We start from the raw sequence: 122,084 nt of genomic DNA, 5'->3' as shown, positions 1-122,084 counted from the left end.
TTTTCTTTGGTGATTCATTTGTACAGTCGTCGGTAGAGGAAGTGGAGTTCATTTCCAGGTTTTCATTGGCAGATTGTTGGCAGGGATCACACATCAAAGGTAGGTTGTGTTTCACAAAGCACAACAAGTGGAAATGAAACAGCCACTAAAGATGTACTGTAGGTCCTACATCCTCTACGCTGTATGTGTCCAGATAACATCTACGCCAGTCTCAGTGTTTCTTTATAGACCATATTCCAAGGTGCACTCTATTGGCTACACATTTTAAAAACACTCCCTGTGCCAAAATATTTTCCAACGCAAACGCACACAAGTTCTAAGAGTAAGCTCAAAAGAGGTGAAGTATCTTGGCAGACCGTGGAGCAAAATGCCATGCAGTCATATGCAGCCCAGGGGATGAAGTGATTGATCTGTGACCTCGGACTCAGCCATAAGATATCATGGTGAAGAGTGCGGGGGAGGGCATGGATAGTGGAAAAGGGACGAGCATGAGTCAGTAGAGTCTGCGAAAAGCTGTGGGAGCAGAGGAAGTGTTAACAACATCACAAGTAGGAGCAAGTCAAGTTACCACGACAGGAAGCAAAAAGGTTTGGGAGTAGGATGATGGTAGGTACCCGAGATGTGACGGGACACATACATCCTGATCACTTCATCATGTCAGGCCAGCAAAGGGAGTTTTTCGTGCTCTCAAAGCAGTCCACGCTCAGCTGGGATGTGTTACCTCTCTCTTTACATTGCTGCCTTTTATTAGTAGCCTGTAATGAGAAGCTGTCTGTGTGAAAAGCTTACAAGGAGTGAGCTCGAGGATAATAAGCTTTGTGTGACTCCCATGTCCAGCACTCGTTGCCGCACATGAAAGACTGCATCTTTCTTGGCAGGCGAGGATTGAGATTTTTTTAAAAGATCAGACTAATTTTATCTGATTATGCCATCTTGTGTCTTTGAGGCAGAGATGTATTGACACAAAGTCCAATGAAAAATTGTTGTTTTTTGGCTGATGCCTCAACAAGTGAGCAGATACAGTACAAGAGTAGTGGGGCCAGATTAGAATCAATTATTTTTGCCAATTAAAGACTTGAATGAGTCAGAAGTTTGGTATAATACTGACAAGTGGCACTGGCCACACAGAAATGCGCTATCTTTTCCCCTCTGAGGTCATCGCGCTTGAATTAATTGAATGTCTTCCGTGTAATGATAAAGAGACGAAGTGTTTCAGTCCTCAAAGGGGAGGAAACAGAGAGCCTGAATGACAGGTCTGAGTGGCTGCCAGTTACCTAAAACACTTTTGATGATCTGTGAAAGAAGTCCAAAGATTTGTCAGACTGATGCCATTGTCTCCTTCCACGCGCACACCCACAGGTTGCAATAACGCGCCACCCATGCTGCGTGATTTCCATAAACTATGACAAAAAAGTAATTTATACCACAAGAGTGACACTTTTCTTACACGCACTCTACAAAGTTCGGGATGCTGGCAAAGAGTCAGGCAAATATCACCTATTACTCATGTTACTTAGTACATTTGGGGCTTCACTTGCAAGCACAGCGCTTCGTCACTGCATAACAATCAGATGGCTGAGGGTTGGCAGTGCAACTGATGGAATTTTACTGAAAACAGATTTCGCCTTTGAACTTCCAGATATTCCTGATCGAAAAGTGCCATATCTTACTTTAAACGCTCTGGTCGCTTCTGTCGGTGTAATTACGCCCGTGGAGGACGTGGATTAACTTTTTCTTTGTCTTATATCTGTCCGGGGGAGGAGAAAAAATAACTATCTTTAAAATACGCAGCACTCCCAGCAGAATTGGACCGTGTAAGTATATATGAGAGAGTCGGGTCCAGCGAAAACAAGAGGGGGGAGAAGGGAAAAAAAAGCAGAGGGGGGGTTTGTTTTTGAGCAGCAACAAGTTTCTGTTAAACTTGACATGCAGACATAGGGGCGCTATAAATATTTGTTTTGTAAAGCCAACCTGCTGTGCATTGTCCGTGTTAGAAACATCTAAATGGCCAATTGTGCGTATTTGTAATAGGCCTATGGTCCGTCGCCAAATATGGAGTTTACAGCCTATAACACAAACACGTGAATATGTCAGAAGTTGCGTGTCCATCATTGTTGCTCGATGCGGATTTAAAGATTTGAGGCTGTGAACGAGCGATAAGCCAGGAACTAGTATCCCCATAAACTTGTGCCGCCCGTCGCTCATTTCAATCACGTAAGACCCCTTAATGGCGTTGTCCGGGCGAGGGTGTTACGTATATCTGTTCAAGCTTTTCTGAAAAGCCAGGCTTGTTGTTATTTGTCTTAACTGTAGAGCCACCAAGGTGTTGCCTAATAGAGTTTAAGGACGCCGATATTGCAAAGGGTTATTAGATTCATAAGTCAGCGAAGTGGTGGGCGATCTACTGAGCACAGCAGAAGTTCTCATATGATGACTTCAAACAAGACACATTACCTACCAGCATCTGTTGGAGTGAGTGGATATTAAGACACTTCTATCTCCAGGACAGCGTAGGGGAATATGGTAAGTAGCAATGGAAACACACAGCAGATAAGGAATGATTACAAGTAAATAGTCGTGCTTGCTGTTTAGTCTGGCAACGCATTGCTGGAAGGGCTGGACTCAGAGGCTACTTGACAAACTCACTATCGAGACCCATGTCTGCTGAGGCTGATGTTGAGAGAGCTTGTGTGAAAAAGATTGTGTGGCATTTCTCTGCTCAGGATATGCCGGTTCAGTGAGAGGGGTAAGGAAATATTACATTGTGTCTGCGCGCAATGTGTGGATGTGATCTGGGCTGTAGGCTGTTGGAGGGCTGTGTGCTGGCAGTGAGGGCTTTATGTTTTATGCATGTATGTATGTTCCTTTGGAGTGCGCTGCCCGTGTTTTAGGAGAAATAAGCAACATGTGCCACTTACCTGTGACACTTGTCATAAGCATGGCATGTGGAACCATAGGGCTCCGTATCAGCCTTCGGCAGTTGTAGATCGGCGTGAGAGTGTTGCCTTTTAAGGCGACCGTGCACTGAATTGAACCGGCGTTTGTCATATAGGTGCTTAATATCTGAAAGGAAATGTCCGACCAATATGTGATCAAATATTAACAGGACTGGTTTGGCAAGGGGTGGGAAAATACACGTGACAAAGGGGAAGCAGCATAGTTGGGAGGAAAAAAAAGCAGTTTAGAGTGGGCACTCAAACAAAAGTATAGATATTTTCTTGGCCCCTCATAGTTACCCTGGCTGTGTTATGCTTTCAGCACGTTGGACAGAGGCACCGGAGTCGTGCATGGACTAAAACGCCGAGTGGACGCCAACTCTCTTTCTCTCTTTTCCCAGCCCCCCTTTGCCAAACCTGGGATTGTTTTTTCAACTTTTGGTAAGCTTGTTCTCAAGGAGCCTGTGGTCTGTAAACGGAAAAAAAGCGGGATTATGAAAAAAAACCCAAAAGAAATATTTACAGATATATATATATGTATATTTAAAAAAAGCAGGGGGAGCTTGCCGTAAAAAAAAAAAAAAAAACTAAAAAAAAAAAAAGAGCCTGTGCTTTAAAATGTGATTTTTTTTTTCTAGAGCACTGTGAAAGTTGAAATGTTAGGGCGTCTGGTCTTTTGCACAGCACATTCTCGGTACCTATAAGCCCCCCCACACTGCGTTAAACTTTGGGACATGCAAGTCTTGGTCGCGGAGATCTAACCACGCACGTAGTGGTTGTCAGCCCCCTTGTAAAGGTAAGAGCACAATCCATTGTTTTCATGTCAATCTTATTTTACATTCTTTTCGTCTTTCCGGGCTTCTTCTGATTTTCTTCTTGTCGAATCAACTTCGGCTTTTAAAACTACAGCATGCAGCCCTTCGCCTTGTCAGTGTGATAATTGTGGACATCAGTGACCGAAATAACTCCGAATTCAGATCCGATCCAGGTGACCAATACCTCGGAAACCTTTTTTTTCCCCCCTTCAAAACCAACCATTCTGAAATTAAGACTATGTTCAGAAATGCTTGATGCGAACACATTCAAAAAGGCTCGGTCTCGTGTGTTTAAACTGGGACTCGTTGTCGTGTAGAAATAAAGCTTTTTTGAAGCGTTTTTTGGAGTTCCCGGACACTGCCTGCTGCAACATAATTTGCGTAATCGTTGCGTTGTGCCTAATCATGCTCCCAATATGGGACTTAAGACGCTGCAGTGATCCTTCTAGCACAAACTGGAGTAGGATGCAGGTGCATATTATAAAACTGTCTGGTAAAAAACATCTATCTATCTATCTATCTATCTATCTATCTATCTATCTATCTATCTATCTATCTATGCTTATTATTCTTGTTTGGTCTGCTGCATTCATGTTTGGTCTTGATGTCAAACCCTCTGGATTTTGTTATCGACCAAAAATAGCCCTACTCTTTACCCTCCCGAAATCCCCCCCGACACACACACACACACACACACACACACACACACACACACACACACACACACACACTCCCTCTACACCCCCCCCCCCCCGTCATCGCCATCAAATCACTTGTGTTTTTACTACGACCGCTCCACGGTTTCATTCATAAGGTGCTTTTCACTTCACCTGCTACCCTACCCCCCTCTTTTGTCCGTGCACGGTTCTGTGTCGACCTGTCAAACGCAGCCTACCAGCGAGTGATTTAGAAAAGGAAAAAAAAAAAATGAATAAAAGAAAAAAGAATGAAAACAGAGGTAGGGGAAAGAAAGATGAATTCATTCTCGATCGCTTTGACTCCCCTTTGCCAGGTTTTAGCCGAAGCGAGTCTCTCCTTCACTGTATACAAATTTCCACATTATTCCCGTGTAAAATTATAATAAAGATGGGCGTGGTCAAAGTGCGCCCACTGACAGATGTTATGGCTGAATGTGATGCTGAGAGATAAGATGGCTTGATATGCAATTGTTCACGAAGCGACGCTTCTTTCCTTTTTTCATCAAAAGGAGGACAGGCGTAAAAAAAATAACTCATCAGACCTATTACATGTAGACTCACATCACTCCAAACCGCCCGATTTTATTTCACTGCCCTCTTGAAGGACTTTTAGACAAAAAAATTCGTCTTGCACCGATGCAGAAGCTGTGGATATTGTCTACCCCCCACTCCTCCTCCTCCTCTCCCTCTCTCTCTTTTCCTCTCCACATCCCTCCCCCCCCTTTCTCTCACTCATCTTTCTTTTCTTTTCTTTTTTCCTTCTTCCTTTTGGTCAAACATTTAAGATTTCTGGTCCAAGACGAAGCAATTGCATGGCAAAACAACAGCAAGAGAAGAGAAAAGCCCCAACGCCCACTGGCTGTCCTGTTTTAATCAAGACTCCTCGTGTAGGATGCGTCTTCAAATAAATATGAATGCATCCAGTAAATTCCTAATTGCATTTGAATTATGGGACTTTTCCGCTGGCGTTTTCGGTAATTTTTGCCAAGCAATGTAATGTGCGCAGATCGGTTTCTGCATATTACAGGCTATTACTCCTCATTTTATGAGACACTGAAACCAAAATAGATCATATTACTTATAAGGCTGCCCGACATTCATAAAAACGCTCATTTAATGAAGCCCTGCGACGCAACTTAATGCCACGTTTTAGACTTCAATTTACCATAAAACCGCTGACTGAACCAGTTATGGCCAATGAATGATTTAGCTAACGAAACAGTAACGACTGGAGCTCGCATGTGATCAAAGAAATTGTGATACTTTGAAGACATTGTTGGCCTTTTGTTCACAGATGCTGTGAATGAGACTTTTAATGCATCCTCTTCGTTATGGGCGAGGCTATATTTGTTTGTAAAATCTAATATTTTCTCAACAGATTGCCTGGCAGTATTTTTATTCTATCTATTTTTTTTTTCTACTGAGACGTGGGATTATGGTGTGGGCGTGGGCGTGTTGGGTGGAGGAGGAGGGATGAGCGGAGGCGGGTTAGGAGGGGTCTGTGGGGTGGCACGACACACTTTGTATGTATGAAGGTTTTTTTATAGCACTTTTCTGCAATGTACGTCAGCGGATCAGTCCATAAATGGGGCTGCGTGCGCTTGTGTGCGGGCGTGCGGCCGCGTGCGTTCGCGCCTGTGTGCGTGAGTCTCCGCGTGTGTTATCTTTACCGAGAATCTCCCCTCTCTCTCCGTCCCTGCCTCCCTCCCTCCCTCTCTGTGCACTCTCAGCTCTGCAGAGTTGGGGTGGGCGTCAATAACAAACCTGATGGTAGGTTTCACGGCGAAAAGATAAAAGAAAAAAAAATCTGATTCAATTCTATCGGTAGGCCTGTTCATTTAACGGGGAAAATCCATTGCGTGTGAATAAAAACGATATTATGGGCTAAATTGTGCCATGCGGCTGATGTTTTTCTCGCTTGTTTTTATGATGCAAACGTATGGCCTTTGTGTGTCGTTATTTTATTTCTATTTCTATATATATATATGTATATATATATACATATTTATATATATGCCGTTACGATTAATCCATGCTCCCTGCGGCCTAAATGTGAGTTAATCTATTTCTTTCTGCTGAAATATGAGAGCAAATCTGTTTGGCTAAAAGTCGGAAAGTGCCTGCCCACTTTGCCACAACGTTTTCATTCATGAAATGCCGCCTTTAATCCGAGCTGAAGTCTCATACAAATAATAAATAGGCTATTGATTATTTTGGGCGGAAATCTCGGCTCGCAGCTAAGCGGACGTCACGATATATTTAGAGCAAAAATTAATCATCTTAATCATTATGGAAATGTAGGCTACATCGCCACCGCCGCCGCTGCGGTCGCTGCTGCTCCAGCTTTAGTCACCACACCATCATCTCCATCACCTTCATCCAATTAACAAGCTTGTTGAAACAAGTTCTGGCAGGAGGCGAAGCCTTGGACCTTTTTTCCGAACCTTTAATTATCAGTTATTCGTCATTCAGTGGCGTGGTTTGTTGTTTTACAGCGACGAAACCCACGATAAGTTATTAATACACCATGGATGGAGTTAAGACATCTTATGTCGGACCACTGCGGGCAACAACGATTCACGATGCTGTGTGTGTGTGTGTGTGTGTGTGTGTGTGTGTGTGTGTGTGTGTGTGTGTGTGTGTGTGTGTGTGTGTGTGTGTGTGTGTGTGAGAGAGAGAGAGAGCGAGAGAGAGAGAGAGAGAGAGAGAGAGAGAGAGAGAGAGAGAGGAGGTGTTCAATCATGTCGGCAAACCATTCACGTGTATGTGTCTCTCAGCATGTGAACATGCAACAGCAATAAGAAACATTTTTTGGTGCTTCCTGGATGTCAGAGAGACTAAAGGTGGATTAGAATCATTTATAGGCTGACTCAAAACTGTGTGATTTGGGACAAATCTGAATCTGTAGCTGCAAATGGTGGCAGGATGTGCCATGTCAAGCCAAGCAGAAGCCTCAGTTTTAGTTCTCTACAACCTGCTTTTGACTGGCAAATCGTACCCCCTCCACCTTTCTATATGTATCCTTTACAAACATTTGAGCATATCCAAGTGACTCCATGGTGAGATTATTGTGCTTTCTGTCATACAAACCATACTGATGTGAGACCAGACAGGGACTCGCCACACTTTGCAGTCTGTGCCACTATAGAAGTAATGTATCAGCTGCGTGGGGTGTGGAGGGAGGAGTGTGTATGAGGCTTAGAAGACTTGTCTGTTGTGGCTGCCTCATGATTACATTAAAGGTTATTGTCATCACAGGAGGGATGACATTAACTCCTCACCCCAGCATCCGGTTAAAGATGGGCCTACTCTGAGTTTACCAGTTTTAGAGTTCTCTCAACTGTTCTCCAGCTCACTCTCTCGACTCCTTTGACGTCATCCAACCTCATTCAAATTGTTTTCTGAATTGACGTGTTTGCTCCTTGAGCAGGAATGCAATTCCACTTTGATCAAAATACCCTCATCGGCTCCCTTTATTCTCAGTGAAAATGACATTTCACAAAATGTCATTCCGCCCATGTTACACGGCTCTTCTCCAGTGCAAGGAGGCATAATTCTACCTGTTAAGTGGGGCTTTCGGCAGTACGGACCTGTCAGCGTCGTGCTGCATTTGGTGAGAGAAGGCTTGAAAGGTGATACAAGTGTGTCGTGTTGTCAGCTGCTGTGTTTGTTTCTTCTTTCTGCCACACAAACAAGCTTGGGAGCCGAGAAGATGGGAGGACTACCCAGCTGTACCCACCGAACGAACATGCAAAGGCTGAAGATTTGATTCCAAGAAGTCAGTGTTGAGCAATCTTAAACCTTAAGAAGTCTAGTGCGTCAGTTCAGAAGAAATAGTGGTTTGGCAGTTTTCTGAATGACTCCGGGTTGCCTCATAACAGGGCGATGCTGTCAAGCCTCCGTTTGATCCTCAACTGGATGAGTCAAAAAGATGCTCACAGCTCTTTTTTTTCCTCCCAGTTATTAGACATTTTATTACCTCCATTCAGAAATTCAGCCTCGCACATGCGAGCCAGAAGACTTCTCTTGATACGCCACCTTCAGTTGTGCTGCATTTGCAGATTTGAGAGACACCATGTTGTTGTTTTTGCTCTTCTAATGAGATGCCAAGTGATTTATTTATGAATTACTTGTTTGGAACAGCCCCCTTGTGCAGTGTGCACTTTTTTTTTATCCTCTTTGGAGTCATGTCGCTCAGTGATTGCTGATGCAACTCTTTGTCATCCAGAGTTTGCCCTCACCTCCTGTGAGCCTTCAGGGAGGGCTATATCTAACTTGGCATGTCCCCGAGTGTGTTGGAGGTGGGAGTGACTCATTAAGCAGGTGTGAGCATCCACTCCCATACTGCTGCATGCCAAACAAGAGCTCTCTGGCTCATAAGCGCATGCAGGGAAGAATCATGATGGCAATATAGCAAACGCATCACAATAAATCTTTGCACTGGACCAGGGCCAAGTCAGAAGGATAATGAGCTGCTATTCTCCCATTATGCTCACTCTTGTATTCATCAGAGGTGGAATTTCCAAACGTTCATTAGCCATTGAAAGATCGGGCCTCCACTGACATCTTTATTTGAGTCCTGCTTTGGAGAGGGAACTAATTGTTCCCAGTTTGCTCCAGATGAGGGGAACATGAAGAAGCAGAGCTGCTTTATTGTCTGTCTATGTGTAACTGTGTGTGTAATTAAGCAGGTTTGTTTGGCTAACATTTGCTGCTAATAACCTGTGAAAGCTGGTCACCACACTGCAGAGCACTTGCAGTGGAGGCATGCATCTGTTGGTGGGGATGGCTCACTTTGAAACCCAAAAGAAGGGAAAATTTAGCATTGAACACTTTCTAACTTAAAGGATCATTATTACAAGTAAAAAATATATATTCAAAATGTCACTTTATGAGAGCGATCTGGGTTTTATCAGGAGGAAGAATAACATAAATGGTGACAAATCCTCCTCAGTTACATACAAATGATTGGCTTTTTCACCCCCTTCTTCTCATCATTTTCCGCAGATCTCCACGAGAAAGGTTTATTTTTATTTCTCTGAACATCTAATTTTACTTAAATAGGCCACCTCTAAATGGCACGCCGTGTATCACGACTTTGGTTGGAGACGCGCTGTTACGCAAAACCTTCAGAAAAATATGCCTCCTCTGTAGGCTGAGCAACAAATACGGAAGAGGAAAGGCTTCGCTCGTGCTTTGTATGTTGCCAGACATTATGGTGTGGATGCAGGCTGCACGGTAGGCAGACGAATAAAAGCGCGTAGTGCACGCTGAAAGCGCATTAATCGTTCCGCCTCGGGGCTGTTTAAACAGGAGTTTGGTGGCGACCAGTCAACCAGCTGCGGGTCACATGTTGCAGCGTCATAGTGTAGTAAAGTTACTGTAGTTGCAAAGACGCTCCTCATTTCAGCTCCAGAGGTCTCTCATCCCGTGCTGGTGCTGCTGCTGCGGCGGCGTTTCGACATGCGACAACTTCACTTTCAGACGATCTCCAAAGGAGCCGCGCAGCCATGGGAGTGCATTACCTCAGCCGTGCAATTTCCACCATCAATAATTTAATCTATTTGCTCCAAAGCTGAAGAGATATCCTGAAGCTTTTGTCGGGAGAGTGCAGAGAGGAAAATACCGCTGAAGTAGCCTAAATTACTCAGGGAGTTGTGCAAAACATCCCAGATGACACCACTGTCCTGTTGAATGGTCTGTTTTACGACTGGGCAGTAGAAGGTATGTGTCTGTTTGCTTTGACATAACTTTGCTTTAGGCACTTTGACTTTGTGTGATGCTTCTTTAGAAAAAAAGACAGCCGGTGTGTGTGTGAGGAGTGTGAGGAGTGTGAGGGGGGGCTAAAAGTAGCTCGATCAAGTCCAGTTATCCTGCGAGCAGACAGCGCCGCAGCCCGAGAGGGGATATGTGTAACCTTATCCTCCCGTTCATTAATAAAAAACGCAGTTATTATGTTGATTGGGTTTCCAGTGGAGAGCACGAGCTCAGGAGATGTAATCTCATGAAAAAAAAAAAGGTTGTTGTTTCATTAGCTATTGGGGCAGACTGAGCAATTATTAGTGGTGTTTTTCCTCCTAAGTAGGTAACAAAGTGGCTCTGCATGAAACCCGCTGAGTTTTAACATTTTACTGCGACTTGACGCTCATGAATAGCTCAATAAAGTCTTTCCTCGGGAGTATTTGTCTGTATTAGCTCGTGGAACCCCAGGCCCTCCCCCACTGTGGACGAACAACAACAAGAACAACAACAAAAAAGACAAAACTCCACGTTGTTTTATGTCGTTGTTTCAGAAGAGAGAGAGAAAAAAAATACTTTGATGAACTCATTAAGACTTTATAGGACACCCGAGACCTTAACGTTCAGCCACGGCCAACTTGCGCTGCTGTGTGCTCGCACTGAACAACTCCACAGCAGAAACACCGACTAAAACAAAAAGTGGTGAAAAACTGGCGCATTTGAGACAGCTTGTGGGTCAGACAATTATGATCAATGTTGGAATAATGGTGTGCTCTCTAGAAAAATAAACAAGACCCGTTGTGTTGTCAAGAGTTGTGCCTAAATGGCATCAACGTGGACTTTACGCACATCTATCTATCTATCTATATATCTATCTATCTATCTATCTATCTATCTATCTATCTATCTATCTATCTATCTATCTATCTATCTATCTATCTATCGTGTTTCACAGGGGGAGGTTAAGACAGTGGAAGAGGAGAAGCTCTCATTATTTCACGGTCTCATACGCCATCTAGTGTACAAACACGGTAACTGCCGGGCTCTCCATTTGGAGTCATAGCAGGCCTGCTGGTGTCGTTTCAGTGGTTGGGTTTCAGTGTTCAAGGGTTCAAATGAATTATGGATTTCTTCATAAAGCTTCCACCAGGAAGCTTTGTGCATTACCACATAAACTGGATCGATTATATAGCCTCATACCAGAGCAAGCTTCAACGATGCAGCTACTGTATCCTTCAGCTTGTCCATTTCTGCACACAGAGTGGGAGGGAGGCAACGTCTCATTTGGGTAGCATAAATCACTCAGCGGGTATTTGAATGCGGGGCTTTCTGTGGCAGGAGCTGGGGTTGGCTTTGAGGCCAGGTATAATCCGCAGCGATGCTCATCTATTACTAAATGTGCTCTGAAGCTGTTTCAGATTGAAAACAGATCTCAGGGAAGCAATCTTCCACATGTGTCAGCCATTACTGTAGACAAGTCAATTAAGTCTGAATGGCTGAATGAAGAGCTGCATTGTGACACAGAAGGGGTAGATGTTTTGATAATATTTGCTGGGTTTTTTTTGGGTTTTTTTGGGGGGGGGGGGGTTCCGCAAGCTTCCCCCAAAGTGAACAGATGGAATTGTGGGCTTTACACGTCGAGCATGACAAAACATGCTTCCAGGTAAATAGTTCGAGCCGCCATCGTTCTTGAGGAATCAAAGAAAGACGGATGCCCACAAGGGAGCAGCCATGGAGGATGAGAGTAAATGCTGCACTCATTTCTATTGAAATATAGAGGACACACTTCACTCTTTCATCTCTACTCTCAGGGTTTACATTCCTTTGTAATGGCCTCTCAGATACCATGCATGCAGTTAGTAAAGATGCAGCCATAAAGTGGGCTGACGTGCAGAGAGTTTGGAGAACGTTACTGAACATGTAACAATACTTTGCCTTTGCTAGTCCTTTCATGCTTTAGAAAAACTTTTCAGCAACTGTCAGAGCAGGCATTTATCACTTTAATCCCCACCTGGCAAACAGAATAAACGCGAGGGTAAGTTACATATCCCAGCCTTACAGCCGTGCTCTCTGAACAGATGAACAGGTGGTCATCTGGAGACGTCAAAACCAAACAGCAGCCAGAGTCCACACACTCAGCTGCTCCCATTGTTCAGGGTGTTTCAAGCTCTAGGTGTGTTGTCATGGATAAAGGCATGTTTGAGCAGCAGTTATTGCAGGCTTTATTTCCCTCCGCTCTATGTTATTAGCACAGCACTCAGGGCTTCACATTTAGATGCATTAGACAAAAGCTGACCTTTTTTTCTTTATGTACATACGTGGATTTAATTTCAGATTTTTAATCAATCTGGGCAGAAGAAGCTGCACTTTACTCAACCAGTTGTCACACAGCTCACCTAGAGGCTCCTCGCTTGCTGTATTATTCATGCTCATTATGTTAACACTGAAGCCAATTTTTTTTTTTTCCAAGGTAAAATCCAAATGAAATGTTCCTTCACTAGATGTATGAAACGAGAGCAAACCAGACATTTGTCACATTTAGCCTCTCGCAGATAGAAGCCGGAGGTTCTCCGCCAGTCCCACAGCAATTAAATGATTCATTGGCTTTATCGTGTTTTAACAGGATGTTGATTGAGAGCATTAACCATATTGATTGTCCTGATGGAAACAGGAAATCACAGAGATAGAAATAAAATCATCTGTTATTCCCGGTGAGAGGATACCCAGGGGAATGGCATGCAATTGCGCACCGTTGAGTGGCATTACCCCCAGCAACCTCCTCCCCTCCATCCTCTCCCCTATGGAGACCTGGAAGAGACGTCATCTGTGGTTGTTATTCTGCGAAATGACGCTGGCACTCTCCCCACCCCCTGCTACTGCAACATTACCCCTGTGGTCTGTTACGGAAGATGCAGCACTCTTCGTCTGCACCATTTCCAGCATGAAGTTTGACGCCTAACAGTAATCAGCCCTCTGCCGTCATTTCCCTCATGTGGAAGTGGAACCATTTGAGTGCGATGCTGATAATAATATCAGCCTAAATGCATCCTACACATAAAGCTCGTGACTGGCCTCAATCCGGTAAACCTACACGATTTTCTGTGCTGGGAAGCCTCGCAGAAAATCCTTGTTCTTGGAACCAAAAGATTATTCACAGGATGGATTGGATTTGTTAACAGCGTTCACCGATAATTTGATAATCAGCTCATCATTTTTGGCTTTTGCCCTCATTGTTGTTTTAATTGGTGAGAGGAAAAATACCCCCATCTCCCTGCAAACACACACACACAAGCCAGCCCCTCCCCATGCCCTCCCTATAACACACACACTCACACACTCTGGAGAAGCACGTCACTGAGCTCGGGGAATGAGTGGCTCATTAAGAAGAAGGATGTGATATTCTGAATAGAGACTGTGAGACTCCCAGCACATCTATTTTTAGACCAGATATCTCTATGGCACTCACCGTGGTGTCGGTTAATTGCAGCCACAGCCCCAGATACCAATTAAGAATGAAACAAATGCTTTTAAGGTGGAGTTTTGCTCCTCCCCACTGGAAAGGTCCTCGTGCCCATTCTGTGTGGAGCCAGGAGTGTGTTTGCTCGCCGTGTTTTCCCGTGTCAGGTTGGGACATGCAGAGTGTAGTCAAAGCCTCGACAAGGCTATTTTTAAATGAGCCCCTGTGGAAAGCGAGATCTAGATTTTTTTTTTTCTCCTCGTTATGGTTGCTTTTATGTCTCTATCCGCTGGATGTTCACCAATTTATTGATTTGCTGTGACTCTTAGAGCTTCTCAGAGGTAAGGGATCCACATGTGCTCAGACAATTCAATGATTAAGGATGTATGTTCAACATTTCAGCAACACCTGGCTCTCCGTGGCTATACTTTTTATTTTTTCAACCCTGCAGCGCTTTGCTTATCTTGTGAGCTGCTCTCCAGAGCCCCAGGGTTGGTACAGTGCAGGCAGGATGACACATCTTTCTGTCATACAGCTTCCTCGTGACATCCTGTTAATTCATCCTGCGGTGCTCTAGCCATCCACCTGCCAAAAACAAACAAACCTGTGTGTCCCTCACAGACAAACCCCAGATTCACGTTCATGACCACAAGGTTTAGTGTCAGACCTGTCTTGCAGCACAGACCAGTTTGTTGTTTAAATAAATAACTCTGCAGTGCCAGTTTTTGCCAGAGCTGACATGAACACCACATCTGCCACTCAGATGGTCAATAGGTGCTGTGGTGTTGCAAGTTTTTTAAGGTGTTGACGCCGGGGATGTTGTGTGGGAGGTTTTCAAACGATAATGAGCTCGTCGGTTGGCCCCTCACATAGTTTGAGCCCTAACTGCATCCAGCTGTCAGCTTTATTATCAAAGAAGTGCAAACACATTTATTGTAACTTCTAGTTGATGCCTAAGAACATCAAAATCCCCAATTTTTCTTTCTAACTTTAGAAAAACCCACATAAGGTGTGAGCTACACGTGCCGGCGTACTCTTCGGCAAGGATGTTTCAGCATCTATTTGTGTAATCTTATCTTTCGTAATAAGCAGCCTCTCTGATGCTCATCACAGCTTTTGAGCGTTGCTGCCAACAAATAGAAATGTAAGCCAGACTTCACATAGATTACAGTTTGCAAACAGAAAACAGTGATGACGCAGTGCCAATATTAGTTTGATAAAAAAAAAAACATGTTGTGGGTATTCCAAAGCTACAGGCTCTTTTTTGGTAAAAAAAAGAGTAGTGGGTGTAAATAAGAGGGGAGGCTTACATGATGCATAATGGACCAAGAATAGGCTAACTGTGTTAAAAATGCTCTTTGACTAACCGTCCTGCTCTCTCTTCTCCCTCCTTCCCTCTTCTTTTCTCTCTTTCTCTTCCCCCTCCAGTTCCACCAGGTTAGAAGAGTGATGACCATCCTGTTCCTTACTATGGTTATTTCATACTTCAGTTGCATGAGAGCTGCGCCCTTGAGAGATGCCCCGGGCATGCGGGGCCATCGGACGGAAGGCTACTTGGGCGCCGCTGCAACGGCCGCTCGAGGCCACGGGACTCCGCAGAGTGGCGGGCCAGGCCAGCATGGGGAGCTGCCCTCGCTCACAGACACATTTGAGCAGGTGATAGAGGAGTTGCTGGAGGTGGAGGGAGAGGCAGCACATCTGGGACAGGGGGCCGATATGAACCAGGGAGGTGGGGGCCTGTCGTCTGTGGTCACCACAGAGACCAAGGATGTCGACCTGTACAACTCGCGGGTGATGATCGGCAACCAAGTGCCTTTGGAGCCGCCGTTGCTCTTTCTTCTGGAGGAATACAAAAACTATCTGGATGCCGCTAATATGTCCATGAGGGTGCGGCGACACTCCGATCCGTCACGGCGCGGAGAGCTCAGTGTGTGTGACAGTATTAGCCAGTGGGTGACAGCTGTGGATAAAAAGACGGCGGTAGAGATGTCTGGACAGACAGTTACCGTCATGGAAAAGGTCCCAGTCCCCAATGGCCAACTGAAGCAATACTTTTATGAGACCAAATGCAACCCCATGGGGTACACAAAGGAGGGCTGCAGAGGAATAGACAAGCGGCATTATAACTCCCAATGCAGGACAACCCAGTCCTACGTGCGAGCGCTCACCATGGATAGCAAAAGGAAGATTGGCTGGCGGTTTATAAGGATAGACACTTCATGTGTATGCACATTGACCATTAAAAGAGGGAGATAGTGTATAAAATGTATAGATTTTATTGAAGAGTTTAAAAAAGAGAATAAAGAGAAAATATCTATTTGTATATATACATAACAGGGTAAATTATTCCGTCAAATGAAAATTTTATGGACTGCATGTAAAAAAAGATGAAGTTTATACAGTAAAAGTGATACTACAGTCTATTTATTGAACATATTCATGACCTTGTAAACAATTAAAAAAAATCTGATCAGTCATTTGCGCCCAGTTTAAATTACTATATCACATTACTCAAGACATTGTGATTTGTTTATGTTGCCAAGAATTAGAAAATGAAGGAAGAAAAAAAAAAAACAGGCAAGGAAAATAAGAGGACGGTTTCCATCTTCAAAAGCTTGCATGCTGCTTCAATTGTGAATCGAGAAATTCTCCACTTCCAAAAAAAAAGGATATGATGCTGACCAAAAAAGAAAAAAAAAAAAAACATTCCGTTTACATATTCAGCAGAAAAAAATGTCCTCTCCAGTAATTTATCTGTTTACTGTTCTAAACTTCTCAAGGTAATGTTGGAATTACATACTATGTCAAGGTGCTGTTGTCAAAGCTTTGCTGTTTATTTTTTTATTCCCACCAGAGGACAAGATATATTTAAAAAGTATATATATATATGTATATATACATATATATATATGTATATACATATATATATATTCATTGACATGTTTCTGGGTTAATATTATTCATTTTGTATGTTGTGAAGTTGTTTGCAATATTAAACTGAAATATTTGAAGAAATAAAAATGACTATAGGCAACTGAAAAACAAAATCAATGTTGATAAAGTTTCAACAGTGCATTTCTAGGCAGGTTAATTTCACTTAGCAGGCAGGCAGGTGAGGAGGAAAACAGGCACATAACGCACACATGCACGCGAACAAACTGCCATGTTTTTGACACGTGAAAGTGTGAAGTCATCATCAACTATACCTGATTTTATCAGGTATCAGTGGAGTGTTTAATAGGCTGCAGACGAACAAACACAGGGTTGTACATGGGGAAAGCAAACACAACGGTGTTGCGGGTGGGATGGATTCTGCTCTTGAGAGAAAAAGTAGGGGAAAAAAATAAAACACTTACTACTCCCCACCGGCACTTTACTGGAACTCAACTTCGTGTGCTTTGATACTTTTTTGTGCATACCCAGGTGTTTGGAGATTTACTTAATGATCACTCCAGCTGCGAATGTCATATTTCACAATTACAAGAACCTAAAAGCACAAAAAAAACGTGTACACGTTCAAGTGCAGACAAGTGCAAGTAGGGTTGGGTACACATAAGACATGCCTGAGTTTGACAGTGATGGATACAGCCACCCATACATTTGTGTACATTAAAGATATACACCCAACGTTTGGTTTTGAGCACACGGTAATCCCATCTTTGAATCCCCTTCAAAAGAGCAATTGTCACAGATTTTACGCAGCTGCACAGCCACTATGATCACACAGTAAAGCAATTCTCAGCAACTGGTTTAAGAGACTACTGCGGCTTTCCATCAATATTCCCTCCAGCAAATAATAACTCAGTGCATTTCAGGGTGAGAATGCCTTTCTTACCAAGTCTTGAAGCCATGGTGGGATAGAAATAGAGTGTATTTGTCCCCTTATGTGACATTTCCCTGAAAAAGTGGATGCATATCTTTAAAAGACACAGTGTTTCATCAAAGGCCTGAGTTACACCACGTTTGTGTTGCACATAATCCCGAACACCTCATTTTACTTCTTCCTCGCCAACCCGAAGGTAAGTGTGACCTCCGGAAGAAGCAGCAGTTTGGACATCCTGAGATTTGGTGAACGAAGACAGTTTGTGAAAAAAAGAGAAGAGTCTCCACCTTCATCCCTGTTGTATGAGGATCCTCCGAACAGACCTGATGAAGACACAGTGAGTTAACTTTGTTGAAAATAAGAGAACGCTCTAGAATGAACAAATAGTCTCCATTCAAATGGTAGATTCTCAAATGAGTTGCTATAGTGTGTATCCAACAAAAAGCTTCTTGTCATGGTCCCAAAACAAACATGTAAAAATGGACAATATCAATAAGTCATGCTATTGTGATGCAGAAAGAAAAGCAGATCTGCTCTTTAAACAAATATAAGATGGAGTTGGAATGATTGAGTCAATTCAAGAAACCAACACATCCCCAGCATAAAGAACAACGAATCAAACATTCTGGTATTGTTATTAGATAAGGTATTTTTAGGACCTTTTTATCATGGGTACGGGGCTGTTTTTGTTTTACAACAAAAATGTTAACTACATATATACCAATTACATACTTCAGAATCACTGGTTTTCTATGAGCAAGTCTATGTTAGCAGAGAGACGGACAATGTTGTCCTCTGCGATCAAAAACAATGCAGCTGAATATATTTCACAGTATAATGTGGGATTTCATTGAGCCAAGAAAAAAGAAAAACAAGCAGTGCTTTTGTTTCTAAAACAAACTACTGAACAACTTTGGCTGCACTGGTGTCATACATACCCCAATCAGAAACGTCACAGCGAGTATTTTTCATCAGCTGTCCAAGGCTAACAGTTTGTGTGTTCCTCACCAGCTGGGGTGTGGTCAAAAATGAATCATGATCCAAAGTTTCAGCCCACAGAGAGCTGTGCAGCAGAAAATTTATGCGGATTTATGCGCTTGAGTTACAAGAAGTTCTGCAGTGAACCAGCCGAGGGCAGTAGAGAGGCTACTCCACACAGAAAGCCTCGCAGTTGGGCCTTCTAGAGGTTAGAGGTTTTTGGTTTGTATGATCAAGAGCTTTGAATACATCCACCCTATCAGTTTGAAATTGGAAAGGGAGTGCGACTATCTGACCCTTTGATCTGAAATCACACCAGTAAAATATTGCAGTTAAATGTATAATGCTTTATCCCAAACTTATCTCTGATCGCTCTCAATAGTGATCCCTCACAATATTGCACAACACAACAAGGTAAAACACACAATTTTATGGTTAACCTGATTCTGAACAGATTAAATCTCGAGTTGAACTCAGCTCCATAAATTAAACATGGACTGAGGGATAATAACTGCCCACCAGACTGAGCCGTTTTAGATATGTTTATGTATATGATGTATTAAACTCTAAACGGACACAATATGAAATAAGATATAATCGAATTTTCTAAATTTTAGACTCAAAAGAAAAAAAAAACGTATAACATTGACTCATGGGCAACATCCTCTTTTTGCTGAGCTATCCACTTTACGAGGTTTACTGAACGCACCATGACACTAGCAGCTAGCCTAGCTGAGCTAACTTGGCTAATCTGATTTATCGTCTCAGTTAAGCGCACGAAACGTTAGCCAGGATTACCAAATTTAGTTTTCCATATCTCCCTTTTGGTGGAATATCTGCCTAAACTCGCTTAACCGCTAATTTCGAAAATGGCATCACTTGGGGAGCCTGTGCGACTGGAAAGAGGTAATGTAAATTAGCTAGCTAGCTTTTTTTTGTTGTGATTAGAGGTAGACGTTAGCTTAGCTAGCATTGCTTGAATAAAACTAGAGATAGTTTTTGAACACAAACTCTTTTGTTTGGTAGGATAACCTTGTCTTGATGATTTCTTTTGAATCGTCAATGACCGGTTGTATATATTTGCGGTACCAAGCCAAGTAACCTATAGCCCTTATAGATATATCGTTTAATTTGCGCACTAGCTAATTAGCTGAAATTAATGACAGCAAACAGCGATTGACCAAAACAGGTAGTTTGGTTAACGTTTGTTTCCAGTAAATACGAGGCACGATAGTTATCATTTGTCCTTCATTATTAGTAGCAAGGAATTAATGTATTGTTTAGAGACAGGTTTTCAACCCAAGTCTTCCTACTGATTAAAGTAGCCCTGACTCTGGCAAAAATGGCCTTTTGATTTGTCTGCCAGGTTTTTATTGTCACCCTGACACATAAACAGCGAAAATACGCTGAGAAATTATCCCTTCGATTTTTAACACCCTGAAGAATGAAGATAATGGAGGTTGTTGCTTCTTACGTAATTTAAAAGCTACAGTAGCATCTAGCGCAGGCTTGCTATTTACTTGCTCCAAAGTAACTCTAAAATGGTAAAAAAATAAAAATAAAAATCTGAACAAAATACTTTGATATTGCAGCAAATGTTTTCCCCATCCAATCTGTAAAGGCAGAGGCAATTCCTTATTTATATAACAAGAAATGATGTGGATGTACTCACCAAAAGTGCTGGTATGTATTATTTTTGGTTTATATATGTTCTTTTAAATTGAATTGAATAATCCTTCCTTGACCACTATTCAAACAGGAAGAGCAATCTCTTTCCTTTCTTTTTATTCCAATGAAAGCACCTGAAATTTAACATCCTACCAAACATACCAGTTACATCCACTTTCAGACATCGAAACAGAGAAATTGGACACATTTACAGTATGTCAGTGAATCATGATTGAAATTAATTTAATGTAACTAGATTATGTAACTTTACAAGCTTTCGCAGATTGTACCACCTGATATGGAACAGAGAAATGAAAATACCCACTTTGCCATTTTTAGTTTTATCAAGATAGATTTTCTAGGACATATCAAGAGTCTGTAGAGTATAAAAATTGGCTTTGTTCTTAGACATTATAAATGAAATAGTCTCTACTTTTCAATGATGACTTAAAGTAATCCAGGAATGGCAAGATAAAACAATTAGCCTGGGAAAGCAAGGACAGATTCACACACACACACACACACACACACACACACACACATTGTTTTGGGCTGATCCAGAGAATATGACGAAGCATGTTGAACCTACTCATGTCCAATCATACTCGGTCGAGCGTGAGTCCAACCTATGAGGCTATAAATGCAAATGATACCCGGAAATTGAGGCTCAGTCTGACGGATTTCCTGCTGGAGCTCTGTTCCACTGAGCCCAGCGCTGATATGCTTTGACATGTGACTACCAATAAGCACTTTATTTAACTTGAGATTCCTCCGGCTTGTTCTTGAGCTGCCATTGAGAGTCACACAAGCAAATGCATTATTTTTTTATTTGTATGTTAATGTAAAACCTTAATGGTGCGCCACTTGTTTTTGTTGACAGACATCAACCGTGCTATTGAACTGCTCGATAAGCTCCAGAGGACGGGAGAAGTGCCTCCTCAGAAGCTGCAGGCGCTGCAGAGAGTCTTACAGAGTGAATTCTGTAATGCTGTCAGAGAAGTGAGACTCTATTTGGCACTTTACTGTGCAGCGCAGTTTCCTTTGTCTGGTGTTTGGTTTGTTAATTTTGCTTTGTGAACGTGCTTTCAGGTTTATGAGCATGTGTATGAAACTGTGGACATCAACAGCAGCCCTGAAGTCAGGGCCAACGCCACAGCGAAGGTAGACCCAAGTCCATTACTGTCTAATACACGACAAATTGAGCCAGCTTTCCTCAACATAAATTTCAGATCTTCTATTTCTTAAGGGAACTCGCAGTTCATATTGTGTGTAGAGTGCCGTGAATGCGGTATGTTTGTGAAGGCTGAACAACCTATTTTGCTTTTTCGTAGGCGACAGTGGCAGCTTTTGCAGCGAGTGAGGGACACTCACACCCACGTGTTGTGGAGCTGCCCAAGACAGAAGAAGGCCTGGGTTTCAATATAATGGGTGGAAAGGAGCAAAATTCACCTATTTACATCTCACGGATCATCCCAGGAGGCATCGCTGACCGACATGGAGGCCTGAAAAGAGGCGACCAGCTGCTCTCTGTTAACGGGGTGGTACGTTCAATTCAAAGAATCATTACTTAGTGAAAGATGGTCAACTTGAAGCTTTAGCATGACACACGTCTGTGTTTGATAGTATCTTTGTGTCTCTGTGGACAGTTTCTGCATCTTTATGTACGGCAGAGGACCCTGAACATTTGAAACATTTTAATCACTTTAGATATGCACTGTTAGTTATAAAGACACACCTGTGCAGAGGTTTGAACAATGTGTTCAGAGTTCTGTGGGTCATCGGTAACAGCTCAGCTAAACAACTGGTGGTTAGCAGCTACAGACCACTCACAGGTAGCCACCAAAATCTTCTACAAGTGAGGCCATCTGTCTTTTGTAACACAAAGCCAACAATTATATCAATTATGACATTAGAGACGCATTCAAACAGGGAAATAGTTTAGCAATAAGGTGTATGCACCAGACTCCCAAATGCACTTTCCTGTCAGAATAAAACAGATTTGCTGTTTGCCTGGTGAAGAGAAGGAGAAAACTGTACTGTTGTCATCCCAGATACTGCTGTTGGTCTGAAAGATTTCTAACAACTTGTTAGTTGAGAGGGCGCATTGTAATTCTGTACTTCAGACATTGAGATGACGACGAGTCAACTTAAAACTCAAAATCCCGTCTAATCGTTAAGAAATGTAAGCTGAAGCTTTGAAATGGCATTCGGCAAAGAGAGAATAAGTTACAAAAACTGTCTCTCAACGGTGGTTGCAAAGTACTACCTTTCAAACTTTTGCACATGCCACAGTTGCAATGTCGAGCCCCTTTTCACACAGGTTTAAAAAAAAAACAAAAAAAACACTAACACCTGCCAACATCTGGCTTTTGGGTTGCCTCAAGTGACTCTGCAGTGGTTGCGGATATTTATCGGCTTCAGCTCTGATCTGCAGTGATAGAAACACAGAAACTGGGTACACACACATAAAGGGAAAGCTGATGGGTTCTTAAGGAGAGCTCATACATCCACAAGATGATAATCACTTAACTCTTTCGGTGCCATTGACGTCTATAGACGTCAATTTAAAAAAAAACGTTGACTGCCAAAGACGTCTATAGACATCAATTGCGTTTTTTAACGGAGCGGGCTGGGGGACAATCTAGCGGAGTTCGTCACTAAATCTTAGGCTTGTAAACACTAAACAGAGAATATACTGGCAAACTTACCCGCAAGGTGGCAGCAGTGCCACTTTGCACAAAAAAAAGCTCGTTTTCTCCATTTTTTTGGTCAAACAGCTGTTTTTGGTGAAACCAACCTATGTTCGACTGTCTATTACTAAAGGACTGAAAATGGTAGAAACAAACCTTTTTTCCTGATCAAAGAAGAGAGTCTACTTTTGGTAATTTCGGTGTGTACATAGTCATAAAACACACTTTTCTGTGGGTCTTGGAAAATCAGTCAAAATACTGTCAAACACTTGGCAGTATGGGTCTCTCTGCACTGAAAATGGCTGGCAGCCAATGAGTTAATGAACAACTTACAACCATTGATTAACATCTACGCCTCGAGCCAGTTTGCCCAGATGAGGAAACACACATACAGGACTTTTGTGGAGAGATGGAAGAAACCAAGCAAAGGGCAGGAGGATTCCTCTCTTAGGATGAACTGAAATATATTAGATACTGGGCAGAGCAAAATTGGCAGTTTGTAGTATGAGTTATCAGGATGATTTAATGCAGGACCTGAGCCACACGGCCCCCTCTCCACCTGGAGACTCTGTGCTGATGCTAAGATGCAGCTTTACCATCTTTCACCATCAATCGTGTCATTTTAACGTACAAAATTAGTTCCAACATTGCTATCTCTCCAAAGCTCATCTCTGCATCTTTAGCAAATAGCCCAGATTTGAACCAAATCTTGTAACAGTTTTTATTTTTTTAGCAAACTTTCCTCCAGGAAGCTCAGGGGCATCTTAAGAAATCTGGCAAGAGAAATAGTTGGCCAGTTTCAGTGTTATCTGGAGCCGTTTCACGATGTCACTCGGGGACAGTGAGTCATCCTCAACTGTAACAAAGTGCCTCCTTACAAGAAGTTACCGATGTAAACAGTTTTTAACTTTTCCTAAAGGCTCTGAAAATATTTAAGAAAGAAATGCATTCAGCGTCTTTATTAGTATTACAAAGTATACAATATAAAGTGAGGTAAAGGGATATTTTTTGAGCTCAAAAGAATAAAACTCCAAAGAGTGATTCTTCACATTTGCAGGAGGGACTCTGCTGCTTGGCTCACATGTGTATACTTCAGCAGTTTAAAATTCCAAGCCCAGCCAGAAACAATCATCCAATCGACTTAATTTATTACTCGGTTTGTTCTTTCATTAAAATGTCCAAATTACAGGCTGTTTATATGGTGAGTCAAAACCGTTTACATCGGGACTATTCTCACTCTGCCTCTTAAATGCTGAAGGAATTGTTTCTCACTAAGTTAACACATGTGTTGTTGAGCATAACAATTGCTGACAGTAAACACTGCAGACATCCTTACAGTTGTGTCCTTCTGACGTCATCATACTTTATGTTTCTGTGTTTTGTATTTTTTCCAGAGTGTGGAAGGTGAGCACCACGAGAAAGCTGTGGAACTCCTCAAAGCGGCTCAGGGCACAGTGAAGCTGGTAGTAAGGTACACCCCCAAAGTCCTAGAGGAAATGGAGTCACGCTTTGAGAAAATGAGGTCGGCAAAGCGCCGGCAACAGAACAACTATCCCCAGTAGGATTTTATTTTATTTTTATTTTTTTTCATGTTGAGGCCCTTCTCCCTCCTCTAGCTTACTGGCCAACTGTTCTGGTCTCTTTCTTATCTCCTCGGCTCCCCCCTACCCCCCAAAAAAGGAAAAAAAAAATTGAAGTTTTTAGTTGTTGATCCTCCTCAGACTTACTGTATATTGTGTTGTTAACCACCTCTGTAGCATTTTTAATATTCACCATTGTTACTGTATCAGACACTAAACTCTAGACGAACACTAGAATGATTATGATTGTCAGCGTGAGTCACACCTTGTGCATTACTTTTGAAATTGACAATTTGAATGCAACTTTGAGTTCTTCTGAGACAAAATGTATGACTCCTTTGACAAGAAAGGTGGTGTTTTTAATTGTTTTATCACATCCACTACCAAGTGCCTCAGGGCAAACACATTATGATCTTATGTACTGTGTCAACTGACCTCATTTTTCTTTTAATGGTTTAAAGTTACGCACTGGTGATTAAATGCTTGTGGCAGGACTAACTAAATGCTTTGCATCTGTTAGTGTCAGTTTTTTTTTTTTTTTTTGTTTGTCCGATGTAGATACACGGTAATGATATGTGAAACCCTTTAATTGTGCAAACTTCAAAAGGTGCAGTTTTATTTTGATTGCCACATGACAGGCATGTGCAAATTAGAGGAGTTTTTGGAGGAGTTGATGACAGTTTGTATGAATTATAGAGACAAGATGTTCAATGCTAAGCAAAACCACAGTAAGGTCACTCCAAAACAAAAAAATGATGCTTATTTTAAGGTTCTTCCCTGGGCTTTAGCCTTTGGATTTTCTACCGTGCTATGAAAGGCCCTGCAGAGAATGTAAGTGATGGAATGGGGTCTCAGCAACTCGTGAATAAAATCGGTGCCACCTGAGAGACCCACATTTCAACTTTTATCAGAATAACAAACCTTCATAAGCATAAACTCTGTGCTCAGCATGCTGTCAGGGAGAGCTTCAGCCTCCAGTTAACTTCATGACTTAAAGTTTCATTTGGAAGTTTACGCACACTCACCGTAAACATGAATATTGTAGCAATAATTTGACTTTTGATTACTTTGACTGACTTTCTTGGAAAGAAGATTTGTGGAGAAAAAAATCTTGATTAGATTTTTGCTTTCCTGAAATCAATTTAGGGTTTAAAAAAAAACATAAAAAAGAATATGACATCTGGTTGAAAGTCCCCAAGCAAGTAGCACCTGGACCAGGTGTTTTGTTAGACATCCATCAACAAGGTACTAGAGATTAAGTCTGTTTGGATATTTCACGCCTCTCTTTGACAGTGTTGGTAAGTATCCACATATTTTTGATGGGGTTGGGATCAGGACTCTGGGAAATTGAAAAATTTAAATTGGTTAGGAGGCCTTTTTTAAGGTCATTGTGAGACCTCTAAATGGTTGTACAAGTTTTTTTTGTTTTTGTTTTACCCTAATCTGATTTCAGAAAACCCGAAAGGAAATTGAAATGCTGTATGTAAACTTCTGGTTGTCACTAAAAAGTAGAAATCTGCTTTATGTCCCATTTTTATTTTGCCAGCTACAGCGTTTCATTAAAGTTCAGTCAGTGAAGTTAACTTAGACCTGTTGATATCATGTCAAGCAGTCATTAGGCCACAATAATGCCTGACGGGAACTTTCACTGCTCCATTAAAAATAAACGGAGTGACACATGACTTCTACACATCCACCAGGACTTTAAATAACAGGGAATATGCTGTAAAATTCTTTGCATTTGCGTGACATTTGTGTGTATTTTTCCATCTGTTTTCAAAGCAAAAGTGTGTCTTAAATGAATCGTTTGCTTCATTTGAAAGTTTAATCTGGGCGATTAATTACATCTTTAGAGGATTTGGATTAAAGACAATGACTACACAGGTACTGGGATAACAATTTAAGTAGCTGCTTCCTTTTGAAGTGCTCCGTTTTAAATAATAGAAATAAGCCCACAAACTTCAATAATTTAAAACCTCACTATCATGTCTCCCATTATTACTAACAAATGTCTTTTGCACTGTGAAAGTCCAAATTTTGGTAGCGCACATGTGCTCGTATGTAGTTTCCAAACTGCATGTCGTGAGAATAACAATAATGAACATTTCATTTCCGATTACTGCCAGACGATCAGGTTTACTCTCATATGCATTTTACAGCAGGCTAATGTCAAAGCAGCTACATTGGTTCCCACATTTACACCACTACACTAAATATTTAATATTTCTCAACAGTTTGCATGTCTGAATGTCCTATCAATGATATTTATACGAAGATAGAAATGTCTTATGTTGTCTGCTGATGATCTTAGATCAGCCTTGCCTGATCGAGAAGCTCAGATCCAGCTTCTAGGCTTACACGCGTCATGTCAGTCAAACAAGTCACAGTTTACTTTTAAATCACATTTAACGTTAACATGAGTGGGTATTTGAAGACAAAGTGTGGAAAGTGTGACTATTGAATGTCTGTCTGTTAGGAGCCCTCTTCGTCAAAATGGTTGACTTAGATGGACGGCAAAATATCTCAAGAACAAATTTATTGTGATCCAGAGATTCGTCACTTTTTGTTGGTTTTCAAAATGGGTGGTGCTATGTGTGACTAAGCCATACTGTCATAGAAAAAAGAACAAAAAGAAAGACGGCTCTGATTCATCCAAATAAAGTAGAAAGTAGATGGTGGATAGAATGACTTTATACTCATTGTGGCTTCAGTCTCTCTTCATCCTCTGAGCTCAAATCGTCAAAGTTAACGAAGACGTTTTGTCATAACGAGCCGATGTCCCATTAAATGTGCCACTTCTCTTTGACATGTGACGGGAAGCCATTTTAAATGCAGACCAAAATAGCTTCAGTTTAGCCACTGAATGTACAGTTTGGTGTTCTTTTGTCGTTTTGTCCACCATCTCTTCAGATGCGCCGGGGCTCAGTAAGTGCAGCTTGCTGCTGACATCAGCTGTCTCAGTGAGTTGTTCAGAGCTTATTCAAAAGTAATGAAGACTTTGATTAAAGAAAATCAGTAGAGATGTGTTTGTGTGCTTTCAGCGATCTATACATCCAAATTGCATCACCAAGTACCAAAAATATAGCCGGTGTAAAGCTTGAGCATGTATCGGACATCATTGATATTTTGATATTCTGCCAATAATTGAAAGTAAAATGAAAGTTCACTGAAGTAAGGTCAGGGGCTTTTGTCGGGTTCCGTCTCTGTGTACACTGATCATTAGTCAACGTGCACGTACGCTTCAGTCAGGGTCACCTGAAAGATTGTTTTCATCCAAGTCTGTTTTTTTTCTATTAAATAATGCAAGAAAACAACGGATGGGCACGCGGCTCGCTCCAGTTCAGCGAACACGCACCTACAGACGCCTGAAAAACTGCTGAAAAGTGGAGCAAAATATGAAATTAACATGCAAGCTTGATGCAAATCAATTATCTATGCAAAGTAATTTACAAACTTTAGAAAATAATCCGTGTTGGTGCAAAAAAAAATAAAAAAAATCCTATAATTTTTCTGAAAATAACTATGATGAATCTGCCTTAAAAAAAAAAAATTCGGGGCCACCGGACTCGTTACGTGACGAACGGAGACATTTGCAAAGTTTATTACCACACCAGCCTCGTATTGATCACGATCAAGGAGGTGCAGTGAAGATCTACTTGTGATATTAGCTTCTACATCTAATTGTCATCAGGAGGCCTGAAGAAGAACAGGCAGCCACTCGTTGCATTGTGGCTTTCAAATATGCACTAACAAACTGACTATTACAGTGTTTATTAAAGTATGAGTCAACGCCAGTCTTTCCTGGTGAGGCTTAAAGTGCAGGCTGCTATGTAACCAATCAATTATTCGGGAGTACAGTAAAACAATACATTTGTGATAAATATTCATATATACTGCTGATAATGCTAAATAGAGGGATTTAAATGTGTGCGTTGGCAAACTTGCTCATATTTAAGAGAGGTTGGTAGAGTAAGAGACCAATCCATAGGCTACTTGGAGGCAGAGATAGGGTCTGGTGTACATATAAGTCTTTAAATAATGTATAGTATGTCCCTTAAGTGTGTTTTATCCAACAGTAGCTTGCTCCATACACTCCTCACAAACATACATGTATAGTAAACGAGGAAGAAACGGTAACGAGGCCTGTTATTTAGGTTGCACAGTCACGATTTTCCACTGAACGTCACTGACCATTCAGAGAGCACCCACCAACTTTTTACCCGTTTCTTGTCTGTAAATCAGAATAGTCAATGAAATGATTTTTTTATAATGGTTTTCTTTTGATATTTTTCTCAATTTTTATAAGGGATTTTTCCTAAAAAGCAGATACCAGGAATGGTGGTACATCTATTTTGACTGTGTATGACTGGGGCCGTATCAGCTCGGTTTGTCTGGAAAGCGGCTCCGATGGGAGGATGGATTGAACCGTCCGAGATCAGCGCCGCTTCCCTGAGCTCCGAACTGATTGTTCTTTTCTTTATAGGACCAATACCAAACTTGCAACATTTGTTAAGATTTTTATAATGTTTTGAGATGTTTTAAGTCAGTGGTTATTTAATAGTAATGCGTGTAGATGTTGTGTTATCTTGTGTTGTTTTGGTTTGTTTCTAATTTGCTGTGTTGCGTTGATGTCAGATGTAAAATGTTGTGATGTAGAACATAACAGTAGCTGGACTAGAGGCTCAATAAATCATGCTTGCATCTATGAATTTGAAACACGCTGTTTGAACATCTTTTACAGAAAAAGTACCCGTTGTCTCACTGCTCACTGTCGACACAAGAATAACCTTGTGTCTCTTGTCGTAGGTTCTGTTTATTTGCTTTAAAACCCCAACATCAAATCACACAGGTTTTGTTTGGGGGGGGGGATTGACCTCCGGTTGTTTTTTTCATCAGCTTATTTTTCTTTGCCTCGTTGGAAGATGTTAGCAGAAAGTTTTTGGGACCCACATGAAGCTGCACTATTTATCTGCAACACTGAAACTTCAGATGTTCCATGAATATTCTACAGAAAGGGCTTTAGGTACTTTGTCTAATGCAGTCTTATGTTTTTTTAGATGGAGGCTATCTTATACATGTCATATTAGTATAAAAATGTATGAGATATTCCTATATTATCAAGGTTCATTATTTAAAAAGGAAAGAAAAATTAGAAAAAAAGTGACGTCCTAATGTATTTCAGAGGCTGCTCAGCCTCGCCTTCCTGTTCTCGTATCTATCCACTCAAATCACAGGTGGTAGGACCGCTTTGAAAGTTTCTGCCACAAGGAATTCTGGGAAGAAACTGTCCACTCCTCAGTGTGGAGAATTTCAACAGCTCTTGTCATGGCAGGTTATTTCTTTCAGGGGAAAAAAAACTTCCAAAGCAATAAGGTCCATGTGACCGGACCCCGACTCATTATCCCTTTTTACAACCAACATTTTGACTTATCATAGTTAGTAAAAAAGCAGGTGTTACCGATTAATCTCAACGATGACTCAGAGTAGGAATTATTCAAGTTAATGAAGATACCTGCTTTTTACTAGAATTCCCTGCCCGATGTTTGCAGTGGTCTCCTGCGGTTTATACTGATTTTGTTCATTCTATTATTTCTTTCTAATAATACAATTACTTTTGTCTTACAGACTTTGAGGCAGTAGCTTTGCTAATAGATGACTGAGTTGGTTGAGTCTGCTGCTCTCATCAGTAATCAAGTCAACGTAAAGCAGTCACATTGTGTTCAGTTACGTTTAAAAGGATGCTTCTATATATATATACTGTATACAGTATATTTCTGAGATGAACTCTGTAACAGGAGCTCAGGAGCAGATCGGGGCTGTTTGCCTGGAACCAAGCAGTGCACGTGACAGAGATTCATTAGAGCTGGTTGTTCACACTACAGCTTGAGACCACAGCACAGCTGCTGGTTTCTGATGCCGTTGACGCCATCCGTTGCAGACTCGCATGTGTGGATGGTTCACTTCGTCTTTTCTGGCAGCCAGAATAAATCACATCCTGGAGCAAACTCAGCAGCAGCAGCAGGGGCCGAGGAAGAAGCAGGAGGCCAAACAGGATCCGGAGCCAAATCGGCAGCAGAAGCAGCACACAGGGAAGAAAAAAAAATGCTTTCAAGTTAATATATAGTATAACGTGCGTTTGTGTGATTGGATGAGAAGAACATTTATGTGGTTTTTCCGAGAGGCAGCAGTCTGAAGAAGACGGCCGTGCCTTGCAAGACGAGGAGACGTTACTGAGAGGTGAGTGAACTGCTGTGGTGTCACAAAAGTTTTAACGGGGAGAAAAAACTTTTCAAAGCATCACAAAATACATAATCTCACGAGTCAGACTGAGAGAACTGACTTATCAGACTGACCTAGTAGAGCAGCAGTGTATATTTACAAGAAAAACTTTGACTGATTAATGTTATTGCTCCAACTTGTGGAACAACCTGCAAAGAAACTGTACCAACAACTTATTAAGCATTTCCAGGCCAAAGAGAGCCATGCCGGTTCCTTCGGGGGACTGAACAGGGCTGTTTTGTCCAGCAGAGAGCTGCTGCGGTTCGTGTGCAGGATGTGGGCTTTCAAACAAAGTTCAGTATCTAAACCACATCATGCATCCCAGTTGGATCCTTCTGGAACCATGACAACATCTTAAACTGAAACGTTGACCTGTGAAAACAGACAGAGTTGCTGACTGCAATGTGGAACTGGTGCCGAGGTCGATGTGCATCCCTTCACTGCGGAGTTGTGGTTTGCAGCAGAACTTGTTCTGTGGTTTAATAAAAAGTAAATATGTTGTGCACTTTCAGATAATTTTCTAGAGATTTTCTGTTTCCTTTTCGTTTCTCATCAAATCAAGACGTTTCCGAGGTTATTTTGTGAAACCTTTGAAATAACTATAATAACATCTATGGCATATTAAGGTGCCGATCACCACACTGTAAGGTTTCATTCCATGATGTTTACTTTGTGAAAAAAGAATTACAAGAAGATAGAATTAAATTCTTACAACATTTTTACTGTTTGATTGAGAAGCACAAATGCCCGTTCACAGATTGTCCTGATTTATGCTCATGAGGTGAATGTTTTAAGTACAGCTGGATGTTTTAAAACTGATTCCTCATTAGTAAACTCGAGTGCCCGTTTTTTATTTGATTTAGCAAAGATTTGCGCCATTGAAATTGGGATAATTTAATGCAAGCACACTCCTGTGCAGCAGGCATCGACGCAGATTTTGTTTACTTTTTATTCAGCACGAAGAAGAAGAAGAAGCTTTTTCCGCTTTCAGCCGAAGACGTAACTTCCTTTCTGTCCGAGCCAACCTCGAAGTGAACACGCGTTCCCCCAGCTTAGCTCAAGTGAGTGTCCTTTTTTAACGAAATTAAAGCAGTAACCAGTGTGAAAATGGTAATTCTTCCCATTGAAAGAGAGCTTACTTCCAACCCTGGCGGCTTGAAAAGTTGCTAAGCGGTATCTTGGCTATTTTTTTTCCGGTATTTTCCTGCTAGCTTAGCTGCGGCTCTGTTAGCTGATGGGAGCGGGAGCAGAGCACACGCCGCATGGGTGTTAAACTGTGAAACATTTGTCCACTTGTCCCGTTTCATATAGGTTGATGAGATAAAAATGAAAATGGATCCAGTTAGAGGCATTGTAATTTTCTGAAAGATGCTGTTCTACTCGTTAACGATGCCTGGCTTGTTGTGTCTCAAATAATCACAAGTCGTTAAAGTCGTAAATAGATCTACATGAGAAGCTGTCACATCATGTGAAAGCTTAAATAGTTATAACATGCCCTTTAATCAACTGAATATGCCTGTATTGCAGGAAAGCTGTAATTGGAATGATGCCCTCACCTCAGACTAAAAAGAGCATGGAAGCTTAGTTACACTATTATAAGTTTAACAAAAGCCGACAGTTTGTTAGCTCTTGGGGTTTGGGGGGGGGGGTGTCACAAGTTGAAAACTCTTGACATTGTCTGCACCAGGTTCCTTTTCTCTTTGCTTATATAACGTAAAACAGAGCAGTTTTTCAATCTCCTGCTTAAACTTGTGTCTTAGGATGCGTTACGTTGCTGCTTACCTGCTCGCTGCCCTGGGTGGCAACGGAGACCCAGAGGCCAAGGACATCAAGAAAATCCTGGAAAGCGTCGGCATCGAGTCAGATGACGCACGCCTGCAAAAGGTACGGAGCCGCCTGCTTGACTGTGCGCTTCTGATGTTCTGACTGCGTTTTGCCCACCAGATGTTTGCCGCCTTTTGCGATGTTCACGGAGTTTGATCTTTTTTCACAGGTCGTCTCTGAGCTCAAAGGCAAGAATGTGGACGAGGTCATTGCCACAGGTGAGTCGGACGTTTTGTCACGTGTCTGGATGTGTGTGAGAATAATCTTTACGGTTTTGTTAAGATCTTAAATTTGAGTATCTTTGGATTTCATCAGATTCGGGTTCTTTGGATTTGTTTGGAATATGTGCAGCAGCAAGAAAGCTGGCTGTCCCAGCGAATTCAGTCTCCCTGCTTTAGTCAGAAATGATACTTTACTAGTGATCCTAGGTGTGACGGCTGTTTACTGTGGATGCATTTCAGTACCACATCACGAAGGTGCATCTGTAGCTCATGATGTAGACTGGTTGTACTTTTGGTTAGATGGTTGGTGGTTTGATTCCCAGCTTCCCCAGTCAATGTCATAGTGTCTGTGAGCAAGATACTGAACCCAACAATTCCCTCAATTGTAAGTCCCTTTCGATAAAAGCATCCGTGAAGTTAATATAATATAAGGAACTGTATTCTTTTAAAGAAGATAAGTATTTTGATATTGGTTACAGTAAGATGACATAAATTCCCTTGAGAAGCAGAAACATTGGCCTTAAAGAAATGTATGAATATTAATTACGAGCAAGATAAGCCCTCAAAGCATGCCGGCAGTGTTCTCACTGCTTATTGAAATGAATAGGGTCGCACATATTATACATCGAAAACCTGAAAATGGTTTGTGGGGGGGTGGGCTGTAGTTTTGAGCCATTAATACATGAACCAGTTTTGAAGTATCTTCCGAAATAATGATATTCTACAAATAGTGAATGCTTACTTCAAAGCTTTTGACTCTAAGTGGTCATTAGTGTTAGTGTGATAATTCCACTCTTTTGCCATAAATGTTGTGGGATTTAATGTTCCTTTAACGTGAATAAACCAATAAATTAAACATAAATCCAGTGATGCAAGAATCCACTGTACAGTGTAGTAGCTGGCTCGTATCCAGTTTGAAGTATTTGATCTGTCTTGTCTCTGTCTAGTGTCTGAGCTATCACTTGTGCTTCATGTCTGCCAACGTGTCTCCTCAGGTTACGGCAAGCTGGCCAGCGTGCCAGCAGGTGGTGCCGTAGCTGTTGCCAGCTCTGGATCCGCTGGCACAGGTGGCGCTGCAGCTCCTGCTGCAGGTGAGAATTTCAGTTTAGCACTTTGTCAGCGTCCGTGACACTCGGCACACTGCGTCCTTGCCTCTGCTTTGTATGTTGATATGGTTACCTGCTGCCAAGTTAGGTCATATTTTTCATAGAATTGAAGGACATGAGCTAAACCTCACTAGTTGTATCTGGTGGGTACAAGTCATGTATGCATTATACTTTATTTGTGCATTTGTTTGAAGAAGGGTCGGATTAAGTTAGTGTGTTTTGTTGAACAAACCATGAAATTGCTTTTTGTTCTGCAGCTGCTGAGGAGAAGAAGGAGGAGAAAGAAGAGTCTGAGGCGTCTGATGACGACATGGGATTCGGCCTCTTCGATTAAACTTTTTCAAATGATAAATAAAGTTTTGAAAAAAAAACTGAAATTCTGTTTTTGGGAAATGTTACAAATATTTCAAGTCAATGATGTTAGCCTGGGGCGGTCAGTGGCGTAGGGGGTTAAGCAGCCATGTACAGAGGCTACAGTCCTCACTGCAGCTGGCCCCGGTTCGAGTCCCGCACCGGACGGCCCTGTGCTGCATGTCTTCCCCATCTTTCTGCCCCCTGCTTCCTGTCTCTCTCCAACTGTCTTATCCATTAAAGGCATAAAAAGCCCCAAAAAAAAATGTTAGCTTACAAAGTGCTTAATGGAACGGCTCCCATCTACTTAAATGCTCTTGCCAAAGGCTTACGTCACGACTCGGCTACTCCGGTCGTCTAGCGGTGCCTACACCACACTTAAGACAATCCAGACCTTTCATGTGTTGCATGATGGTGGAATGCCATACCAAGTGCTATGTCTGCACTCTATCTCTACACTGTCACCTCTGACAGTCTTGACTAGTGGTTTCCTTCTACGTAGCTTATTGTTAGCTGTAATGTTATATCCTTATTTGTAAGTCGCTTTGGATAAAAGCATCCGCAAAATGCATAAACATAATTTTATTTCAGCCAGCAACATTGAGATTTTTAAATCTTTGTTAAAACTAAAATGCCCCTTGAATAGACGGCACACACTTTGGGTGAGGAATTTAATTTTCATGATGGACTAACAAAAACAACTTGCCTCATTCCAGATTGCAGAATTGATCCATTTAATTGAGTAGCGGAACAAGTTGATAGCTCTGATAAAAGGCTAAATTTAAGACTACTACTACTTCAACATCGGCATGCATGTAACTGTGCCTGGTGGACAGTAGATGGCAATATTGACTTCTGCTCGAAAGGCGGAGTGAAACCAGAGATAGCCTTCAATATTTGGGGGTAAGAATTTCCTCGGCATTTTAGATAATCCAGGACATCAGACGCATCCCTAAACCAGACACGTGCATTAATTTCAGATTCAGTAGAAGCAGACTGGTGCACATGACCTGGCTGTATGTCTGCAGCTAACCTGAAAAGCACAAGATAATAATAAAAAGCACCAATAAAAAATTAAAAAAAAGCCTTGGGCCAATATATTTCTCCGCATTTTAGTTTGAAAGGTTGCATGTTGAGTTGCTTTTGAGGACTGTTTTCTATTAAAATAGGTATGTGATTAGATGGGTTTATACTGTGTATAGTACACAGTATCTGGGATTTTTTGGTGAAATACATCCATCTCTACTTTATAATTTACTAAAGAGAATTCTGCTGAAGACATTATTCCAAAACGGCTCGTAACACGAAGTTTTAGTGTTGCCAGTAGCATTTGTAGAGTTGAACTCCGTTCGGCTCATGTCACCACATTTCACAGGGACCAAGGGTCGACACCCTGAATATCAATTATTTACCGCAACCTCGTTGTAAAAATCCCAGCCACCCGGTTCCAGTAACTTTGCTTCATCTCTTGTCTCGCTTCATGTGCGGTGTGTTGCTTTTATCGCCATAGCAATCGCAGACCCTTGAGCTTTCAGCTGTGTCAACCCTCAGCTGTAATCAAAGATGGTACCCAACCATCTTAGAGCCATTTCATGACGGAACTACTACAATTCTGTTTGACATTAGCTTTGCAACACATCGGGGCACAATCACAACATTAGTTTGTATCACACAGAGTGAATCCATTTTTTTACTTTTCCAGCACAAACTGCAGTTTCGCTTTCTCTAACAGAAGCAACACCCGTGCTAAACATTTTCCATTCTTAGCCAATAGTGGAAGCTGCAAATCCAACCATGACACCAAACCCGAACATTTCTTATCAATAGTGCCTTGTGGAAGGGGCTGCAGCAACTCAGCATAAAAACTCCCTCTGACTCTAACTGTCTTTACCCCTAACCATGCACACACAAGCTGCTCAGAGATGTGTTCAGTGTGGTGTGTGTTTGTGGTAGTGTGTTTATTAGTAGATTTTGTCACGGCAGGTTCCTTCAACACAGAAATTTAGTAAAAAAACTGTATCAAATATGAACAATATCAACCATCATTGATATGTAAGAGTATTCACATTGAAAACAATAGTTATTTCATTTAATTTTTCACTACCAAACATTGTGGGCAGCCACAGCTCAGTGGTTAGAGTTGGTCGCCCAATAACCTGAAGGTTGGCAGGTTCGATTCCCACTCTCACCACTCAACAACATTGGTGGAACTGACAGCTGGAGGGGCGTCAGTCTATCTTCTTGTCACGGCCGAGGTGCCCTTGAGCAAGGCACCGTACCCCCATGCTCCCTGGGTGCTGTGAATGGCTGCCCACCACTCCAGGTGGGCATCTGTCTCTATGAGTGTTTGACTCTGTGCATGAGTGTGTCAACAGGTGCCAACCTGGATGGGTTAAAAGCAGAGGACAAATTTTGTGTGTATGCATGACCAATAAATCTGATCTTAATCTTGTAAACCTGTGGTTTCTAATAGGCTGTATTCTCCTGGCTGATAATCTCACTCCAGGTTAACTATAGAATCATCAAATTTTCACCAAAAAAACCAGCATGTCTCTCAAAGCCAATGAATCATGTTTCCGGTGTGTGACAAATCACAGTTACCTAATCCCAAACTTCTCAAATTTGCCAATGTCATTGTTAAAAAAGGAAAAAAAGAAAAACAGCGAGATGACTTATCTCACGTGTTCAAAGCTGATTCAGCAGTCTGCAGAGTTAGTAAGTCCTCTTTGGCTCTGACACTGCATACATACTTGTGATTTTGGACTGTAAAACTAGATTTTTATTCATTTTTTACCCTAGAAGGGCTCCAATTCTGAAAAAAAAAAATGTGTCTGTCAAATAAAAACTGGCAAGTAAGTGGCACAACTATTGTAATCAGATTCCAAATTTCAAATATACATTAAGTCAAGTTTAAATTAACACAACACATCTAAATGTCTTATAAATGCTTCAGGTAGCCCATAAAGAACCTAAAGAATAAACCAAGTAGGGGGATTTTAGGCACGCATGTTAAAATATAGTCATAAAAGCTCAGCATTAGATATTTGTCCCTGACAAGCAAAGTGTAGTTAAAATGTTAAAGGTGGCACTTTTTGTGCTAAGAGGTTCCTTTTACAATGTTATGCTGTTGAATGTTGTTAACTCACGCACTGAATCCAATCTAACAATGGAAGGAAGTAACCTCTTAACTTTTAATGGAGGCCGCTTGGTCTCTTCCACAATATGTTTGAAAGTCATTTCGTTTATTCGCAATACGGTTACCATAACAACCACAAACAATACTGACGCTGAATTAAACACATTTACCTGCGAAATGACTTACAGGGATTTTATCTGTCAGGTGAGTGTACTGCATTCAAAAGCAATTACTCTTTTAGTCATAAATGGAGAAATAGTTACGCAACCTAGCGGCAGGAAGCTGATACGTTCGGTTACGTTAATGTTCCGCCCTTTTCCGGCATTGACGTAACGGTCTATACCAACTCGTTTATTTAACGCTCACAGTAGATCTACTTGTTAGCGGACGGTGAAGGTTACCTGCTTCAACAGTGCTTGAACGGCAACCTTTTAACTGTCTTTCTACAACACGGGACGGTAACAGTTGCATCGATAACGTCAACTTGAACTTTAAGCTTAATTAAGACACTCGTTTGCTAAGTTATCTTAAATCACGCTTAGCTCGGAAGCTAACTGTTTGTTTTGCTAACAACGAAGCACTCGGGACATCAGCGACCTCCTCACAAGCCGATTTACCACCGAGATAAGGTGAGAATACATCTCTGAGCTTTGTGTGTGCTTGTTTACTCGGAGCAGAAGGAGTTACAGCAGCCACCGTGTTGTTGTTGGTCCGTGTTAAGAGGAATGTAATGTATTTGTCCTGGTTCGGTTTTTCACCTTGCCGCCGCTAACGTGGCCCTTGGCGCAGTTGTTATTCTCCAGCCTCTGCGCGGTCTTTTCAGCGTCAGCAAGGTGAACGATGACCTGGATTCAGCCACGGTCACACTTGACATGTTTACGGTATACGTTTAACTGTCCCATTAAAGATATCCATGTTGAACTGTATTGGCAGGGCTGAGTGCAAATAACGCCTTAGAAGCAGACGAGCAGATTATACTTTTAATTTAATTAATCGGTATAAAATTCCTGGGTATAGTATTTATACTTTTGTTTTGTTTTGTTTCCACCATTGTATTGATTGACCGAGATTAATTTGGTCCAATTTCTGTTTTTCAGAGCCATGAGTTCCCAGGTGAGACAAAACTTCCACCAAGACTGCGAGGCTGCAATCAACAGGCAGATCAACCTGGAGATGTATGCCTCCTACGTCTACTTGTCTATGGTGAGAGTCCAGTAGTTTAATGAAGTTCGCTGCTAAGGGTCAGTGAGTGGGGGGGACTGTCTTGAACAGGTGTTGACAACAAATGTGGAAGTATGGAGTGAAAGGGGAACCGTGACAGCTTTGTTTGAGTTTTTTTTTTTTTTTTTTTTTTTATGAAGTTATTTTGATTGCAGTATAAAAGGCTGCATTGTGGTTATGTTAGTGTGGGCAATGTGCCAACTTAAAACACGAAGAATATCGATAATGGTATTCAAGCAGATGCCCACGCACTAAAGTATGAGTAGCCTATAAGTTCAGTTGGTTAAAGTATAAGTTATTTTGGCTACTGGGAGATGGATGTTATGTGACAAAGTAATTAAACAAAGGTTTTTTTAACATCATGTTCTGGGAAAAGATGTCGGCCCCTCTTAAAAAGCCTGCGTCACTAACCAGTTTTCTCCCAACAGAGCTGTGTATGTTTAGAAGAAGTGATGACTCCTCTTTTCTCTCTAAATGTGAACGGGTTAGAATCTTTGCATTGTGGTTCAGGAGCTTTTACAGCAACTTATAATTACGTGTCCCCTCTCTCCTCCTTTCAGGGATATTACTTTGACCGAGATGATCTGGCCTTACACAACTTTGCCAAGTTCTTCCGTGGTCAGTCGCTCGAGGAGCGCGAGCATGCAGAGAAACTGATGAAACTGCAGAACCAGAGGGGGGGGAGGATCTTCCTGCAAGATATCAGGGTATGAGCTTTGTGAAAATGAGCCAAGGTTGTTTTTTTGTTTGTTTTTTCTGAGATTGTTATTATTATTATTTTTTTTTTCTAAACTTGCTGCTGGGTGTGAGATTGCGGGTTTACGAGTATCGCAAGGCCCATATTGGGAGCGTCAAAAAGATACAGAGGGCGTGAGTGGGATGTGCTGCTTATCTTTTCAGAACCGAGAAACAACCCTTTGAGCTTTAGTAAAACGTTAAACTGCAAACCCAGATTAAGGTGATCTGAAGGCTCATCTGTGTCAGTTTGTGTACCGCCCTCTCGTGACTAAATGTCTCACTGACATCTAACCCTTTCTTTTTTCCATGTAGAAGCCCGATAGGGATGAGTGGGCCAGTGGTGTCGAGGCTCTTGAGTGTGCCCTGCAGCTTGAGAAGAGCGTGAACCAGTCACTGCTGGACTTGCACAAGCTCTGCACTGATCACAATGACCCACATGTGAGTATTAAACCACAGCATGGTGAATGCACATAATCAAGATAATCCCCATCTCTGGTCCAAAGCACTAAAACTAAAAACTGTTTGAACTTTGGACACAATAAGATCGATTTCTTCTCAGTAAATACTAACTCCCTCTTTTTGTTTTCTGAACTTAAATATGACATTTAGACAGTGCAGCTGGGGAATTTGAAGGCAGATGTATGTTAAAGTAGATAAATGACATATTTTTATTGGCATGCAAAGCTCCCCAGCCACTGGAGAAGTCGGTGTCTGGCGGGCAGTTCTGCCAAGTTTTGTGGTGCAGCTCTTATGCGATTACTCTTCATTTTCCTTTCAGTTGTGCGACTTCATTGAGACCCACTACCTTGACGAGCAGGTGAAGTCCATCAAAGAGCTGGGAGACTGGGTGACCAACCTGCGCCGCATGGGAGCACCTCAGAACGGCATGGCCGAGTACCTGTTTGACAAACACACTCTGGGCAAAGAAAGCAGCTAAATTGGTCCAGATAATTTTTCCAAAAGCTTCTGTATTTGAATATTTGTATCCTGCTTCTTTGTTTTCAAAGCATGAAGTCTTCTGCATGTTACCTGCTTGTCATTTAAACTTATAGTAGTCATGTTATTGTCATCTAATTCGCATTATACTTCTAAAAACTCATGTGAGTTGTTATTTTTAGACTTCCATCTTCCACAGCTGTGTTCATGTCATCACTTTGCATTTACTGTGTTTTATGCCAGGTGTTGTTTGTCAGACCAAATAAATAGAACCCTCTGGATTCTGATGTGCTTTTTTTATTTATTTAAAAAAAAAAAACTTTTCCAGTGGTGAAGTGAGCATTTGAATCGTCTATACTGGGCTGTGCAAATCTGTTTCACTTCCATTATTGGGGAAAACGTAACTAGAGGGGACAGATTTTATCCTCGTGTTTTTTCATGTTTGCAAATGAAAAAATGGGCAGCTTGATGCAAAACTAATAAGCGTCTGTTGTTGAGGCCCCAACGTTTCATTGGCTATCCTGTTATTAACAAAGATGAGCTTTCTAAGTTGCAGTGTGTACTGTTGAAGTCAGATGTTTACTCCATGTTTGGCCAAATCTGTAATGCTATCATTCTGAAGAGTCAGCTCACTACTTCAGTATTCGGCAGTATTGGTGTTCAGCTGTTCTGTATGTTAGAGTTTCGAGCCATTCCTACAGACTGAGCTCTCGTCAGGTTCAAAGCCCTCTGTGATGCACATGACTCTGCAAACAAATGATTTATTGGATTCAGGTTTTGAGACTTCCACTTCAGTACCTTGGCTTTACCTTGATGACTGTCCACTCATATGATCCCGTGTACAATTAAGTTTTAACCTCCTTGCTTTATGACATGAAATGTTGGATAAACATGTACACATATTTACACAATGCAATCCATTTCAGTAGAGTAGACACACAACGTCCCGATGCCACCGCCATGATCCAAGGTTGAACCGGTGGCCTACATTTGGCGAGCCTCACACATTTCCCTCCAAATATAACACTTGTCCAACAGCTTGGGTTTGTTTTCATCAGGCTGGATGGCATTTAGCCAAAAGTCACATCTTTGTCTCCTGTGCTGTTGCAAACTACAGTGCGGTGTTTTGTTTTTTGGTGGCTTTGGAGCAGTGGAATCTTCTTTGGTGTTGAGTCTAGCAAAAGCATTCTGATAAAAAGACTCGATTTACCGTGTAAACAAATACTTTCCTGCCTTACCCCCTTCCTCCCCCAGCAGCTTCACAAGGTCCTTTGCTATTACTGGGATGGAGTGGCTCTTTCTGAACAACAGCATGTTTGTTTGTAACAGAAAATGCACTTGATTATCGAGCTGCAACGTTCATTCTCATTCACTTCACTTTAGCCTGTTTGCCATATAGGTGGATTTCTTTTGACCTCAGACGACATCAAGCAAAGAGGTATTCAGTTTGAAAGTGGCATGAAAATACTTCACTTCCTTCAGAATTTTGTGGAATTTTCTAGATTGTTTAAACACGGGATCTACATTTAATTCCCGACTCACTTTAATTGCGATACGGGGACTTAAAGTGAAATATTGTTTAAAAAAAAAACAATCGATGTTTACGGAGCAGGAGTGCAACATGGGAGCATCTGAAAGTGAATAATCAAACTGCAATGAGAGGAGTTGTAATAACTGTTGAAACCCTAAAATTTTAACTATAGTTGTCATGTTAAATATTCAGGATTTATTTTAAGGAATGATTCACACACAATTCCTGACACTTGGGTGTACTTGGAATTTCCATTAGATTGTGAACTCCATTTCTTTGGGTTGAAACATTTGGACGTACAGCATCGCTTTAAAGACACGTAAGCCCACACAGATGTAGATGTAACACACAAACCACCCTGTCAGTGAATATGTTTGTGAAAGGGCAACAATGTCAATTTTGGCATAAGTTTCTTTTGTCACCATTTTAAATCTCAACTGAAGACATGAATACAATGACTTAAATGTTAATAGGATTTGTCATATGGTCAATAGATGGGGGGAAATAAAAAAGTATGATGGGGAACTCCAAGTGAGACAGTAAAATTTTTTACTGGAAGTCCAAAATGTGCAAGAGTGAGCACGAGTTCCACGATTTTGTAATACCTGTTCCTGACTGCTCATCACTCACTCTAGTGGTGATCTGAAAATAAGACAAGCAGGACAGAGCCCACTGAACTGACAAGTTTAGATAAATTAGTGATTTTATATATATATACACACACCTTAATCATTGGCTGACTTATGTGCACAGGCGCATATAGTATAAACTACACATTTTGATGAATTGTGTTATTTAGAAAAAGTATGAAACTGACAATATTGATTGTAATCATTTCTGGAGCAATATTGCCCAGTTAGAATCACGTCAATGGTTTAAAACTCATTTAAATTAAAAAGAAAAAAAAAAAAAGAAAAAAAAAAAAAGTGTAAAATCACCAATACTTCTAAATGTTTAAGAAACATGCTGCTTTAAGCAGCCAGCAGTAAACTGGAGTATAGTAGATGAGCAGTGAGTTGACTTTAACTTCAAACGCAAACAGACATTCACTTAGGAGTCACTCAATGGTTGGCAGAACACTTTATAGAAATTGTCAAAACACACATTACATTGTAATTTGTTCCCAACAAAACAGGGAAGTCAACAATCAAGTTCCTGAAATAAGGAGCACTATGAGGAAGAAGCAATACTATTGTCACAGCATCATCAAGGTGACTGCAAACACCGATGTGAATGAAAAGCTTGGCCAGGCAGAGACGTTCACGCTTCCTCCAGCTCCACCAGCACACCGTCGCAGTCTTTCGGATGAAGAAACATGACTGGCTTCCCATGAGCACCTAGTCGAGGCTCTGCGGACAGGGTTCTGATGTTCTTTGCCTTCAAGTCAGCCACCGCAGTGTTAATGTCATCCACCTGCCACCAAGAGAAAAGCCTGGTTAACACCATAATGCATCATTACAAGAGATTGGCATGTTTGTGTATTTGTAAAGGCACAAATTAAGATGTGTATATATACATTTTTTTTTTTTAAATAAAACTTAATATTTTCATACAGCGAGTTAAGATTAAGCAGAGGAGCAGCCTTCCAGTGATCAGATAATCTCATTCAGCGCTTCTTTAAACCACATGCTGAAGTGTCCTCAAGCGAGACACTTCACCCCACAGTCTTACTGGGGTGCGAATTGCTTTGAATAAAAGATTATGCCAAAACAAGTCATGTTTAACCAATGTTGGACAATAAAAATGACAAAAAAAAAAATTAATACAAAATCATGAACAAATGATTCCATTCAGGTGCGTCAGTGCCATTTTTTTTCCTAGAATGACAAGTAAAAATGTCTGCTATGGACACTCGTTCACATGCACAAAACACATTACATAATTCACTGAGAAGTGGCAACATTCTGCACTATTAGGTTTAATATATTATCGGAAATTTAAGTGTTTACTCCTTAAAAACCTGACAAGGCGCACCCGATAGTGTCCACTGACAGTAATCCAAATGTCGGCGTCTCACCTCGATACAAATGTGGTGCATCCCTCCTGACTTGTTCTTCTGCAAGAAGCCAGCGATGGGGCTCTTCTCCCCCAGAGGATGGAGCAGCTCCAGCTTAGTGTTGCCAAGCTCCACAAACACCGTGTAGACGCCATGCTCCGGCAGGGGAACCTTGTCGCTCACCTTAGCCCCGAGCACATCCCGATACAAAGCTGTGGCCTTCTCCATGTCAGGCACAGCGATAGCAATGTGGTTCAGCTTCCCCAGCTTCCACAGGGATCCAGGGACACTCTGATGGAGGGGGGCCGTTGAATGCGCCCTCAATAGCGCGGCAAGAGAACATCTGGAAACACCTGCCACTGAATCAAGGGAGAAAAAAAAAAAAAAAAAACACAAAACATGAGTTGGACTGACCATTTTGGAACAGAACTCTTAAAACTATAGTGGTTTATTTCCCTCCTCTTCCTTAAAGAAGCTACAGGGCTTCTACAGTGCAGCTGTGTGTACCAGCTTTTTCAAATCGTTAGATAATCAGAATCAACTATAGATACGCTTTAATATTCTGGACATATTTTCATGATAGTTCCTGATATTAGAGATGCTCTGCCCAATAATAAAATAAAAGGTTTGTCTCCATAGCACGGGTTTAATGGCGAGAAGGCCTACTGTAGGCTACATGTGAATTACATTTGTCAACAATCCAAAGTGAGGTGCGTGTTTACAAATGGATAAGACAATTTTAAGTTCAGGGAAGTTGTCAAACACAAGTTAAAAATCGATATCTAAAAGTGTACAGACGTTTTACGACTCAATACAAGTCATTACCGTGTACTTTCACTTAAAATTAACTCGTCTAAATACAGTGTACAGTACACAAACGTTTAAAGGCAAACTGTTCACGCCACGCGAGCATAGTTTTGTTCTCCAACGATGAAGTTCCGTTTGAAGCTCTACAACGACTCGGAGTACAAAACTATCACTGCGGAAAGTACTGCGGAAAAGTGTGAATATGGCAGTTAGATCATTTTCGCCATAACCAACCTGCAACCTTCAACAACGCGGACGCCATGTTTGTGCCTCGGAACCAATCTGCGAGTGCGGACGAGCTCCTCGTTGAGCCTATTTATCTGCAACACAGAGAGTCACACATGTGACGGGAGTTATGGCTAATGAAGATACGTGGACTGTGCTGGAGGACTGCGTCAAGAAGATAAATGCCACCACCGCACAGCCAGAGAACTTTCTGAGGCAAGTGTTGGTTGTTTTTGTTGAAATAGTTGTTAAATGTTGTCTACGTGTCGATAGAGGGTTCGCCCGGCTAACCATCGGCTAATGCTAACTGCACGTTGTCACAACAATCAGTGAAATAAAAATGGTTTGAAGGCTTTATTATTTATAATTTTCGGATTTATCTGATGTTATAAGTTTAGTCATTTAAGTGTGGTCAGACTTTTAGCAGCAACCACAGAACCCATTGTCCCACATTAACATTTGGACTCTCGCGTAGTTTTTACACTTTTAAAAATGTTTTCTTTTTCAAAGGGGCCAACTAACCCAACCGTTTTATTGTAATTTGTATTCAGGAATGGAGGAAAATGGAGGAAACAGTCTATGTAATGCTGTGAAAAAGAAGATGTAATGATAATGATACCTAAGGTATTGCTAGATTAGCAACAATTAGCCTACAGAACTCTTTAATCTGAGGATGCGAAGTACAACCCGACCGATGATGGATTTTTTATGGCCGATATCTGTCAATCTATCCATCTATGAAAAGGAATAAATGATGGGGTCAATCTTTCAATGTTGGTGATTAACTGTGAAATATGGCCTAACTTTGTACACCCGTCAGCTCAGCTGTGATGTGTCGTGTACTCCAACTGCTGGTTCAGGCGGTTCTGAGATCATTGTAAACATTAGAGTCACAGCTAATCTTCTTAAACTATGAAATGACAAAACTTCTAAATCATCCTAAACGCGGTTTCTGCATGTGTGATTGGACAACGTACACACCAATGCTGCTGTACCTGTGATAGGTCATTTTGGATTTAAAAAGATGGCTAACCAATAGATTTGGGTAATCTGAACATCTAATATCTTGGATAATATGATTATTTTTCTTGTGATGCGATTGTCAGAGGAATAAAGAAAGCGTCAATAATTAATAAATAACAAAAAGAGCCTGATTGGCTGTGAAACGATTAAACCTAAGCTCATTGGACACATTACAAATCTTGGAGAGGTGACATATTTTGGAAACTGAAGCATGCAGATCGAAGAATAGTGGCTACTGCATCAAAATCCTAAGAGCAGAATCAAAAAGACATTAATCATCACTTGGATTTAGGATGTTTTGGGTTCAAATCAAAGTGAGTCAGAACTTGGTGCAGACATTTGATCACCAAAGATCGCATGCTTGGATATAGGTGTATTTTCAATAATTAAAATGAAGCACCCCTATCATCCTGATTGTTTGTGTCCACTTTTTCAGCCTTCAAGATGGAGCGGCGGCAGACTTTACTTCCCTCACTAAGACCCTGTATGACCTCCACAAAGCTCAGGAGCCTGCAGATTATAAAAGCAGCCCACTGGCTCAGCTGGTGGTGGAAAACTTTGATGAGGAGCAGATTTGGCAGGAGTTGGAGCTGCAGAACGATGCTGTGCTGAAACACTTTAAAAATGCTATTGAAGAGGTTGTGTCAGACAGGACTTTAACTTTGTTGTCAGAGGAGGAAGAGAATGGTGGTGAAGAAGAAGAGGGAGCGACAGATGACGAAAATGTCATTGAGGACCAAGACGTGGAACCACCCAGACTGTCTAAGAGGAAGGCTGTGGAGGCTGAAGAGGGGTCAGAGGATTACTCAGAGCGTGACTCTGATGTAGATTTTGATGTGGATGCTCTGGAGAAACGAGAGAAGCAGAAAAATGCGAGCAGAAGGGCAGACTCCAAAACAAAGGTGGTTCCTTCTGAGGTTGACGATAAGTTCTTCAAACTGTCAGAGATGGAGTCGTTTCTTGATGATATGGACAAGCGAGAGGGAAAGGAAGAGGAGGATAGAGATGATTTAGACTATTTTCAGGACCTTCCCTCTGATGAAGATGATGATCTTGACTTGGAGCAAATTATTTCTGCCACAAAGCAAAAGAAAAAAGCAGTATGTATTATATCACGTTTCCAACTATTTCTTTGAGTCGCGATAGTAGAAATTAAAAACAGAGAGAAAATGTATGGATTGTTCATTTTTACAGGTAAAGAGCTCCAGAGATCTCAAGTATAAGGACTTCTTTGATGCAGTGGATGGTGCACCAGCTAAAACAGATGAGCAGTCAGATGGAGAGGATGACAACATGGATGAGAGCCAGGACGAAGGTGAAGAAGAAATGGATGACGAAGAAGATGATTTTGATGGTGAAGAGGAGGGTGATGATGAGTAAGTGTGATTAAAATGATGCAATGTCCATGATTATGTGTGAGAGAAGCTTGTTTGGTTGATTCCAGCATGATTGTGTCGTTCTACCGTTTGTTTGCCAGGGATGAGCTGAGGAGTCACCCTAAAGCATCGCATAAGAAAGTGGCCTTTAATCTCTCTGAAGATGAGGACAGCGAGGGGGAAGACCTGGAGGACATTTTTGGAGGAAAAACTCCAAGCTCGGAAAAGTCAGATTCAAAGTCTTCATTTGAGAAACGGCAAGAAAAGGTAACCAGGTTTCAGATGTTGCTTATTTGATTTTTTCCATCCATCCATCCATTTTCTATACCCGCTTAATCCATCTGTTGGGTTGCGGGGGGGCTGGAGCCTATCCCAGCGGTCATTGGGCGACAGGCGGGGTACACCCTGGACAGGCCGCCAGTCCAACACAGGGCCACACAGAGACAAACGAGACAAACAACCACACACACACTCACTCCTAAGGACAATTTTAGAGACACCAATTACCCTAACATGCATGCTTTTGGGCAGTGGGAGGAAGCCGGAGTACCTGGAGAGAACCCACTCATACACGGGGAGAACATGCAAACTCTAAATAGGCCAAATATTTTTCATGCATGAATGAGGATTTTTTTCTACTTGAATCTCTATAACACCCCCAGATTACTCAGTAGCTAAACCTGGAGTCAGTGGCCATTTTGGGTCTGATTGAACAGACATACAGGAGAATATTGACTTCCAACCGCAATATCTGGATGTGTCAGTTTAAGAAGTTCAGTTCAGACTAACACAATGATTAGAATTTTTAGAACAATTAGAACATACAAGAGTGCTGATGGGAAAGAGGAGGAGGGGGAATGACATACACGTGGGGTGCTTGCTCTACCAGGTGAAGCATTTAAGGTGCCCCACAGCAAGAATGTTATAGTTTGAAGAAAGGCTGACCCAAATCTGTAACTTTGATAGTTATTGTGATAGTCGATGTCCAAATATGTATCGTATGTATTATGTATTCAAATGCCTTTATTTTTAAGCGTGCCACAAAATAACAAACCTCCACATGACACAACTAGTCATCCAAAATTATTCATTATTTATTTATATGAGTCATTATTAGCTGAAGCCAATAATCTGAAATCAGCAGGTAACAGCTTCGCAAATGGTTAAGCTTACTAACTAGGTCATTTTTATTATTAGTGCCTTTTGGGTCTTGGTATGATTTAGTAACATTGAGGACAAAATGACAAATTGAAAAATTCCTTGTTTGAAAACGGGCTTAAGAGTGATTCAAATTTGTCGATGTGACACTCAAACTGGACTTTCTGGGCATCTTACCTTAACATTGCCTGAAGCGGCTAAGCCTGTTCAACTTAATGCTTTGGCAGAGCAGATTTCAGTTCAGTAATGGCAACTGTTGCTGGTTAACCTTGCAGATGTCACAGAAGATCGAGGAGTTGGAAAAAGGCGCTCTTTCCGAAAAGCCGTGGCAGCTGCTGGGGGAGGTGACAGCGCAGACCCGTCCAGAGAACAGCATGCTGGAGGAAGATGTGGAGTTTGAGCAGACATCAAGAATGGGTGAGCATGCATTTAAATGTTGGAGATGTTATGTATATCATTTTTCTTGATGGAATTGTCCAGACCGGCTCTGTGTTTTCGTCACTCGAGGTTGCTGTTGAAATCACACAAATTTCTTATAAACCATTTAACAAGGTTTTGTTTTTTAGCTCCTGCCATCACAGAGGAAACCACACTACAGCTCGAAGACATCATCAAACAGAGGATTAAAGATCAGGTTTGTCACAGTAACTCGTGTTTTATTTTGTTTGGAAAATGCACAATGATATTTTCTAACCCAGTGCCTTTCACTCCCTTTTTTGTGTAAGGCGTTTGATGATGTGGTCCGCAAAGAGAAGCCAAAAGAGGAGGTGTTTGAGTACAAGAAGAGGCTTACTTTGGACCATGAGAAGAGCAAACAGAGTCTAGCAGAAGTCTACGAGCAAGAATACATCAAGCAGACTCAGGTTTGACATTTTGCCTCGTCTTTGTTGTTGCTAGTAACACCTATGAAGTGCGTAGCGTCCATTTTGTTGTTTTGTTTTTTCCTATTCCAGCAAAAGACCGAGGTGAAGGAGAATTCTGCTCATGTAGAAATTCAAAAACTCATGGACACACTCTTCCTAAAGTTGGACGCTCTCTCCAACTTCCACTTCACGCCGAAACCAGTGAGTTTTGCCAGACATAAGTGACCTAAAGCCACCGGATAATCACAGAATACACTCAAAAATCACAGGCGTATTTAGTAAATACTTGTTATACCTCAGGCAAATGACATTGTGTGTGTTATGTGATATTTAATGCATGGAAAAAACCTATGTCTGCATAACAAGCCAATCAGCTCAGAAAGTTCAAAACATTGCAGTTATTACTGATAAATGCAAAGGGTGGCGGGCCTATTGTGTCACTAATAAACACATTCATATTGGCTTTTTTTATTTTCTTCCTTCTCTTTTTGCACAGCCCATCCCTGAGGTCAAAGTTGTCTCTAACTTACCATCCGTCACCATGGAGGAGGTGGCTCCAGTCAGCACTAGTGATGCCACGCTGCTCGCACCAGAGGAAATCAAGGTTTACCATCTGTCCACACAAACAATTATACCGTTGTATGTTCCGTTATATGTCTGATAACACTTTCTTCTTACCAAAGGAGAAGAACAAAGCAGGAAATATACTGGGTGACACCGAGAAGACATCCACAGACAAGAAGCGTGAGAGACGCCAGAAAAAGAAGGTGAAGCGCCTGAAGATTCAAGAGAAAGAAAAGAGACAGAGGCTTAAAGACGCCAGCAAGACTGGGGAGAACAAAAAGCAGTCAAAGGCTGAAGTCGCAGAAAACTTGAAGAAACTCACAAAAGGAGGCAAAACCACGATACTCAAGGTGAGTGTTTGTTTTATCTGACTTCACTTTGCTTAGATCAGTTTGCATTCAGGCTGAGTCTCTGTGGGAGATGAGAACAAGCATATTCAAAGTGTTTTGCATTGTAACTACTGGGATTTAGAAAATAATCATTGTGACCAAATTCGCTAAGTGCACCTAATCCTGGTCTCGGAAGACTGAATCTCAGCACTCTTCGTCACAGTTTGAGATATTGAACATGAATTTGCATTGAAAGCATACTTCTCCACATTTAAGCGAACATGGTCTGATTTTCACATTACTACATTTGATGATAAAGGTTATTTTACACAAATCGCATGAGCAAATATGAAGCCTCATGAAAGATCAAATTAACTTCAAATAAACTAACTTCTGACTCTTTGATTAAAGATTTTCAACAACACTTCTCTGCTATTATCTTAGTAGGAATAGTAAAACGAGACTTGGTTGTGTCGGAGCACTTTGGATTGTGTTACTGGTTAGGGCGGCCCCATAATAACTGACTAAGCTTTAGTCGATAATTAAAGTTTTGAATTGGTTGATCGATTGTGGGGTATTGGAGGTGTCAGTTCTTTGCCACTTTTTTGCTTATACTCTGGTTGGCCGCAGTGTGACCTAATGAGCATCCCTACATACAAAATAGGCTAGACCCAGAAAGGTCAACGCCAGACAAAAGTCACAACACGAATGGAAAAATATAGAAACGCGCACCGCTAAATAAACGGAGCCTACCAGTTATTGTCCCTCACTGCAATGATTTATTTGGCGTATTACGGGTCAAAGTCGATGCACCAGTGTTTATAGGTTTCATTCATGGATATAAGTTATCTGGAGCCTGTAGTTTGCAAACATGGAGGCTATTCCACTGAGAGAAACGTTCTTTATATGCTTCATCTGGACTTCTTTGTAGTCAAACTTTATTTTTTGTGTTTTTCTTTTCTGTCACAGCATGTAACACACCCATGAAACAACACTGAGCCGTTGATTATATGCTGAACATACCTGGCAATTGATGTTTACGTTTCTATACCCACTGTGATGTCATGGGTAGGCTGTGTACTGCAGTAGATTTCTTGGAGAGTGCATTTGGCAGGGCTAAATAAATAACTACCACATCAAAACAGATCAATTATGATGTAGGATACACAATTAGACCATCGGGTGTCTGTATTTCAACACAAAGTTGGGATGCATTACTCAACAGACACCAATCACTTCCGTTGTGGCTGATGTGTTGTGTGCTGCGGCTTTTGTAGCGCATTGACCTTTCTGGGCCACCGAAGATACAGATACAGGGACTGGATAGTATAGTGGTAAGATTGCCACCTTTTGTGTAGGTGACCTGGGTTCAAATCCCCTGCATCAAAGGTAATACCTCCAGTAGGGGTCCTTAGGTAAGACCCCCTTACCGTACCTGCCTACCTGTAAGTCGCTTTGGATAAAAGCTTCTGCCAAATGCATAAACGTAAACAGATTACTCCCATATGTTAATTTGAGTGCCCTGTTTAACTGGTACTGTCTCCTGAATTAGATGACACATACCTGTGTGTCATCTATTTTAAGCGTTGTTATGAATTGCTCGCAAATTTCCGCTGTCCTGGCAGGCCACACCTTTAGATGCCAAAGTGAACACTTCATTAACTCTTAGATTACGCAGAATGTTCCCGAAGTGACTTGTCTGATGGTGTTCCTTGTTTTCAGGACGAAGGAAAGGACAAAGCTCTACGGTCCTCTCAAGCCTTCTTCTCTCAGCTCCAGGATCAGGTCAAAAGTCAGATCAAAAGTACAAAGGAGCAGTATTCAAAGAAGAAGAAAAACAAAGTGGTTTCCGTCAGCAGACTCAAATTGTGATGACTCGGATGGTTTGTTTTTCTATGATCAAGTTTTCACTGTACAAATTCTTTTTTTTTATTTTTTTTTTTATAAGAAAGCTGCAATATATTAAACCTCAAAGTCTGTGTAAAATGTTGCCATTTTCATTAAAATTAATCAAGTGTGAAGATGTGTTGGTGTTTGTTTTGCTCTGATTAGTGCAGCATCAACCCAACTAATAAATATTAAATCACATTAAAGTCGAAAAGCACTTCCCTCTGTGGAAGTATGGATATGCAGTGCAGGTCTTAATGATGTTAGGGATTCTGTTTTGCTCTAAGAATTCATACGCATGCACTTGCAAATGAGGCTGTCTTGGGAAAATAAAGCAGTTTGACCTTCTCAAACACATTATAGCTAAATATTTGATTTTACATCAAATTAATTAATTAACTTGGACTTCAAGCATAAGTTCTTAAATTGACTTTATCTTGCTTAACTGTAAGAAAATTGATATGCAGAGTTTCTAATTAGTGATATTAGAATTTAATTTATGGCAGAATCCAAACTTGGTTTAAACTTTTCATTTTTAGGTTCCCTGAAAAAAAAAAAAAAGCAGTAAGATTGAAAGGCTTTTCTTTCCTCTGAGTACCCTGTACGTATTTATCATCTTACTATGGAACCGCTTTATTTTATTATTCTTTGAACCCACGACTACACCTTTTTATGTTTCAGTTGTCTTGCATCCTGAGTTTCTCCCTCTCTTTTCTCCTTCATCTTCCCCACAATCGTTGCTTGGAAATATAACAATTTAAAAAATCTACCTGTACTTTTATCACGTATTATTTAAGTGCGCACCCATGATTACAGTATTTAGGAATGTCGTGGCAGAAGAGGTAAGAAGCTCTTGCCAAGTGTCTGTAAAGGTCAGCCACAGAATGTCAGTGGGTGAAATGCTCAATTAAGACAATCAGGGTCTACCATTTTTATCTGGTACTTCACAGCCAGTGGATGGAATAAGTCACAAATGCTACAGATTGCCAATAAAACCATTTTTAATATCGTCACTGCCTCATTCATACTGAGACAGTCGCAGTAAAATATTTACTGAGGAGGTAATTTCATGTGAATGTATCAGAGCTTAGTTCGATATGACACTGGTTTAATAAGCAAGATTTTGTTATATAAACTAATGGAAACTGTTAGGTGGTTACATCAGTTCTCTTTTGGGGCTGATGATATACTTTTGAGCTTAGATGCATGGGCGTAATTTCGGCATGGATATAAGGGACGCGTCCCCACCAATATCCAGCGATTATCGTTTTGTCCGCACCAATTTGATCACTGGGGCTGGGGGGAAAAAAACGGTCTCCCGTCTCATTCGCATTGCGGCGAAGAAAGGGTTAACCAAAAGTCCTTTGCCAAAGGCTGACGACCAATCTGATTGGCTGTGCCTTCCCCTTCTTTCACGTGAGACTCTAGGTTGTGTATGGTTGCTAGGAGGCAGGAGCGCCAAAAAAAAAATAAGCTGAGGTCTTTTCGGTAGGTTCTATCACTGCGCTAATCAGTGGTGTTACCACACGGTACGTTATTAAATTACTCTGGCAGGCTAACGTTCCAGAATCTTTGGTGCAACGTGGGTGACACGGGCACATGACTGCCAAGTGAGATGGCAGGCAAAAGAAAAAAAGTGGACATACGGAGCTACTTTTCAAAGAAATCTGTAAGTCACACTATCACTCGCTAATGAAATGACGTTTGGAACACAGCCCGTTAGCAGGGCAAACTCGTTATCTATGAATCAAGTTGTCTACGATGGCACAACTAACTGCAGAGACTGTTGTGCAGTTGAATATCCAATGGCTGTCAATATGTTAATGTTGCATTATGTCCTGCAAATGATAGAATGTTTGTGACAGTGACACAATAACTCCTCGTCAATATAACACGAGACAGATTTATCACGAGGGCGCAAGGGCGTAATTTTGGGTAGGGACGCTAGGGTCACGTCCCTACCAATATTCAGCCCCCTACTCAGGGTCTCCGCAGATCCTTAAAAAGTATTAAAAAGTCTTAAATAAAAAATACTTTTTTTAAGGTCTTAAAATGTCTTAAATTTCGCCGATTTTCGAAGAGTGGCATTAAATTTCATCTGGGCGAAATGAAAGAAAGATATGTCTGGAGAGACGATTTTCTATTGCTCTGTGCACAATATGGCGTTCGAACTTTCGTGTGTGCGCCAGTACTTCCGGTGAAAACTTCCGGTGATTTGACAGCTAGCGCGTCAGGTTAGGGCCAGTGGCCGTAAACAAAGGTTAACTTATAGCCGAGAAGAAAGATGATAATATAACGAAGCTAAAAAGACTAGCTTTCTTCAGTAGCCTAATGCTTACCGATTTAGCAAGCCTAGCAGCCTCGTTGCTAATGCTAGCCGCAGTAACGTTACCAAACATACCCGACGTCAAGGAGTAGGGCTCGGGCACGTGACGTCACTACGTGAGCGGCGGCCATACTGGAGGCTCAGAACTGTTTTGTTTACATTGTTTTCCACTGCGCTCAGACGTACTCCCGCCTGGTCTCGAAACTTTCTTCGTTGGTTTATCTATTTTACTTATAGTCTTTGCCACTATGGTCGCACGTTGCTGTGTCGTGGGGTGCAATAGCGTAAGCCGTGACAGGAATGGGGGGGAAATCGTAAATGGTTTATCTTTTTACCGATTTCCTGCTTGGAGGCGCACCCACGGAGACCAAGTGTCCGAGATAACAAAGCGTCGTCGACTAGCATGGATCGCTGCTGTAAGACGACCAAGCATAACTTTCCACTCAATCCCGGTGTCGATGAGAGTGTGTTCTCTGCATTTTCATTCTGGTAAGTTACAGACTTTTGTGTGCTGAGGTAAAGATCCCCGCCTTCACAAGAGGACACTGTCAGTTGGAAGCAAGGGATGTCTCAATGGGTTAAAAGCGGAGGACAAATTTCGTGTGTATGCATGTATACATGACAATAAATCTGATCTTAATCTTAATTTAATGTGGAAAATACAAGGAAAATTGCCCATCTCCAAATTCACATGGAAAGGGCGATTGGAACTGTCAGAAACAATACACCTTTTTGTCAGCAAAAGTACCTATCAACATAGTTTTGCCATGCGAAGGTGAAGACAAAACATTCTTTGACAAGATTGTGTCTGTATGTTGTACTCTGACCACCATGAGCAGGAGTGTTGTGCAAAGTTGAAGTCGTCGGAAATAAATATGCTTTGAGATACAGCCAAGTGTGTGTGTTTCATTATTTATTTACAAGTAGAGTAACATGACAAAAGTGTAAAGTGTCATTATAATTGAAACTGTTGCGAAGTATAAGCACTGACACCACATACTATATACGCAATTATGTCCGAAAGGGTGAACTTAGGCAGTAAATCTTCGTCGACAATCCATTCCTTGCTCGGTATTTCATAATGGTCCAGTCCGTTTATAACGCCAATCTTCTGTATGTACCGATCTCTGGCTTCCTTCTGTAATGTATCCCGGTATATCCCACATCCTTTCTTCGATTTTAACATGCTTTTCTCTCACTTTTCTCTCACTGTTTGGTCCTTGATCTCCGTCTTGCCTCAGGGTTTGTTTACGAGATTGTGCCTCCAATATGGCGACCATATCCCAGAATGCAACGCGTGTGCCCGAGCCCTGTTGGCTGAGCAGGGGCAAGATTATAGGGCTGGCAGTTAACTTGATAATGGGTGAGTGCAGGTTTCATTCACTTGTTTTCATTCTTTCACAGGATTGATTCACTTCATTGGTTTATCCAATTGCTGGCCGCCGAGCCATTATGTGTCTGGATTTGTGTAGGTTACTGATCATGGTTGTTAGCAGTCGATAGTCAGGTTGTGTGATGTGTGTGTGAGTGTGTATTTTTTCTATGGGTACATGCCATTGACTGTATGAGCGGTCTGTGCTCGTTTTTATTTATTTGATAAGATTGGAGATACTTGTCGTGTGGTTTATGCAATGCAAAGTCACTGTCCATAGTCTGTGCTTCACGTGAGTTGTCCAAAGTTCTGGTTTAAGTTAACTTGGGTACTAAAATCGTTTTGCTAGTTGTAAAAGCACAGTAGACATAACTCGAAAATTAGGTTCAATTATGGATTTATTTTGCTCAGAGCCTCAGACAAACAGACAGACAAATGGCAGCGAAAACACACTCCTTCGCAGAGGTGTGACAATTGGGCACGATTGTCCTGTGGTGTGTGGTGTTCCCTTGTGCGTTCAAATCTTATGCGATCATGTTGACACACTGATTCAGTATCACTGAAGCACACATTTCACACTGGACTTTTTTTCAACACCGAACAGCCTAGAGTGTAGTTTTTATATATATTTTTGCCGTGGTAATGGTCTTAATTTTTATTCTTAGAGGTCTTAAAAAGGTCTTAAAAGTCATTCAATTTGTTGATAAAAAATGTGCAGATACCCTGCATTATATGAGTTACATTACATAACACTTAGCTGACTTTTGTTATCCAAAGCGACTTATAAGAACACATTATTGGTTACAGTCTCTGGAGCAATGTTGGGTTAGTTGTTTTGCTCAAGGTCACTCCAGTCATGGATGGGGATGTAAACAGAGGTAGCCTAATCGTGGGATTTGAGCCTGCAACCCTGTGATTTAAAGACCAATTCCCTAAACATTAGGATGGCTCGTTAACATATAGCATCTGCATGCCATTAACTTATGATTGGTAATGCAAAAAAAAAAAAAAACTGTCGTGGAGCACTTTTGTGTCCCCACCAATGACAAAATCAAAGTTACTCCCTTGCTTAGATGTAAATACTGTATGTTTCTGAAATACAAATATACATCCATTAATTGAGGGGGCTGGAACCTATCCCAGCTACCGTTGGGTGAGATGAATCCTAAAAGTACTTTCAAATGGAAACATAAACTGAACTGTATTTTAAGTACCTACTTATCTATTATTGTTTCAATAACTTGCGAAATATTGAATGCTTGAAATAAAATCAGATCCTGTGCTAAATAAAACTTGAGATAAAATAGTTAAACCCTTTAAACAACTAAATGTTATAAATCACATGTTTTATCAATGTTTAGTGAAATTTCAAAGTTTTTTAATTATTAATTTGATTTTTTCTTGAGTCACATCCGCGCTTGATTCCAGTTTGACACAAAGACCCCGCCTCTGTGGTAAACTCCCCATGACGTCACTACACAAAATCACGGAAGTGAACCAGACGACGAAACAGACAGAAACACAAATAAGTTGGTGCGTACATTTGACTTTTACCTGAAGGTGAGTACCTATCCCCGGATTTACCGTTGGTCGTTTCGAAACGGTCCTGTTTTTTACAGTACTTTATTTTGTTGGACCGGTTAGTTTTTGTTTTGCTAGTGTTGAACGAGAGCTACAAAGCTAACTATGGCAGAGCAGAACAAAAACAAAAACAAAAGCCAAGGCTAGCTAATTGTCAGGATTCTTAAACGTGTATAACTGTTATAATATGGCGAAATAAGAGGATACAAAAGTAGAAGAGAGTATATGTTTGGGTTTTTGGTAGCTTTGCGGCCCCTTGTTAGCTTGCGTCAAGCTAAAGCTAACAGCTCCAGTAGCCTAATGTTCCGTAGTTTCAGTTAGCAGGCTAATTTAATGTGTAATATCCGTTGTGTTTACATTGTGCTTTCTCTGTTTGGAGTCAATCTGCGGAGTCATTCTGTAGCGATGGGTTAGTCATGCTCACATGATCAAGTGACTCGTTGGATCAGGGGTGGGGGTGAAGGCAAATGGGCTCCATAGGTTGGTTTACATTTCCGTGTGTACTCAGGTTTTCTCATACTCATCCTTCTACAGATAGCTTGTCGTCATGCTAGGAGGAGGATTCAAAGCTGAGAGGTTAAGAGTCAACCTACGGCTGGTCATAAATAGGCTCAAACTCCTCGAGAAAAAGAAAAGTGAGTCCTGCTCCCAGTCTTTGGCATTTGTAGTGGGTCTTAATGGCAAAACAGTTGTTTTCCACTTGATACCAATGATGAAAGTTAACTCTTTTTCCTGATCCCTTCTTAATAATTTCAAATAAAGCTGAGCTCGCCCAAAAGGCAAGGAAGGAGATTGCTGATTACCTGTCATCAGGTAAGGATGAGCGGGCCCGGATCCGTGTTGAGCACATCATCAGAGAGGACTATCTGGTAGAAGCCATGGAGATCCTGGAGCTTTACTGTGACTTGCTACTGGCGCGTTTTGGCCTCATTCAGTCTATGAAGTGAGTTCATTAACAAACTGGTACATAGTGTACATGAATATGCAGTTTTTCAAAGCAGTGTGCTTGTTGCAGTTCTCATCCATTTCTCTTTCTCCTCTTAGGGAGCTAGATCCAGGCTTACAGGAGGCTGTGTCCACCCTTATCTGGGCAGCGCCTCGTCTCCAGGCTGAGGTGTCTGAGCTGAAAATTGTAAGTCCTATCTGAATAGAACATGTAGAGCTGGCAGTGTTGACAACAATATCGAACAAGTTCTATTAATTTATTCAGATTCGGATGGTTGTAAGAGCCATAACTCTTATGCTTCTTTCAGGTGTCCGAACAGCTGTGTGCAAAATATAGCAAGGAGTATGGCAAGCTATGCAGGACAAACCAGATTGGCACAGTCAACGACAGGGTAGGGGATATTTCCCAGTGACTTCCCCACAGGTCCTCTCAAGAATGTATGAGCCTTTCGACTTGCGACTTGTTGTTCCACCTGTTCAAATATCTGATTTGTTTACAGCTGATGCACAAACTGAGTGTGGAGGCCCCTCCCAAGATCTTAGTGGAGCGCTATCTGATAGAGATCGCCAAGAACTATAATGTGCCGTATGAACCAGATGCCATGGTCCGGGTATGTTTTTAGGATTCAGTGTTGCACCGTATGAAGGATTAAGTCACGTGTTGTGTTTATTTACTCACTCACAATCCTCTTCCGTTTCCGGACAGCCTGAGGTGTGTCCCGGAGAGGAGGCAGACTTGATTGATGTGGACACTGATAAGAAGTCTGGAGGAGGAGGAGGAGGAGGAGGTGGTGGAGGCGGTGGAGGCTTTATGGTTCCTGCGGGTGCAATGCCTATGCCTATGGCTATGCCCATGCCCATGCCTATGCCATCAGCTTTCAACTATCCACCTACCAAAGGAGCTGTAAGCTATTCTTTTCTACACTATTTCCACCGATTTTGTTGTGATGATTGAAGTGTAGAACAGGTAGTTGACAGGAATTCAGTTTTCAGTGTTATATAGGATCATATGTAACAACAATGTTTTTTTTTAATTATTATTATTTTTGGGCTTTTGTGCCTTTAATGGATAGGAAAGTTTAGATAGACAGGAAGCAAGGGGCAGAGAGAGAGGGGGAATGTCATGGACCACCCCGACATTGTTGTGTTTTATCAAATCCTCGAATGGACTCATAATAATTTCTAACATTTTTATGTTATGGTAACCTCTTTTCAAACAAACAAAAAAAATTACTGATAGTCTTTTGGCCATTAAAGTGATACTTAACCCAATTCACAAAAAAATGCAAGTTCTGTCCTGTAATGCAGCAAGTTTATGTTCATATGCTGAGTTTTATATCTACTGTTATAACTTCTGCTCAAAAGCAAACTTCTGTGCACTTAAACATACATGAAACAAGTTGTTCTTTTATGATTCCTTTGGGGGAAATACTCTGAAACTAACCTTTTAAAAAAAAACCTCAATTGCTCTTAACTACAGTTAAAAGTTTTTGTTCATGAACAGAGTATATATCGCTCAAAATACTCACACCACAGTGTTCTGATCATCAGACATCACTGCTTTGTGATCCTTATGCTGTGTGGACTGATGTACACTCGTCAGCAACCTCCCTGAGACTTGTCTGACTTTTGTTTTCCTCCAGGAACCATTTAATGCTCCAGTTGGAAACTACAACAGCTTCCAGCACCCCATGGGAGGAGGACAGCCACCTCAGTTGCCCACTTCCCCCCCCACATATGAGTCTGTAAGTGACTGAGCCCTTCAAATCCGTGCCCCCCTCCTGTCCCCACAGATGGACAAACAGACAGGGCGGGGCACCAATCAGGGAAGGACCATTTATTTGGCTTGCTTTCAGTTTTGCCTGCCTTCCACACCTTTACAGTTTCTCAGAGTGGGCCTGCTTCATCCACTTGTCTGTACAGTTTGATCCATATGGATTTGGACACTGACACAATTTTATCATTTTAGCTGTTTACCAGTATATTTTCAGGTTACAGTTATTATGCAATTGAAGGCTCAGTTTGAAGCGATTCACATCTTAAAAAAAAAAAAAAGGTTTAGAAAATGCAGTTCTTACATGCATAGAAAAGCATGATTAATTTAGCGGGTGAAAGATCTGTTTCTTTTTTAAGCTATTGCTATGAATCAGCTGGCCAATGAGCTCTCAATGCAAGTCAAACATGCCATTCTTTGGTTGCTAAAAAAATGAGGATACACTAGAGGGATGTGGTCATTTGGAAAAAAAGAAAAGGACAGCCTCTTCGAATTATAAGGTTTAATATGTCGGCACATGATAAAATATTTTCTGGTCCTTATTGGGTGTCAAACCTTGTGTAGTTAAGATCATTGTCCTGTTGCGTAACTAAATGGCCGCACATTTGACTGTATAATATTTTGATATACAGAGGAGTTCATAGTAGACTCGATCACTGCAAGGTGTCCAGGTCCTGTGGCTGCAAACCAATCCCAAATCATCAGCCTTCAACCACCGTGCTGACAGTCGGTGTGAGGCTTTTGTGCTGATATGCTGTGCTCGGTTTTCACCAGACATAGTGATGTGCGTTGGGACCAACGTACTGTTCAAAGGAAGTTACTCCAGAGGTCTTGTGGTTTGTTCAGAAGCAACTTTGCAAACCTTTGTTGCCATGTTTTCTTTTCTTTTTCTTTTCTTTTTTTTGTTCAGAGAGAAGAGGCTTTCTCTTGACAGCCCTTCCAAACAAGTCATACTTGTTCAGTCTTTCTAATTGTGATGTCATGGACTTTAAAAGTTAACATTCACTTGGGTTTTTAAAAAAGGTTTTCTTCTTTTTTTTGTACCATTACATGGTCTGTTGGGATACCCTCTGTAGAATGATGGACTCCATATAGTTCGGAAATCGTCTTATAACCCTTCTTCCAAATTGATGGACAACAACAGTTGCTTCTCTAAGATCATTGCTGATGTCTTTGTCTGATGTAAGTAGCGGCACCTGGCTGCTACTTACTTACTTTTGTTAAATAACAACATGGTGTAATATGTCATGACTTCATGGATCAGATACTACTTTTTTTAAGGCTTTGGGCCATAAAACCTTAGAATGGAAGCTCAGATACATCATTATCCATGTTTAACATAATTAGAAAGGGTAGATTAGACTTTGTTGAAAATCATCAAAAAAACGAGTTCTCATGTGAAGCATACACTGATTGGCCATAACATTATGACCACTCGCTGAATATGCTACCAGGTCTGACCTGTCAGGGTTTAGACAAAGAATATAGGAGTATTCCAGAATGCCTAGTTCTGGTACGTTAGCAGTGGGTCCTTAGAGTCCTGTGGGTTGTGCGGCGAGCTTAGTGGATCAACCTTGGTTCCAACATATTTTATCAGATTGGAAACTTGGGAGTTTAGAGGCCGAACAACAGTTGTAGTACAGCACATGCTTTTGTGATGACAAATCATCGTAAAGGAAGAAATCTGTGGTGATGTCCATGGGGTTCAGGCTTGAGGCTGCCTACAAAGGTTTTCACACATTGTCAAACATGAAAAGCTTATTTGTGGTTGGGTTAGTTTGTGGTAATACATTTTTTTTTCTCCTGAAAATAGGATACTGTGTATTAATACTGCAAAATGTTTCATTCAAGCCTTTGAATGAAAACGTAAAGTCTGCACTGCAGTTGTAGTTCAACTGATTTATTTCAAACATGTTGAGGAGGTGCACACGGATAAGTTTCTGAAAATTGTGTCACTGTGCAAATATTTCCAGACCTTAACTGTAGGCATTATAGCCTCGTTTCCACTATGCAGTCCGGTACGGGTCGGGTCGCTTTGGGGTCAGCTTGCGTTCCCACTGTACAAAGGGGACCCTCAGGGGTGGGCGGAGTGCGTGCCGAAGCGTAAATAGCAAATAACATCCATCATTTCGAACCACCTCCAAGCTTCTTCAGCTTAACGCGACACTGGCTCGCGGTCCGGTTGAAACCACTCTCTGCCATTTTTGCGGCAATCAGCTGGAAAACTTTTTCATTTCGCACAGCGCCATCGAGCTTCCGCTGCACAGCCTCCTCACCAACAACAGCCGCTTTCGGACTGTAGGAACCTTTGGCAGTTCTAATAACCTTTTAATCCGCGGGGCCGTTTTCTCCCGTGTTCGGACATACAGGAACTCGGGGCTTTCTCCCTTAGTTCCTATAACTATTTAGCTCCTTCTCCGAGGTCGGGTCTTTTCATAGTTCTTATAGAACGAATCTAACGGAGGTGTGTGGTGGTCGGTAGCTACGCCCCATGTCATGCTATCACGGCTGAAATGTTTCCTCATAGACACAGACACAACCGGCGGGTGTTTAATAAGTTAAACTTACACTGGTCTCCTTTGTCTGCAGCGCTCTGCTCTCCTTTCTTCCTTCATGAAATGAAAAAGTATCTCCTGACTCTCTCTGTGCGCTTTTCCAGCCTCGATATTAGACGCCTGATGTGATCGTCCATGATTAATATCACCATCATGGAGACCATGAACACGGTGGCCTCCCCGCTCTCCATATTAGCTTCTTGGTGGTGTTTTTTCTACTCTCCTTACTTTTACCGTTTTGTTTTGTGTTTGAATGTAGCGCTAAACGGCTAACGGCTAACACGTCACTGAAGCAGACGGCTGCGCGCGGCGCATCAGTCCCTATCAGGTGGTCCCGACTCATGTGCGAATGCAGACTGAAACAGTTCCGCTGGGGAAGGACAGTTATCAGAACGAAATTCGAGGAGGGTAGTTCTGATAACTACTTTCTTAGAACGGTCTGTCCGAAAGCGGCTAACGGAGAGCAGAGCCTGGAACCGGTCCTGTGTGCTCGGTACCCCAAGCAGAAGGGTTACAAAAATGGTAACGGGTTCCATGGGACCGGTACGTTTTCGTGGTAGTGGAAGCACTGAAAGCGAACTGTTCCGAACCGACCCGTACCGGACTGCACAGTGGAAACGCAGCTTATGAAGTGCTGATACTTAATATGACTCGATCAGTTGCCCTGAGCATTACTGCATTAACGAGATGAGAGAACTCTGTCCAGGGAACCCTCCTACTAAAATCTGTTTTACTAACGGTGTTGGTTTCTTCAATAAGAAAAATCTGCACTTGTTTCTTTTCTGTTTGTTACTTCTGTATTGTTTAATGCAAATGTTAATTCTTTGTCAATACTAACACATATAATTTTGTCCCATTATTAAGAAGAGATGATCTAACATATTTTCTCGTTTCAGATTGATGACCTGACTGACAAACCCTCTGTTCCTTTCCAGGCTGTAGGTGAGTTCTGCCGACAGAGCATCAACATTTAAAGGATAAGATGGGTCGTATGTTTGTTATATCATAATCAAATCAAGCTTAAAGCGCAAGTCTTGAAAGTCTTAATAAGTATGGAATTTTGAAGCACTGTTTTCCAGACCTTGAAAAGTCTTGATTTTTGTGTGAAAGTCTTAATAAAGTATGGAAAATAAATGTATGGTAGAATTTTACAGTATGCTCAAAGGCATTGTGAAATGATAAATAGGAAGGTAGGCTGTAAAACTATAATTTTACTAACTGGTCACGTACTGTATTAGCCTAATGGGATGAGATGTGAGTGAAGAGACTGAATTCTACATACAATCATCCATTCATTCATTTTTTTATATAGATAGTTTTTGTGACACTTGTTTGATGTGAAATTCATGTACTTGTGATTTTCAATGTTTTGAAACGTTTTCATCATTAAAAGCATAATTTACTGTGAATAATGCATTTGTTCATTGAATACTAGCCTATAAAAATGAACATTTCTAATAAACACAGTTGGTACAAGCTCAACCAATGAAGTAGGCACACAAGTTACAAGTACATAAAGTTAAGGTCTTGGGGGGGAAAAAAAGTATCAGTTTTAAAAAAGTCTGGAATTTTAATTTAGAAAAAGAGCAAGCACCCTGTTAAAGGGTAGGGATGTTACAGGATGCTTCTATTAAATATAGTTAGCTGTACCTTTTTTACTTTCACATAATAGTCTTTTTCTATACTTTCTGAAGCCGTTCTGTTTTTTTGACTTTCCCTTATATGCTGTAAGTGTTTTTTAGCTTTTTTTCATCAGACTTAAAATGCTCTCTGCCAGCAGGAAGCTCACCTTTGATCTCACCTGTTTTTTTTGTTTGTTTTTTTTTGTGTGTGTTTTTTTTAACTGACAAATGTGTTGCTTCATCAATTGCTTGTATTTCTCTCCAGGTCCTGGTCCTTCAACTTACCTGTTTGACAGCAACGCTCTACCCGAACTCCCCTCTGTCCCCGACACACTCCCCACATCCTCCTTCGGCGGAAACACCACCAACTCGGATGACATCGACTTTGACGATTTGACGCGGCGGTTCGAGGACCTGAAGAAGAAGACCTAAATGTTTCACTGTTGGTCTAAGCATACAGATGAACAGGCCTGTGTCGTCACCTACATGGCTCAGATCAGGAAATGGGAAATGTTTAAGTCTTTGAGTCAGATTTTGGTAGTTCTCCTCCCCTTTCTGCAGTGAAGTAATTTTACAGAGATATAAAACATACATATAGTCTTACCTCATTTATACAAATAGGACCTACTTACTGCGGGTGTTGATGGTCACTAACCAACCCTGTCAGTTAGCAACAGTCTCCTTTCCTTTGGCAGTGAGTGCCATATGTTTTTTGTTCTACAACACATATTCTATAAGCTCCTGCATCCAATCACTCCTTTTCACTTCACTTCAATCTGGCTTCTAAGTTTTTCTATTTGTCTGCGTGATAAACTACATATTTAGATTTTAATGTTGCTTTTCCTGGGGTTTGGGTTTTACTATTTACTGTACATGCCTTGATTCTACTTTGCACTTGCTGATGTCGCTGTGGTCTTGGCCACCGTGTCACTCAGTCCAGTCAAACAGGCCTGACCGGCTGCTCCACTTTGGTGGCGCATGGGCATTCACACTTCATGAAGTCACCATGCCGTCTCAGAGGCGAGGTTACAACACATGACAATGTTTTACGTAAAGGTCTCGGCAAAGACGGAAGCCATATTTCCAGTGTGTTGCACAGCCGTGCAGTTTTGTCACCGTGGAATTGACATTTTGAAACACTCGCAAGGCTTTTAAACGTCAAGGACGCATGTCAAACCTGTTCATCTGTCACAGCTGGTGGGACATAGATGTAAACAGACATAAATGTGTTTATAAGACCTTCACAGTTGTATAGAAAGACTTGTTTACACATATGATTTAACAGTACAGCAAAAAGGGGCGTGGCAGCAAGGAACTGTCTGATATTTGACAAATATGTTTTATATGCAGTACACTTATCTCCAAATAAAAGATTTCTTTCTTTTCTTTCGAATGTCAATTTTACCCAATATCTGCACTTTCTAAAATAAAGCATGTAATTTACAAGCAAAATTCCGTCAGACAAAAGCAACCACAGAACCTGATGACATTAGGTATGATTTTGTGACCCCAAAAGTGTTAGTTTTGTGTCATCCTCCGTGATCATGTGCATGGGTCTTCTGCTGCACGTGCACCACTGCATTTGCTTTAGCTATCACTTCTCATCCGAGGCCTTGCCAGTCTGTAATAGGATTTAGCATTTGTAATTCATCAGGAGTGGAGTTGTGTCACTTGTGTTCAGTGTCAGTTTATTTTATTTTCCAAAACAAACTCTTTGGAAAAAAAAAGATACGCATTTGTACACTGAATGCAGAAAAAGTCTGTTCTGTCGGTGGTTTGTTTCCTGTGGAAATGGGGAGCGAGAGGGTTTTTCTTTTTGTACAGACATGGCGCATTGCTGTAACCTAACCGCACCCAGCTCTGCTCGCATGGCAAATGGAGCCGGCCTTGGGTAAAATGATTCAGCAGTTTCTGGAGGCATGATGAGAGGTTTCCCAGCCGGTCGGTGGACACAGCTTATTTATAGATTTACCATGTGTTGCAGGACCTGAAGATAGATGATTAACACTACAGAGCTGTGATCTTGCTCGTTAACTTTTTCTATGTTGGACTGTTCTGTCATTCTGTATCTTGCGACACAAATCCGTGTCTTGTTGAAAAAAGAAATCATTTTTTTCCACAATATATAATAAGATAATAATAAAGGACTTTTTGGAACTGGAACACTTTGAGGTCTCGGCACTGTATACCGATTTTTTTCTAGTCTTTTTTTTTTTTTTTCCCTTTTAAACGCTGTTATTATTGTAGAAACCAGTAGGGGTCATTAATGACTATGGAAATCACTGATAGAAGTGAATAAGTTATTTTAGAAGTTGCTTGTTTTGTGTAAGCTTAAATGAATATGGAAAACATTTGTGTACGGGTTATTCTTTAACATAAAATAAGAATGTATAACAAACAGTGAACCAAACAATCAGTCTTTTTCACTGACTAAAGGATGGGCTTCAGCCCATTTTGTAGCATTCAGTTTATCCTTTAGCGCTTCTCCTTATAGTTCACCTTTTCAGCATTGTAGCTTAAATGAAATTATCTGCATTCATTTAGTGGTACATTTTATTTAAAAAAAACTACAAAGGGATGCAATATCTACAACTAAAACCTTGTGGCAAATTCAGCAACATAATGGCACATATGATGCGAATGTAAAAAAAAATTGGATTTAAAAGTAATTTCCTGAAAAATTAGCTAACAATCTGTAAATTTGGATCAAGAGACAAGTGGATATATTAAAACTGAGAAAGTGTGGGAACCCTGTGCAGCTGATTAAAAAGCATAACTGCAAAATGTAGGCAATATGTTTCCCATGAAAATACCCTGTAACCCTCTTAATATATGGATTCATACAGTTTAGTCTTAGCAGTCTAGCTTTACCTGCCTATCAACACAGACTCATTATACCATGTAAATTTAGGGCGTACACACAAGGGGATGAAATGATAGATGTAAGCCTGCTTTTTGAGTTGACTATGGCTTCAGTGTATGTGTAATGTGAAGTGTGGCAGAAAAAGTCATCTGAAGAAACTTACTGTTCAAGCATCAACTGCATGTCAGACTGAAGTGTGGCGGCTTAAGACAGAAAGTCAATAGATAAACACAACATTTCAATAAAACATAAGTCTGCATTTGAGAGGGGAGCCAAGTATTTGGCCATATACCTTTAATTCTAACTTTCCGTTACACCATAATGGGGTTTATGGCCAGCATTTTCGTGTTTGATTGTCTTTAGCAATGCCTATAAACATTAAAATGTTTTCCTTTCATGCCATCAACACGAGTACAAAATAACAGTAGCTGTTGTCAGCTGCAGTTGTAACACCATTTCCTCCCTTTAAGTGGAGGAGCGAATTAGTCAGTTATTGTGGTAGAAACGTGGGTTAGCCTCATCTACACTGGTGATGTGGAGAAAACTGAGGCCTGATGATCTGGCGCGAGCATCTTGTAAAAGTCTAATCAAGAGTGACCAGGTTTCACTCAGGCATGTCAAAGGTTAGTCCACTGAAAGGAAATAATTGGTTAAGGAAATGAATATGGATTATCTTGGCAACAGCATTGTGAGGTTAAGTGATACTGCAGTTGCTTTGCTTTTCTGTGTCAGACACTCTGGTCAGTACATGTGGGGTGCTGTTTATTTCTCAGGAGTGAAAATGAAAGATTAAACGACAGGCCATTTCTTTAGCTGGTACATTTATTTTGATGTTAGAACTACACCTTTTTTTTGCCACATTGGCACATAAGCCAAGGTTTCTGAAAGGTTGAGAGAAAAATAAGCATTTTTCTTTCCATTTTTTGCATGTTGACATTTTATTTTGGTTTTAAGCATCCTCAAACACTACATGTTGTAATATAATTCAGTTTATTTATATAACACCAATTTGCAACAAAAGTCGTCTCAGGGCACAGAAAGTCAACAAGTTAAATTAAACTCCAATTAAAATGATTTATAATACAATTAGATTAAAAAAACTGTCCTATTTAGGATAATAGTCAACAGTCATTTTCAGAAGGTGTCTTGTTAAGGAAACCAGTGCTGAAACATTAATTATAGAAGAGAATGTGCAATCTTTTTATGTAATCATAATAACATTAACACAAAAACAACTTTTTTTTTTGTCACACAACAAAAGGTTTGTGGTTTAACAATCAGTAAAGGCTTTCTGAATTTTACCGCCAGCTTATTGATTAGTCTGTACGCAAAGAAAGGGAAAACACGTTTCGCAAACCAGTTTCTCTTGGCTTATTTTGAAATGAAACGTCACACAGTTAAATACGTTGAGACTTTAACAGAGATCACTTTATTCCAATTCACACGTACAGTATCAATAAATCAAACCAATAAATAAGTCATTTATGATAAAAAAAACAGAAAATTTAAGACATGTCTTTAAAGTGTCTGCAGGAATGCATGTATTCTAAAACCAAAAGCACAAACTTGTAGTTAGGTCTGTTGCATAAATCATTCAGAGGGAGGATAGACTGAATCTCACAGTAGCAGCCATGAATGATGAAAAGGGATGACATGCACTTTCAGCACGTATTACGGTGTTGGTAGTCAAATGAAAAACTTGATCAATTAACCATTAGCTCCCATATGTACAATTACATAAGTGCACCCTTCATCTTGTCCTCACAAGTGTGTGTTCATTCACAGTCAGCGGTTGGCCGTCACTCGCTCTGATGGATGCTGACAGTAGCACAAGTTTTTAGAAGATGTTCACGTCTTTAAAGTTGCTAAGTTTAAATGACTCTTCACCAGTTACAAGCATTGAGAGATTTGATCATTTTCATGCAAAAACAAGAAGAATTCAGCATTCCCACTGTTGAAGAGGCTTTTTAAAAGTCATTTAGGTTGATAATCCATCCATTTTCTACAACTGCTTAATCCAATTCAGGGTCAGGGGAGGCTGGAGCCTATCCCAGGCGGGAATGAAAGGCAGGGTACACCCTGCATGCATCCCCAGTCCATCACAGGGCAAACAGAGACAAACAACCATGCACCCTCCCATTCGCAAATTGATAATGCAACAAGTAAACCCAAATGAAAACAACTAAGGAATTAATGAAGAACTGTAGTAAAAGACACTGATTCTGCTAACTTAGTATTTGAGCATAAATTTCTAATCCATTACTCGTGGATTATGTTTACTTTATTGGATGGATAACAGCTTTTTCCTCTGAAAATCACACAAAATGTTCATCTAAAAGCTCCAGTGCCTCTCTAATCTGTCAATGGACTAGACTACTTTACTTTTGCAAGTTGACATGAAATGAAAAGTGCATCCACAACTGAACAAGGACACCTTTAGATACAAGCAGAGTTATTTAATCGCCTCCTTCCTCTGGGTCACCACTACAGAAAGCAGGGAAATCTGTACATATGCCAAAAACAGAATATTTTATGTAATTTGATATTTATGAAGCAAATCTTCCAGTAAATGCAAACAAGTGTGAAAGCGGTGGGTGGATGCTGTGGTGATAGCGCTCATAGAGAAGATGGCATTTGCTGTTAAATGTTGCGGCCTCACAGTGAAAACCTGCCGGTGTACCCTCTGCACTTCTCTTCTTGCTCTGTTAAAGAGAGAAAACACTGCAGTGAGACTCCCGGCACTTTGGTTTCCTTCAACTTAAGGAAGTGTGTACTGATACACTTTAGAGTGAGAAGTCACCTGAGGGAGTAAAAAACTAAAAGGGTCACTCAACTGTAGTTTCACCAAAAAAATTTTTTTTCTGTGTGATAAGCATAATTACATAAGAGCTCTCTGCAGTCAGCCTGAAATAAGCTGTCAAGGCAACCTCTGTGTGCCTTACGAGGCATGAATAAAAAATTTGCGTGTAAAATTAAATTGAGAGGTTGGTTCAGAGGCGGCGCTGCCATCCTTGGATTTCTATTTCAGTTTTCGTTATGTAAATTATTGTATATTTTATGAAAACTCTCTCTTTGAAGTGACAAACAAGGCAAAAAATATCTTAGCAAGCAAATGTGTTGGAAGAATGGAGGGCAAAGGGGCCACCTTTCATACTTCACTGTCCCTCATTCGTTATAGCAGCAGATCACTGTACCCCCATTTAATTATTTGTGTTCACAATAAGACAAGGGGCACAATAACATGAATCATGCAGAACATTTCAATTGGAGGTTTCCTTGTTCTCCTGTATGATAGCATTTGTTCAATATGTTTTGTGAGAGTTGTGACGGAGGATCAGCGAATGTGGTTCTGCAAATCAAATCTGTTATTTCACTGCATAAAATCAGCAAAATTCTAATTCAACAAAATCAGCAGATGCTGCTATCTGAAGCAAATTAAAAGTAAGAAGCATGTTTTGGGGCATTGCTGTGTTCGGTATCCTGCCCAACAGCACTCTGATATATAGTGTGGGGAAATTGGAGGTTAAATCAGCAAACCTTTCAGTTGAAAAGGCAACAACTGAGCTGTGACCGAGAGTTGACAGATTGTCTTCATAGGTCAATTTTCAGTCACAATTTCTAATGTGTTTAGCTGACACAAGAAACTGGGAAAATTGTGAATAAGATCTGATGAATTGGGAATTTGGCTGCATTAATATACACTTACTGTTTACTGTTTCACAAAAAGATGCAGAAAGATGAAACTTTGGAGCATGTGCAGAGTGCCTCGGCCCATTTGAGTCTAGCTGAGTGTTCACATGCAGGAAAGGATTAATTCCCCAACTGTATTCTCTGTGTATGTTAGTCTGGCTTTCTAAATCTTATTTTGGCCTGATTTTAGTTGTTTACATGTCATTTTTAAAGTTCAGTTTTGGTAGGACTAGTACAACCATGTCTTTTAATCTAGTGGCATGTAAACCTGTTGAGTGTTTTGTCTACATCTTTTATTATGTCCTTTTTAAACAGCCATTAGATTTAAAGCAACATTACCAGTCATTAGTAGTGTTTAACCATTTATTGAAAGTCATTAAAAAAAAAAAAATGCCTCTCTGTGCTCTGTTTTAGTCTCCACAAACCCCTGAGGGCACATAATTGTCTCTTTAACTACTAAATGCTTCATTATGTTTACTTGTGTCCATCTGTCATTTGGTGCTGCGAAGTTGCTGTACAGTTGGCTTTTATAGCTTTTCACCCACAGCAGCCGCAAACCACATTTGTAATCATCTTGAATCAACCATGTTCTGAGAGTGGACCAGAGCAATGCGTAAAATGATGGTAAAACACTTTATTTTACCATCATTTAGCTCTTTGGTGTGAATGGTGCTGAAAACAGAGATGACTTACACATGAAAGTAGCAATTTGATGCATTGTTACCACCACTATTGACATCAAAATATGTTTTACACCACCTTTAATAATGACCACTAAACAGATAAAGACATATGACAATATTTCTAGATACACACTTCCTTTTTCAGTAAAGTAGCAACAATCTTTCACTAACAGTCAGAAAGTAATCAAACCCATACTGGTCAGACACAGCCTACATTAGGTTCTTACCTAACAGCACTTGCTCCACTTCTTCAGTGTCTTCCACAGCTACAGGTTTCATCAGCAGGGCAAAAAACACAGCAACACCGATCACCTGTGAACACAAACAGGCCGCAGGAAAACCATGAAAAAAACATTAGTATGTTCGAAAAACAGAGAGAGAGACAGGTGTTTTCAACAAACTGATTCAGATTACAGAAAACGAAAAATCAATAACCTTGAGAGGCTGCAGGATGAAGATGCTCTCGAAGAGGGAGAGGCCCAAAGATATTACCCACTTGATGGACTTTTCTCTGCCATACTCAAAACCGTACAACAGGGTGAAGTAAGTGGATATTGCACTGATGGACACCAACAGGAACCATCCCACGAACACACACCACCAGGGGAGCCGGAAGCCAGCTGACCTCTTCTTCTTCTTCCTCACAGGAGGTGGGCTGCATAAAGAAGAGGACAGGCGTGAGAGAAAATGGAGAAAAGACGACAACACTCGAGATGACACTTCTTGACTAAAACCAGAAATAATTCTGCTGTAAAAATATCTGTGTGTGTGTGTGTGTGTGTGTGTGTGTGTGTGTGTGTTGGCCGACCAGTTGGACAGGTGGCTGCTGAAGACCATCTCTGCCTTGCGAACCAGCAGGTTGGTCAAACTGAGGGCCTGCTGGTAGTCTTGTGGACTCGGAAAGTTTTTTCCATCCAGTTTCTCCAAGCACATCAGGAGGTGACAAAGACCAGCCAAGAGGAACTTGCTGCAGTAGACCCAGTGGTTATTACTCTCTCTCTCACCTGTGATAGGTGGATACATAAACAATGTACGTGTTTAGTCACGTTTCTAATGCTCATGCCTGGGCGAGAAGTTGTATTTTTTTTAGTGCAGCCGCTTATGCTGATTTATTTCAAACGTGTACGTTTCAATGCTGATTCTCACTGCCATTATCATTATCAAGTCCTAATGATTTGATAAAAGTATGCAATTTGTGGTGCATGTCATAAGGAAATAATTAGCAAGGAGCAAAGATTGGCAGACAGTACGAGGATGTTTGTTAAGAGTTGAGATATGTGCTCTGTTGGTTTAGTATTGATAGAATACAGTACATCTGCGCCCTTTGGTGCTTATTTCTTTTATAAAGTTTTATTCATCCTTTTGCTGCCCTTTCATGTTTTTCTTTTCTTTTTTCTTTTGTCTGTGTATAATGCTTCCCTGTTTGTTTTGGGTGCGTTTGATCAACTTTACATCAAATGGGAAGTGTTTGGTGTTTATTCACTTTCTGTCAGACATAATGGATAAACTACCTTGTATATTCTGGATGAGAATATGCAATCTGTCCAGGGCAGGGCAGAGGTCAAAAGTGGACTCAAGACAGAGCATCTCTGGCATGTTGTTTCTTGGACTCTTGCTCACCAGAGAAAGGACCTCCTCTGTTTCCTGTACATGAAAGTATATTCATGTTTGATTTACTGATTTGCTCTCAACTTTTCTAAAAAGTAAGGCTAAGTCAAAGCCCAACAAAACAAAACACACCTTCAGAATACTTGGTATGGTAACTGCAGGGGGTCTCAAGATGTCCTCAGGGTCATCGTTTTTAGATTTCGAATTCACGCGAGCTCGGATGCTTCGGAAGATGGTGATGATGAGGATGTTGATTGGGAACATGAGGAGACCACTCTGCACCCCCACCATAATCTCCTGCCAAGTGATGTGCAATGACCCTGCACATGTGGGAGAGTGACGACACAATGTTGATGTGAATTACAGCCAATTACATCCAAAAACAGCTGCAGTAGCAGGAAGCTCAGACCACCTGTGAAATTTCAGTCCTACACCCACCATTCATTAAAGGCTTTCTCTAGGTTCCCAGAGTTTCTAAAAGTAGAATGGGAGGCAGAGCCTTCAGTTATCAGGCCCCTCTCTTGTGGAAGCTGCCAGGAAATGTCCGGGAAACGGACACCAGTTTCACTTTTAAGACTAGCCTTAAAACTTTCCTTTTTGATAAAGCTTATAGTTAGGGATGGCTCAGGTGATCCTGAAACATCCCATAGTTAAGCTGCTATAGGCCTAGACTGCTGGGGGAGCTCATCTGTCCCACCGTCCCTCACTTTACTCTCTTTTTCCCCCGTTTAATTTCTCAAATGATATTATGTACATGTGACATTATTGTGGTCATTAACTTGTGTTTCCCTGTTCCAACAGATATCCTTTGAATGGTGTTACAGTGTTTTTTTCCCCTCTTTTCTGTCCTCTCAATCCCCAGCTGGTCGAGGCGGATGGCCAGCCTTCCTGAGTCTGGTTCTGCCAGAGGTTTCTTCCTGTTAAAAGGGAGTCGTTCCTCTCCACAGTCGCCTCAGCCACGCTCAGGACGGGGGATTGGACTGAAGAGAAGTTTCGGTGCAATCTGTTGGCTTCCTTAGCTAGGAAATTGTTTTTGAATTGGCTCTCTATGAATGAATTGGATAATTTTGAAATTAATTATGATTACAATGAATTGAACTCCAATTAGCTTGAATTGGACTATATTATTTAAGTGCCTTGATATGACATTTTTTGTAATTTGGCGCTTCATCAATAAACTGAATTGAATTGAATAGGTATTGACTAAACTCCTGAAAACAAATCTTTGTTATTAATATTAAATGTTTAACTTTTTTATATGACCTAAAAGTACTTTCATTTAACTATACCTTTTGCCTGATTTAATATTCTGGGATCTCTAAAAGAGCAAATTAATGCAATGTGTAGCTCAGGAGGAAGAGGGTTGTCTGCCAATTAGAGGGTTGGTGGTTTGATCCCCGGCTTTCCCAGAACACATGTCAAAGTGTCCTTGGGCAAAACACTGAACGTGTCTCATCGATGTGTGACTGTAACACTGTATAGACTAAAAAATGTTGTGTGTGTGTGAGAATGAGTTAAAGTTGTTTGTTGTGTAATAGTGTTTTGAGCTGTCAACTAGACTAAAGTGGCCCAAGAGGAACTGCAGACAATAAATAACAATTCCATGGCCATCTTTTACTTCACCGGGCAGACAGAAAGCACAGAGTATAAGTATAATTTGTTTGCAGATTTTGGTTCATTCTTTCGCATAATTTAGTTAATTAGTTTGCGCAAGATAAGTGTGTCTACACACAGAGCCACAACAACAGACCAGGCTTTCCCCCTGAGGGCACTGCGAGGACTAAAAGGAGCTTGGCTTCTTTTAATAACGCCTCAGCTCTCCTGAAAATGGTTCTGGGGAAATTTAGGGAGGGGGGAACAATATGCTATTTTTGCCAGGTGTGTTTATTTTTCATGGATTGTGTGTAAAACAGCATGTGGTTGTAACTTATGACCTGCACAATAATATTCCATGCACATAATGTAATACAACGAGGCTTCAAATTTTTCCTTTTTTTTTTTTTTTGGTCAAGGGCAACAAACCGGCTCCAGACAGTACAGCAAAGAAATGAAATCAAACCTAAAGACACAATGATGTGACAATGTTCAGAGGTTTCAATTGCACAACTGAAACCAGTGTTTGGCGATAAGACACAGGATCAAGAGACAACGAGCTATTTACAGTGTCCTATGAGCAATATTGTGCCATCTTACTGACTGAAGTCACCTAATGAAAAGAGCACTGGAGACTTCTCATTCACAGGAATGTTCCAGAAGGCGATATTGATGGCCATGGTGCAGAGGAGCAGGCTCATGCAGCAAGAAACCCTCTGGGCACGTGTGAACGGGCTACGAGAGGGAGGATCCACGATGGACACCCAGATGTGTTCGTCCCTAAAACCAGTTGATGTTCTGCTCTGGAAAATATTCCTGATAGAAAAAATAGAAACACACAGTTTCACTGATCATTTAACAAGGCTTTATCAGGAGCTGAGATGGTTGATTAGCGCGGAAAGCACCGATTCTGACCTGAAGCTGGCGATTTCGTTGCTCTTTGCAGCATTGAAAGTTTTCTTGGTCATGCCGTCTTCTTGGTCTTTACTCAGCCAGCAACCGCAGAGGAACTGCCACACTTGCCGAGTTTGAAGGTCTTGTATGGCCACCTTGTTAATATACCTTTTTATAACAGAAGTTCATTAAAATAAAGCCAAAATTCAAGCATGAAATAAAATGTGATGCAGTTTTAAATGTATTTGTTGTGGTTTAAAAAGCTCAGCCTCTACTACCAGGATGGGTGACCTCCAGAGTTGTCCTGCTGCAGCCGGATGCTATGCACTTCGCCCAGTGGGAAGGGCGTGGCCAGAAGGAACATATCCGTAGCCCCTCTCTCAAACACAGGCTTGTCAGGGTCGGTGAGGTTGTGTATGCTACTCTCTCCATCTGACCCAATCAATTTCACTGTGACCTGCAGGAGAGCACAGTGAGCTGATGAAACACCACTGGAGTTGGACATCATTAACCCACACTTATTTTTATTTACTTAGTCAAATAAGTAACTTTGAACTGTTTCAAGACTTGGAAAAAACTAAAACAAAGGCAAACAAATTGACCTCTTGAAATCATAACTTTTTTCGTGTCGTTTACCTTTTAGATTTCAAAACATCTTGAATCTGTGCTTTCTGTGCAAGTGTACCTCATATTTGAGGGTATATTCAAACTGACACTTGAACTAAATCAATTAATTGTCTAAGAGGAATGGTGAAATGATTTAATCTGAAATGCAACATATTGTTAATCGCAGAAAAACATGCTACCGTGACTATAGCTCTTTACTTCAAAATTTAAGTACTGACCTGTTTCCAAAAAAGTCAAAATGCTTAGCAGAATGTAATTAAAATCAGACCAAATCAATGAAGAATTTAGTTAAAAATAGGACAGACAACATAGAAAATGTTGGGGTTTTTCTTTAACCGGCTGTGCTCACTTTAAACAATGGTTTAACCTCACTGAGCATTCTGTAAACAGAGATGTAGTGAGAATAACAGTGAACAATATAAACAGGTTTTGGGGCAACATATCGAATGCTGCCTGCCAGATTCCATGAAGTCTTTTTAAGGGAAGGACCTGTTGACTTCAGGAGGACAACACCGCAGCACATTCTGCACCTACGACAGCAGCATGAGTGTAAAAGAGGCCAGATTTGTCACCCACTTAAAACATTTAGTGCAAATGAAAATATCCCACATCATTCCTGAAACTGTTGAGCTGCTAATGTAAAGAAAAATCAGACATTTTGCTTTTAAACTGCAACAATTTGTCTCCTAAGTCCCCAAACACAGTAGTAAATATGTCCTTGTCTTAACTGTTTTAATACATGTTCATGGTAACAAATTCAAAACCAATATTATTATTTGAGTTTAAACACATGATGTGTGGCCCTCATATCATTCGCAATGAAATATAATAAAATAATATTAAATGACTTTCAAAAAAAATTAAAAATGTGAATCCTGTCAGTAGAAAAGAAAGTCTTACATTAGCAGAAGTCCCAGCATTCTTGCGATGGCCAGTTTGGACACTGATCAGGTAGTTGTACAGCGCTCCAGGGTGGTTATCCTTCAGCAGAGTCATCTTCCTCTGCATAAACATGTGGCGAATAAATAGGATTGTGTTGGGTGAAACAGTTTAACAGGGAGATGTGAGGTGATTTTCACATGCTTGGAAACAGCTCAGAAGAAAATGAAGAGCACACATTTTTCTAAAGTGGCCTTCTAAATTTCTCTGTGTTAACAGTGTATGGTGGGCTGAGCCTCCATAATTTCACTTAGACAGAACATTATATGAAACATACATCCACAAAGACCTGCTTTATTAGACATATCTGACCTTAAAGCGTGCCTTGCGGTCAGCATAACAAGCCCACAGCAGCGTCATCAGGTATAGGCCAAAGAAAGCGCACAGCAGGGCCAGCACCACGTAGTTCTCAGACACGGTGGCAAACAGCTCTGCTGTGCGAGATATGTCGACATGGTTTGGCATCACAAAGAAGGAGCTCCCAAAGAGAGTAAGGTGGTTACACAGACACTGTGTACGCTCTGGAGTGCTTTTGTTTCCCACCTGAGAGAAATACAGCGCATCACTGTGGGATTTCCAAGTACTGCTACCACAATAATAGTAATGCACACGCAGGGCCACTGCAATACAAGCAAGTTTTTACTTTGTAGCTACCTACCCTGCAGCCATAAGTGCTCCAGCTCTGCTTTGCTGTGTGCCAGTACATGCACTTGCTCAAGTAAGAAGTGATCATCATTGCTACTTCTGTTTCACTCTGGTCACTTTCAAGTCTGGTGTCAATATACCAGGTCCCCGGAGTCTGCAGTAACATCTCTGGGGTTATCATCCAGCGATAGCCATCTAAAGCAAAAATGAGCTAATTTATGAATATAAAGTTAAGCCTGAACATCACAGAGAAGCAGCAATGAGAGTTCAGGCAGGACAGTATACTAGGTCAACCGTTACCTGTTGTGTTCATAGTGGTTTTGTTGCTGAAATGCGTCGAGTTGGGCGGCGAACCGTAAGACAATAAAAGAGACAGTGAGACATCGACGCTGGGTTCTATATTGAAGATGATGGTCATCTCAGGGTCCGAGATGGTGAATGTTGTCAACAATCTTGAGTCTCTCTTCAACACAAAGGTATTGTTCATCACTGTTGAACTATTTGGACGATTCAGAAAGATCTGAGGAAGCCAGGGACAGCAGGTATCACGATAAAAGCTACAAACATCTGTTTTTTCTTTTTTGTATGTTCAACAACAGGCTATAAAGATAGTAATGTGAAAAAAAACATTTATATAAAATAATACTGTCGATAGGAAACATGCATGAATGCCATATATCTTTGTCATTTACACACACTTAAAGGTTTTTATGTTTGGCATATGTTTTGTAACTTGTATCATCATACAGTATTTAAAAGTGTGAAAACAAGCACAAATTGCTAACTAATAATCTGACCTGACCCCTGACTGTAGTGGTACTTTTTCACAGGAACACAAGCTCAGGGCAAAAGCTTTGCACATACAGAACTGATCTGTATTTTCAGACTTGCTGAATTGATCTGTACTTAAAGATTTGATTTGTACCTGTTTTAACACTCTAATTAGTAAGTTTCAAAACTTAGTACTGATGCCTTAGCTTCATATATGTTTTTTTTATTTTCAATATTTGACAATCTCTATTTTACCTAATCTTTTATTTGTTGTAGTTTTTTTTCATGTCCTCTGTTTTGCTTATACATTCTATAATTTTTCCTCTGCTTGATCTGGGAAATTCTTTTTTTTAATCTAACATTTTTTTTTACAAAGCCATAACTTTTTGTCTGTAAATAAATGGAGATATTTAGATAGTTTTGTCTCATATATGTGACTGCTTTTATTTAGAACCCCCCCCAAAAAAAGAAACATTGATTGAACAACCTTCTAAGAGAGCCGATTCCAGATTTTTGCCAAATGTTTCATCAATGAAGGAAAATAATTTAGAATTGAGTATTGATGTGTATTAGTACTACTTAAGAGAAGCTTCTAATTCCCTAAATCATTGTCTCAGTACTTAAGAGGCATTGTATATCCTTCATAGACCTAAAGGATTCATGGTATAGTACACAATTTTAACAGGTACCTCAATCGACTCCTCCAGGTTTTCCAGCTTAATCTTTGAATTTCCATCACTAATTTGAATATCGCAAACACTCCCTGTTATGTTGTCATCAGAGGGATAAGGATTATCTGAGAATGTAGCCACCTAAGAGTAAAATAAGCTCTGTTAAGAAGATTGCAGACGACAGCGATGACACAAATACACATGTTCATCACTCACACAGACCTGCGCAGTGATCTTTTTGTGACTTTTAAGATGTGGCGCCAGTGCTGAATATGAGGGGAGTTTAATATAAACCCCATCACTCTCTGAACCCAGCACTGCATTGTTGAGGTCAGCAGGTTCGTGGCTGATGGGAGGGAAATCAAATTTTATATGTAACAATTTTGAAAAAGAAACTTTGCTCTGAAAAGAAAAGTAGAATAAATACCTACGCGCTCAGATAGATGTTGCCTGTTGGGTACCTGAAGACAGTTGGGGTATTTCCTGCTGGACTGACCAGCATAGACGCTGTCTGCATAATCTTAAAAACATCCTGAAACAAACTCTGTAGGGATAAATGCAGAAGCATCTGTATGTTAGATTACTAACAGCAAAATGGCATTGAAGTATTTGGTGGTAAAGGGAACTTACTGTGGGGTTAGGGTTGGTATCAACATCGCATTTTTTCATTGAGAGACGCTGGATTCCAGTGCAAACACCAAGAATGGATTGGATGATGTCTTGGTTAACATTGTCCTGGTTTAGCTTACTTACACCTTCCTGCAATTTCTGGATAAAATTTTCCTGAGAGAAGAGACATCCGAAAGAATTTAATGAAGCATGATAAAATGTGTGATGAAATGATGGAATGATACAATAATAATGTTGCAGTAACATGAAAATCTCCACCCTTTGGTTATCTGTCGGCTGCCCTTCAGTCGTTTCCATTCCCCTCAATTCTGTGACAGCCAACTGCCTCAGAAAAAAAACAACATTCAAACTTTGAGCTAGAAGTGACAAAAGGCCTTTTTTTTCTGTACAATTTGATTATTTCCATTATCCATGAGTCATGGCCAGCTTGAGTAAAATTAAAGAGGCTTCCCTCACCTTAAGAAAACTTATGTCAGCAGACTGCCTTTTGAATCCTGGAATCAACATATAAGTGTTTACAGGTGATGTACAGAAAGAAAGACACGCCATCTCAGTTTCAGACTGCAGACTCCTTTGTGAGGAGATTTAATCATAATCTGTAATGTTTCAGTCTAACTTACGAGATTTGGTGGCATCACTGGAGCCGATTGTTTCCTGCAGAAAAAAACATGAACAAAGCTAACTCGTGAAAAGTCTTAGTCTTATAGTTTCTTACTGATAATGTATGAGAACTATCTCTTACCTCTGTGCTTGATGGAGATCGCAAGGCTTTAAAACAAGAATGACACTTTTAACAGTACAATGCCGGCATACATTTGAGAATACAGGTGTCTGACTTATGAGCAATAAAAGCAGGCAATGAAAAGAGCACAAGAAGGAAGGAAAGGGAAGATTCAAAGTTCAAGCTGCGCTTACGAAGTTTCACATACTGTGAGTGCAGAGGAACCCTCGTCTCTCGCTGCAGTTAGATGTTAGGAGCTGAAGAGGATTCAGCGCTATGTACGTGCAGAAGTCCCTTGAAACATCTGTCAAAGAGAAGTGTGTGTACAAACACACATGTGTCTTGAGAAGGCTTTCTTTTGGGACAATTAATTGAGCAGCCATTGTGTTATTGTAACCCTGTGAAAGAAAAAATCATTAATGCTGCAATAACCATAACAGATTCCCAGGTTCTCACACTGCTTGTTGCTTGACTCTCCAACCAATCCTAAAAATGCTACTGGTACGAGACAGGCAGATGCAGCATCCATGGCATCTTAATTCCTTTTGAGCTCTTTCACGTCTGTTTCTGCATCGCTTTTGTATTTTTACCAGATAAATGTCTTACTACACAATCAATTAGCAACTAAATCTTATTTAATTACAAGTAAAATGGGTAAAAGAAAACCTAAATCCCCCTCAAGGGAAAGTATTCAAAAACATTTAAATCCATACTATGTACCTACATGACACAAATTCAAATGAATCCAAGTCAAAGAACCTGAAAAGTCTTACTTTCATTTTGTCTCTCCTTTCAACTTGAAGGAGGTTTGAAATAGACACTTTTTTTTTCCAACTTTGACAGTCACAAGTAAAACAACACAATAAAATATAGAGAAGAAAACCATATAATTGTGTATTTCACTCACTTTGATTGGGCTCCTGGTAATCAACATGGATAGTTTCTCCCGTCCACCAAGTGAAGTTACTGGTGTTACTCTCTCTCGTGATGCTGCTCAGGAAGATTTTGATCGGGTTGTTGAGCACCTTCAAGAGCTTCCCTCCTTTCTTTTCACAGCTGCTCTTGGCTTGGGACCAGGTTCTCGATTCCTCAACAAACTCCAAACAGACATTTCTTGAAACAAAATTGCAAATCGCTGGCAGGCCATTGTTTGGAGAGGCCTCAGACTTGTCAAGCAGAGACAGACATCCAGCTGAAATCCACAAAAAGATAGAGGTTCGGAGTAACATGTCCATTGTTGATGCAATGTGTAAAGCTAAAGCACATAATGCTGCTGGGACTGTGGTTAGACCTGCAACTGAGCAAGGACACTTTAGTATGACAGTATGAAATTAGAGAGCTTCCTTCAGGAAAAAAAAACAACTCTGCATGTTGTAAATACTTTAGGGAAATTACTGCAGACACTCAAACAAGATGCAAAGTGAAGGAATCACTCGATGTCATTAAAGGTGACTCAAACTTTCCTTCTACACACTATTCAATAGCAACTTTGTTATTGGACTAAACATTTAAAGCCTATTCTTTTATTATTGTGTGTGTAAAATGATAATTTCTTAAAAATAAATATATCTAGTCAGTTTAACTTCCATAAATATTCCGTGCTGCCATATTATGTCTTGAAATGTTCAATATTGTGGCTAAACAGCCAAGAGTGAAAAGCTTCTTCTTACATCAGGATAAAGAATCATAATGGAAATATCGCGAGAAGATGAACAGGAAGCTGGTGGCGCGTGTGTTTGTGTAACGTGTAGGAAATGCATTCAATGCCCTTTAATGCAATGACAAATTGCGTCCATGGCGGGACAATTTAAGGTAATTTTATGAGATACTGTAATGCAATGTGTGTTTTGCAGAATTTGGTATTTTATAATGACACCTGTGTACTTGTTTGCTAGCTATGTTGCACTTCACGAAAGTAACGATAAACCAGGAGTAGTTTATCTCTGCCGGTGTCTTCTGGATAGTAACACAGTCACACATAAAGGCAGTGAAAGTGTATTAACCTTGTGTTTTGAAAATAGGACATTTTCTTTCAAAAAAAAGTGCATGAAAAAGGTTAACATGTAAAGCTTGTGTCACGTTTTTCCGCTGTTAGTTTGAGAGATGTAACCGAAGCCTCCTCCAGAGATGACAACATATCACATATCCGTTGTCAGATAACTGTTTTCATTCAGGACAAACTGAGAGTGGTATACCTATTGTTGCGTCTACCTTTGTCAGTCTTCTTGAAAGCAACAAGCAATGCTTTTGACCCCTTTTAAACACACTTATCTACAGTCGTCAATAATTACATCATCCGATGTAATGAGAAAGAAATGGTTGAAGGGTATTCTGTTGAAGGGTATTCTGTTCTGTTGCATTAGTCTTTCTTATTTCTCTCTCGTATTGACATGGTTTACACATCAAAAACTGATCTGTCTACGAATCCATGATAATGACTGTGTTATCTTCAAAAGTGCTTGCAAAACTGTTGTTACAACAGAATTTACCACTGACCCTATTCAAACCTGTCTGATTGGATCACAAGCGCACATAGAAAAATATAGATTTCAACGTATACACAAGGACGTTTGAGGACTTTCTCAGACTTGCTGATCACCCAGGCCACATTCAGAGGTGATTTGGGGCATTTGAGGCAAGATTTGATAAGAGTAACACTAGAAAAAGAAAAAAAAAGCCTGATAAGTGATTTTCCAACCTTAATCGACCTTTTAAAATGCATCTAAAACTCCTCACTGAAATCATACCAAAATCGAGCTTTTTGTAATTGGACTAACACACCCAGATAAGGGGGTGTGGGTTGAAATCAGTCCTGCATGTAAATACACAACTAAGGTAGATTAAAATGGGATTAGGTGTTCTGTACATGCCTCAAACTTCTATCTTTTTCTGTGTAAAGTACAAGTGTATATTAGTACAGTTGAATTCCCTGAATTCTCTTTCACATCTTTTAGTTTCTTTTGTCAGACGGCTAAACATGTCAGAAATTATGACTGCAAAGCAGCCCGTTAAGACTACGTGTAAACTCACTGTTGCTTAAAGCACTTCCAGACCGCCGCCATTGGAGTGATTTAAAGACACTGTCCATGCGGTCATGTCGGCTATGCATAGATGTACGACTATTTTTTGCGTTTTCTCACACTGTCCGTAACTTGATTCTGTTTCTGTTCATGTATACTGGAACAACGACGGTTGTCCGGTTAAACGGCCAAATTTGAGCTGTAAGCGTAGCTCGACTCAACTGTGCCTGTGACCATGCTGACTGAAGATCCAAAACTGATAGCAAGTATCTAATTTGCACAGTACAGCATAGTAAAGTAAAACACTTACAAAATCTACAGAATCCACAGGGTCAACTGTGTTGGACATGTCAAAGTTCAAGTTGATTTTGCCTTTGTGCATGTGTAATGGGTTAAGGATGGTGATAAGATTCAGGTCAAGCTTCTGCGTAGCTCGACTCAGCTGTGCATGTAACTGTTCTGACTGTAAATACGGGCCACATCGAAGGACCACCAACTCACTTGATGTGACTTCTCACAAGCAGCAGAGTTTCCACTCAGATGTTTGATTGGACTATTGGATTCCTGGGAAAAAATGTAAAAACCATTGTTCAAAGTCACAGGATGTATCATTCACAGAAAACCTCCAGCGGTGAGTGTTTTGTCGAGCGTATTTCTGCTCCTCACAGCTGGAGTTTTAATGTTAAACAGCAGATCTAAATGGAGAGCGTCGTAGTATTGGGGAAATGAGTTGTTTGCATTACAAGAGGCTGTCAACCTGTCTATGTATTACATGTTATAAAGTTGCTGTTTATTGTTTATTGTGAGCAGATGTTGTTTTTCAGCTTTTAAGTTTTTAGGAGACTGGTTCAGGGTGGAATCTGCTGAGGCAACATCACAAATCAGTTATTGAATGTATTCCTGATTTTTACAGAAGCATCTTTACTGATGTTCTGTTTGTTAATCAGGTGACAGCTCACTGTGTTATGTAGGCTACATGTTTATTTGCTTGCCTGTAGAGCAGCAAACAGGTCTGATCAGAAGTGCTCCCTCAAGACGCATTTAATGATGCATTTTAATACCAAGTGTCATCTCACATCCTTAAAGCTGTCTACTTGTGACTGGATCACTCAGAACGCACAATAATTCCTCATGATAAGTCCAAACAGCCTTGTTGTCATATTTATACCATAGCCTTAAAATGTAAAACATATAGGCCTATTGAAGTGATTTCACAATCAAAATATGACTCTGTTTTTATTGAATGAGCCTAACACAGTCTCACAAAAATAATGTATTTTGATAACAAACCAGGTTGTGTCCAAAGTAACTGTCGACGATTAAGGAAGAAAAGAGGGCTCAGAATATGCAGCTTTCTGGCTGTGAATACATAACAAGTTTGTTCCCAGAGAATGAAGCAACAGTCTGCACTTCCCTTGTTTCAGATAGCTTAAAATTGAAATATGCCCATAGCTGATTGCAAAGTACCACATTTAGAAGACAAGCTTTTACAACAAATTTATGACAACCATCTGAATACTGACTTGTACTTCAATTTGAGCCACACTTGATGTTTACTTTTGTAAAACTGGCTCCTGTTTAGTCCAACATGTGTCTCAAAAACTCATGTAAAGCAGAGCTTTCAGTTTAAAAACCCATGCTTCACCTGGTTATCATATCTATTCTTATCGCAAAATGTGTGAATGACAGGTAAGAATAGATTTTTCTATTCATCAGATCATCCGATGAAATGATGAGTACAACTGTGAATCATCGGCATATGAATGGCAGGATATGTTATGATTCCTGATGATATTACCAAGTGAGAACTTTCAAAATTTAAAGAAAATGGAAAAAGAACTGACCCTTGGGTAAACTTTGAAAGAGTTGTTCTTTCTATTGATTTAAAACCACCTATTAAAACAAGAGAACACTTGTCTCTTCTGTACGATGAAAGCCAAATCAGAAGCTAACCCTTTCAGACAAATTGAATAGGAAGAAAAAACTGAATGTGTGTATGCGGCTTGTACTTTTCTTTTTGCCACAAAAAGCCTGTCATCAACCCACCAAGCACTGATAAAACAGCACAGATAATGTTAGCAGCTCGTTCCCTCCGAGAATTCGTGAAGACTAGAACCAGTGCTAAGAAAATATCAAGTGATATAATGATATTAGTCCGTAACTACTGGATGTTATAATCAGCTGTTTGTTTTTATATTTACTGTACAAACAGTTAATGATATATTAATTTTGGGTTTTTTTCAGCTTGTTTCTGCAGCCTCAGAGTTATAAAAAAAAATGACCACAGGTTTAAACTCATTAATTTTATCACATTAGCGTCCAACACACCCCTGCAGATGCAGCTTTTCCACAGCAGATATTTTGACTTGTCACTGGGCAGAAAGCACAGGAGGATATAAGTGAATTATCCTTTGTTTCCATGATATTGAATTAGACTTTTCATGTTCAAGGACATGCAGTTTGACTATGTATCTCTGTATCTATTTTGCATATTGAAGTGTTTATGCATCAAGATACTCTATGCAGACTTTATGTATTTGTTTATTTTCTTCTTATTAGTTTCCTGTTACAGTCAGTATTTCTGATACAGTCCCTTGAAGATGTTTTTTCATGCTCTCATCAACAGAAACAGTTTAAAGAGGCAGTAAAGGTCATCAGCGCAGGAAGCATTTTGTTTGCTTCTTACCTCACTGTGGTTGGAGATGAGCGTTTCTATGCCAACCAGCTGATTCCTCTGCTGCAGAGGATTGTGGGGCCAGAAACGGCGCACATACTGGCAGTGAAGATAATTGGAATGGGTCTTGTTCCACTGAACCGCTACCAGGACCCGGCGTCATTGGTAAGCATGGCACAGAATTTTGTCCGAAGTCGACTTGACACTTTAAACTAACAGTAAACTCTGTAAAACTTTGTTCTGTTTGGTGATATGTCTCTACAGGAAGTGAATGTACTTGGATTGAAGTTCAAAAACCCCATTGGGATTGCAGCAGGTTTTGACAAGCACGGAGAGGCTGTTGATGGCTTGTACAAAGTGGGTTTTGGCTTTGTTGAGGTGGGGACAATCACTCCAGAACCTCAGGAGGGGAACTCTAAACCACGGGTGTTTCGACTCTCTCCAGATCAGGCAATTATTAACAGGTATGTTTGGGAAAGGCTGATGACTCAGTGGTGCTTTTGCTAAGGTACAGCACAGTCAGACTTCAGCACACCTCAGAAAATGTACTACTGGGTAAACACTGGACAGGTTAAGAAATGCACAACAGCAAAACTGCAATCAATCAATCAATCAATCAATCAATCAATCAATCAATCAAACTTTATTTATAAAGCACCTTTCATACATTAAAAACCTAGCACAAAGTGCTTTATAGGTTTAAAAGCAGCCCCCATCTCCACCCCAGCACATACACACGACCATGCACATGCACACACACAAATAAAATAAACTTAGAAACGTGTGGCTGAATACAGAGGAGTCAGGTCAGGAAATACCATCACAGGAGGCCATCTGCACTGGGTGCTGCCTACCATCCACGACCAGGATGCCTCCACCCGGGTGCACACCAAGCTATAGGCCAGCGAGGGGCCCACAGCAGTGGAGCACTACCGCAGACCCCCCACCTGGCCAAGCCGATGTTCACCACAAGTCAGACATCCCAGCCCCCAGCGCAGATGGCCCCCACCGAGGAAACACTGGGGAAATGGAATAAAAGCATTAAAACTACCAAGGCTAAGAAGAGATAAATAAAATTAAAAAAACAATAGGAAATAGCTAAAATGAACTCTGTCGTAAAAATAATAAAATAATCAAAGAGCTAAAATATAAATTGACTAAAATAATTAAATGAATGAATAAATACGACATTAGTTAAAAGCCAAATTAAATAGGTGGGTCTTGAGCCTGTTTTTGAAAATATCAACACTCTCTGCGGCACTCAGGTCCTCCGGCAGGCTATTCCACAGATGGGGGCCCATCGTGCTGAAAAGATGCCTTACCATAAGTTTGTGTTCTAGCTTTGGGGATTCTTAAAAGAACAGTGCTGGAGGATCTCAGGGTGCGCAAGGGTTCATATGGTAAAGCTGTTAGAAGTTTTCTGCCATCCAGGAATTGATGTCCAAAATACATTTTAAAAGGGTATCAATTGGTCCTGTGTCAGCCCAAAGGAATGATACAGCAACCTCAGTGTTGTCTTTGTTTGCTTATGTGATGTTTTATCTGTGTTAGGAGTCCCACAGGACATGTAGTACACATCATACACCTCTCCATTGCCAGTAGAAGTAACATGTAGTCATGTGTTTAGGTTTTTGCATAGACCTTATGCAAATGAATGTAGCTAGCATTTCTTAGACGTGAAGCCACGCGGAAGTGTGAAATGCCTCTAATGGGCCATACATCCATGATTAAAGCTGCAGTCTGCAACTCTTTTTCAAGCATAATGCCTGGAACTGTCCGGGGATTCTGAAAGTAGTACATTAAATACCCCAATACAAAAAAAATTAGTTCTCTAGGTCCCCTATGTGTCCCGCTAGGTCCCTCCAAAGCCAGCAGGTTTGTTTACAAAATTGCAGACCGGACCGGTAAAAGGTAACCAATCAGGTTTACGAGCTGGGCTCTGCTGCCTGTCAATCACCGATTGTGCACGCGCGATACAAGGTAGGCTCGTCCCCACGCTTATTTATCTAGACTATTGAACTTCATTACGGGCTTGTCTACTTACTGTGTCTTCCATGATCGCAAATGACAGGTGAGTTGATGAATGAGGAGTCGTGTAGGCGCATCTGGCGTGCACGTCTACGTGCACGAGTTCTCATGTGTTTTGAAGGGGCGGGACAGGAAGTTGAATAACTTTTTATTTTTCGGTTAAAAAATAAGCATTTCTTGCATTTTGCGACTACGGAGGTCACCGTTTTCAACTTCAAGCGTTCTGATAGATCATGTAAACTCTTAAAATGCCAAAAAGTAGGACTTTACGTATGACAACAACAAATCTTGCAGACTGCAGCTTTAAATAGATAATAAGCCTCAATGATACACATTTTTGTGCAGTCAAATGTCAAGCATCGTTCTCCAGTTTCACCCTCTGGATATGGTCACTTCTTACTCCTGAAAAGCCAATATGGTGATGGAAAATTAATATTCATGCTTTTAAAAGAAACCAAGTAATAAACGGGATGTTGTTTTAGCTCATTTTCAGTCTGCTGTTTTAGATGTATTTAGAATTACTTTAATAATGGGTTGACATTTTCATCATTTGGTCCTCATGTGTGTGGTATGTCCAGGTATGGATTCAACAGTTGTGGTTTGGCAGAAGTACAGGAGAGGCTGAAGGCCAGAGTGGAAACACAGCAAGAGCACAGTAAAAGTTAGTTGGTGTTCATTATTTTCTGTAAACTACTGTTAACCTGTTCATTTCATCAGCTTAAAAACTGCTTTGAACATCAGGCTAAAATTACACCTTTCTTCTTTTTACTGTAACAAGATGTCTGATATGATTCTGTTTTTTTGTCTTCTGTGTGTCCTGTGTCATTTAATGTTGTTGAGGGAAGCTAGGCAGCTAATTCAGAATCAGATTATGTACACTTTGTATTTTAATTGTGTAAATTATCATGACCTGACCTTGCCTCTCGTTTTTATTGCTCACAGCTCATTTAGAGCGTCAGCATTCTCTGCCCCAGTTCAGTCTTGCGTCTGATGATGCAACCCGTGTTTGTGTTTACCTCAACCTTCCAACTGGTTTGTGAGTGTGTTCATATATGTGCACGTGTGTGTCTGTTTTTCTAGCTGGCCTTCCCCTGGGCATCAACCTGGGGAAGAACAAGCTCTCCCAGGACGCAGGGGCAGATTACATGGAGGGGGTGAGAACGCTGGGCCCGTTGGCAGACTACCTGGTGGTAAACGTCAGCAGTCCTAATACTCCAGGTCTCCGAGATCTACAGGGGAAGGCTGAACTCAGCCAGCTCTTGCGCACGGTAGGACTGTCTTGATGTTCATTAAATTGCCCAAAAGTTGAGAAAAATAAGAATGCCAAAAGTGCTGGGGAAAAAACAGTCTACACCTCGTGGAAAACTTGAAAGATCTCGTTGGAAACCCTAAAAAAGTAGAAATATTCCCAGGACTGTGGATCCTCCATGGAGACATGAGAGTTTTCTTTTTACCTAAGTGATCAGTTAATGGCAAAAAGAGGATGCAAACCTTTCAGTAGAGGTTTGCTTGAAGATGATTTAAACAGTTTTTTTTTACATTCAAAAGCAGAACACTTTTTCGCCTCACAGAAAGCTCAGTTTATAGGCGGCGCACTCCAGCAGTAACGCCACTATAGCTGGTGCCAATGCGCTTTGGTTTTGTTCCGTTGGCTGCGCACGTTTAGATCCTGTAAGCCTTGTGTGTGCATTGCAGTTGCTGCATTTGCAATATAGAAGAGTTGGTGGCACGACTGTGTGAGTAGGCACAGGCATCTTCACACAAAATAAATGCAGCACAAGGGTTCCCAGGTGAACTCCCTCAAAATAACTTGAGACTGCTGTAGTAGTGGTAAATGGTGTTCTGTAGTAAACTGGTCATCTGTGACAGTACAGTACAGATGACCAGTTTACAGTTATGGTAAGTTTGTGCCGAGCATCGCCACAGCTTAATCCAGTGATTCTGTCATCTGCGCAACAATACCCTCTGCAAAAACTATGTTTTCTTGTGAACATAGTGTACCCCCCCCCCTTAGGCTTCTCTAAAGCAAATACAGAAAGCAGCTGTTATCAGTGAGAGGGGAGCAGCTGAGAGTTGTAGTGGTAGAAATAGCGTAGTTGTGGAAATACTATCATTACCAAATTCTAAGTGAATAGAAGCCTCTCTAAAACATAACTAAGCTAAGCTTTAAAGGTGATAGAGAATGGTTGAATGGGGCATTAATCCTTGTTCTGTGATGTGATATGTAGCCCAAAATAAATTGGTTGGGTCTGTAATGGCTCAGAACCTCCCTAAAAGGCTCTCTGAAACAGCTGTTACTATGCTGGGTTTAGAATGCGTCTTTTTCCGTCGTTTCAGAGCTTATCTGGCAACCTCATTATGAAATGCAGGTTGCCGTTGCTTGATTGGCTGCCCTTGCTCTCACTGAAAACAGAGCTATAGAGTAATACACCGACTGAAAAGAAAGCTCATCAGAATCAGAATACGTTTTATTGCCATTGTTCACTAACTAGGAATTTGCTGCGGCGTAATGTTCAAACATGTAACATAGGATAAAAAATAAAGAATAAAAATATATGAATACAAAATGTACAAGGTGTGTACAACAATACACAGTATCCAATATACAGAGCAACAACAGTGCAGCTTCATTAGTGCAATTTTAATGATGGTAAAGGGACTGGGGCAGGTTAGGAGGTGATTATGAAGTGTTCATAAGTCCAACTGCAAGGGGGACAAAACTGTTTTTGTGACGGGAGGTTCTGGTCCGAATGGACCGAAGCCTCCTGCCCGAGGGGAGTGGTGCAAATAGAGAAGGGTCAGCTGTGATCCGACCTGCTCGCCCCATAGTTCTGGAGACGTGCAGCTGATCACCGGAGCGAGACACAGTCTGTGTCTGTCCCTGTCGGAACTGACCATGAGCTGCTCGGAACGGAGCTTTGTGAAACTGTAGTCCGTGAAATGCGCGGCGCAAAGGAAAAGTCGGCGGTTGGGGATGCTGTTAAAAATAAATAAAAGCCATTGATCGCGAACATTGCTTTCCGGGGGAAGAATATGTAACGATCGTAGTCCGCTTTCACAGTCTTGGAAGGCACACCTGTTCCTGTTTCTCGCCGAAGGGGCGTGTCTGAAACGGGGTGGCTGTGGATTTGGGTGTGGGGGGGGCGATTGCTGAAAAAGTGACGTCACCTTTTCACAAAAATGAGCTTGTAACTCTTATGGGGGATACTCAAAAAAGGGGAGAACTTGAAACAGAGGTTCTGACACTTGCTGGCACTTCGTGTGTACTCTCCACAGCGGGGAGACTCAGGACTAACATCAAAAACGGGAAAAAGACGATTTTGATTCTCTATCCCCTTTAAGCTGCCTCTGAAGCACCGACTTGATTTCAGGGAAGGTTGAACACAGGAGTCATTGTCACTGTTTCCATGTTCCCCAGCAAAGGAAGGAATGACAGGAATGTCCCTGGAATAAGTATTGATCTAGTTTCCATCTAGTTGAAGTGAGGACAATTTCAATAATGTGAGAAGGACAGATACACCACAACAGTTGATGGGCATTGTTCTGTAATCCGTAGCAGTGCAACACATTCTCTTTCAGATAATGTTGATTGCGTTGTGCATTTTTTATTTTTTAGTTTATACGCAAAACATGCTTAATTTACTCCTGTATTGTTCTTATTTTAGTCAGTGCAGCTGTGGCACAACCCCCCTGTGAGGAGCAAACGCTGTTTTCCCTCATAGCTAAAAGAAAGTCAAGGGCAGGGTTAATGAATGCCACAGAACTGTGACAACATATGTGATAAAAGCCCTTCAGCACTATAGAATCTCTGTGGATTAGCTATTGATACTCAGTCAAATGAAAAAAAAAAAGAAGCATTTTTTTAAAACACATCTCTGAATTCCTTATAAAACAAGCTAGAAGCCTGATAAGCAGATTTGAGTTTATGGAATAAATACCCTATCCCCTGATGCCCTTTTTGAATTTGTGAAGGTGATGTGTTGCTGTTTAAACAAGAATATTCTGTGCTGTTGTTTTTGGACCAGTCTATTAGTTCCAAGGCTGAAGTCTTTATCTGTCACAAGGCTTTACATCTTTCCGAACCATGCACTGCCTTTTCGTCTAGTTTCCAGCTGTTGAACTGTTGCTGCCTCCTCATACAATCTGCTCAGGTGTTGAAGGAGCGCGATGCCCTGCAGGAAGAGCGCAAACCTCCGGTCCTGGTGAAGATTGCTCCTGACCTCACTACCCAAGACAAACAAGACATCGCTGATGTTGTCACAGAGGTATGCAACTTATTTGGATACATTTCTTTTTTCATGGCTTGTTGATAAGTTGATTTAGTCCAACCAGTCATCTCTCGTGGTCTTTGCAAGATTTGTAGGCACAGGCATCTTCACACTGAATAAATGCAGCAAATTTGTTAATCTGACATTAGGAAAAAGAAAAGCTACTATTCAGGTTTACAGATTCAGTTGTTGTTGTTTTTTTTTTTAGTTTATTATGTCTTTTTTTTGTTTCCTCCTGAGAATGGAAAAAGAAATACATGCAAATCGTTCACTTCAGGTCACGTTGCTCGGCAGAGCTAATGACTTCAGCCTTTTATGTCACATGCAAACTGTATACAGCCTTTGCAAAGTTGCAGCCACCTACACTGCTCATGGAAAGTTTTCAGGTACTTTCAAGATTTCCACACTTTTTCTTTCACACTCATCCTAATGCGGATTCAATTCACTGTTCTCTACCTTGACAGAGCAAGAGCCGGTTGGAGCTGGAGTATTTGTTTTAAAATAGTTTGTAGAAGACTGATATATCTCATTTACACCAGAACAAAGAGATCAGATCACATCACCCCAGTTCTCAAGTCTTTACATCGGCTCCCGGTGAGATACAGAATAGATTTTAAAGTTCTGCTACTCGTCTACAAATCACGGAATGGTTTAGGTCCAGAATACATGAATGACATGCTAGCTGAGTATAAACCCAGTAGAGCTCTGAGATCTACTGACTTAGGTCAGATAGTGGAGCCCAGAGTTCAAACTAGACACGGTGAAGAAGCTTTTAGATGTTATGCTGCACACAACTGGAACAAACTACCAGCAGAACTGAAATCAGCCACAACTGTAAGCACTTTTAAATCCAGGTTAAAAACATTTCTCTTTCGGTGTGCGTATGGTTGAGTTTATATCTTTCTTTTTCCCCTCTTCTTTCATTGCTTTTAACTGTGTTTTTAATTTTTATTCTATTTTTTTCTCTTTAAATTGCTGCTTTATGCTGTTCTTTTAAATGCCTTGTCTTTATGTAAAGCACATTGAGTTGCCTGTGGTATGAAATGCGCTATATAAATAAAGATGCCTTGCCTTGCCTACACGGCTATTCAGAAACCTTTGTTTTGACTCTCGCAGCTGGGCTGCAACTTTTTAGTCCATTCTGAATTTTGGAGCCTTATACTGTGGGTGGGCCTTTAGCCGCTTTCGGACAGAGCCGTTCTAAGAACGCAGTTATCAGAACTGTCCTACTCGAATTTCGTTCTGATAACTGTCCTTCCCCAGCCGTCTGCGTCAGTGACGTGTTAGCCGTTTAGCGACACATTCAACAACAAAACAAAACCTGGTAAAAGTAAAGAGAGAAGAAAAAACACCACAAAGACGCTAATATGGAGAGCGGGGAGGCCACCGTGTTCATGGTCTGCATGATGGTGATATTAATCATGGACAATCACATCGGGCGTCTAACATGGAGGCTGGAAGAGCTCACAGAGAGAGTCAGGAGATGCCTTTTCATTTCATGAAGGAAGAAAGGAGAGCAGAGCGCTGCAGACAAAGGAGACGACGAGTAAGTTTAACTTATTAAACACCCGCCGGTTTTGTCCGTGTTGTATGATGAAACATTTCAGCCGTGATAGCATAACAAGGGGCGTAGCTACCGACCACCACACACCTCCGTTAGATGCGTTCTATAGAACCATGAAAAGACCCGACCTCGGAGAAGGAGCTAAAATGGTTATAGGAACTGAGGGAGAAAGCCCCGAGTTCCTGTATAGCTGCTTTCGGACTGTAGGAACCTTTGACAGTTCTAATAACCTTTTAATCCGCGGGGTAGTTTTCTCCCGTGTTCGAACATACAGGAACTCGGGGCCATCTCCCTCAGTTCTTATAACCCTTACAGCTCCTTCTCCGAGGTCGGGTCTTTTCATGGTTCTATAGAACGCATCTGACGTAGGTGTGTGGTGGTCGGTAGCTACGCCGCTTGTCATGCTATCACGGCTGAAATGTTTCATCATACCACACAGACAGAACCGGCGGGTGTTTAATAAGTTAAACTTACACGTTGTCTCCTTTGTCTGCAGCGCTCTGCTCTCCTTTCTTCCTTCATGAAATGAAAAAGTATCTCCTGACTCTCTCTGTGACGCCCGATGTGATCGTCCATGATTAATATCACCATCATGCAGACCATGAACACGGTGGCCTCCCCGCTCTCCATATTAGCTTCTTTGTGGTGTTTCTTTCTACTTTTACCGGTTTTGTTTTGTTTTGTTTTGTTGTTGAATGTGGCGCTAAATGGCTAACGTAACACGTCACTGACGCAGACAGCTGCGCGCGGCGCAAAGTCCCGACCTGGTCCCGACTCATGTGCGAATGCAGACTGAATCAGTTCCGCTGGGGAAGGACAGTTATCAGAACGAAATTCGAGTAGGACAGTTCTGATAACTGCGTTCTTATAACTACTCTGTCCGAAAGCGGCTTATGTCCGAACATGGCAAAACACGGCCCCGCAGATTAAAAGGTTATTAGAACTGCTAATGGTTCCTACAGTCCGAAAGCGGCTTCTGTCACACAGGTAACCAACGAGCCAATGATTCCTATTGGTGACAATCAAGGTTTCTTTGTTGTGACCAAAGAGCCTTAACAATGGACAGCCATCATTGCAGCATTCCTATGAACCAAACCTTTATGGTAAAGTAGGCAGACAGAAAATATTCCTCAATAACACGCATGTAACAGCTCTAGGATGATCCAAAGATTAAACTGTTTGGCCACAGTTCCCCCAGAAAACAGAGAACTGGCTAAGAGAAATGCATATAAGTATATTGTATATTTTCTTTTTTTTTACATTCATGACATATTCATTCATTCTCCAAACAGTTTTTGCTTAGTCTTTGCGGAGAACTCTGTAGGCTGGGGAGAAAAGAATGAAATCCACGTTAAGATAAGTCTAAAACAAAACAAAATGTTGAAAACGTGTGTGAGCTCTGCACTTATGTCAAGGACTAAATGTAACGGTACAAATCAAGTCAACTTTAGCATTATTTAAAATCTTCTTTTCACTCATCAAATGCAAAATATTATTTATACAGCATCTTTCGAATCCAAGGGACAAAGTGTCTTGACGAGGAAACAGACAAATAAAAGACCAGAGAGGTTGAATAAAAAAAATACTGAATGAAAAATTTAAAAGATAAACAAAACAGATATGTTTAGAAATGCTAAATAAATTAATATTTTAGGTGACCTAAATGAAGGCTTTTACAAAGAGAGGCTTAAAAGAAATGTTGAATGTAAAACCTGAGAATTAGATTTGCCCCTTCCTCATCTTCCTCCCTGTTCTCCTCCATTATTGAAAACAAATATTTGAGTAATACTCAGTTTCCCTGTTTGTCACCGTGCATCTCGCTTTGATGGGCTGGGAGTCAGATGGCCCTTCTTCATCACACAAATACAGCACTGCTGCTCCTGTAGCCGCAACAACATATGTCACTTATTTCCTGTTGTTTCTTCCTCTGGACATTCTGTGTTTGCAGCTGGGAGTGGATGGCTTAATGGTGTCTAACACCACTGTGTCCAGGCCAGAGACACTCCAGGACTCACAGAGGACTGAGGCTGGTGGTCTGAGTGGCCAGCCTCTCAAAGACCTCTCCACTAACACTGTCAGCGAAATGTACAACCTTACCAAAGGTACTAATTTATTCTTTTTTAACATATTTCTGTCCATTTCTTTCCCCTTAAGAGTCAAGACAGTATATCTGAAAGACACATACCGTATGTTTGTTTGTTTTAGGCAAAGTGCCGATTATCGGAATTGGAGGTGTGGCCAGTGGGCAGGATGCGATGGACAAGATCCGTGCTGGTGCTTCACTGGTTCAGCTCTACACTGCCTTAACCTATCAGGGTCCACCTGTTGTGACAAAGATAAAGCGAGAATTAGAAAAGCTTCTTAAGTGAGTATGAGTACCAACAAGGACGATGCTAATTAAAGCTGTAATAGGCAGAAAATACATCAAAAATCATTATGTAGCATTAAGCAACCAAAGCGGTCTGACAGGACAACTACCCCGCCGCATTTTCTCTGGGCTTCGCTCTAACCCTGCAGAACTTTTCACACCACGAAAGGCGTGTTTGCTCAATTATAGGTGTTGTTAGACAGAGGTGTCGCTGTTGGCTAAAAAAGGCAGGTGGCACCTGCATGTGCCTAGAGTTGAAAGAGAGCTGGATGTAATATTGGCAGTACATGCAGGAATAGTCACAAATCCAGCATTGGCAACAACTACTTGCATGGAAGAGCATGCAAAAAAGAGAGATGGAAATGTCAAAACTAGAGGCAAAGAGAAAGTATGACAACAAACGGAATAAAATGCAGGCAAACCTGTTCAGTCATGGTGAGAACTCAGTGCTTACACTGGACTTGAGCATCAATCTGAACTGGCACACACGTCTGCAGGACAGGTGAGCTCCTGAGGCCCTGTTCCAGCAATATCTATATGTGAGATGGTGGATTGTTGCGAGCTGATAGCCACAATGAGGGCCTGCAACACAGCGTTGTGTTAACCACAGGCTAAGGCTAGGCTCCTGCAGTGGTTAATATGATCATTTACATCACATTTATATAAAAAATGTCATAAAGCAGACGCACACTTCAAAATGGTCCAAGTATCTCAAAACAGCATGACCATATTTACATCGTAGTTTTGCTGTGTAACATTGCTGCGTTTAGTCATCCCAGTTATCTAAACAAAATGCCTTTTCATGCCGTGTTATATTACTCGACCCCAGTTTAGGCTTTCTGTAGTATAGCATTAAGTGTCAGCTGTGTGTGCATGTGAAGCGCCTCTGTATGGACACGCTTTTTGAAGAGGGAGGGACTGAAGAGACAAAGGGATGCAAAGTTCTGACAAATTTGTCTTCCAAGATTTTTGCCAACTGCAGCTTTAAGGTATTAAGTAGGGATGCGGAGTTGGGAAACAATTAAATATACACTAGAAAGAAATGACAATTTAAAGTATTTCACTCTAGCATCACGCAATCTTTGAATTAGCACAAATTCAAACATGCAAATGTTTCAGATTGTTTGAGCCAACCACCAGGAAGATTAACCTGTATCAGCTACTGAAATCTTAATGGTCTTGGTTGTAGTTTTTACATGAAATTAACAATTTAAAGGTGGATGGGGAAATGGCTAAGCTCTTATTAATCACAGTTTACACAATTTTCCAGAGTTGGGGTATGTTAGGCACAACTTTATTTATGGTAAGAACTATATTTATTGGTGTAGACTGATTATTGTGGACATGATTTTCAAGCTTTTGGATTTTAGCACAAATATAAGCGAATTGGGTAATCTGGCTAACAGGTTGCAGTGTGTTACCGGCTACTAATTGTTGGCTTCTTATACAGTAGCAACTCAATGAGGTGTAAGAGTCATGCTGAATTTAATTTACAAATAGGCATGTTTATTAAAGACTTATTGCACATGTTAACAATTGACTTCTGTATGTGTTTTTGCAGAGATCAAGGTTTCAGCTGTGTATCGGAGGCGATTGGAGCAGATCACAGGGAAGTTGATGGGAAATGTTAGCACAGACACTTGGGGCTTGGCGGTAGCTACACGATTGTCTGCCTCTACTGAACTGTAAAGAATTCTATGTATTTGTGGTTGCCCATTTGTTCATTCTGATTGCCAAAAAGGCAGACATATTATGGTTTCACTAAGAAGTTTGTGTCAGTAAGTCACAGTAGGACCTTTATGTGGAATGTAGTGAAAAATCTTTATTTCTTCTACAGTGTTGAGAAGCCGAAGTCTGCAACTGATTTCAGCCATTCATGTTTTGTTACAGTGTAACAGCAGCTACTATTTCTCAAGTGCCGACACCAACGTGCTTGAACTCAATTTTACAAATCTGTACAATTTGTTTGTTTGCTTGTAAAGACACAAAACTGTCATAATGATGTGTGGTTAACATGGCAAAACGTGTCTTAAATTGTGAATACACTTGAAAAAAACATAAATCCAGACTCTGACTTTGTATGATTTAATCTCCTCGAAAAAAATCATCATTTTTATTTCTAAAATGATTTTGTCAGGGTGTAAAGTAATGTCATAGATATATTTAAGGTCTAAAACAATCCAGTCAAACACTCTGAAAGCTTAGATGTAATTTATTCACTGTGAGTGTTTTTCAATGTCAGGGATTTAATTCAAGAAAAAGAAACACTAAGTTACCAGGAAAGCTGTCCCATCCAAATCATCTGGCATATCCTGCACACAACTTTCTTTATTCACTTGCCTGCTTAGCATTTGACTTGAGTTCAAATCTCAAAGATTACACAAAGAGGAGCTGCAGAACTTAGTGTTCCGGAATAGTTGGTTCATTAAATATGTTCGCTTGAAATGCCAAGTTGCTTTGGGAATGTGCGAGGGCTTTGTTCCATTTGCAGGTGACGGAACTTTTAGTTTCACTGCCAACTTATGCTAAAATTGTGGCGAGCTGCTTCTTACAAGTTCTGGTTTTAGTTTGGGAAATCCTTACCAAACCAAAGTGCTGCTTATCATGACTGGTATTTGACAGTTTAAAAAAAAAAAAAAGACGATTGTATGTTTTTTTTAAATGCAGCCCTTACATGACAAAATGTCGAGATATTTTTCAAGCCAGTGCCCTTATTTTTGTTTTGATGTTGACAAGTACAACAAGAATTTAATATTGAGATGTTTTTTTCCATGGGGTGAGACTATACCTTTTTCCACATTCAGTTTTCGTGTCCATGGATATGGTAATCTGGCCCTGCAAACACCCCCACTCAGATGCAGATGATGCTGCCTGCCCTTTTCACTCTGTTTAGCACTTCACTTCAAAGCTGGATTAATTCATTTGTAAATGTTTGAATCAAAGAAGAGGAAGCTTTTCTGAGGCTGTTGGGGGTTGTCTGTGGACTTAAAACACAAGTCCTCAGCCATATCACTTGATGTCTGATTTTGTTCATGATACTGTGTGATGAACATGTAAATAAAATCTTCAATCGGTATCCCGCACTCAAAACCGCACCAAAAGATCTCTAAACCCTAAACTATGATCATGTAAACTAAAATGACAGAGCTGGTACTTCGAGGTTGTGTTTACTTTGTCATAGTTATGCTTTTAAAAGATCTTAAAGGCAGAAACGCAGAATAATAAGAGGAAGTGTGTGAACGTGGTTGCACTCGTACAAGGTGATTCCTCTCACTAGATTTTTATTATTCTTTTCATCGCCCATCTTGTTTGTATGGGGAGCACATGTCAAGGAAAATAATTGAAAACTTGAAAATATACTTAAGCAGCTTCGGGTCGGGAATGAGATCCTTCCCCAAGTGGAGGAGTTCAAGTATCTCGGGGTCTTGTTCACGAGTGAGGGACGAATGGAACAGGAGATTGACAGACGGATCGGTGCGGCGTCTGCAGTGATGCGGGCTCTGCACCGGCCCGTCGTGGTGAAGAAGGAGCTGAGCCAGAAGGCGAAGCTCTCAATTTACCGCTCAATCTATGTTCCTACCCTCACCTATGGTCACGAGCTGTGGGTAGTGACCGAAAGAACGAGATCGCGAATACAAGCGGCCGAAATGAGTTTCCTCCGCAGGGTGTCTGGGCTCTCCCTTAGAGATAGGGTGAGAAGCTCGGTCATCCGGGAGGGGCTCGGAGTAGAACCGCTGCTCCTCCGCATCGAGAGGAGTCAGATGAGGTGGCTCGGGCATCTGGTGAGAATGCCTCCTGGACGCCTCCCCGGTGAGGTGTTCCGGGCCCGTCCCACTGGGAGGAGGCCCCGGGGAAGACCCAGGACACGTTGGAGAGACTATGTCTCTCGGCTGGCCTGGGAACGCCTCGGGGTCCCCCCAGAAGAGCTGGAGGAAGTGGCCGGGGACAGGGACGTCTGGGTCTCTTTGCTCAAGCTGCTGCCCCCGCGACCCGATCCCCGGACCAGCGGAAGATAATGGATGGATGGATGGATGGACAGTGGCAAAAAAATAAAAAAAATAAAATAAGGTTAAACTTTGAGAATTATTTTTTTCTTTTAGGAAAGAAACACTTAAGCTGGCCCTGGAGTTGCAGCAGTGGCTGTGACAGTACCCCTCCTCCGACAACCGCCTCCTGGCGGTGAGCCGGGTTTGTTAGGGTGGGCCCTGTAGAAATCGGAAATAAGGGATGGGGCAAGAATGAACCGGCGGGGACCCAAGAGCGTTCCTCCGGCCCACAACCCTCCCAGTCCACCAGAAAACGAAAGCCTCTGCCACGTCGACGCACATCCAAAATCCGATTGACAGCGAATGCAGGGTGGCCATCCACAACCAGGGGGGGAGGAGGGGGCTCGGCAGGAGGGCCAAGTGCGCAGGAGGAAACTAGGTTTAACAGTGAGACATGAAAAGTGGGATGAACTTTAAGGGAGTTAGGGAGTTTAAGGCGTACAGCAGTGGGGTTGATAACCTTGACCACCTGAAAAGGTCCAATTTAACGGGGGGCCAGCTCACGGGAGTCTACCTGCAGTGGCAGATCCTTGGTAGATAACCACACCATCTGTCCAGGCTGATAATTGGGTGCGGGAGAATGCCGGCGGTCAGCCAGGCGGCGGTTCCTGGCAGCGGACCTAGTTAAAGCGGCCCGGGCCTCCAGCCACACTCTGCGAACCCGTCGCAAGTGTTCCTGGACCGAGGGGGTGGAGCCCCAGCCCGGCCCGGTCCGACTTTTTTATTTATTTTTTTTTTCACCTCCCATAACAATGTTTTAGCGATAGAACGCTATATTCATTGAGTGCGTTCGTAAATTCAATCTGCCGCTCTGAAACTGGGATAACGCTCTGCAGTTAGAAAAAAAACAGCATTCTATTTTTCTGTGAATAAGCAAACGGTTTCTGACAGATCAAAATGGACATAAAAGAGCAGGTTAACATAGGGGCTCATGTTTCGATCAGCAGCTTGAGAACTCGTTGATATAGGCACGGACCATCTGGGGAGACATCACGCAATCGTGCGCTCTCACCACGGCTCTGAAGAAGCTCCTGCAGCTCTGCATGGACTGACTGAATTGACTCCAGTGTGAGGAAGACTGTGCTATACCTGGTCTCTGCCATTTGTTTAACAGTTCTTGGCAGCTGACTGACCAGGCCTGACTGTTTTAGGTAGCGGACTAAAGCCTTGGCCGCCAACAGGATCTCTGCTACTTCTGGGACTACTTCAGCCAGCTCATCTGTGTTTAAAGGGATAGTTCGCCTCTTTTGACATGAAGCTGTATGACATCCCATATTAGCAACATCATTTATGAACATTGACTTCCCCCTGCTTAATATCAAGGGAGGCAAAAATAGCGTCAAGCGATGTGAGGTCTGACTTTTTCCTGGACAACGATTTTGTGATGCAAATGTTTCACTCTTTTGAACGCATATTGTTTTGAGAAGCAAGACGCTTTATTTTTGTGTCCCCAGCCAACTAGCCGGACTACCTTCGTCAACTCCAAAACTCAGCTGGGACTCCGCTCACAGGACGCAGCAGGGGGTAAGTCAATGTTCATAAATGATATTGCTAATATGGGATGTCATACAGCTTCATGTCAAAAGAGGCGAACTATCCCTTTAAGGCATGTCGGAGGACTGTGTTAGTGTGAGGTAGAGAATGCTTATATAAGGGAGGTGCTGGCGCGGGGCAGAGCAGCTGCTGCTGCGTTCAATTGTTTCCATTTAAACACAACACAGGTTTTATTTTATTTTTTTAATTAAATTTAATTAAATTTAAAAAAAAAAAATTTATAATTAAATTGAAAAATAAAAGTGCCCGAGCCCGGCCCGTGTCCGAGGTAATTATAAGGTCGTCGGCCCGAAGCCCGGCCCTAGGGCTGTCGGGCCGTCGGGCCTCTCGGGCCTAGGGCTCCAGTGCAGGACTCTAGCTCACAGGGGAGGAAGAGGGGCGAATTACACCAGCTGCTAGAGACTCCTGAATGTACTTCTCCATTGTTTACCTCTCAGGATGAGACAGATTGTACAAACGGCTAGAGGGAAGTGGAGACGCAGGCAGAAGGTCAATTCCACAGTCATAGGGACGGTGTGGAGGGAGAGAGAGAGCTCGCTGTTTACTAAATACCTCAGCTAGGTCATGATAGCATGTGGGAACCCCAGAGAGATCTGGTGATATAGGAGGAGCTACAGAAGACAAAAAAGGAACTGCTGACTTTAGGCAGTTGCTGTGGCATGCCACACTCCAACTAAAAACAGTGCTACATGCCCAATCAATGTGTGGATTATGCAGTTTAAGCCAGGGGAGACCTAAAACAACAGGAGTGTGAGGAGCTGGCATGATAAAAAAAACTAATAAGCTCATGGGAGTTACCAGAAATACGTAGACATAAAGGAACAGTTTGATGAGTAATAACAGACAGTAATCTACCATCCAAAGCTGACAGCGAATGAACCTTGCGAGGTTCATTAAGTGAAAACACAGGAATATTATGCATTTTAACAAAATCTTCAGCCATGAAGTTCTCATCAGCCCCAGAGTCAACGAAAGGTTTTATTGGCACCTCCATATGGTTACAAAGTAACACTGCGGATAATTGAGTTCGAGGGGTGAGGAAACATTATAAACTTGGCTTCGGCCCACCTGGGTATCCCCCTTCTCAAGTGAGCCTAGGCTTTTGGGAGACTTGTGCAGTTGTTACGTCTGTGCCCTGGCTGGCCACAATAAAGACAGTCTCCCCTGAAACCTGCGTTGGCGCTCAGCAGGGGTTAATCTCGCCCCTCCCAGCTGCATAGGCTCAGGAGCCGACTGGACAACCGGAGCGGCCTGGACCACAGGAGCATGGACCACCTCTGGAATAGGGATGGTCACCCTTTGTCTGGAGGCTGCAGCATAAAACGTGACAAACGAGGAAGTAACGCGGCTTCGGTCACGTTCCCGGTGTCTCTCCCGCATGCGGTTGTCTAACCGACGTGCAAGGGTTATTAATTTGGCCAGGGACTCATCACGAGCAGCCAGTTCATCCTTTAGACTCTCATTCAGAGAGCGAAAAAAAATTCCCATAAGGGCCGGTTGATCCCAGCCACTCTCAGTTGCTAGGGTGGAGAATTCAATTGAATGTATGTTCTGCAACTGACCTGGAGCCTTGGTGTAGAGAGAGTAGTCGGTCGCCAGCCTCCTTTCCCCAAACGGGATCGAAAACTCGCATCTGTCACAAAAAGATTGTAGGAAGCGCACTTAGCGCAGAGCTGGGAGTTGCCCTCCCACATTGCCAACGCCCACTGCGCAGCCTGTCCGGTGAGGAGACTGGTGATGCACGCCACCTTGGCGCTGTCGGACTGATACATCAGGGGTTGTTGTTCAAAAACCAGAGCACACTGGAGAAGAAAACGTCCACAGGCTCCGACATCCCTGGCGTAGCGTTCTGGCGTCGGGAGATGGGGCTCACGGAGAGGAGGTGAAGGCGCCGGTGGACCAGCTACTGGGAGTGGATCAGGTTAAGGAAGCCCTATTCCAGCCTGAGAGAGAACAGCGACGTTGGAACTCAGAGTCTCCAGCGTACCCATTATGCCCCTGAGGTCCTGGGCATGCTGTCCCAATAAGGCGCCCTGAGCCGCCAATGCCTGATGCACAGACTTTGCATCCGCGGAGTCCACAATGGCCAGATTGTTCTGTCACGTTTTGATGAGAAGTGTGGACCCCGGAGCAGAGACACAGAGACAGGTGAAGTAGTTAGTATTCCAAAAGTATAGTTATTTTAGGATGACGTAATCCAATATTCTAAAATTCCAAAAACATGAAACAAGACGATAACTCTGAAAGACCAGGATAACGCAGTTAATGCAAAAACAATCTGGCAAAGAAAAAGGGAAGCAACCAAATATTTATAGAAGTAAGAATAATTAACAAACAATAGAAAACTGGTGTGTCAGGGCAGCATGACATCCCCTCCTGCTGGTGGAAGGCAAAACCAGGAAAAGAAAAGAAACACTTAAGCTGGCCCTGGAGTTGCAGCAGTGGCTGTGACAAGGCTGACTTTGTTATATCCTTAATGTGTTTTTCCAAATTTAGGTCTGAGTTCATCATTACACCCAGATTTCTGATCTGGTTGGTAGTTTTTAGGTGTATAGATTGAAGCTCTGTGGTGATCTGTAATCATTTCTCTTTGGCTCCAAAGACAATTACCTCAGTTTTGTTTTTGTTAAGCTGGAGAAAGTTGTGGCACATCATTAATTTCTTCAGTGCATTTACCAAGAGCCTGTACACGGCCTTGGTCTCCTGGTGTCATTGTAATATCTATCTGTGTGTCATCTGCATAGCTATGGTAGTTTATTCTGTTGTTTTTTATAATCTGTGCCAGTGGGAGCATGTAGATATTAAACAGAAGAGGTCCCAGAATGGAACCTTGGGGAACTACAGATGTGATTCTTATCTGCTCAGATGTAAAGTTACCTATTGACACAAAGTACTTCCTGTTCTCTAAGCATGTTTTGAACCAGTTTAGTACAGTTCCGGAAAGACCCGCCCAGTTTTCCAGTCGTTTGAGTAATATATTGTGGTCAACTGTATCAAATGCAGCTCTGAGATCCAGTAAAACTAAAGCCCTATTCGGACGGGACTAGTTCAATGGGGGGACGTATGGTAATGTTGGTTAACCAGACGACGCCAGGGAGAAGAAATTACCAATTCGGACGGGACAAGAAATCCCTGTACTATTCATCTAACATGGGAGGAGTTGTTGGTTACGCACAACCGTCACATCCTGGATGCCATGCACGTCTTCATTTCATTTCTGTAAACCCCATCTGTAAACAGACATGGCGCCGACCATGCATGCTTGCAAGCAGCGCTTCATCCAGAACCTCCATGTTTGCAAACAGACACACCTAATTGTTTCTCTCTTTAAAAGGATGTGACGACATATTCCGTACTTATTACCGAAGGTCGCATTCGCACGGGATTAGTATTACCTATGGTAGATACTCTAGACCGTTTCACAGGAGGTAGAATTCTCGGCAAAATTTACCGACATACTCCGCTATCTTTACTGACATGGCGCGTTCGGACGAGACTAGATTTCCCGGTTATTATTACTTTACTCCAGGTCCCCCCATTAAACTAGTCCCGTCCGAATAGGGCTTAAAGCCCAATTCGCACGGGATAAGTATTACCTATGGATCACTGGTAATTCACAACTACCCCCGCACCTCTGTAATTTTTTGTGGCGCATTCGGACGGGACAAGCAAAAGTCTGTAATTTACTGAAATCACAGACATCATGAGCGGATATTCCGCAATTGTCGTAACTTCCTGTTTTGCCCCGTTGTACCTGGTTGTACACATAGGTTGAACACACAGGTGTGCGTTCAGACGGGACTTAAATTACCACAGGACGTCTGTGTTTCGCCGAAATACAGTAGGTAATTCGCGGCGGAATTATTACCCCACAAATCACGGACATGGCGCATTCGCACAGGACTAAGAACTCAGACATTCTCTGCAATTATTCCGAATTACAGGGGGTCCATAGGTAATACTTATCCCGTGCGAATTGGGCTCAAGACTGTCATTTTTCCACCGTCTGTATTCAAACATATGTCATTAAACACTTTGGTCAGTGTAATCTCAGTGCTGTGGTGCTGTCTAAAACCTGACTGGAAGGTATCATAGCAGTTATTTTGTGTTAAAAAGTAATTAAGCTGTTGAAAAACCGCTTTTCTAATGAGGAAAAGCAAGAGGATGAGTTCAGCTGACGTAAGATGTCCTCCAGGTCTTTGCTGTTAATGGGTTGGAACTGTGTCATGGTGTTTAAACGGGTTTTCGGTGGAGACGGTACATATGCTTAACCTGCTGCTGATGTACCAACTCATTCTCTAATATTTTGGATTTTGTCTGTGAAGAATTTGGCAGCTCATTGCAAGCCATGGTGGAATGAAGTTCAGTTGCCACTAAAGCCCTATTCGGACGGGACTAGTTCAATGGGGGGACGTATGGTAATGTTGGTTAACCAGATGACGCCAGGTAGAAGAAATGACCAATTCGTACGGGACAAAAAATCCCTGTAATATTCATCTAACATGGGAGGAGTTGTTGGTTACTCACAACCGTCACATCCTGGATGCCATGCACGTCTTCATTTCATTTCTGTAAACCCCATCTGTAAACAGACATGGCGCCGAGCATGCGTGCTTGCAAGCAGCGCTTCATCCAGAACCTCCATGTTTGCAAACAGACACACCTAATTGTTTCTCTCTTTAAAAGGATGTGACGACATATTCCGTTCTTGTTACCGAAGGTCGCATTCGCACGGGATTAGTATTACCTATGGTAGACACTCCGGACCGTTTCACAGGAGGTAGAATTCTCGGCAAAGTTTACCGACATACTCCGCTATCTTTACTGACATGGCGCGTTCGGACGAGACTAGATTTCCCGGTTATTATTACTTTACCCCAGGTCCCCCCATTAAACTAGTCCCGTCCGAATAGGGCTTAACACAGGAGGGTTTGTTAGCCTGTCAACTGTAGCAAATAAGGCCCGAGCATTATGACTGTTTTTGGTGATGATGTCAGAGAAGTAGGACTTTCTTGCATTCGGCAGTGAAGTTTCTCTTTATAGATGTTATAATGTACCTGGAGATTTGTTTTTCTGCATCTGCGCTCAGCTTTCCGATACTCTCTTTTCCCGTTTTTCACCAGTGTGGACATTTGCCATGGAGAATTTTTCATTCCAGAGATAACCTTCACCTTAATGGGAGCAATAGCATCCATAACATTTAACATTTTAGCATTTAAGCTACTGACGAGCACATTGACTGAACCCCCGGACAGGGCAGGTGTTAAAGGGGAACTCCGGGGCATTTGAAGCGCAATCCCATTGCTAGAGGTTGTCAAATACTGACAGTAGGACACAGGCTGTGTTCGAAACCGCCTACTTTTCCTACTATTCCTACTAGTCATACTTTTTTAAGTTCCCGGATGTACACTAGATGCATACTAGATTCGCCGAAATGTTGAGTATTCATCATGAGGTTACTTGTCACACTCAAACTACCCAAGGTGCAACGTAACGTGACGTCGTCCATCGCCATTTGAACGGTCAAATTCAGTTAACGGGACGAGAGCAGTCAAAACGGCGAAACCGGAAGTGCGTTGCTCACAGCGGCTAGCTTTACTAGCGGCGAATTCGTGGGAACAAAATTGTAAATAGCCGGTATTTTGTCAGATTTTCAACACCTTGGGGGTCTAAATGACTACTTTCTCGCCTGAAAATGTTTCAAATGTTGCTAAAGTTATATATTTACAGAGTTTATAGCTTAAGCGAAATCAGCTTTTCAGGCCGGCTGATGTCGGCTCGGGCAGGAGTGAAGTGCACTGTGTGTAAACGCTCTGCATACTGTCTGATCGATGAGTATGCCGTTTTCAAGTATGTAGTATGTAGTAGGCGGTTTCGAACACAGCCACAGACTGGTGCAAATCGGCGCTCCCTGTGCGGCGATTGCGCTGTTTGCGCAGCCTGTCATGCTAGCCAAATACATGGTGGCCAAGGGGCAAATAATAAACCTTCCACGTAAAACAACAACTTACACACTGCAGAAACATCACACCACTTTATAAACCATCTGACAATAAAGTCACAAGCCTTACCATCAAAACCATATGCATGGTTCTCACATTACTGGCATGGGGACGTTACAAAACAACTTTATAAACAGCATGTCACTTACCTCTTGTCGGTATGTGCGCGCATGTGAAAGCCCAAAAGAGCCATTGGACGATACTCCCATATACAAAGCAATTATCTTCTCTAGAAAAACTGTGTTCAAGTATTTAAAACATTACAACAATATTACTGGGCATGTATTTGACAACCTCTAGCAATGGGATTGCGCTTCAAAAGCCCCGGAGTTCCCCTTTAAAGAGAAGACCTGGTTAAAGATCTCACTACTGTTTTCAGTTATACACCGTTTTGAGATCACTGCTGTTGAGACATTTGTGTGCAGTGAAATCGTACTCTCAAATAAAACACAGGACTGATCAGACAGGCCCACATCAGACACTGTAACCTTTGAAATGCTCAGACCCCTAAAGATCAATAGGTCTAGAGTGTGCCCCCTATTGTGCGTGGCCTCTGTTACATGCTGAGTCAGCCCAAAGTTGTCCAGAGTGTTAAGCTGGTTTATAGTCGGTAACGCAAGACGCAACGCAAGACGCAACGCAACGCAAGCCCTTGCACGGTTGCAAGACCCCCTTGCGTGCTTGCGTGTGTCACCTCAATTTTCTAAACTTCATGCAAGACGCAAGACGCAAGACGCAAGACGCAAGACGCAAGACGCAAGACGCAAGACGCGAGCAGAGCTATAGAGTAGCCACTCTGGACGCGAGCACAAGCCACTATCTACATCACATCCGGCGGCGTGTTCATCTTCCGGTTTCATCCCCTAATAAAAGGCCGCTGTTTTCAAACGCCAAGGTAGAAAGCGAAGAAGAAGAAGACGAAGCATGAATCACCAACAATAATTACACAGTCAAAATCAACACAGATCATAGAAAAAGTCTGCACAGTATTTGGGGGGCCTGTAAACATTCAATTCAATTCAATTCAATTCATTTTTATTTATATAGCGCCAAATACAACAAATGTCATCTCAAGGCACTTAGATAGTAAGTCCAATTCAAGCCAATTGGAATTCAATTAATTAATAATAATCATAATTCATAAAATAATCCAATTCGTTCATATCATAAACAGGACTCTGGATGAGGTCTTCAGCTGAACAGCCACATATTCAAAGGACTGAAAACTTCCAGGAGACAACTGCTTACATTGAAATGATTCATTAAATAAGACTGCCACCCCTCCTCCTCTCCTGCTCACTCTGGCCTCGCTGATAAAACTGTAACCAGTTAAAAACATAAAATTCAGGGTGTGCTCAGTGATAAAATCATTAATTGAAAATGTTTTCCCAGCTAAAGACCTAACATGCACACAAGGTATGTTTACTTTATTAAATATCCTTTAGAGTGCAACTCTGGGTTTTGAATAGGCCACATTTCTCCTTCTGTCACCTAAAAGTACAGAAATGTTAAAATCTTCCAATAAACAGGGTCCCAGCTTGTCCTTGGAAAAGTCACGACTGCCATCCTCGCAGCCCGGACCCTTTATTCAGTGCCAACAACCTGCTGAATCTTTCCTCTCCTCCTCTGACGGGTGGTACAGGTCCACTGATGAATACAGCTGCATTCAGCGAGCTCACTGTGTTTAATAATCCAATTAAATGTATGCATTCCTCAAATAACTTTTGTCACAGCTGGGAGGCAGCAGTTACACTGTACTCTGTTGCTAAGATGCTTGGTTTGTTTTAAATCTGACAGCAAGGAAGGTTTGCTTCAACGGCTCAAGGCATTCGTAAACCATGCCTCAAATACGAGAAAATGCACACCTAGTTTCCAGACCACCATCTCATCGAGATTGTGGAGGCGTCAGCCAGGCTAACAAAACCCAGTCAACCACTGATATGTACAGTGCCTTGCGAAAGTATTCGGCCCCCTTGAACTTTTCAACCTTTTGCCACATTTCAGGCTTCAAACATAAAGATATAAAATTTAAATTTTTTGTGAAGAATCAACAACAAGTGGGACACAATCGTGAAGTGGAATGAAATTTATTGGATATGTCAAACTTTTTTAACAAATAAAAAACTGAAAAGTGGGGCGTGCAATATTATTCGGCCCCCTTACGTTAATACTTTGTAGCGCCGCCTTTTGCTGCAATTACAGCTGCAAGTCGCTTGGGGTATGTCTCTATCAGTTTTGCACATCAAGGGACTGAAATTCTTGCCGATTCTTCCTTGCAAAACAGCTCGAGCTCAGTGAGGTTGCATGGAAAGCGTTTGTGAACAGCAGTCTTCAGCTCTTTCCACAGATTCTCGATTGGATTCAGGTCTGGACTTTGACTTGGCCAGTCCAACACCTGGATACGTTTATTTAAGATTAAGATTAAGATTAAGATCCAATTTATTGGTTATGCATACACACGAAATTTGTCCTCCACTTTTTTTTTTTTTTAAATATTTTTTGGGGCTTTTTATGCCTTTAATGATGGGACAGTTGGAGAGAGACAGTAAGAAGAGAGAGGGTGGAAGACATGCAGCAAAGGGCCGTCCAGAGCGGGACTCGAACCGGGGCCAGCTGCTGCGAGGACTGTAGCATCTGCACATGGGGCGGCTGCTTAACCCACTACGCCACCGACCGCCCCAAAATTTGTCCTCCACTTTTAACCCACCCAGGGTGTGTTGACACACACATGCACAGGGTCACACACTCAGAGACAGATGCCAACCTGGAGCGGTGGGCAGCCATGAAGTGCCCAGGGAGCATGGGGGGTACAGTGCCTTGCTCAAGGGCACCTCAGCCGTGACAAGGAGGTGGACTGACACCGCTGCAGCTATCAGTTCCTCCAATCTTTCTTGAGTGGCGAGATTGGGAATTGAGCTGCCAACCTTCTGGTTATTGGACAACCAACTCTAACCACTGAACCACAGCTGCCCGTGTGAACCATTCCATTGTAGATTTGGCTTTATGTTTTGGATCATTGTCTTGTTGGAAGATAAATCTCCGTCCCAGTCTCAGGTCTCTTGCAGACTCCAACAGGTTTTCTTCCAGAATGGTCCTGTATTTGGCCCCATCCATCTTCCAATCAATTTTGAACATCTACCCTGTCCCTGCTGACGAAAAGCAGGCCCAAATCATGATGCTGCCACCACCATGTTTGACAGTGGGGATGGTGTGTTCAGGGTGATGAGCTGTGTTGCTTTTACGCCAAACATATCGTTTTGCATTGTGGCCAAACAGTTCGATTTTGGTTTCATCTGACCAGAGCACCTTCTTCCATATGTTTGGTGTGTCTCCCAGGTGGCTTGTGGCAAACTTTAAACGAGACTTTTTATGGATATCTTTGAGAAATGGCTTTCTTCTTGCCACTCTTCCATAAAGGCCAGATTTGTGCAGTGTACGACTGATTGTTGTCCGACTCTCTCACCTCAGCTGTAGATCTCTGCAGTTCATCCAGGGTGATCATGGGCCTCTTGGCTGCATCTCTGATCAGTCTTCTCCTTGTTCGAGATGAAAGTTTAGAGGGACGGCCAGATCTTGGTAGATTTGCAGTGGTCTGATACTCCTTCCATTTCAATATGATTTTTTGCACAGTGCTCCTTGGGATGTTTAAAGCTTGGGAAATCTTTTTATATCCAAATCCGGCTTTAAACTTCTCCACAACAGTATCTCAGACCTGCCTGGTGTGTTCCTTGGTCTTCATGATGCTCTCTGCCCTTTGAACAGAACCCTGAGACTATCACAGAGCAGGTGCATTTATACGGAGACTTGATTACACACAGGTGGATTCTATTTATCATCATCAGTCGTATGGGACAACATTGGATCATTCAGAGATCCTCACTGAACTTCTGGAGTGAGTTTGCTGCACTGAAAGTAAAGGGGCCGAATAATATTGCAAGCCCCACTTTTCAGTTTTTTATTTGCTAAAAAAGTTTGACACATCCAATAAATTTCATTCCACTTCACGATTGTGTCCCACTTGTTGTTGATTCTTCACAAAAAATTAAAATTTTATATCTTTATGTTTGAAGCCTGAAATGTGGCAAAAGGTTGAAAAGTTCAAGAGAGCCGAATACTTTCACAAGGCACTGTAATTCTGAAATGTGGGGGAAAAAAAGTGAATATTCTGTATTTTCACTGCTAAAACTTTTGCTAAAATGTGGATCTGAATTGGTCCAGTGTCTACAATAACAATAGTGGCTCAGTGCAACAATAAGTGGTTAACACAGCAAAGAAATTAAAAAGATGACCAAAAAAATCTATTTACAATTATCCATTTGTAAAGTGATTTGAAGAAAACTGAATTTCCACCCCTATTTCTTTGACTTTTTTCCAGTGGTAAGTTGCAGATGGAACAAAGCCCAGCAGAGTGTCACACACGCCTGTTCAGGATAAACAGGATGACATTTGTCCCCAGAGGATACTGTAGACTACTCAGAGACTTTTAAAATTTAGTTTGCACTCAGCTGCTCTATCAAGATGGGTTGTTAGTAATCAACAGTATTCCTTTGACACCATCATAATTGAAATATGAAATTTTGTGCAGCTCATCAACAAATACCAACAAAATGAATAGTATTCAATACTTTCTATTCATGTTTAAGACATATTATAGCATGTAAGATGCATATGGCATTATTTGTCAGTTTGTGCAAATATGGAGATCTATACATAGCACCGTGACTGTTTAGGCAGAGCTAATCATTGGGAAATGAAAAATACACGAGATTCACAAAACCTTTAGTTGGCAGAAGCTTGAGGGACTGTAAAAAAACAAAAACCTGTGATGTGAAAAGCACTTCATATTGCACATAACAAAAAGGTTTTCGGCGAAACTGAGCTTTACACCTAACCCCATTTTCAAGCATGTCGATAGCAGAATCATGATGTGGGGAGGCTTGAAGGAATCAAAGGACTCCTGAATAAAAGAGAAAATGAAAAATACACGGCACGAAAGGAAACCAACATTAGCCTGCCAAAGACTTGAGATCAATTCAGCCTTCTAATTGTGACTGCTAAGATTTCCACACTGGAATAACATCAGAGCAAGAGCATCAAAGCCCCAAAGAGGCCCATGTCAAAGCTCCCACTTAACTACCCCTTTAGACATCTATTAAACACTTACAAACTCATCCCTGTTCATCAAAATGAAATATTTGTTTTTTTTGTTTTTTTTTCCATGAAAACAATCCTGCATGCCTTAAAATTACTTGGATGCAACTCCGCACCTTTGCATTATTTAAATGCATGGATCTGTGGAAACGCAAATTAGCCCTGGCTCCATCTCCGCTGCTCGGCTGGAGCTCTGCTCAGAAGCTCCCAGTGAGCTCCCACTGGAAGTGCATTTATGCCCATAACTTATGAACCAAATACCTTATTTCTAAAAATGTGATGTCACTGGCTTCTTTGAATCAAGCAGTATTCAAATTAAAATGTTGTATTGTGCCCAATCTGTCATTTTTTAGTAAAGGTTTCTAAATTTCACCACGATTGGCATGGATGATCAAAGCTGTTTGTCCAATACGGTCGATAGCCTTGAGTAATTACATTGACAGCTGCTTTGGATAGACGTGTTGTAAAATTAGCGCTTCCTGTGTGGATAGCAGAATAAACAGGTCGATCCAAAGTGTGAACAAGACGATGATGCAAATAGCAAGCTCTTTAGAAAACATCATGTAGCGCTTAATTTCAGTATATATTTTTAATTGTGACAATTAATAAAATTAATTCAACAAAGATTAAAAGACAAAACGTTTTTACATTTGTTTAAATCTACAAGTTGAAAATACTAATGTCCTTGTATGATGTGAACTTGAAAGGAAGCCTTTAAATACATCTAAAAAACAAGACATTTAGTGGAAATTGAGATTGATTTTAAAATAGTATATGGTGCAATATATATTTGATTTACACTGCTCTTGAGGTATTGCAGAGCAGATATGCAGGTCCTAAATAATTTGCACCAAATGCTAAAAAAAGGGGTAAAAACATACGAATGGACAGTAAAGCGGATGTGAAGCAGATGGGATTATGTAACTGTTGAGTGCTGCAGGTGCGGTCTGAGGTGCTTGTTTGCCTGAAGGAGGAGGAATGGCAGCTGCGAGCCTGTCAGCTCAGGTCAGCTAAAGAGGCATAAATGTTCTTCCTGAATCTTCGTGATGACGTGATGTTATTTGTGTGGAGTTCTCTCCTGCCAAAAGTGAACATGGCAAAATAAAACTGGAAGAAGTGCTCGAGTAAAAGATTTCAAAAATATTATTTGCATAGGTTTCAATGATGTTGCCCATTTGTTCATTTAGATGCATTAGTGTGCAATAAAATCTAAATCAATGACACTTCCTGTAAAAAACATAATTAAATAAATTTTTGCCATATTATCTGAAGTGTACCCTAAATAAAGTATTGCTTTTGAATACACAGTGATTGAATGTGCTGGGCTCATCTGTTTACAATTTTTTGCCACTGTTAATAGTTAAATAAGTAGATAAATACGTTTACAAAAAGCAGAAAGTTACTTTTGCTTATTGTTTTTGTTTTGTTCCATTTCAGATAACTTTTAGTTTGAAGATCCTAGAGCTTGATATCTTGCTGGGGCTATAACTTATTTAGAGTAATGCTCTACAGGAAAAGTGGATGATGCAAATTTGGCTTCATAAAGATATGAATATTCTGACTCATGAATTGGTGTCTCATTCCTCCTTTAGGCAAAGTGCCCAGCTCTCTGAAAAAGCTCTTTTAGGTCTCAGTGGTCTTCATTTTGTAATGTACAAAAGAAACACCAGTTAACAGTGATGCCGGCCACACTGAGATCTAGAAGAACAAGAAACTTTTTAAGACAGCTGCTTGATGGATTGAAAGGTAAATCAAAGATCCACTTTTACAGTAAAAGACTTTGAGGTAGATTTAGAACACATTTACGCATGAATTTTAGTGGATCAACTTGAATGATCTCATTCATTTTTTGAATTTTGAATCCCATAACAGTAAGGCAATTTGTATAAATTACATCAGTGTGCTCAAAACTGTTCACCTGGATCTACCAACAAAAAAGATGAAGGTTTTGAGTTGTACACTGATTACATCTGCAGTTATGAGGGTGAGTAAGTATACCTGAAAACTGACTAAGTTTTTTTTTCTTTCTTTGTAGAGTTTTGCAAGATTAACATAGATATTATGGACAGAATGTGCATCTGTGCCTAGGAATCACCTTCACCTTGCATGCAGCAGACACAGTTTGTTCTGTGTTGGTCCAATCAATTCAATAATACATGTTGATTAACACCGAGGTGCTCTGAATGTGTTAGAAAAATTTAAATTCAAGAAAAGAATTTCAAAATATGGAGACATGAAATTTCAGTTTGGTAGATATGCAGAGTCAGAGGAACTGAACTAATTTTCATGATATTATATTGGAATTCGGCTGTAGACTTTTGTTGTGGGCTTGGTTCAACTGTGTAAAAATACAATGAAAAATACAGGATTCCTAGGAGGTAACAAAAAGCATTTAAAATCTTTGATGAATATCAGAGTAGATACTATACGAATTTGTCTTTTTTATTCTTTTGAAACAAAAAAAAAGTTTCTTAGAATATTAAAGGAATCTGAAATCATTACTCACTAAGCTATTCACATGAACAGAAATTTTGACCACAAATGGTTTAAACTTTTACATTTAAGTGTATGTCTGCCAACCAATTTAGTACCAACCATTCATATTTCAAGTAAGTTAAGCTAAGTATATGTGCTTGGTTACCAGGATGGATGGCAACCAGATGTAAGTTTCTTTTTACCACTGATTTATAAGTCTGCCTTTTGATGTGACTGTAAAATGTATTGTACTTTAAAGATGTCTCATATTTGAACACAAGTCTTGATTTCTTAAAATTGTAGTGGAGCCACTAACACTGTCAGAAGAGACAGCGCAGTGACAAAAGGACAACTCCACAGCACGCTATGCTGTAACTCCACAGTGGGGACTAGTGCCACCACACCCTCCTCATCTTTTATACATGACTGCACTCCAGGCAAACAAGAGCTGCAGAACACACGGATGACCAGTTGAAAGCGCTGACAATTCTTGTTATCATTTTCTGTCAAGGTGGATGTGCACAACAGGAAGTGTCTAAGCCAGTTCATGTAGAACAAATGAGATAAATGCACATTAAGAAATAGGTGCAGTCAGTCCAGTCCAGGACAGAGAGCTGCCTGTCCGCAGTGCCGTGTGACTGAAATGTGCAGAGCAGTGTCTGTCTGCAGAAGGCTGCTATGAAAGCTGGGGATGCCTCTGGCTACAGGAAGTCTCAGGTGTGCTGAAGGCAGGCAGAGTCATAAACCACACAGCACCCTGCCCAAAACAATTACCTCTGATGGGTGTACAGAACAAAACTAAAGAAAGACAGCTTCATTAATCTGGTTTCATTAGATTTTGAAAATACACGTCTTCTATTGAAAACATCTCAAGCAAAGATATTTTAAATAAATCACATTATCACTTTTATTTCAAACCAATAAAACATATCTTTAATTTGAAATTGAAAAAAAAACTGTTTTTAACTGTTGTTTTAATAGTTAATAGTTATATTTCATATGATTTCACTTTCTTTGTGCTTCACAAAATGTTGCCTGTTTTGAAGAAATAGAGATGAAAAATACAATTTAGCCAAATTAAGCAAAAAAAAAAAAAAAACCAGCAATAAGGACAGGTCCCCCTATGATAAATACAAAAACACATCAAATGAAAAGCTGCATGTTCTATGTTTGAAAATAATAATAAATTACTAGTACATTAATACATACAGGCTGCATGTGGTGTGGTGGTTAGCACTGTTGCCTCACAGCAAGAGGGTTCCAGGTTCAATCCCCACCCAGGGATGTGTGGAGTTTGCATGTTCTCCTGTGTATGTGTGGTTTCTTTCTGGGTACTCCAGCTTCCTTCCACTGTCCAAAAACATGCATGTTAGGTTAATTGGTGTCTCTGAAATTGTTCCTAGGACTCTGTGTGGCCCTGTGATGGACTGGTGACCTGTCCAGAGTGTACCTGGCCTCTTGCCCGATGACTGCTGGGATAAATGCTTATAGGATATTTTTTTTACCACTGGAATGTAAAGTTTAAATGTAATTTTCATTCTGTTCTGTTTATAAAATGTAGGTATTAAGACAAAAAGGACACATAACTCTCAGGAGTTGTTTCCCCAAATATTTCAGTTCCCCTGCTCCTATTTTTAACATTGTCCTATAGTTGTTTTAAGCTTTATTTTTTTTTATAACCCCCACTTCCGATAAAGTGAGCAACTCCCTCTTTGTCATGTGGTAAAGGCATATGGGACTTCAACTCTCATTAGCCCAAGACGGCGTGAAACATGCAGGCCGAAAGGCATCAGAGATAACTGCTGTTAAGCCCTGAATGTGACTGCTTTTTAGATATTAATGCCATAACTGTCTTGAATATACATGTGTATGATAGTTATGACTAAATCAAAAGCATGTTTGAGATACTGATCTGATCTTTAATGATAATCCGGGAGTTGCTTTTCCATTGGTGTTTATTGGGAATGAGTTTCGTATTTGTTTTAATAGATGTGACAGATAATAAATTCTTGAAGTTTGTGAAGTGCTTCCCACTGAAAAACGGATCCCATCAAGAGTATTAACTGCACTGTTATCCCAACGCTTTCCACAAACACAGTAAAACCCCTGTGATAAATATTTATGCAGCAACCTCTCTGCACGATGACTGGCTGCAGTGACAGAAACACTCCAGTTAGGTGCAATAGTAGGTTTATTGTGTAAACTGTGGATGAACTGTGCAGATGTGTGCATTCATAGCAGTCACAACATCAGTAGAGTCTTCAGGTAGACCTGACACCAGACCTACAACCTGTTTACTTGACTGAGGCTTGATCTGCTTGGCAGGTGGCATCGCTGTGGCCACACTGTGTTTATGGGTGAATAATCGAGCTGACTTATCTGGAAGGTGTGGGACTTGGCACTGCGGATGGATGATGACGGAGCCATTATTTTCATCCAACTCTCAATGGAGATTCTGCTCTTTTCTATTTTGCATGAGCAGCAAATTACAAACTTACATCAGTTTATTTTTATTTTTATGCACTTAATGCACAACACTTGTGCAGCATACTGGTTTAGAATATTTATGAGTGAGAGATTAGAAAAATGAGAACGGCAGTAAACAGAATAGCACTTAACTTTCACCTCATACTTTATGTAACCTTATTATATTCCGACCAGGTCAGGTACATTAATTGTCTCAAAGTCTTTAACGTAGGCATGCTGGTATTTTGGACCACTGTCCCATGCAAGATTCCTTTAACTGCAACAAGAAATCCTTTACTGTTTAAATTCCTCTACAACACTGCAATGGAATTAAACAATTAGCTTAAAGAATGAGCCATTCCTTGGTTGATTTGCTGGTGTGCTTTAAGATCTTTCCCTCCTTATCGGGTTGATAAAGCCACTCCAGTTTAGCTTAAACCTTTGGTCAAATGGTATCTCATTGTCTTCAAGCATTCTGTGATAGGATTCTGAATTCAAAGTTGAATCAGTGATTGCAAGCTGACTAGTCCCTCAGGCATTAGAGTAACTCCAACCATAACATTTTTGCCTCTTTGCTCAACATTCACTATATGATTGCTACTCTGAACATCTATCTTTGGCCTAAACGTGGGTGTAACTGTCTAAAGATCTGTATGATTCATCTGACCAGAATCAACCCAGCCTCATAGCGAAAGTTGAAATAGTCATAACCACAAAAAAAAAGAAAGAGTTCTCTGAAGAAAAACACAAAACTCAGATTCTTATTAGAACAGATGGGATGAAGGCATTCGAGGGATCAAGGTATTCCTTGTGCTGTATCATATTCTAGATAACTCCTTAGATGACTCCAGCGGATCTGTAGCGGACGTAGCTTGTTATTGTGGAGGAAACTCAGCATCGCAACACACCCCTCCCTGTCACCCCTCTCAGCCATCTCTGCCTTTGCCCTTTCCTCTGCTGAGCCAAAAACAGACACCAGCCACAGGTGGTCTCTGTGCTTTATTGGTCATGACACACATGTTTTGCCTTAAGAGCTTAGACAGACAATTAAAAATTAATTAGGACAGTGAAATGATAAAAGATAAATAATAAATAGGACAAAAAACAATGCATAACCTTGCTGAGGCTCCAAAGTTCTCTGACCTATCATCTACAATGCCTCTTGCTGGGAGCAGTATTTTTCATGTGTTTGTGTGGTAATGTTGTTGTGTGACAACAGCGCTGAAGGGTGTGTCTCGTATAAAAAAAAAATTCAAAGCTGTGGCCTCAGAAATCATTCAACAGAGGGGAAATGTATTGATCAGATCAAGTTATTCTAATTTTTACAGCACATTACAGAGGAACTGAAGTTAAGCTACTCGTTGAGCCATTTGACTCATGTAATCTTTCCTCAGACATTTGACCCCACCTACATTTTTCTGACTAACAAATAACCATCAGCGAAGCCTTTTGTTTACATGCAAATTTGCTTTTGCTATCGGTCTATTAGTACGAGTTCCCACGCAACAAAACAAATTTGCCATTTTCAGCCATGTCGTACACATTGTTCTGACACACTCTGCGTCACACATTGTTTTTGTTCCCCAAGCAGAGTCACTATTAAAAGTTTTCTTAATGCCTCCATACTGGCTGTGTCACAGGGTTGGAGTCCCATGTTTTATGCTCTCCCCATCACATAACAAAACAAAACACAACCATCATATTTGTGGATTGACTCACTGCTGACATATTCCTTTTCAACCCTGTTGCCAGACACAAACAAAGCAAATATATATTTGGGTAAATGAGAAACCAGAGGAAATATTAATCTTAGTATTTCATTGAGATGCATCTTTCCACACCTAATAGTATTTTAACTCCTTGTGGTGTGACAGTTCTGAGAGATGACTCAGAAACAGGAATCATGCAGAATACAAGATAAAAATACAAAAAAAATCACTGAACCACTGAATCACTGAAAAGTCACTGAACAAACATGACAGACAGGCAGAATCCATCTGAACACTTTCTTCACCCTCTTAAAATAATGGCCTATGTAATTTTTTGACAAAACTGATTTTTTTTTGACAAAATCATCTCATGATGCTGGACACCGCTGGTAAAATTGCCTACATCCTCAGTTGAACAGATATTGTGTTTCTACCCCTGTGGTATAATGGCTTATGTCAAGAGTGTGACTTAGAATTTTTATTTTTTTTTGTGTTTTCTGAAAAACTTAAAAAAAATGACTTGGGCCATTATTTTAAGAGGGTGACTTTTCATATTATGTTTTTCATGTTATGAAAAATACATGCAACCAAGCAAAAGTTGTAAACCACAAATTTGAAAGCCAATTACTGTCAATTGTGGGTGAAAGAAACCTGAAACCTGAAATTACATCAAATCAAAAAGAACAAGTTTGCATATTGACTATCAAAGTCTGAAAACAATCCACCAAGTCTGTTGAGGCCTCTGCCATTTACAAGCTAACAAGCTAGCAAATATATCGAAGAATGCTAAATGTGACTTTCAATGCACAACAGATCCCATGAAATCAGTCAATGTGATAACAAGATAATGAGTTAAACTCATTTCTAAATTTTCCTTGTCTGCTTATCCTTGAAATGCTCGGGGCACCAATCAAGCCTTGAGGAGGAAAGTTGGTCTCTTCCACCCCTTAGTGTTCTCACTCTCCAACTGAATTCTAATTTTCTTTGTCAAACAGAAAAATCAAGGTGGAAGACACTGCCCTTTTGCCATCCTGTTGGCACAAAACATTTTTCCTTTCCCCCTGTATATCTGCAGCCTCGTATTTGCTGGTGGAACATAGACAGTATGTATTTTCCCATTTCTCCCATGAGAAAACAAGTGGATGGCTACTTATTGCTGTGACATATTGATAGGGTTTTATCCATTTCCTGTTTGATAGAAAAGCATTTCACTAATCAGAGGAAATGTTGCTCCACAGATGGAGTTATGCCAGGGTCACTCATTATTCATTCAAACCAGCAGCGAGACAAAAATAACAAAGATTATAAATATTGGCAACAATTTCTGTAGAAATGACAGCAGGCTTGCGGGAACTGCCTATTCCTTGTTTCTCAATAACTGCTGCAGAGTTTATCCTGAATCTATCAAAGTGAGTGTAAATAGAGCCGAGTTGAGAGAAATATCAAATGTCCATCAGCTGGGAGTTCACAGTGGTTTGAATTGAGGTTGCCACCGTGATGTTAAGGCTAAAATTCTCTGACTCAGACTGGAAATGTACCCAAATTTAGACTCCAACTACGGCCATGTAAACAAAAAAAAACTAAACTCCTATTGACACAGTTACACCACTGTGAGCACTGCTTCCTGCTCACATTAGTGTGACATTTATGTTTCTTATATAGGACTTGTGGACATACCGATGACTTCAGAAATAGAGATCTTTTGTTTTTCACTAATAATTATTTGTCTCATTTTGTGGGACAATATGTGGTATTCCCATTATTTGAAGCCATCTTGCTCAAATGGTATAGGTCTGTTTTCCTGGAAAGTTGCATTGAAAGAAAGAAGACAAATATTTTATTGTTATGATGAAGAATTGATTCAGCTAGATTGCAAACTTTGGAAAGTGCAGAAGGTTCAAGAGAAACATTTCAATCAATTTTTTTTCATCTTTTCCCACCTAATTGTTTTACACTCATTGCTTTCATTTTGAATAAGGACTTTTTTCCCCTGAATTTAAAATCATTGATTATTTGATCGTTTCAGAAAAATCAGAAAAGTCATAGAAATCATCGCACAGCTGTTTTAACATTTGAGCAAGATTTCCAAGACAGGCTTTAAGGGTCTAGGTGTGTGCCAAAGTTTGCAATACTTCTTTTCATTACAGCAATATACTGTCAATCCAAAGCTGTTAATAGGACCCTGTGTTATAATAATGTAGCTGTGAACCTGATCGATCATTCAGAGGTAGTGATAATAAGGACTTTAGAGTCATAATGTGTGACACAAAGTGAAGCAAAGTAGGCTATTGGCA

General features: G+C 41.1%; 9 protein-coding genes across 14 annotated transcripts; 7 read left to right on the top strand and 2 right to left on the bottom strand.

Annotated features, from left to right (window-relative positions):
• The first annotated feature begins 1,601 nt into the window (after window positions 1-1,601).
• Window positions 1,602-16,810, top strand: bdnf (brain-derived neurotrophic factor). 6 transcript variants are annotated; one of them, XM_075470879.1, is made up of 3 exons: window positions 2,210-2,523; window positions 3,259-3,377; window positions 15,074-16,809. In XM_075470879.1, the coding sequence occupies exon 3, from the start codon at window positions 15,095-15,097 to the stop codon at window positions 15,899-15,901; it is 807 nt and encodes a 268-aa protein (XP_075326994.1). In that variant the 5' UTR covers window positions 2,210-2,523; window positions 3,259-3,377; window positions 15,074-15,094; the 3' UTR covers window positions 15,902-16,809. The 6 variants fall into 6 exon arrangements, with proteins under 6 accessions (XP_075327019.1, XP_075326990.1, XP_075326994.1 ...); XM_075470886.1 differs by lacking the exon at window positions 2,210-2,523 and adding an exon at window positions 2,659-2,746; XM_075470904.1 differs by lacking the exons at window positions 2,210-2,523; window positions 3,259-3,377 and adding an exon at window positions 1,602-1,814 and having other exon boundaries at window positions 15,074-16,810.
• A 2,343-nt stretch (window positions 16,811-19,153) lies between these two features.
• lin7c (lin-7 homolog C (C. elegans)) lies at window positions 19,154-29,079 on the top strand. Its single transcript, XM_075455152.1, has 5 exons — window positions 19,154-19,352; window positions 20,995-21,113; window positions 21,204-21,275; window positions 21,446-21,655; window positions 24,199-29,079. The coding sequence occupies exons 1-5, from the start codon at window positions 19,316-19,318 to the stop codon at window positions 24,364-24,366; spliced, it is 606 nt and encodes a 201-aa protein (XP_075311267.1). The 5' UTR covers window positions 19,154-19,315; the 3' UTR covers window positions 24,367-29,079.
• A 2,540-nt stretch (window positions 29,080-31,619) lies between these two features.
• rplp2b (ribosomal protein, large P2 b) lies at window positions 31,620-34,191 on the top strand. The gene is made up of 5 exons (XM_075455075.1): window positions 31,620-31,724; window positions 32,424-32,547; window positions 32,657-32,705; window positions 33,704-33,799; window positions 34,072-34,191. Exons 2-5 carry the CDS (start codon window positions 32,425-32,427, stop codon window positions 34,146-34,148), a joined length of 345 nt encoding a protein of 114 aa, XP_075311190.1. The 5' UTR covers window positions 31,620-31,724; window position 32,424; the 3' UTR covers window positions 34,149-34,191.
• A 3,437-nt stretch (window positions 34,192-37,628) lies between these two features.
• On the top strand, window positions 37,629-40,477 carry LOC142371457 (ferritin, heavy subunit). The gene is made up of 5 exons (XM_075454166.1): window positions 37,629-37,930; window positions 38,399-38,504; window positions 39,083-39,229; window positions 39,573-39,698; window positions 40,039-40,477. The coding sequence occupies exons 2-5, from the start codon at window positions 38,403-38,405 to the stop codon at window positions 40,195-40,197; spliced, it is 534 nt and encodes a 177-aa protein (XP_075310281.1). The 5' UTR covers window positions 37,629-37,930; window positions 38,399-38,402; the 3' UTR covers window positions 40,198-40,477.
• Window positions 40,478-42,790: 2,313 nt separating this feature from the next.
• Window positions 42,791-44,862, bottom strand: mcee (methylmalonyl CoA epimerase). Its single transcript, XM_075454949.1, has 3 exons — window positions 44,765-44,862; window positions 43,745-44,082; window positions 42,791-43,140 (listed from the first exon to the last, which is right to left on the bottom strand). The coding sequence occupies exons 1-3, from the start codon at window positions 44,790-44,792 to the stop codon at window positions 42,988-42,990; spliced, it is 519 nt and encodes a 172-aa protein (XP_075311064.1). The 5' UTR covers window positions 44,793-44,862; the 3' UTR covers window positions 42,791-42,987.
• On the top strand, window positions 44,814-52,089 carry mphosph10 (M-phase phosphoprotein 10 (U3 small nucleolar ribonucleoprotein)). The gene is made up of 11 exons (XM_075454710.1): window positions 44,814-44,971; window positions 46,215-46,878; window positions 46,973-47,154; window positions 47,256-47,421; window positions 48,588-48,729; window positions 48,879-48,946; window positions 49,038-49,175; window positions 49,266-49,376; window positions 49,672-49,779; window positions 49,859-50,089; window positions 51,791-52,089. Exons 1-11 carry the CDS (start codon window positions 44,886-44,888, stop codon window positions 51,938-51,940), a joined length of 2,046 nt encoding a protein of 681 aa, XP_075310825.1. The 5' UTR covers window positions 44,814-44,885; the 3' UTR covers window positions 51,941-52,089.
• A 5,013-nt stretch (window positions 52,090-57,102) lies between these two features.
• On the top strand, window positions 57,103-66,293 carry ist1 (IST1 factor associated with ESCRT-III). Its single transcript, XM_075454058.1, has 10 exons — window positions 57,103-57,213; window positions 57,769-57,869; window positions 57,997-58,177; window positions 58,279-58,366; window positions 58,488-58,571; window positions 58,680-58,790; window positions 58,886-59,083; window positions 59,823-59,924; window positions 63,405-63,450; window positions 64,396-66,293. The coding sequence occupies exons 2-10, from the start codon at window positions 57,782-57,784 to the stop codon at window positions 64,560-64,562; spliced, it is 1,065 nt and encodes a 354-aa protein (XP_075310173.1). The 5' UTR covers window positions 57,103-57,213; window positions 57,769-57,781; the 3' UTR covers window positions 64,563-66,293.
• Window positions 66,294-79,541: 13,248 nt separating this feature from the next.
• On the bottom strand, window positions 79,542-81,700 carry pkd1l3 (polycystic kidney disease 1-like 3). Its single transcript, XM_075469210.1, has 8 exons — window positions 81,373-81,700; window positions 80,674-80,769; window positions 80,487-80,512; window positions 80,365-80,398; window positions 80,201-80,238; window positions 80,003-80,065; window positions 79,745-79,897; window positions 79,542-79,658 (listed from the first exon to the last, which is right to left on the bottom strand). The coding sequence occupies exons 1-8, from the start codon at window positions 81,698-81,700 to the stop codon at window positions 79,542-79,544; spliced, it is 855 nt and encodes a 284-aa protein (XP_075325325.1).
• Window positions 81,701-82,184: 484 nt separating this feature from the next.
• On the top strand, window positions 82,185-98,461 carry dhodh (dihydroorotate dehydrogenase). Its single transcript, XM_075454834.1, has 9 exons — window positions 82,185-82,277; window positions 86,112-86,324; window positions 86,424-86,623; window positions 88,766-88,848; window positions 89,268-89,455; window positions 92,339-92,452; window positions 95,968-96,121; window positions 96,225-96,384; window positions 97,949-98,461. The coding sequence occupies exons 1-9, from the start codon at window positions 82,260-82,262 to the stop codon at window positions 98,016-98,018; spliced, it is 1,200 nt and encodes a 399-aa protein (XP_075310949.1). The 5' UTR covers window positions 82,185-82,259; the 3' UTR covers window positions 98,019-98,461.
• Window positions 98,462-122,084: the final 23,623 nt, after the last annotated feature.

Source organism: Odontesthes bonariensis, chromosome 1 (genome assembly GCF_027942865.1).
Source record: "Odontesthes bonariensis isolate fOdoBon6 chromosome 1, fOdoBon6.hap1, whole genome shotgun sequence".
Lineage (NCBI taxonomy): Eukaryota > Metazoa > Chordata > Actinopteri > Atheriniformes > Atherinopsidae > Odontesthes > Odontesthes bonariensis.
This window is presented reverse-complemented; position numbering and strand designations above follow the sequence as displayed.

Excerpts from the sequence above, each read along its gene's own strand:
- lin7c (XM_075455152.1), top strand. The coding sequence starts at position 19,316 with ATGGCATCACTTGGGGAGCCTGTGCGACTGGAAAGAG. Across the intron at positions 19,353-20,994 it reads GCCTGTGCGACTGGAAAGAG|ACATCAACCGTGCTATTGAA; the intron begins GTAATGTAAATT and ends TTTTGTTGACAG. Across the intron at positions 21,656-24,198 it reads TGCTCTCTGTTAACGGGGTG|AGTGTGGAAGGTGAGCACCA; the intron begins GTACGTTCAATT and ends TATTTTTTCCAG.
- rplp2b (XM_075455075.1), top strand. The coding sequence starts at position 32,425 with ATGCGTTACGTTGCTGCTTACCTGCTCGCTGCCCTGGGTGGCAACGGA. Across the intron at positions 32,548-32,656 it reads ATGACGCACGCCTGCAAAAG|GTCGTCTCTGAGCTCAAAGG; the intron begins GTACGGAGCCGC and ends CTTTTTTCACAG. Across the intron at positions 32,706-33,703 it reads GGACGAGGTCATTGCCACAG|GTTACGGCAAGCTGGCCAGC; the intron begins GTGAGTCGGACG and ends GTGTCTCCTCAG.
- LOC142371457 (XM_075454166.1), top strand. The coding sequence starts at position 38,403 with ATGAGTTCCCAGGTGAGACAAAACTTCCACCAAGACTGCGAGGCTGCA. Across the intron at positions 38,505-39,082 it reads CCTACGTCTACTTGTCTATG|GGATATTACTTTGACCGAGA; the intron begins GTGAGAGTCCAG and ends TCCTCCTTTCAG. Across the intron at positions 39,699-40,038 it reads CTGATCACAATGACCCACAT|TTGTGCGACTTCATTGAGAC; the intron begins GTGAGTATTAAA and ends TTTTCCTTTCAG.
- mcee (XM_075454949.1), bottom strand. The coding sequence starts at position 44,792 with ATGGCGTCCGCGTTGTTGAAGGTTGCAG. Across the intron at positions 44,083-44,764 it reads CGCGTTGTTGAAGGTTGCAG|TGGCAGGTGTTTCCAGATGT; the intron begins GTTGGTTATGGC and ends CCCTTGATTCAG. Across the intron at positions 43,141-43,744 it reads TGCACCACATTTGTATCGAG|GTGGATGACATTAACACTGC; the intron begins GTGAGACGCCGA and ends TCTTGGTGGCAG.
- mphosph10 (XM_075454710.1), top strand. The coding sequence starts at position 44,886 with ATGGCTAATGAAGATACGTGGACTGTGCTGGAGGACTGCGTCAAGAAG. Across the intron at positions 44,972-46,214 it reads CAGCCAGAGAACTTTCTGAG|CCTTCAAGATGGAGCGGCGG; the intron begins GCAAGTGTTGGT and ends CCACTTTTTCAG. Across the intron at positions 48,730-48,878 it reads TGAGCAGACATCAAGAATGG|CTCCTGCCATCACAGAGGAA; the intron begins GTGAGCATGCAT and ends TTTGTTTTTTAG.
- ist1 (XM_075454058.1), top strand. The coding sequence starts at position 57,782 with ATGCTAGGAGGAGGATTCAAAGCTGAGAGGTTAAGAGTCAACCTACGG. Across the intron at positions 57,870-57,996 it reads ACTCCTCGAGAAAAAGAAAA|CTGAGCTCGCCCAAAAGGCA; the intron begins GTGAGTCCTGCT and ends TTTCAAATAAAG. Across the intron at positions 58,367-58,487 it reads AGGTGTCTGAGCTGAAAATT|GTGTCCGAACAGCTGTGTGC; the intron begins GTAAGTCCTATC and ends TGCTTCTTTCAG.
- pkd1l3 (XM_075469210.1), bottom strand. The coding sequence starts at position 81,700 with ATGGACATGTTACTCCGAACCTCTATCTTTTTGTGGATTTCAGCTGGA. Across the intron at positions 80,513-80,673 it reads AGGGTTCCTCTGCACTCACA|CCTTGCGATCTCCATCAAGC; the intron begins GTATGTGAAACT and ends CTTGTTTTAAAG. Across the intron at positions 79,898-80,002 it reads AGCCGACAGATAACCAAAGG|GAAAATTTTATCCAGAAATT; the intron begins GTGGAGATTTTC and ends CTCTTCTCTCAG.
- dhodh (XM_075454834.1), top strand. Across the intron at positions 86,624-88,765 it reads GATCAGGCAATTATTAACAG|GTATGGATTCAACAGTTGTG; the intron begins GTATGTTTGGGA and ends TGGTATGTCCAG. Across the intron at positions 89,456-92,338 it reads TCAGCCAGCTCTTGCGCACG|GTGTTGAAGGAGCGCGATGC; the intron begins GTAGGACTGTCT and ends CAATCTGCTCAG.